Source organism: Marmota monax, unplaced genomic scaffold (genome assembly GCF_021218885.2).
Source record: "Marmota monax isolate L192 unplaced genomic scaffold, Marmota_monax_Labrador192_F-V1.1 WCK01_AAM20220418_F8-fsc00030, whole genome shotgun sequence".
NCBI lineage: Eukaryota > Metazoa > Chordata > Mammalia > Rodentia > Sciuridae > Marmota > Marmota monax.
Window position 1 is genome coordinate 16,181,751 of NW_026691988.1, and position 144,179 is coordinate 16,325,929.

Here is a 144,179-nt window from a genome sequence, read left to right on the forward strand (position 1 = left end):
GCATACCACTTTTGTTTTATAAATCCATCCTATTCTCTAGAACACAATTTCTCAAGAGATTTGGAAATGAAAATTTCATGTTGGTAAAAATCTCATGAACAAAATGTCTGAATCCATTTGTTGTACATGCAGCAAGTCAGAGGGCACAGTGCTAGGAAAACCACCCACAAGTTCAGCAGTTATGTATTGTCTTGCAATACTAAGAACACGCTTACCAATCGTTGACAATGAATACCAAAACCCTCGGTATAGGTTTCTTGATAAGCCATAATGAATTACACAGATGACTGGGATGCTTTATAATGTTTTTTCATTGCCAAAGACAATTTTTAGACCTAAATGAGTATGATATTGATATGTTTATCTTCTGGGAAAAATATAATCTCATAGTTTATTATTCTTTAATATTAGAAAGAATCTAATAGAAGCCATGAGTATTTCGGGGAAATAAATTAGTTTTACGTTAGAGGACTATTTATTCTTCACTTAACAAGAATGGACAAATCATGCCATTCGTGGATTAATTACTTGGAGAACAGAATTAAAAAGTCTTCATGTGGAACATGTTTAACTTGGAGAATTGAGGCATTATTTTTAGCAATGTCCTTCAGGAGACTTCATTCCAATTTTCATTGCTAATCCTAAAGTTAATGCTAAATTGATTGAAATTTGAGAAAAGTGTTAAGGAGCATTGAAAAGTATGAACATTTCCAAAAAAGCACATTAATTAGCACTGATTGTTCTATGCTGTTTTTTGTTTGTTTTATACAAGCACATAAACACTTCCATTTTTTTAATTTAAAAAAATTACCATTCTTCACTCATTTGTTCAAACAATTTTTTTGCCAATTCAAAAAATATTTATAGATATATACCATGAGTTATCTTAGATTCCCTGTTGTAGTTCCAATAATTTTGGCATGTTTTACAAGTAATATATTGACAGTAATATTAAAAGGACAAATTTCTGTGTTTTCCTTCTTCAGTAAGTGAGAGCACATGTATTTTAATCACAGTGACTCACAATTTAGCATATTCACTTGAGTAAGAGGAAAACAGTGTAATTATGTCTACTACTCATTAATTTCCAACAACACCTGAGTGTTCCTTTACCTGTCTCAATGTATCAAGTAGGAAGAGAAGCATTGCTTGGAAAGATATGAAGATAGTAACTCTTCCTGAGAGGATTCTGCCCCTCTGCCTTCTTCCAGAACTCTGAACTCTCTTTTTTTTTATTTGTTATTTTTAGATATACATGACAGTAAAGTTTATTTTGATATATTATACATACATGGAGTATAACTTATTCTAATTAGGATCCCATTCTTATGGTTGTACATGATGTGGAGTTTCAATAGTCATGTATTCATATGTGAACACTGGAAAGTTATATCTGATTCATTCCACTGTCTTTCCTATTCCCATTCCCTCTTCCTTTTCTTCATTCCCCTTTGTCTAATCCAATGAACTTCTTTTCTTCTGTTTCTCCCCCAACACATACTTATTGTGTGTTAGCATCCACATATCCGAGAAAACATCCAGCCTTTGTTTTTTTAGGATTGGCTTGTTTCACTTAGCATGATAGACTCCAGTTCCGTCTGTTTATCAGCAAATGCCATAATTTCATTCTTCTATATGGCTGAGTAATATTCCATTGTGTATATATACCACATTTTCTTTATCCATTCATCTGTTGAAGGGCATCTAGGTTGGTTCCATAGCTTAGCTATTGTGAATTAAGCTGCTGTAAATATTGATGTGGCTGCATCAGTATAATATACTGATTTTAAGTTCTTTGGGTATATGCTGAGGAGTGGGATAACTGGGTCAAATGGTTCTATTCCAAGTTTTCTGAGGAATCTCTTTACTTTTTTCCATAGTGGTTGCACCAATTTGTAGTCCCACCAGCAATGGATGAGTGTACCTTTTCTCCCACATCCTCACCAACATTGTTATGTTTTTCTTGATAATTGCCATTCTGACTGGAGTGAGATGAAATCTCAGTGTAGTTTTAATTTGCATTTATCTAATTGCTAGAGATGTGGAACATTATTTCACATATTTGTTGACCATTCATATTTCTTTATCTGTGAAGTGATATTCGAACTATTTTTGAGATCTTTTTACATGCCAGGAATAGTTTAAGATATTAAAAATTAAATGATGACTACAATATAGACTATGACTTAGACCTGGTAGTCTACAAGCTTCAGTTATCAATATAAAAGGGAAAAACAGAGATGAAGGAAGACTGAAGAAAAACATGCAGTGACAAAGGAATCATATCCATCAAGATACAGAAATTTGACTCCATGTTTCCATTTGCTGTTAGTTAAGTACTAAAGGGATGGAAGAGTATTCTAAGAGGCCCAGAATTGGCACAAGATCAAAAGAAGCTGGTATCTTTAGGCTGAAAAAAAGCAGAAAATAAGAGACCTAATGACTAGAGAGACCCCATTCTCAACCAAGTCTGGGATCTAGACCTCCTCAAATAGATTTGTCTATGACAGGCTTTGCCCTAAGGCTGTGTCTATACATTTTAAATTTGACTTAAGGGTTTCTCCATTCTTAGCAAACTTTAACCTAACTCGATGCATAAACAGATTGTAACCTACTTTTGTACCAAGTAACTGAGTCTCAGCCTGTCATGAGCAACCAAATGTTCAAACCATGATCAATGAAGAAGTCAAACTGAGCTGTAACCTACCCAACTACCTCTGTTCCTGGCCTCACTTTTCTGTATGTCACTTCTGTTCCTCTGACTATAAAGTTCATGTGATGGAGTGGTGCATTCTGAATGATTTGAGTTCTGGACTGCCACCCAAGTCTAGAACTGCACGTGAAGACAGTTAAGAGATGAAAAAGTAGGATGGTTGTAATTTTGTCTTTAGCCATAGAAAAAGCCAAAGGTGCTGGATACCCAGGTAGTCTAGGGTTGGTTCACAGAAGCAGTCAAAGGGGGTACATTGATTATAGCTACTTGGAAGTGGTTGCTGGTGAGGAAAGTATGACCTGGGGTACACATGGACAGAGCATTTCATTATTTCACTTTTCCCTTACAAATGTGCTGATCCTTGAAAAACAATGGGGACATTATTTATAAAATGCAACTTTTATTGGAGAAATGGGAGCTGAGCACCCTTGCAGGGGAGATGTGCACAGAAGACAGTGAAGGGGTATCTGAAGTGGCAATTGGAGGACTTTATAAAAGATGTGTCTGATGGGGATTTACTAGGGACAAGACAATGCCCTTATAAATCTTAAATAAGGAATAAAAATAAAAGAAGGATGATGTAACAGGAATGATGGTACAAGTAGAACTGGATTGCAAGCAAAAGCTAGGGAAGGGTCAGAATGCCACCTAATGATTGACCAAAAGAGGATCACCTGTGTGGATAAAATCACTAATATCTGGGTTACTCAGCACATACATGGTCACAACACATTTCAAATTTTGTTCCAGGTAGCCATGTCCTGAGCAGTTTTCCTCTTCTACACCCTTCTGCCATGTTGTTCTGCCTCACCTCGGACCCAGAGCAATGAAACTGGCCCACCATGAACTAAACCTCTGACACTATGAGTCAAAGTAAAGTTCACTGTTAAATTAACAATTGAACAACTTATTTGTTCAAAATTATATTGTTCTTGTTGGGGATTTTGGTCACAGTGAGAAAAAGCTGACTAATATACATGCCTTCAGATTTCTTTATCCTTTTAAATTAAATGCAAAATCATTTAATTAAGCCCTCAGAAAAGAGTTTTATATTGATTTCTTTTAAATTGGATTTCAATTTAGAGAGAATCAATGTCTTTAAATATGTACTCTTGACAGCCTACAGAAGAAGAGAAAAATCTCTGCCAGCTACTCCTCCAACATACAATTAATAGCCAGAATATATAAAAAGACTCAAAAAAGCTTAACACACACACACTCAAAAAAAAAAAAACCAACCTCCAAACAACCTAATCAATAAGTGGGCAAGCAGTTGAATAGATGCTTCTCAAGAAGTACAAATGGTCAAGAATTATATGAAAAAAAAAATGTTCAACATCTTTCACCAGCGGGGCAATGCAAATCAAAACTGTACTGAGACTTACCTCATCCCAGTCAGAAAGGGTATCACCAATATCACAAACAACAATAAATGCTGATGAAAGTGTGGAAAAAACATGACCTTTATACATTGTTGGTGGGAAAGTAAAATAGTACAGCCACTATGGAAATCAGAATGTTTCCTCAAAAGACTGAAAATAGCTCTACCATATAATTCAGCAATCTCACTCCTATGTACATATACCAAGAAAGCAAAGGCCGCATACTATCGAGACACCTACACACCCATGCTTATTATGGCCTAATTCACAATAGTCAAGTCATGGAATCAACGTAGGTACCTGTCAGTAGATGAATAGATAAAGAAGCTGAAGTATATATACAGAATGGAGTACGTTTTGGTCATAAAGAAGAATAAAACCACCACTTCGACAGGGTTCTAAAATAATGGTAATAAATGCAAAATATATCAAAGAGCTGCAAGGCACAGACTCAATTTGAGGAGATAATCTTGGGGAATAACACCAAAGACAACACAGGAGAGCAGAACAATGGCACTGAAAGAATTTGAAGCCACTGTCATACGCAGGAAAATATATGGTACTAGGGATAATAATATTAAGCAAAATTAGACCCAGAAAGACAAGTATCACATTTTTTCCCTCATATGTGAAACCTAGGAGAAAATTAAAGACAGTATGAAAATAACAGGAAAACTATTAGAGAAAAGGAAGGGGATTTGAAAAGGGGGAGTGGGGACTAAATGAGGAAGATAGATATAATCAAAAATGTTATTTGCATGTACAAATATGCCACAATAAAACCATTTTTATATCATTAAAATGCACTAATAAAATACATTCTTTCCATAGATTATGTCTCTTTATTTGTTCAAATATACAAAATGTAATATGTGCATCTTAGGTAATTTTATTTCACAGTTTTCTTGCTTTTTAAAATAAGAAACATTTAAATTTTTACTTGCGAGTCACTTATTATTCTCAGTAGAAAATTAATCTATTTGTTGATTCATATTGATTTTAAAACCAGTCACGTTTCAACTCATTATTTTCCGGAGATTTGTTTAAATTAGCTATATTATGGGATATAAAAATGATTTTTACAGAGGTTTCTATACCTTTTCTTCTTGTTTTTTTATCTTTAATGCCTGGACTAGCACTCCCAGAACAATGTGGCGATAACAGTTATAATCCTGTCCATCCTCTGCAGCATTCTAAGCTCACACTTGTGAATAGCAACACTGGCTGCTGTTACCTGTTTTTTCCTGGATAATATAAAACTAGACATTAACAAGAAAAAACTAACCCAAATAATAACAACACTGAAAACTGAAAATTACCGGACAACTAATAATTTTGTTTAAAAGTCAAAGAAATAATTTTCCCAGACTCTGTAAGTATCATATTGGTAATAGATGTTGTGATTCATGAAATATGTTTTTTATTAATGTTTATAGATATTGACAAATAAGGTTTCTCCTTTGATGACTGCATATTCTGGCATGATTGGGGATTATGCAATTTGTGATTTAATAGCCCTTTTATATATTGCTAAATAAAATTTGCTGATCTTTTTTTAGAATCTGAATCTACATCCACAAGTAAAACAAAATTGGTCCACAGGATTTGCATATGTGTGTATGTGTGCCCACACTTTCCATTTTAGTATTATTGCTTTATAGAAAACTTTCCAATTCTTTTTATAAAATAGTTCCAATGATGCAAAAATATCCGTCTCTTCAAAGTTCCTAGAACTCCATGTAATGTAAATCTATAGTGTATTTTAAAAATGTGTGTGTTGGAGGATTAGTTTTGAACACATTTCTTTCTTTTCAAGGTTACTTTTTTCTTCACCAATTTTTTATAATTTCAATTTTACTAAGAAAATCATATTTCCTTAAAATTTTCAAATCTATTCGCATAATATGTGTACAATCTTATCACTTCTTAAAAAATTCTCTTCTTGCTCTGTGCCCTACATGTTCTGTTTATTTTTATAATTGTTTTTATTAGAGTAATATAACAATAGTTCTTTGCTTCAGGTAGTGCTATTTCCTTTCAGAGAGCTTTAGCAAAAGTATAGGAGCATTTAGATTTCTCACAATGATCAGGAGGTACTATTAGCATTAGATTTTCAGTCATTTGTTGTGCATGTATGTGTCCCACCTCCCAACATGCCAATAGTGACCCTGTGGGGAAACACTGCACTACATGCAGTATACCACAAATGCAACAACGACCTCCAAACCTCACCCATCACCTCTCCCACAAGCAATCACTCTCTACTGTTTTGGCCATTGCTTTTAAGACTTCTTCTTTCCATATCCATATTTCTAAACAATATACACCTAATGCACAGTCAACAATGTTAGTCTTCTTATTGATCATTCCCTTAGATGAAAGCTTCTTAGATTTCCTTGTCCCATTTTACTAATATTTATATAACAAGTTTTGTAATGTATTTGAATATTTGTGTTATTATAACTAGGTGGATATATTTATACTAAAGTATATATTACAATTTTATTTCCCTGCTAGTACACCATTTGGTTCTTTTGCAGTTATTTTGAAGACCCTCTTTCATTGCTTTCTTTTATTTAAATCTATGGATGGGACCCTTTGCTCTCTAATTTTGTAAAAGAATATCTCATAACATAATTTTCTAAATGTCACACTGATAATTTATTCTGTTGCTGGGCCAGAGACACATACCCCCACTCTCCTGTATCTGTCTGACCTCCTGATACCCTTTGCACTTGATTCTCTCACTTCAACAAGCTGTCACCTCTGAGCTTCTCTTGGTTTCTTCTTTGTTGTGTCTCTGTCTCTGGAATCTATGTCTTCCTCATTCTTGGTTTATTCACCTGTTTTGATGAAGAATATTCTTAAATAGGTTCCCAAGAAATATTTCTCAAATTTACAGAGCCTGAAAATGTCTTTTTCTACACTTGCATTGATTATTAATTTAGCTGGGCATAGAATTATTTTCCCAGTAGAAGACTGGCTGCCCATTGTTTTCCAGATTCCACTGTTGATTTGAAGATATGATTCTTAGTTTAGAACCTTCGTACGTGACCTGTTTATTTTGTTCTTTGATAGATTTTAAGTTCTCCTAAAATGTCAAAATATTAAAATATCATGATTAAATCTCAATATGGTTCTTTTTAATTTCTTATGCTGTATGCCCAGTAGATTTGTTTCAATCTAGAAATTTGTATCTCTCTGTTTGGGAGATTTTCCCAGGACAATACCCCAGCATATGCCTTCTCAAGAAGACCAGGCATCTTTCCATGGAAGGTTTCCCTTATCCCCAGGAGGTGGAGTACTCTGACAGCAGTCTGTCAATACCACCTAGACCTTTGTGGCTGCATGATCTCCAGTAGGCTCTGAATCTCATCCATGGCTGGGAGCAAGGATGATGGGATTTGTTCCTTTCTTGGATGCTGTGCCTCAGAGATAGAAGTAGGAGCTATTTTCCATGTCTGTTATTCCTATATTCGTTAGAATTTTCTTTATTCCTTATTGTAACTAATGTTTCTGTATATCGAACTTCCCCTGTTTGTATTGCTGCACAGGATTTCTGTCTTATGATTGATCTCTGATTAATTAAAGACATGATATGACTTTATATCCCATATCTGTGAATCTATGTTGACCACATCTCTCAAAATAGACCACACCTGTTTTTCTCCTTTTTATGTATGTCTTTTTGGTCAGGTGTTCTGTGGGACTCTTCTAAATATATAAATAAGGTGATAGTGATAATGGTAGTGCAGTGGGATTTTAATGTTCAAACAGAATTGAATGAATTCAATCAAGGAACAATATTGGGAATCTGCTCCTATGGAAGAGCTAACATTATGTCTTAAAAGATGGCCAGATGATCTAAGTGAGTGAGTGAGTTTGTGGTGTGTGTGTGTGTGTGTGTGTGTGTGTGTGTGTGTGTGTGTGTGTGGAGAGAGAGAGAGAGAGAGCAAAATGCTTTAGAATACTTCCTGTTCCCCTGGCCTCCATTAATTGGCAATCTTTAAAGCATAATATCAACTTACGGGCACCCTTTTTAAGAAAAATAATACAACATTTAAAATAAAAATAATTTACAAAAAATATATTTATTTCGAATGGGAAAATAAATCACCATAAATTTCAAATTTGCAAAAATTGACAAATTTCTAATAACACAAAGTCTAGAAAAATAACACGATTTTTTGGTTAAATGATTTTTAGTCACATACATATAATGTTTTCTTTTCCACATGTTAGATGAATTCTCTTTGTTTCTTCATATGAACATAATTATTTTATAATATTTATTAGGAACATAAAAAGGTTTTAGTTTTAACACTGATAGAATTCATTAATATTTCTTATTTCTTTATAATAAGGATATGTAGATTATGTCATATCACCTATAAATGTGCTTGCTATTTGTAGTTCTACTATAGATTTGTGCCTTCTTATGAAATAATCTTAATAAATTCTAGTATATAGTGTCCATCAAAATATAAAGATATTTGGTACATTGATAATTATATATACCACATTATAAAATATGCACCTAACTAGGGAGAACTTTCCTTTTGGTTTGCTATCAATGACAACCAAATCATTTGTTTACAATATTACAGATGGGTAACTGGAAAGATATAACCCAGAATAGTCTCTGATTGTGCATTTGAAACTTGTTTCTCCTTTGAACACACACATATGGTGTTGGTCACTGCAAGATATTCATACTATAAGGCAACATCTGGCCTTGTACCTTTGCATCATAATGCCAGATGATACAGCATAGTGGGCAACAGGAGTATTTCTGGAAGTTTATCTCTGCCCCTAGTATCTTGAAAAGTACATATCCCATTGATGCAAATTAAATACCCCAATTACATTTTCTCTTAGATGGATCCCCAAACTTCCTGGAACCACTTCAAAACTATGTGACACAGGAAGGAGTGTATTGAGAGAGGAAATACTAGTGAAAAAAGAAAAAAAGAAAAAGTCTTAACTTACCAAAACCAAAATACTGACTTTTACAAATTTTACAAAATTATATCTTAATAAAATAAATACCCAGCTCCATACCCAGGATTTTGGAAAAGACCCATGCAATTGAGGGTTCCTAAGCTTAAGCTTCTGTGGCTTCATGCCAATTCTGACATTGTTCATGAGATTTCAATTTTGCTTTTGGCAGCTGTGTGAAGAAGTGGGCTCCTCCCAGTTTCATTCCAGTGGAGTGGCCAGAGGCATCCCAGGACCCGAATCAGAAGGACAAGTGTCTTCATGCTGGCAGCAGCACTTGTGCCAGCAGGACACTGTCCATGGTCTTTGATTGGCAGTGGGGACCACAGCCTCTTATGAAGTACCCTAGAGGTGCAATTTGGGTGTAATTTCCAGCTGTGAAACCCAAATCTATGAAATTGTTTCTGCACAAACTAGATTATCTAGAAAAGACTATTATTTCTTTCTTTTTTTTTTTTTTTGCTTTCATCTCTCTTTTTTTTTAATTTTTATTGTTGGTTGTTCAAAACATTACATAGTTCTTGATATATCATATTTCACACTTTGATTCAAGTGGGTTATGAACTCCCATTTTTACCCCGTATATATTATTTCTAAACTTAAAAAAGAAGTACTTAGCCATTTAGTTAGTGAGCCTGATCCCTTCAACCCAAGGGTTGTCAAAGTAATTAGCCAAGCAAGAAGATTTTCCTGAACTCGGATCCCACAAGATATTTTTTTTTGTGCCATTTATCTGCATTCTTTTTTTTTTGGGGGGGGGGGGGAAGAGGTACCGGGGATTAAACTCAGAGCCATCTGACCACTGAGCCACATCCCCAGCTCTATTTTGTATTTTATTTAGAGATAAGAGTCTCACTGAGTTACTACTCAGAGGTTGGCTTTGAACTCATGAACCTCTTACCTCATCCTCTGAAGCCACTGGGATTACAAGCATGAGCCACTGTGCCCAGCCTTGATCTGCACTCTTCCTTTCAAAATACTTATTTCATTTGTAACTGTACATTTTATTTGATTAATTAATTGACATCTATTTCCCAAAAGACTAACAATCCTGTGTTCAAGAATTATGTCTATTTTAGTTACCAGTACTTACCACCTGGCAAGTAGTGGGTGCACAATAAATGTTATTTGAAGAAAAATAAAAGCATTTATTAAATGAATCTTTTCTCTTTTATATTTTTATCTCATCATTATTATCATATTTAATACATTCTATTGAAATTTTCTGGGTATCCATCCATAAACCTTATTAGATCATAAGCTCCTAAAAGGCTGGCATTCTTTCTCAATTATCTGAATAATCAGCAAATGTTTGTTGAATTTATATATAGCATGAACTTGGAATTGGTACATCTAACATGCATCTCAGATGGTTTACTTCACTTCTGTGAGTTTTTTGGTTTGGGTTTTTTTTTTAATCTATCAAGTGAAAGATAACTAGAGATAACTTTGGTAAGGATACCTTCCAGGAAAAAAAAAAAAAAAACATTGAAAGTTATGTGATTCTAAACACAAAATACATTTTCCTACCTCAAAACACTTAAAACTATTTTCTACAGTTTAAATGGCAATGAGAACCTTCAGGGTAAATTTAAACATGTGGGGAGACATTTCATTAAAATACATAGGAAGGAAATTTGTTGACTATTTTATTTTTACCTGATAGAATTAGAAGCAATAAAATTGTCTATTCATGGAAGCCAAATTGGATAACCATAAAAAGTTTATGCTCTTTTGGGGCCATAATAAAAATCCCAAAAATGCATGTGTGCATTTTTAAAAAAAGTATTATGTTAAGAAATAAAATAGTCTGTATATCCTGGGAATTTGACATTGTTGTTATGCCTACTGAATAATATTACCCAATACAAAGATTTGGTGGCTTCCTGTAGAAATTTACTATCATACTGAAGAAAAATATTTTAGACAGTTGGGCACAATGGACCATTTAAGATAACTCATTTTGACCAACTTTGATTTCTGGTAAAGAATCTGTACATATTTGAATGATTCTGTCTTAACTTTCACCTAACTCTTACGGATGTAAATTTTATATTGAATCTGCAAGATACAATTACCAGAAGTTCTAATCCAGACACAAGAGATTATCTTCAAATACTCTAATACAGTTTTTCTCATGAAGAAGCCTTCCCTCATTCGGTTGTATTGTAATTTTCAAATTAAATAATTAATGAACATAGTTCACTGAAAATTATACAGCATTCAGTGCTCTAGAGCCCAAGAATAATTTTACAAGTCAAATAATTTATAAGGACATTTCAAAGGAACAGAAGAGAAAAAGAATGTAATTTGAGTAGATGTTATATTTCTCCTCATACCCTCACGCATAAAACTGTCCCTTAGCTATCAAAGTTGTCAGAATCAACATTAAGTCTCTTGTGTCAAACCCTAACAGAAGTCAATCAAGAAGAAAAAGTTGGCTACGATCTACATTCGGTGGGGTCGGGCTCCAAATTCCTCAATAGGACACCCATAGCACAAAAGTTAATAACTACAATCAACAAATGGGACTTACTCAAACTAAAAAGTTTTTTCTCAGCAAAAGAAACAATAAGAGAGGTAAATAGGGAGCCTACACCCTGGGAACAAATCTTTACTCCTCACACTTCAGATAGAGCCCTAATATCCAGAGTATACAAAGAACTCAAAAAATTAGACAATAAGAGAACAAACAACCCAATCAACAAATGGGCCAAGGACCTGAACAGACACTTCTCAGAGGAGGACATACAGTCAATCAACAAGTACATGAAAAAATGCTCACCATCTCTAGCTGTCAGAGAAATGCAAATCAAAACCACCCTAAGATACCATCTCACTCCAGTAAGATTGGTAGCCATTATGAAGTCAAACAACAACAAGTGCTGGCGAGGATGTGGGGAAAAGGGTACACTTGTACATTGCTGGTGGGACTGCAGATTGGTGCAGCCAATTTGGAAAGCAGTATGGAGATTTCTTGGAAAGCTGCGAATGGAGCCACCATTTGACCCAGCTATTCCCCTTCTTGGTCTATTCCCTAAAGACCTAAAAAGAGCATGCTACAGGGACACTGCTACATCGATGTTCATAGCAGCACAATTCACAATAGCAAGACTGTGGAACCAACCTAGATGCCCTTCAATAGACGAATGGATAAAAAAAAATGTGGCATTTATACACAATGGAGTATTACTCTGCATTAAAAAATGACAAAATCATAGAATTTGCAGGGAAATGGATGGCATTAGAGCAGATTATGCTAAGTGAAGCTAGCCAATCCTAAAAACAATGCCAAATGTCTTCTTTGATATAAGGAGAGTAACTAAGATCAGAGTAGGGACGAAGAGCAGGAGAAGAAGATTAACATTTAACAGGGATGAGAGGTGGGAGGGAAAGGGAGAGAGAAGGGAAATTGCATGGAAATGGAAGGAGACCCTCAGGGTTATACAGTGGAGGGGGTAGAGAGAGAGGAGGGGAGGGGAGGGGAGAGGTGGGGAGGGGGGAGGGTGGAGGATGGGAAAGGCAGTGGAGCACAACAGACACTAGTATGGCAATATGTAAATCAATGGATGTGTAACTGATGTGATTCTGCAATCTGTGTATGGGGTGAAGGTGGGAGTTCATAACCCACTTGAATCAAAGTGTGGAATATGATATGTCAAGAAATTTTGTAATGTTTTGAACAACCAACAATAAAAAATTTAAAAAAATAAATAAATAAAATAAAATAAGTCAAATAATTAAAAAAAAAAAGTCAATCAAGCCAGAGGAAAGAAGGAGAGACTCTCATGCACAGGTGCCTACGATAAGAACTATTGCAAAGACACAAGGGCTGTAACCCAATCTTTTGCTGAGGACTTTTCAAACTGCAGCAGGCCACATGAGTCACAAGGACAGTGATAAGAAGCACAAGGTCACTTCCCTGATACACTGCCTCCACTAATGAACTGATATTGACTCCCTAAAACCAATGTCCTCTTTGTTTCAAAACAAATTACAGGTACTTCTCTCTCTCTTTTTTTTTCCCCTTAACAGTCTCCCATGACCCCAGCCTTACTGGGTATGTCCTGAGTCCCCCAAGGCACTATGTCACACATTGAAATGCTTCTGCGTATTTCTGAATACATTCATTATCAGGAAAAATGAGATCAGAGAACTCTGTTGTTATAGACATTGACATGCCAACATTATTTCTTTTTGGAAAAACAGAATAAAGTATATTACCTCTACCTCCTTACAATTTCATCTTCAGGGATACAGCAATTGTTAAACATAAGTACATAAATGGTTTGAGGAAAAGATCTAAGTTTGAAAAACACTAACGAGGAAAACTGGCATCTAAAGATAGACTCACCTGTACTAACGGAGGACTAAACATTTCTCCACTTGAAATTCATTCTTCAGAGCTTTTCTTGGTATGGAAGCAGTTCTCTCTTTTGGTTTCTAACTTTGGGGAGAGCACTAATAGAGCAAACTCTTATAATCCAATCCTGTTTCACCTAGAACTCACAATATGGTCAATTGTCCAATCATGAAAATAAGTCACAAGCAAGAAGAAACATCAGTTAGATTAAGAGGAGTGGACAGAGGATCTGTAACTTAGAAGAGCAGGCCTGAGGGTCTAAGGGTTAGAGGGCGGGAATTACCTCTTACATTCAGGTTTGGTTGGTTACCATCACTGGAGGTGGAGAGAGTACAGGAAAAAATAAAGAAGTATAATAGTTGCTAAATGGGACAGCAAGATAGTGGCACAAATTTAATTTATGATTTTAATAGAAAAAGATTGTATATTTTATGGTCTACTTATTTTAGAAAAGTTATTCCCAAAAGTCAGAAAATGGTTTTCAGTGCCAATTTGTACTTTACTTACTTCTGAGAAACAGCTCAGAATGTCCACAAACAGCAGCAAAACATATGAATACATAATGTTCTGCTAAGTACTATATAAATGCATCCATTGATGAGTCCTCTCAAAATCTGTGAACTCTGAACACACACACACACACACACACACAAAAAAAAAAAACCACCTCAACAGAGTGCCCTGTACAGAATTCTTTGGTAAACTGATACAAACATGGATATGCTATCAAACAGACACAGAGACACAGAGGGTTTTAAAGATGGCAGAATAGAAAAGTTCCCTTTCCTGGCTGCTACATGACATGAAACCAAGAAAGCGGACAGACAGCTTCTCAGCAAAGTAGGTGAACCAAAAAAGGGGGAAGACTTTACTGGAATTTAATACTGGACATTCAAAGCAGAAATGGGACTTGGGAATTTGGATATAATAAAATAAGGAAGAAATCCCCAGCACCACAGATGCTTCTGCAGCCAGAAACACCAGAGTGGTCAGCTTCCACAAAAGTGGAGGGATAAGGGAATTTTTAAAAATCTGCATTTTTAGGAGGACTGAGGCATGTCTGGGTATGAAGAGTTTAGAGATCAAAGACATTGCCCTTCTAAACTGAAAGGTGTGCTGTACAACATCCTTGTGCAGGATGAGTCCCATCTTTCCTGGCTGCATGCAGAGGACAGAGGAAGGAACTATTTTGCAGTTGTAGTGGGGGTGGGGGGCAGCAGCTGAGGGAGCTAATTCCTGGAACACTTGAGTTTGGCCTGAAATAAAGGCCTGAAAAACCTACACTGTACAACATAGAGTGTACCTAAGTGACCAGGAGAAAATAAAAAATGGAGAGAGTTTTAGGTAGGGAACAACTAGTCATGGAAACCAACCTGGGTTTCTACCATCCAATCGGGCTGCTTGAAGGATCAGCTTGGAGAGAGGTATCTAGCTGGGAATTTGAAAGGGTGGGGGAAGGAGAGATTGAGTTTGGAGACTGAACCTGAGATCAGGAAATGTGGGGTCTGCAGATTATGTATGGGACTAAGAATTGGCTCCTCTACCAAGATTTATTGGGATAGAGGAAGGCTTAAACATATCAAAAAATGCAAAATATTTTCAATGAAATAATATCAGAAAATTTCCCAAAACTAAAAAATGAAATGGAAAATCAAATACAGGAGGCTTACAGGGCCTCAAATATACAAAATCAAAACAGACTCACACCCAAGGCACATTATGTAAAAGTGCTTAACATAAAGAACAAGGATAAAATTTTAAAGGCTGCCAGAGAAAAATGACAGGTCACATTAAGATAAAAAACAATCTAGATCTACACTGATTTCTCAATCCAGACCCTCAAAGCTAGAATGTCTTGAAATAATATATACCAATCTCTGAAATAAAATGGATGCCAGCCAAAAATACTGTGCCCAGCAAAATTAAGCTTCAGAATTGACAATGAAATAAAAACTTTCCATGATAAATAAAATAATTCACAACTAGATCAACAAAATATTTCATGAAGAATAAATGAAAAATAAAAATAAAAACCAGCAAAGAGAGGAACTATAATCGAAAAATAGTCAATCAAAGGAGAAACTAATTCAAAATAAAAACCAGAAATAAATCAAAATGATAAGAAATAAAAATCATATCTCAATAACTAAATTAAATGTAAATGGCCTAAACTCATCAATCAAAAGACACAGACTGGCAAATTGTTTTTTTTATTTTTTAAAAAAGACCCCCCCCCCCAAAAAAAAAATGCTGTTTCTAAGAGTCTCGCCTCATAGACAAAGACATCTACAGATTGAAGGCAAAGGATGGGGAAAAAAAAAACATTCATATGGAGCTCATAAATAAGTAAGGGTTTCTCTCCTCAGATCAAGTGGACTTCAAGCCACAGTGAATCAAAAGTGACAAAAAAGGACACTTCATACTGCTTAAGGGAAACATACATCAACAAGATAATATAATTATAAATCTTTATTCCCAAAACAGTGGAGCATCTATGAACATCAAACAAACCCTCTTAATTTCAAGAATCAAATAGAACACAACACAATAATACTGGGTGATCTTAACATAACTCTGTCACCACTGGATAGATCCTCCAAAGAAAAATGAAAGAAAGTAGCTATAGAACTAAAAAGTACAATTAATAATTTAGATTTAACAGACATTTATAGAATATTTCATCTATTGATGATTGAATACACACCTTCTTCTCAGCAACACATGGATCCTTCTCTAAAATAGAAAATATTTTCGGCCACAAAGCAACTCTTAGTAAATACAAAAAATAGAGATAATACCTTGCATTCTATCAGATCATAATTGAATGAAGTTAGAAATTAAAAAATAAAATGAAAGATAGAAGTTACTCTAACACCTGGAGACTAAATGAATATGCTATTAAATGACCAATGAACAGCAGACAAAATCAGGGACAAAAATTAGAAATTACTTAGAGATAAAAGAGAATAGTGATACAACAAATCAAAAATCTCTGGAACACTCTGAAGTCAGTTCTAAAAGGAAAGTTCATTGCATTGAGCTCATTCATTAAAAGAATAGAAAGTAAACAAATAAATAACCTATATATCAAAACACTAGAAAAAGAAGAATAAAACAACACCAAAGCAGTAGAAAATAGAAAATAATTAAAGTCAGAACTGAAATCAATGAAATTGAAACAAAAAACTTTGAAAAAATTGATGAAATGAAAAAGTTAGTTCTTTGAAAATATATAGATAATTGATAAACCCTTAGCCAAGCTAATGAAGAGAAAGAGAGAAAAAAACTCAAATTACTAAAACTTGCAATGAAAAAGCAAATGTCACAATGAAAACTTCTGAAATACAGACAATAATCAGAAACTATTTAAAAATTTATATTCTAGTGAAATAGAAAACCTTGAAGATATCAGCAAATTTGTAGACACATATGATGTACCCAAATTGAATCAGGAGGACATAAAAAATCTATACAGATCAATTTTAAACAATGAAATTGAAGACACCATCAAAACCTACCAACCAAGAAAAGCCCAGGACCAGACGGATACACAGCTGAGTTCTGTAAGACCTTCAAAGAAGAACTAATACCAAAACTCCTTAAATTATTCCATGAAACAGAAAAAGAGGGTACACTTCCAAACTCATTATATGAAGCTAGTATCACCATGACATCCAAACCAGACAAAGACGCATCAAGGAAAGAAAACTTCGGACAATATCAAACATAGATGCAAAAATTCTTAATAAAATGCTGGCAAATCACATTCAAAAACATATTAAAAATATAGTGCACCACAATCAAGTGGGGTTCATCCCAGTGATGTAAGTTTGGTTCAACATATGGATATCAATAAATATAATTCATCACATCAATAGATTTAAAGATAAGAATTGCATGATTATCTTTATAGATGCAGAAAAAAAAGCATTAGGCAAAATACAGTATCCATTCTTGTTCAAAAAAAAAAAAAAACTAGGGATAGTAGGAAGATACCTCAACATTGTAAAAGTTATGTATGCTAAACCCAAGGCAAACATTATTCTAAATGGGAAAAAATTAAAAGCATTCCCTCTAAAGTCTGGAACAAGACAGAGATGCCCTCTTTCACCACTTCTAATCAACATAGTCATGGAATCTCTAGCCAGATAAATTAGGAAGAAGAAAGAAATTAAAGGGATATGAATAGGAAAAGGAGAAATCAAACTATTCCTATTTGGCAATGACATGATTCTATATTTAGAAAACCAAAAAAGCTCCACCAGAAAACTTCAAGAAGTCATAAATGAATTCAGCAAAGTATCAAGATATAAAATCAACATCCATAAATCAACTGCATTCCTATACATTAGTGATGAATTACCTGAAAGAGAAACTTTTTTAAAAAAACTAACCCATTCACAATAGTATCAAAGAAAATAAAATATTTTGGAATCAATCTAACAAAAAAGGTGAAAACCTTCTATATTGAAAACTGCAGAATACTGAAGAAAAAAATTAAAGAAGACCTTAGAAGATGGAAATATCTCCTATGCTCTTGCAGAGACAGAATTAATATTGTCAAAATGGCCATATTACAAAAAGTATTATGTTGTTTAAAGCAATTCCTATTAAAACTCCAATGATGTTCTTCATAGAAATAGATAAAGCAGTCATGAAATTCATTTGGAAAAATAAGAGGTCCAGAATAGCCAAAGCAATCCTAAGTGACAAAAGTGAAGCCTGCGACATCACAATACCAGACCTTAAATTATACTATACAGCTATAATTACAAAAAGCAGCATGGTATTGGCAACAAAACAGACAAGGTCAATGGTACAGAATCAAAGACACAGCGACAAACCCACATAAATAGTTACTTTATACTAGACAAAGGCAATTATCAAGAATACAACTAACAATAAATGTTGGTGAGGATGTGGGGGAAAGATAGCCTCTTCAAAAATGGAGCTGGGAAAACTGTAAATCCATATATACCAAAATGAAATTAAACTTCTATCTCTCACCCTGCACAAAACTCAACTCAAAGTGGATAAAGAACCAAGGTATTAGGCCTTGCACCTACTAGAAGAAAAAGTAAGCCTAAATCTCCATCATGTCATCTTAGTAACCAAATTCCTCAATAAGACCTCTAAAGCACAAGAAGTAAAATCAAGAATAGTAAATTGGATGGTACCAAGATAAAAAGGTTTTTCTCAGCAAAGGAAACAATCAAAAATGTGAAGAGAGCTTACAGAATGGGAGAAAATATTTGCCATCTGCACTTCAAATAGAGCATTAATCTCCAGGACATATAAAGAACTCAAAAAAAACTTAACACCAAAAAAACAAATAACCCAATCAATAAATGGGCAAAGTAACTGAGGAGACACTTCATAGAAGAAGAAATACAATTGGTTACCAAATACATTTTTAAAAATTCAACATCTCTAGCAATTAGACAAATTCAAATTAAAACCACACTAAGATTTCATCTCACTCCTGTCAGAATGGCAATTATCAAGAATACACCTAACAATAAATGTTGGTGAGGATGTGGGGAAAAAGTACACTCATACATTGCTGGTGGGACTGCAAATTGGTACAACAGCTGTGGAAAGCAATATAGAGATTCCTCAGAAAACTGAGGATGGAACCACCATTTGACCCAGTTATCCCACTCCTCCCATATACCCAGAGAACTCAAAACCAGCATACTATAGTGACATGGCCACATCAATATTTATAGTGGCTCAATTCACAATAGCTAAGCTATGGAACAAACCTAGGTGCCCTTCAACAGATGAATGGATAAAGAAAATGTGGTACATATACACCAATGTAATATTACTCAGCCATAAAGAAGAATGAAATTATTTCATTTGCCAGTAAAGGGGTGGAACTGGAGACTATCATGCTAAATGAAATAACAGTCCCCCCAAAAACAAAGGCCTAATGTTTTCTCTGACATGCAGATGCTAACACACAATGGAAGGGAGGAAGAATAGAAGTTCATTAGATTAGACAAAAGGAAATGAAGGGAAGGGAAGGGGTGGGAATAGGAAAGACAATAGAATGAATTGGACATAACTTTCCTATATTCATGTATATATGAACACATGACCAGTCATATACAACCACAGGAATGGGAAGTTATACTCCATGTATGTATAATATAAAGTCAAAATACATCCTACTGTCATGGATAAATAAAAAGAACAAATAAAAGTTTATTTAAATCCCAATAGGATATTTTGCTGGAATATCGGTAGGAGGGTCTGGGAATCCCATATGCACTCAGTTAAGTTCAGGTCCCCTCTGGTTACCCCAGAAAGGCTTCTTGAAAGAGCAAAGGCTTTGGTGGCAGTTTAATGACAGGAGTTTTCTTGATTAATTTTGTTAAAATCAATTAAAATGGCACCTAGGCCTGGACAATCCCTGAGCAGCAAGCCAGTTAGCCTTAATCTGCTTGATTTATACACGTAAGTGAAGGTTAACCTGAACTAATTCTTGTAAATGCTGACATTAGAGAAAAAATGAAACGTAAGGCTAACAAACTGGAAGCCATCAGCTAACCTGTAGTCACATAACTAGACACTTTCTAGCAACATAGACAAATAAGACAGTATATAACTATAACCAGATATCATCTTTGTTTTACTTCTGGTTTTACCCTCACAATATCCTTCCCTTTGTGCTACCTCAATGGAGCCTATGAAGCTGTTGGTTTGGAGCTACCCAAATAAAGTCCTAAAAAAGTTATTATGCCTCAGTTTACCTTTCAGTGGCTTTTAGAGAAATAAATCGAGGCTCATCGGGCTGTTTTCTTAAAGGCTTGACATGTGGACACAAGTGACCATCATTTGTATTTGGGACAGGTTTCTCTAACATGACTGAAGATCAAGAACCAAAAAAGCAGAAACCAAGGACAGAGCTCAGGGCTCGTTCCTTCAGGCTCTGAGGTACGGGACGTGGCTCTCGGGTTCTGGAGAACAGTTAGCCATGAGGCACTGGACAGCTTTGAGGGCAAATAGTAACAAAGGCGCTGGGAAGAACTTTAAGGAACAAAAAGGTGGTGGAGTAAATAATATGGAGTCCAGTAAAACTGGGAGAGATATGAGGGGAAAAGAGGAAGTTTAGTGGAAAAAAAATCCATGTATAGAATGAAGATTACAGAGGAGGTGAAAATGACTCTCACTTGTGGTTTAAAGTGGCTGTAGGAAGATGACAGGGCAGCTCTGGTTGACAGGAGAGCAGGGCAGAGGACCTGGATCAGAGGCATACCACCGTTCCTCTCATCCTCAGTGCCCTGGGGTCTCCATCCCAGCTAGTTCTATAAACAGGGTTATGTTGTACACCAACCAGGAGAGCATAAAAGGAATAGTACACTTGTACCTTGAAACCCTGCTCTCAGGGGAGGTCAGCACTCACAGCACTGGCCCTCTGCTGCTCCCTTTTGTCCTTTATATTTGGTCCCTCCTGATTGCCCAGAGGTGAGTCACCTGGACAGTTGTTTCTAAGTGCAGAGGGAGTCCATGCATAGGACTCAAACACAGTGTGCTGTGTACACACATTCAAGTATAGCATGGCATAAACACCTTCACAAGCTAGAAATTAAACTTTGTGAACTCTTTCCTTCAGGCCCTTTACATGCATGTTATTTTGTTTTTGTAAAATAAACTTTTCTTTCTGCACTTCATCGTATGGAAAAGTTCTTACATCTGTTTTACACATATTATCTCATAAACTGTCCAAGATCTTGATAAATGGGAAGAAATGTTCATATTTCCTTCTTCATTCCCTCTTCTCAGAACAATCGTTTCAACACATCTTTACACAACAGACAGTGAAAATAAGTGCTGCTTTGGGGACCCATTTAAGTTTGATGTACTCTCAGAGAGCCATAAGGAGTACTGAGTAGACAGAATTGCAAGTGTGTAGTGTGGAAAATAATAAAGCCAAGAGTTAATCTCAGAATGAGCACCTAAGAGCAAGCTCCCAACATTGAATTTTGTGCATCCACTTTTGTACAGACAATAAATATGTAATTAACACAGATATCTAATTGCCATAATCTGACAGGCTCCAAATTACTTAAAGGGGAAAACATTAAATATAAGTGGAAATGGGGAGAAAAATACTCAGGAGATCATTTGATAAATGTGATCATAAGCACAAATGTGATTTTCTTTAATGTACTTGGTTAGGACATTATCTTAGCAAATGGTAAAAGGAATCAAATTTTTCCATGAGAGAGAGAGATTGTTAATTAGTAAAATCTTGGCACATCTAATAGGCTTGCCTTACTTACATAGTGCTCTGGATCAATTCATTTGATCTGATTCCATGCTTAGCTCAAAGTTAAAATAAAAAATAAACAAGGGAACAAGTGGTAACTAGCCAATATACCTACTATAACTTGGTCCATAGAATTAAGTCAGCCAGTGAACCAGAATCAGTCTAGGGATGATCAAATTTAATTTTTTTTTATTATCACCAGATTGGATTTTCATCAGATTCGTTTTTTAAGGAATTATTTTCATGTAGAATTCTGAATGAAAATGTTACATGGAAACACCCTGAAGATAATGATTTGTACTCAATCAACACAGTTATGTCGATAGCAAATGGTTTTGGGGACTGATCGTTGTGACTGTCTCTTGGGTTCTGTAGGTGGTGACCCTCTTTCTCTTAAAGTTCTTATTGGGCAAGATATGACTCGTTCCATTTGGCTCCAGATAAATTACTTCACAATTCCCTACACATGCAATGTGAACCCCTGCACAGATAGAGAAGGACTGCCCTATTCTGACTGTACATCTTTACCTTCTCCAACATGATCAAGAGCCATCAGAGCCTTCTGTTTTCTCTTAGAACACTGCAGACTTGTACTCTTTTTCAATGTGCCTTAGGTTGATAAATGCTAATACATAGCTTTAATATTCAGGCCAGTGAAGAGGGAGGAAGTTGATATTAATCAATAATTTTTAAAGTTGATATTAATCAACAACTAGAAGCATAGACTGTTAACTTTGGAAGAGATCTAGTAAGTCACGTGAAGAAATCTTTCATTCACTAATCGATCTTTAGTATATTTTCTGAAGAGAAAACTTTCAACTTCAGATTTAAATATATTTACTGGTAGGAATATTTTTATATCACAAAGCAATGTATTTTATTATTTTCCATTTCTACCTAGAAAGTTCCTTTTTTAAAAAATAGTTTACAGCTACTAACTCATAGCCACAAATCTTAATTCTGTTCTCTGGTGCAAGGTAATTGCCTTATTTATATACCAGTCCATCAAAATATTTTAAGAGTATTATTGCTTTCATAGTCTTATTTTCTCCATGCCATTCTATGTATTTTGATACTTGCACCCACTTAACAAAGCCTATAGTGAGTACCTAGTAAAAGCCTTCCACAGTACATGGAAGGTACTAGGTATTTTCACAATTGGTCAGAAGATGAAATTACTAGGACAGAAAGAGCTCTGGGTTTTGATTTCTCTACCTATATTTCTGAAAATATCAGAAATATCTTTGGAGCACTAATTTAATATCAATATTCTCCTCAAACTTGTTGAACAGATTGAATGTGATTTATTGGATAGTACCCAGAACTGAAGTTCTGTGCTGTATTTTTTGTGATCAAATTATGTGTGTAATAAATGAGTTTATCATTTTACTAGTCTTTTTAGCAGCAACAGCAAGTGGCTTGCTCATTTAAATGCCCTAGATTTTTCTCACTTGAGATATTACTAAGCCCAGTTTCCTCCTTTTTTATTTTTGCAAAATATTTTATAACATTTCTATAATGAGCTGTGAATGGGAAAATTGATTCATAATGAAAATGTAGATTTAGTTTATATATCCTCCATTGCTGTACTTAAAAGCAATTGGTAATTGAAAATTATGTCATAAGTCAAAGAGTTCTCTTTGGTCTGAAAAAAATAGGCCACTGAGGGATAAAATATATTTTAGTGACAACATTTATTTTTATGAAAGTAATTGCTGGGAAAAAAAAATTGGCAAACACCTCAAAGTAAACTAAGACATTTGCTTATTAAGACTTTAAAATCATCATGCAAATAGACTTATTTTGATTCATGTCAGTTATTATTCTTCATGTAGATCCAAAGTATTAAATACCTAAATAGTTAAATAATTTTTCTTCACACAGCTCCAATAACTACTGGCCCTTAATTTTACACATGGATCTTTTACCCAGTTGCTTTGCATATATAATGACCTAACAACTTCCAAAGAGTGCCTCTTCCATTTTGTAATTGTTTTAATCAGCTTTTTCACTGCTGCAACTAAAAGACCCAACCAGCACAATTGTAAAGGAGGAAGTTTGTTTGAGGGCTCTGTTTCAGAGGTCTTAGTCCCTAGAAGTCTGGCTCCATTCCTCGAAGCTTGAGTTGAGGCAGAACATCAGGGCGTATGAATGTGGCAGAGGGAAGCAGCTCCCGTGATGATCAGAAAGCAGGGAGACAGCTCCACTTGCCAGTGCCACAATGCCACACCTCCTCCAGCCACACCCCACCTGCCTTCAGTTAATCCCTATCAGGGGATTAATTCACTAATTGGGTTAAGGCTCTCACAACCCAATCATTTCTCCTTTGAACCTTCTTGTTTTGTCCCACAGTGAGCTTTTGGGGGACACCTCACATGCAAACCATAACAGTAATATCAACCTAATGTAGTAATAATACTCCAAAATTTTCTACATGTTCAGGAATAGAAATCTTTTCAAATAATGAATTACCAAATTTCTTTACCTTGGAGGAAACAATATAATATTAAATCTTGGTGTTAACTTCAAGAAGGAGTTCTGCCAAGATAGTCCCAATTAATACTATCAAGTCTGCAATTTTCTCTGTTAGAAATAATTCCATTCTTCACACATCAAAAATGTGACTGGTCACTAGGTGTGCTAACTCTTTTGGCTGAGTTTTATTTATGACTTTCCAAAACCTGCCGATGTTTGTGTATCACAACAGAATCAATAGAGGGAGACCAGGTGGGTCTCATCTGGTTATTTGTTCTTTTGATTTTAAGATAAATTATGGAGAAAGTATGATGAGATAAACTGAGTTAGTCAGAAGAAGAAAAGGGATACACATTCCTCTACCTGTAAAATCTATAGTCGGGATGAAACTTGGGACGTGGCCTGAATTCTAGCTCTCCCTTGCTAGTTGCATCTTTCAATCTAATCAACACACAGGTCTGAGGCAATTCTGCACCTCTGAAACAGGTTACTGATATTTGTGTCTATACAGCAAAGGATAAAGAACAATTCTATTTTTAGACCATCTGCAAGAAAATATGGAATTTTATCCTAAAACATATACGACATCCCATGACATTCCACTTTTTCAACATTTATCCCAATAATATGTTATGTCAGCCTCTCTTGTACAAGTTCTTCAACATGGCAATATTTTAGGCACATAATTATTTATATCTTTTTATTTCAAAAGGGGTCAAATATAATATTTTATATCTAGTCATATGACAGAATGGAAATAAAATTTAAAATAAGTAAGAAATATGAGTTAAAGGGGTAAAATGAGTCAAAATATAAGGGAGAACAAGAAGTAAAGTCAGTTCAAGAAATATGTACTCAAAATCTTAATTATTATGAAGAGCAGGAAAACAATTATTTCTAAGCTTTATAATCACATAAAGTATTCCTTTATTGCTCAAGAATTACAGCTGTGCTTTATTCTTAGCCAAAAGGGAATATCATCCATGAAATCACTCACTGAGAGAATACTGTGTGATATAATATAATCCACAATATATTTATAACACATTGACCATTCTTTTCTAAAGGACATTAGTATTAGCCTGTGATGGCAAGCTAAAAAGGGATTAAGTAAATGCAATTTTCAGGAAGAAGATCTGTTGAAAATGTAATGAAACAGTTTATAGGACCATGGTTATGTTGACATCTGATTCTTGCCATGAAAATATCATTAAATGCAGATTGTATATTTCAAAAGAAATAGTTATTAAAAGGCTTTAAACAAAAAGAGAATAAACAGAAGGGATTTGATACTACTTCCATTGAATAAATTACTCCAAACATGGAAAAAACACCCACTAGGTCTGAGCACAGAATCCAAAAAACGTACTTGGCTTAAACACCAGAGAATGTGCCAAAGTCTGTGTTTACTAAGCATTCTTAAAATTCCTTCCTATTGGGGTCACATGTAGTGTATCAGAGTGCAGCACCTTAAGATGGATCCTGTGAAAATGCCTGGAGGGATCAGCTCTCCAGGTAAGTGTCATCATGAGGCATTGCCTGATAGACCAGGTCATAAAGTGCCCGCTATGTCCCATTAAGGACTTCTTACTTTTTGCTGAGAACAAGAAGGAATCATTAAGGAGTACTGAGCAAGGAAGAGATAGTACCATGTTTGAAATTCAGGAAGGTTTCTCTGTAGCAGTATAACCAGTGGTCCAGAGAGGGGGAAAAAAGAGCAATAGGAAGATAAGTCAGGAAGCTTTTTCAAAATCTCTCTTTATTGACGTGATATTTTACTTCCTGTATTTTCTCTCTGATTTCACTCCTTACATTGTCCCTTCCCTTGCGGGATCAGGTTAACCATGAACATTCTAAACTCCTTCTCTGACATTTCTGCCACTGTGGTGTCTGTCAATGGATTCTGTTATTGAAGTATCCTGGTTTGTTTGGGGTGATTTGTTCCCTTGCTTTTTCGTGTTGTTTGTGCGTCTACCCATCTAACACTATGGATCTGAAGCAGCAGACTCTGTAGACTTATATTGTCCCTGAAGGTGTCTAGTGCCTCACCAAATTTGGGGGAGACAAATAATAACAACCAATGCAAATAATATACAGCATTAAAACAAATAGTTCCCACTATGACGTCTACAATGTTAATTGTCACAATAAACAGAAATTATATGATCAATTGCCTATAATAAACAGGGTTTACTAAATGAACAGGGAGAGAACAGAAGTGATATAGGGTGAGATGATTATGAGGGAGGAGGAGGGAAGACAGACGTAAAAACTTAAAGGAAGAATGAATGAGAGAACAGTAATGATTGGCTATTAGTGGAAGAAAAGAGAGAAAGAGAATTAAGGGAAACAGATGAGAGAAAAATTTAGATATAAAGTAAATATTTTAAAAATTAAAAATAAAAGAATAAAAAACAAAACTGAAATATACTATTCAAATATCCAATTCCCCAAAAAATGGATCCATGAAAAAACAACTGGCTTCCAAAATGTTAGAAATGACAAAAACAATCCCCACAAATACGAATATGTATAAGTGTCCATGACCCATTAAGATCATAATTGAACAGAAAATAGAAAAAGAGAGAAAAAAGTCTCAATGAAAAGTTAGAGAATTGTTTCCATTGGAGGTCAAAAGATTCTCAGCTTCTCTTCTGAGCATTGCTAGGTGAGCTGTCTGGAGCGTGATGTTTGCTCCACTATCAGGGTGGGGTTGCTGTAGGAGTGAGAGAGATAATCCTGCAGGGAGAATGCCTGAGGTGGGGTTGAAGCAGGGAGTTCCCTGGTCTGGAAATTTTAAATCAGCACCTCCAGGGCCCAGCAATTCCTGGTCCATGCTAGAAGACTGCACCCCAGCATCTCCCCTGGGTTAGTCGTGTGAAGGAGAAACCAATTCTTAGTCCACTGTGTCACCTGCAGACCCCACATTTCCTGGTCTCAGGTTCAGTCTCCAAACTTAATCTCTCCTTCTCCCACCCTTTCAAACTCCCAGCCAGGTATCTCTCTCCCAGCAGGTCCTACCAGCAGCCAGATTGGAGGGGGGAGGGTAGAGCCAGGTGGGTTTCCAAAGCAAGTTCTCCCCTGTGTAAACATCTTTCTGTTTGATTTTCTCCTGGTCACTGAGGCACACTCTATGTCGTGCAGTGTGGGTTTGCCAAACCTGTATTTTGGGCCAGACTCAGCTTTGCCAGGAATTAGCTCCCTCAGCTGCTGGCCCCCACACACTGGCTGCAAAATGGTTCCTTTCTCTGTCCTCTGCAAGCAGCAGGGAGAGATTCAGCTTCTTTCCTGCACAAGGATATTCTGCAGCGTGCCTTTAGGTTTAGTAGGGCAGTGTCTTTGATTTCTAAACTCTCCATACCCAGACACGCCTCAGGCCTAGTCAGGAAACTTTAGTAGAGAAGAGACAACATAGGTAAGAGGTATTTAGGTGTAATTGAAAGGACTTACAGAGGAGTGAGGAGGATGATAAACACAAGGCAGGTGGCAAAAATAACATTCAAGTTTCATTCAGGTTTCCAACTGGTGAAACTAGGGAGGGAGAAAGGTTGCCACTGCATGACCAACAGAAAAAGTATGAGAGGTTTGACCAAAGGAAGAGAACTTTAATTTGTGGAATATTGAGGCTGGGAGATGGCCTGAGAGCTGTTCAGGGGGGAAAGATTTTTTTTTTTCTTTTGATATATGAGCCTGGCACTCAGAAAAGAAATTAGAATGAGGATTGAGATTTGGATGTCATTGGTATAGATGATGATTGAGAAAATTCTGGTTTAAAATGGCAACCACACCATTCCTCCTGACATATGAATAAAAACGATGATATAAAATTTGAAGATAGAAATTCACCTGCAACGATGAAGAGACGGTAAAGAAGGATTACCAGCAGATAAGATATTTCAGCATGATTGTGTTTTGGGAAATGTGTTGATAGATGAACACTATCATATATGGCTCAGCATATCTCACCAGAGATACAGGACTGCAGGGGAGCTGGGCATTAATGCACTCACTGAAACCTTGAGAAATACCAGGTTAAATTTCTCAGTAATGATGGAAACTGAGAGAGAGAAGAAAGTGAGAAATGGGGCAGGGTGGTAATTGTAGGTCCAGCAATGAGGATTTGGTCCCTACCAACATTTTCTTCGCCTTCCCTAACAACTTTAGAAAAAAGATCCTGAGCACAGTGGCGCATACCTGTGATCCCACTCATTCCAAAGGCTGAGGCAGGAGGATTACAAGCTCTAGGCCAGCCTGAGCTAAGAGCAACACCCTGTGTCAGAAATAAACAAAATAAAAAATGCTGGGGATGTAGCTCAGTGGTACAGTACCTGCCTAGCATGCACAAGACCCTCGGTTTGATCCCAAGTATTTAAAAAAATAGGATCACAAAAAGAAAAAGAGAAAATAAATGACAAATGTGAAAAACTAAGTCATGCAATAATGTCAGTATGAAGAAGGTGTAAAAGCCAGTGGACATACAGTCACTATTATTTTTGTTATGAGGGAGAAGCTATAATAATCAAAAATAAAAGCAAGAAACCAAGAAATCAAAATAGTTTTTTCTAAATAAAAACTAAATAAATGCAAACAAGTCGAAATGTAACAGAAGTTACTTCTATTTTTTTTTTTTTGTAATAGCCATCTATTACATGGGGTGATCTATTACTGTGATTTTAATTTGCACTTCCTTGGTGATTAATAGTGTGGAGCACCTTCTTGTATACCTGTTGGCTATTCATACGTCTTTAGAGATGTCTTTTCAGGTTGTTTGTCCATTTTTAATTGAGTTATTTGTCTTTTTGCTTCTGATTTGAGTTCCTTATATATTTTGGATATTAATCCCTTATTAGACATAGTCTTCACAAATATTTTTTTCTACTCTGCAAGTTGACTTTTTTCTTTTAGCTGTGAAAACGCTTTTTAGTTTGATGCTTGTTTCTGTCTGTGTTGTTTGTAATTTCAGTATCCAAAAAAATCGTAACTGAAACCAATGTCAGGGAGCTTTTTCTTATGCTTTCTTCTCGTTTTATGGTTTCAGACTTTATGCTTCAGTCCTTAATCCACTTTGGTTTTCAAGGAAAGCAATATTTTTCACTGACCTAAGTCTTTCCTTTAATAATATTGGTATATTACCTAATATAATTACAGTACAGGAATTCATCTTCTTTTATTTGAACAGTTCCAATTTTCCATCTCTCTTTGACTACTTTTCAGTAGTACTCTTTTACAAAATAAACCTATGAAAATTGGAAATATCCCATTCTACTTGCTTCTTTCTTTCAAATTTCCACTCCTTCCAATCTGCCTGGTTTTCTTTCCCAGTGTCCATGACTTTAAGTAGTTTTCTATAACATATGTTGAAGTCATAACCTCATTACTTCAGAATGGGACCATGCTTGAACATAAGTCATTGCAGATGTAATCAGTTAAGATGATGTCATATTGGAAAAGAGAAACCCTAATCAGGTGTGACTTGTCAGTATCATTATAAAAACCAGAAAAGGACACAGACTCCTACACCGGGAGAACTCTGAAGACGAAGACCACAGTGATGTTTCTGCAGATCAAGAAATGCCAAAGATGGCTGGAAATGAAAGAGGCAAGAAACAGATTCCCTCCCACAGTTCTCAGAAGGAACCAGCCCTGCTGACACTTTGAACTTCTAGACTCTAGAACTATCAGAGGATAAATTCTGTTTTTTAAGCCATTATGTCTGTAGTGCACTATTACTCCTGACCTAGAGAACTAATATATTTAAAATGCTCAGTGTTTATAAAAAGTGGTTGATTAGAAACTTAAACTACCAAACCAGGAATGAAACTGTCTTATTTGCCTGGGAATAATTTCACATTCTCTCTATATCTCTAGTTTTCTTATCTATAAAGTAAAAATAATAATATCTCACAACATTGTTGGAGGGGTTAAATAAGCTTACATATGTAAAATCATATATAAATGTATATATAATCACATATATACACACATATGTATATAGATTGAGAGAGAAAGAGATGAAGAACAATACCTTTAACATTGTATGTTAACAGTAGCTATTAGCTATTCTTGTGCTTCACTCATTTAACTACATGCTATATACCAGGCTCTGCTACAGACACTACAGGTACATCACCAATCAAAACATAAATACCCAACTCTATGAGGTTCACATTGTAGTGACAGGATGCAGACAATGAAATGAATAAGCAAAATATGTAATACTTTGGCCAGTGTTAAGTCCTGTGAAGAGAAATAAAGCAGAGACTATGGATAGGAAGGAACAGTATAGGGTCAGACAGTTTTTAATAGGGTAAATTAGGGAAGTATCATTGAGGGAATAAGCTTTGAGCTTCCTAAGAAAAGAGCATTACAGGTTTTACCAACAAATTGCCTGACACTAGACACTTTATAAATAAAAGGGATTTAATTAGCTCTCAGTTTGGGAAGCTGAAAGTTCAAGATCAAACAGTTCCCCAGGTTTAGCCTCTGGTGAGGAGGACACCTTTGATTATGTCACAACATGGTAGAAAATAAGTAGAGAAATGACTATGTGCCAAAGAGGCCAAGTGCATGGGTTGGACCCACCTTAGAGCACACTTCCATGAAAACTAACCAGGGTCCCACAAGAGCTTCATTAGTCCTTTCTGAAGAGATGCCTCAATGACCTAACTTCCTCCCGCTAGGCTCCGCCTCTTCAAGTTCCACTCGACAGCTCCATATCAGGGACCAGGCTTCCAACACATGAACAAAAGCACAGTACAGGCAGAAATAACCGCAAGCACAAGTGCCCTGAGATCAAAGCCTGCAATGTTCAAAGGACATCAAGAAGCCCTGCATGGGTGGAGAAGAATGGATGACATGGAAGGCAATAGATGAAACCCAAGGAGTAATATGGTAGCAGACTGTTTATGTCCTTGAAAGGCTTTGACCTCTGCCCTGAGTGACATGGGAGGTCTCTGGAAGTTTTGAGCACAAGAGTGACATGGTCTGGGGTACATTTTTATAGGACCATCCCTGCCATTATGTGGTTTTAGATTTGATAGTGGTAGGAACTAGAAAAGAAGGAAGAACAAGAACAGAAATCCTAGGCTGGAATCTACTTCTAAAATCCAGTTTTGTGATCATGGTGACTCTAACTAGTTATTTGATACAGGAGGAAAAGCATAGAGACTATACATATAAAAGGCTTTCCTGATGGATCAAATGTGGTATTTGAAAGAAGGAGAGGAGTCATGGATGACTCTAAGCATTAAGACCTGCTATGGTTTGAGTGTAAAAGTTCATGTGTTGTGACCTTAATTCCTCAATGCATCAGAATTGGGGTGGTGGTGGTGTGGTGGGGTTTGGTAAGAGATGTTTGGGTCATGGGGATAAAGCCCTCATGGGTGGGGTAATGCCTCTCTTGTAGGAATTGGTTAAGCTGTCATGGAAGTTTGGCCCCCTTCCCCCTCTTTCACATGTTCTGCTTGCCCTTCTGCTTTCTGCCATGTATTGAAGCAGCCTGAGGCCTCACTAGAAGCCAACCCAATTCTAGAACCATAGTTTTAAACTTCCCAGTCTACACAATTATGATTCAAAATGAACTTCCTTTCTTTATGGATTACCAAGTCTAATCTCAGGTGTTCTGTTATAGCAACAACAACAACAACAAAAATAGACTAAGACAGTAACTGAGCAAACTGGAAGTACATTTCCATCAACTATATTGGGGAAGACTTTTGGAATAATGGCTTAGGGAAGGAAACAACAAAGTTGTACTATTGTTGCTCCCCTTTCTTTTACGGTATTATAGTCATTATTGCTACAAGGAGAGGTAGCATCCTCAGTTGGTTTTTTTTCCTTTATTCTTAGCTCTGTCACCCATCAGATTTTCCTTCATCTCCTGCAAAGTAATAAACCTCCATACACCCACACTCCATGGCCAGCACTACATCTAGTCGGTCCTTCTTTCGAATGTAATCTAGTCCCTCAGAGAAATAGGAGTATGCTCAGCATGTCTACCAAGAACAAATCACCCGATGCTCCCCTTCTGCCTTCATAGTCAGGCCTCTCTCTCAAACTCCGCAGAAGCCATATTTGTTCTCTTTTTTGGAAATGTTCTTTGCTTTTTATCATTTTAGTCATTTTTCTTCTACTTACCCCAATTTCCACCTATCAATTCTTCCCCACGAATACTATCTGACCTCATTCCCACCACTTCTAGGATTCCTCAATACCACAATAAATCTCCTGACCTATCCCTGGGGTACCCTCTACTTCTGAATTGTGTACCTGGGTACTCTCTTCCTCTGACTTGTGTACCTGGGGTATCCTCTTTCTCTGGAGTACAATTCTTTGCTACAGAAAACTGAGTTAATATCTCTGGGCCTTTGACTCTTCTATAAAATAATTACATTATCCAGTGATAGTTTATAAATCTTTAAGATAATTTCAGTTTTAACTTCTAATCTGACTCCATGTTTAGCTATTCAGTGTTTTTCTTTTCACCTGTGGCAAGTTTTCATTTCTTTTCTAACACATTTGCAAATCTCTCCTTCCATTACCTCCTTATATTTTCAAAATCCTAACCACATTTTAAAATCATTATTTCTTAGGCCCATCCCAGTGGTTTTCACCTACACCTTAATGTTGGCCGGAAGAGAGTGTGTATTCTTTCAGATTTCTTTGTCTATAAAATAAAAGAAGGATAATGTTAAAAGTCTGAAAGAAGACAACCCTACTTGGATATTTCTTTACCATAATACAATTTTCTTTGAGAAGTCTGTGATTGAAGTTTGTTGGGCTGGGGTGTAACTCAGTGGTAGGATGAGTGCTTAATATGTGGAAGGCCCTCGGTTCAATCCCCAGCACCCTCCCCCACAAAATTTAGTTAATACCAATGACAAGCAGCTAAGGACACCATATGTGATATGATTTTTGTCAGACCCATTCTAACAAGTTTTCATCACTTCTTTGTGGTGGCCCTGCTGTTGACTTCCTCTATCATTTAACTGCCAATTTTCCTAGGTTAATGACAGAGTAAGGACAACAAAGAAAGAACAATTTAGCTCAGCTCACTGCCCCCTTTAAAAAAAAAAAAAAACCCAGTTGATTTCTCTAGATTCCAGACTAAGTTGATAACATTAAAACAATTCCAGAGACAAAGGTCTTTTTCTAATGCTTTTATTTAACCAAAAATCCTGGTGATTTCAAAATATATTAGACATTCCATTCACTGAGGACAAAAGAGGTTATTCTAAAACATTCTGTAATAGTCTTAAACTGGTTTTATCAGAGCAAAAAAAGGAAAAAAGGGAGAAATCTATCCCAAAAGGCCATTATAAAGTAGAAATTATACAGCTGGATTTCTTGGGCATTAAGGAAATTTACACACACACACACACACACACACACACACCACTTATGTATATTAGTTTAAAATATTCCATTTTTAAGATTAAATTTTATATAACACACATGACTATAAATGGGTTCCTGAATACAATGACTATTTCTAATTATTTTTAGCAAGAGAACTGAACTTCCCACCATCCAGTGCTGGTTTATAAATTGAATTTTGTAAACCTGTTAGAAAAAAAAAATGTTTCCTATCTAGCCTCCTCTGCCCAAAGCAAATATCAAAATGTCACCTCTCCCGCAGTGTCATGGTTATAAGACATCTCCCTCTCTTCTAAGGTCTACTGGAACTCACCCTGGGTCCTTCTTATCCCCTTTTATACCTCCTGAATGAGAATCTCTCTTATCTATCAATACATGTTTGTGGAAGAAAGAAGAAACAGAAAAATAAATAAGCATTATAGTTTAAGTTTTTAAAGCGTGAACTGTGAGTCAAACAAATCTAGTTTTGTTTCTCACTGCATTTACTCAGCATGTGGCAACTGACACTGATTTAACCTCTCTTAGCTTTTGCTTCTTCATTTAAATAATAGAGAAAATGAAGCCTCTCTCATGGTGTACTATGAAGGTGCAACTGAATAAAACGGTAGACACACCACATCCAGGCACTCAATTGAAAGGTATTTCTCTTCCTGTATTCTTACCTCTTGAGCACAACTCAATTTTGTATTATGGTTGGTTGAACACAGGTCAAGGTCTAGGGTATTGAACGCAGGTCTATTTCCAAGGTGAACACTTTGAAGGCAACATCTTGCTCATCTTTTTTTCCTGTAGAACTTAGTGGAATGAATTGAGTGTTCTGGAGGCACAGTAACTGTGTGTTGCACTAAACTGGTGGTTGAGCCAGAATCAGACTCAAGCTTTGAAACAATGACCTATAGATTTTGGCTCTTTGGGCTTTTTTGGTAATACAGTTCCTCTCATATAGTTCTTTTTTGTGATACAGTTCCTGAGCTAAGGCTCAAGCCTTGAGACAGTCCACCATGTCTTAAATTAGGATGTACAAAATAGAAATACTTACCTAAATTCTGTGGTAATTGATTAGAACACTGTTGCATTTCTCACTATAGAAATTTCTGCAGGGGATCAACCTTATTCTGAGAGGAACAAAACTGAAGTCACTACTCTATGATGGAAAACAAATTGGATGGAGAATAGCACTGAGTCACATAAACATGAGCTACAAACTCCAGCTCCTCCCTGACTGGTTGTGAGACTTTAGGAAAACGCATTAAAACTCAACTAAAACAAATAGAGAGCTTAGTCTACCTTGGTTATCACATGGGGTCTTCGGTACATAGGGAAGGAGATGCCTATGGGTACACTATACCACTACAAAACAGGACACAAAAACCAAGAAAATCACTGCTTTCCATCTATATGAGCTCTTCTTTTGTCATAGTTCAGTTTCTACCCTTATTCCCTCCTTTGGCAAATGACCATAATGTTAGTTCAGTTCAGTAGAAAAGCTGTGTGTGTGTACGCATGTGCAAACACACGCATATAATAGTCTAGTGATGAGATCCACATAACCTGCGATCTTTAATTTTGCATGTCAAAGAATCACAATGCAAGGAGAAATTGCCCTTACGAATCTATGCTACAGCCCACGCAGTACCTGTGAAGCAAAGGACTCTTCTGCCCCGAGGCAGCTGCGACTGCATGCATTCTTTTTGTGTCTGATGCTAGAACAACATTGCACAACCCAGCTGCTTTCGGCCTTTCTCCCGTGTCAATCACAGCTTCCTTTGTAAAGTACAGCCCAAGGCCTGATGGAAAACCACTCCCAGCAGCACAGGAGCAGCTTGGAGGAGGAGCACACACCATAGTCCTCCCAGTTCGAGTGGGGCTTTTGTTTCTAGGTCATTTTACTAACATCACTCCAGGATCCTTAAAAAAAAACTGGGAGGAAGGGGAGGCAGCTTGGCCAGCTACAGACTACACACTGAAGAATGAATCTTCCCAAATTTCTGGAAAAAGTCCTCTTGTGCCCGGGCCAAGGCGTCTTCATCAATGAACACAGCTGGCCTCTTGGCCATGACAAAGTACTGCACCTTCCTCAGATTCCAGCCCAGCACGTACTGGAGCCAGCCGCAGACCGCAGCGGTGGAGCGGCCCACCCCCGCGTTGCAGTGAACGTACACGGTGTGTCCATTCTCCAGAAGCGCGTGCAGGAGACACACTGCCTGCGGGAGCATCTGCACTCGGCCTGATGGAGAGAGCACAGCACACACAAGTGAACATGAGACCTCCGAATGTCACTGCTACCTCCTCCGGCACACCGCCACATCACAGGGCCAGGCAGAGTGAGGCAGGGCCATGAGCACTGGCTCTGCTTCGAAGGCAGAGGTGAGGCGAGCTTAGAAAAAAGTGGAAAGAGCATTCCAGAGACACCGGCTGGGTCCCTCTGAACCTTCACTGAATGTCGCTGCTCCTCTGAGTGGCTTTACCATCAATGCAAATTTCCCTCCAAAGTACACTGTCATCCGTAGTGGAAATAGATATTTATATCTCTTACAAGGGCTCACAGAGATTGGTCAGTGGTTTTGGAAGATTTCAATGAAAGCATGTTATATTCTGTCACCTGAATTTCATTTAACATAAAATGTTCTTCCATATAAATGTAAAACACTGAACTGGTCCACATTGGTTAAAGAATCAATCTTTTTCATTAATTAGATAGATGAAACCTGAACTAGAATTTAATGTTAATTTTCACTTGTCAAACGGAATGGCTGACTTATAATTGATATATGTGGAACAACCAATCATTTACTTCACCATGATGCAGTGAATACTAAAACTGATTCAATTTCTGTTATTGGGCAATTATGATTATAGCTATTACCACTTTATGCTGCTATTTCAATTATTAGGTTATCCAAATGTCTTCTCCTTCTGAGAGAAGATGTTCTATGCCCTGCTGAGTGCTGAGAGACTCCCTCCTCTTATCCTGCAAAGCAGAAGCGCCCCCTACAACCATCCTGGAGTTCCTGGATGCTTTCTGCTCACAGCTTCTCACTAGAGAGATTTTAACAGTGAGTTGAAGTTTTTTAGTAAATGAAATCAAGAAGAAATAAAACAGAGAAACCATACAGAGCCCGGATTATAGATGGATAATTATACCTCAGTGTTCTCTAGGTGCTCTCTGTCCTCCACAGAAGGACATAATGGCCCCAGAAGGATCCTCTCAGGATCACACGGAGGAGCTCTGCCCGCCTACATTTTGCCATCCCACTGAATGGCTGAAGTAGTGGTAAGCCCCTCCCTCACCTGCTGACCTGCCCCAAGGTCTAGAATCCCCAGGAAATGCAGTCAAGTCTCCCTCTTTAGATGCCCTCTTGAAACACAAGTGCCCTGAAGAAGCTAACACAACACAATGAAATTGGACACACACACACACACACACACACACACCCCATCTTGAAGGTCCTCTCAGTCACCTGTCTACCTCAGCTTCACACCCACCACACTGAGACAGGAGTGGGAGACTGCAGAGAAGCCAGGATAACAGTCTAGCCTAGCCACCGTGTTCTGTGAGTCTCCCTAATGAAGAGATTCAAAGCTACAGGCACCAGCCAGCAGTTTAGAACGTGTCTGAAAGGAATGTGTTGGTGCCTTAGGCCACATCACTCTCTCCCCAGGGCCTGTTGCCCTGACTCATGCTCTATCTTGATCCCTGTGTCCAAACTGAGCCATGAATTTTAACTCATGAAATGCTGCACGCCTGATATCAGGTGTTCTGAGGTAGAGCTGGGCGGGGCTGCCATAGTTCCTTGTGGTCCCCTCCCAGAGGTACTAAATGTCCTGGAGATGCAGCAAGGTGTGGAGAGCATCTGATGAGCCAGTGAGGCGCCTCACTGCGGTCTTAGGGAAAGCACTGTGTGGTGGATTCACCATCTGAGTCAGGGGATCAGAGGTGGCAAAGCCTCCTAGGTTAGTTTGGTTGATCTTGCTGAGACGTGTGTCCTGCTTAACTGCAGGGCTTGTGTCCTACTCAGGGTTGGAAGGAGGTTTGCTCTAAGAAACTCTGGGTGGGTGGGAATGGAATCCCACTTGTAGTTCCTACCCCCATTCCACTAGCATCAGGTGACAAGTTCTTTGCTATGGCTGCTTCTCCAGACACTATGTTCTTTGGCAGGAAATAAAAAAGAATGTTGTTAATTTAGTTTTTGTTTTTGTTTTTGTTTTGCTTTGTCAATTGCCCAATCTATAAATAGACTACAGTGGCCATTTGCAGTAGAAGGTGCTGAACCCAAGAGTCCAGCCCCAGTGCTGGCCAGTGTGGCCAGCCTGCCAAACCAAGTCTTCAACAGACCCAGTCAGGATCTCTTCCCTCGGTCTACTTCAGAGGTTCCCCAAAGACAGGTCTGCTCCAAAGAGCCCAATTGATGTAATACCATCCCCTTCCTTTTTATCTGTAAAAAGCATGTGCTTTTTATTAAGAAGCATGTGCTCTGTTCAGAAGTTAAAAAGGGATACTGTTAGTTTGAGGCTCTCTCATTTCAGACCCATCCTTCTGAGGGGTGTGTGTCAGCTGCCATGTGCACCAAAGGTGCCCAGCTTCACAGGGGCTTCACCAACATGGGGTAACGGTCACCGGAAGCCTTCTTCCAGAATCACTGAAAAATCCCGCTTAAGATCTGTCAAATATTTAAGTAACAAACATAAATCACTGGAAGCGGCTCAGAGAAGTAGCCAGTTCAGAGTGCTCTCCCATCCTAACCTGGCCTCAGCCAGAGCCCTATTTCAGTTTGATCTTTAGAGACTGCACCCTGCCCTGACTAATTATAGATAATATATACTGAGCCCTTTTTACCTGGCAAGCATTCTGCACTAAATATTCTGTGTGATATTGCTCATTTATAACCACCTCTTACCAACTATGAGGCCACTTCCATTTCTATCCTTAATTTTTAGATGAAGGAACAGAGTCACAGAAGGTTGCCTTAAGTTATTCCCTAAGTGGCTACTCCAGCCAAGACAGTTCAAAGCCTCTGATCTTAACAACTGAGGTCCTTCTCTAACTGACCTGGTTTCTGATACTTTCCTCCCCCCATCTTGTGAGTCTGAATTCCCACCCTACTTACCCAGTCATGATGCTGTCTTTACCCCGTTGAAGAGCAGCATCCTCCGTGGGCTGTAACAACTCTGCCCCACCCTAGAGAAACTCTCAGCACCCAACAGGTCCATCTCCCTTCTTGAAAACCCATCCAAGGAAGCCCAGAGTAATACAAAACCCACCATGGAACAAAAAGAAGATGGATAAGATCAGGGCTCACCATAATATACCCTAAACAATTTAGAGTTGATATCAATCAGAGTCGATAAATTTTAAGTTTCCTATATATAATCTCCATGCAGAACTTAATCTGATAAGGAGTTTCCATTCTTAAAGACAGTAATACCTCATGATAAGGCAAAATTCCAGATCTTTTCATTTAAAATGTTCCATATTTTAAGTGTTGGCAACAAAGTTGAAAAACTGTAAACCCTATGTAGGTCAAACAAAACACACTACCATCTGTGTTTCTCACTTTGGAATTTAAAACAAGCCTTGGGTCTCAGTAGATGCTCAATAAACATTCATTAAATCATGAACAAAAATGAAACAACAGAAGAAGACAGAAGTACCTATTTGATCTGAGACAGAGCTAGATCCTTCTCTCCCAACTGTAACCTACACCTGCTCCAGACTAACCCAATCCTAAAATGATTAAAATAGCATCCTGAGAGCACCACTGAGTGAGGCAAGGTTGTGAGAATGAGGAGAGAGAGAGAATTTGGGCAGGTAATGTGGGGCATTAGGGTCTGAGATAAGGGAGGGTCTCGAACCCCAAAGGCATGCTTTACCTGAGGTTGACCTGAAGAGTTTATTCATGGCACACTGTTCAGCCTTCCTCAATCACACAAACACTTTTTTTTTTGTCTTAGAGTTTCTACTGTTTCCTTTCTTACTCCAGAGACAGACACATAAAATTTCATTATTTTATTGTGCACATCTTCTCTTCCACCTTTGGATTATAAGGTTCAGCTCATCTAGAACATTCTTTGGTAGAAACTTACAACTATGCACTAATCATATGATCACAACTTGTTGACTTTCAAAGCCCTTTCGTATCACTCATCTTATTCTATTGTTACCCTCCAGTAAGGCAGAAATTACTATTCCCCTTTCCCAATGCAGGAACTAACCTGCCAGTATCACAAGCCACACAGAGGTCTGGGGCTGGCGGCCAGATGTTCTGGCTCCAAAGTCAGCATCTTCCCACAATGGCAGAGCCGAATGCAGTCTGCTGAGTGAAAAGAACTCAGGCTGTAAGAAATAAAAGGGGGGTTGCTGAGGACTCCGGGAGCACATTAACTCATCTGGGAGGCAAGGGGAGACCATTTGTCATTCACAGAACTGAAGGAACAGAGGTCAAGACTCAACCTGAATTCTTTCTATATGGGGGACATTTTAATGAGTAGATTTGGTTTGTTTTGTACAAGTGGGTGTTGGATGCAGGGCGGGGGGGCTTTTCATTTCTCAAGTGAAAGACGCAAACTACATTTTAAAAAAATATGAAAAAGAAATCTAAACGACCCCTCCACATGTGACAAAGCATGCCAGAGTAAGATCAATAGCACAATTGATTGTAACAGGTCTGTGACAACCAGTAGTGACAGGACAGCCTAAAAGCCTGTCTCCCTTCTCAGACTTTATCTGACAGCATTGTGCTGTGGCGCAAAGTGCTTCCAAGTGGATCTTTTCTCTAGAGTTCTAAAAATATTCAGCTGGACTAATCTATACTTTCATTGTGCTAATATTGTGAAGCCACATAGATTAATCTACTGGTAAAACGTTTCCCGGTGCTCAGGAATGGTTGTTAACTCTTTGATTTACTCCTCCAGGTTTAGTGAACCAAAGAAACTCTTTTTTTTTTTTTTTTTAGTCTTAGAGTTTCACCTGTTTCTGGTGGGAGGTCTCATTTTGCTGCCACCCACTGCCTCTGTGTGAAAGATGGTCACGGCTGCACCAGACCTAGTGACCCAATGACCCCCAAAAAGATTTGAGTACAACAAAAATATGTGCTTATGGATTGTTTTCCCTCAGGCTTCTGCAGACCTCCAAAATATCAAGCAAATTACCTCCTAGCAGCATGGCCTTCACATGATCGGTGCATAGGAGGGAACAGAGGCTCTGCGTAGTGTTAGCTCAACTTTTCCCAGTCTGTCCCCCGCTGTGTTGCTCAGCAGGTAACAATATTATCAGGTCAGAATCAAAGAAACTTAAATTAAAATGCTCTGTGGGAACTAGTCATACTACCTGAACAATTTTCTCTGTTTTGAAATCAGAGAAACAAATTGGGCAGGGCAAGGATCACCTATATTCAACCAAAGCTCTTCTATGTAAATGAAGTTTCTTTTTTGATATGTTTTTCTTCCTTGAGAAAGGGCCAAACTTTCAAGACTAAATCAGGCTCCCTTGGATCAGATTACCAAGGGGAAAAAAAAACAAACTGTCAGTAATGCTCCACACCTTCAGAAACAAAAATCACACTCCAACTTCAGTGATAGTTCAGTTCAGACACAGACCCACAAGGAGGCCCAGTTTGGCCACATGCACCACCTGAGGTAGATACAGGATCAAGGTGGCCTGAGAGATAGGTTTTCCCACCTTGCATACCATTGACATTGGGGGAGATAAGCTACCTTCCCTACAAGTCATGGCTGTGCATAACAACAGTTGGTCATGAGTGTCAGAGACTAAACTAGTTAGTTGGTCCATAGAATCTGCAAGAGTATTTGTGAGAACACAGAGAGAAGCTTTGTAGTCTGGTTTTTTGGAGCAATGTTCTGAGTCAGGTTGCCAGCCTTGAAATCCAGGCTGTGCCTCTTTCTAGTTCTATGGCCTGATCAGGTTACTTAACTTTTTGTACCTGTCTCTTCCTCTGCAAAATGGAGATAACAACATCTAACCAGAGTCCTGTTAGAGCATTAAATGAGTTAATGTATGCAAATTTCTCAGTATTGTGTTTGATGCCTAATGTGCATTGTAGGGAAAAGGGCTGATGATGGAAACACTTCCTGGTTCCCTGTCTAGGCAGCCCTGCCTTCCTTCTTTCCTTCAGAACAGCGGGTCCCTAAATTCCCTTAACCCATGCCATCTCCACAGCTCTCTGCTGCCCCCTGCTGACAGGATGCTGATACTATCAGCATCTTTGTTCTCTCTACAGGTGCCTCCACTTCTTTGCAACAATTACTTCATTCTCCAACCAGGCTGAGAGATATAGATCATTCCTTTAAAATCACTTGCTTATGAACCTTAGTCTATGTTGCTGATCTCCCCTAGCCTGCCCTTTCTCCAGCCACACCTTCCTGTCTAGGTCATGCCTACGCCAAATGCCATGGCATTCACAAAGCCTCCCTGTGCTCCTCCACAGAATGGGCTGCTGCAAAGCCATAGTCCTCCAGAGCGTGTACCTCATTCCTCTCACATCCACCTCCGTCTGCACTACACTCTGAACTCGTCTTACTGCCTCTTGCCATTCAGTCCAAATCACGCCTTATTTGTCTCTGGTTCCTTGGCGCACCCTAGCCACACACAATTCCTTTTTCACAAAGACCGGCTCAGCAAGCACCTGTATGATCAATAAAGACTCCTATCAACACCCTGGCTCCGCTGTATTCTCTCTCACACTCTCTCCATTTCACTCACCCCCTCATGGACCCCCCAGCTTCACCTTCAATCCATTCTCCCAACTATAATCAAGAGTACTTCTGGAGGAAAAAAAAAAATGAATCTTGGCATTTCCCAGCTTCCCAATCATTCATCTGCTTGTCACTGCTTTAGAACAGTATAAAGTCCTTACGGTGGCCCAAATCCTGGTAGAGGTCTTCCCTCCTTCTCACATTTGCAGCCCCATTGGTCTTCCAGTTCCCGCAACACTCCACGCCCTCTCCTGCCACAGGGATTCTAATTGGCCTCTCTGCCTGGGAGTCTCTCTGCCATTCACTCTTCCCCCAGTCCACCCTCAGACCTTAGCTCAGACATCACTTCCTGAGAAACCTTCCTGGATTATCTGTCGCTCTCACAGTATTATCTATGTATCTTCCTAACAAAGGAATTCATATTTTTTATTTTTACTTACTAATGTGCAACATCCCTATAGGACTGTAACCTTCACAAAGACAGGAGTTGCACCTGCCTTTCTTTTTATGTCATGTTCCTAGCAACCAGCATAATGTCACACACATAGTAGATACACAATGAATATATATTTAATAAATAAGCAAATTTAAAAAGCCAAGTTAAACAGAATCTTAGCCAAAGCACCAAAAGATACACATTAAATATATTAAATCTGAAACCTTATATTTATACATTTATACCATTCATATTTAAGACATTCAATTATAGATACAAGGCCAGACAGACTGCAAGGTCTTCCCTGAGACACATTCAGCAAGAAGCTAGAGCAGTTCTTCTGATCCTTACTTACCTTCAGTGCTCATGTCTGGTGTTGGCATCCAGATGTAAACCAAACCTTCTTCCTTATACAGCTTGATCATAGTGTCTGGACTCATGGGTTCGGGGTAGCGGTTACAGCCGGAGGAATTCTGGACAATATCCCATTCCGTCTGGAAATTCATGACAGCCGTTATGCCCAACTCATGCTTCAGTTTGATGGTTACGTGTTCCACTTGGCGAGGACAACTACCCAGCCAGATATTTGGTAAAATTCTAATGAGAACATATGAGATCAACTGTCACTATTGTTCTGATTTGAGTTCTAAGTAACTGCATAAAACACATACTATTAAAAAGCAACTAACCCCTTAATCTGGCACAAGAGAAACTGGATTTTTAAGGATTTGAGATCAATATTATTATTATTATTATTATTATTATTATTATTATTATTATTATAAGGTAAGGAGTACTGATATTACTGTAGGGGAAAAACAAATAATTCAATTAACTAGAATGTCAGGAAATGGGCATTAGAAAACCAAATCTAACAACATATTAAAATAAGGTCATCAAGTTGTATTTATTCCATGAATGCATAAAGTGCACAAATCCATTAATACATTTCAAATGACAGCAAATTAAAGGTGAAAACTTCTATAATTGCCTCAATAAATTCTGAAAAACATTTGCTAAAAGTATTCATTCCTGTTTAAATCCCAATATAAAATTCTTTCTTTCTCTTTATTTATTTTTTACTTATATATCACAGCAAAATGCATTACAATTCTTATTATACATATAGAGCACAATTTTTCATATCTCTAGTTGTATACAAAGTATATTCACACCAATTTGTGTCTCCACACATGTACTTTGGATAATAATGTCCTTCATATTCCACCATCATTTCTAACCCCGTGCCCTCTCCCTTCCCCTCCAACCCCTCTGCCCTATCTAGAGTTCGTCTAACTCAAAATCCATATGTAACAAAATGAAATTAATCCCCTTTCACCATGCACAAAACTCAACTCAAAATGAATCAAGGACCTAGGAATAAAACCAGAGACCCTGCATCTAATAGAAGAAAAAGTAGATAGACCCTAATCTCCATCATATGGGATTAGGCCCCAACTTCCTTAATAAGACTCCTTTGGTACAAGAATTAAAATCAAGAATCAATAAATGGGATGGACTCAAACTAAAAAGTTTCTTCTCAGCAAAGGAAACCATCTGTGAAGTAAATAGAGAGCCTACATCTTGGGAGCAAATCTTTACCCCTCACACATCAGATAGAGTGTTAATATCTAGGGAATATAAAGAACTCAAAAAGCTAAGAACCAAAAAAAAAAAAAAATAGCCCAATCAATAAATGGGCCAAGGACCTGAACAGACACTTCTCAGGAGATGATGTACAATCAATCAACAAATATATGAAAAAATGTTCATGATTGCTAGCAATTAGAGAAATGCAAATCAAAACCACTCTAAGATTTCATTTCACCCCAGTAAACCCCTATATAAAATTATTATAGTTTAGGACATTTCAAATATGCTAAACACCAGAAACTAACAAAAGCCAAATTTCTTTCAAATAAAATCAAAATTAACTCCATTAGCACCCAACATTGGACTATTTCATCAAATGCTAAGAAAAGGTAGTATTACCATGAGCAAAAACAAGAAGATAATATCATCTTTTCAAGTATTATCCTATACCTGAAAATCCTTAAGGCTGGATGCCACACTCAGTTTCTGAATTGGTAGGTCTGATTTGAGACTCCAAGACTCCAAGGTTTCTAACAAGTTCCCAGGTGATGCTAACACTGCCAGTTCAGGAGCTACACCTGGAGAACCACCTCCCTAGGTGATCCAACTACAAAAGATATGAGGTATTTAACTTATTCAGATTAAAACACCTGGGAGAGGGAAAATGTACAAAAATCAAGTAGCTTTTCTTCGTATGAGCAATAGCCAGGAAGAAATGGGGGTAGGGGCAGTTCTGATTTAAAAATAATAACAATGCATTTAACCAAAAAGAACAATGAAATCTATTGAAGAACATTTAAAAAACACAAAATAGGGGCTGGGGTTGTGGCTCAGTGGTAGAGCACTCGCTTAGCATGTGTGAGGCCCTGGATTTGATCCTCAGCACCACATAAAAATAAATAAACAAAATAAAGGAACTGTGTACAACTAAAAAAATACATATTAAAAATAAATAAATAAAAAACACAAAGTAGAGAATTACTATACTCTTTAATTGAAAGATTTAATATCATAAAGTAAAAAAAATCACAAAAATGTATTTTAATAAATTAATTCATAAATTTAATGCTATCATTTATTGCATGTAATACATATCATCTTGTTTATTCATTGTTTCACATGTACACATTCTGTCCAGAACCAATGGTTAGGTCCTGTATATCAAATTTTACTTGAATCATGTTGTCAGGAACTCAAGGCAATCAGATAATAGTTATCAGATAACAAGGTACATATTATGATGCTCACCAGATTTCCCAGACATTCCTTTTCAAGTATTGAGGACCAAACTTCCTATCTGCCTCAAGTTACACAGAAACATGTGACTTGCTCTTTTCAATAAAATGTGAGCTGAAGTGATGTGCCACTTCCTGTGTAAGACAGTTGGGATGGTTCTCCACACTCTTTCACTGCTGTAATGATATGTGAGTGTGTGTGGACACTGAGCTATTAAAAGTCTGAAGCTACCTGGACTGTCAAACTACTGCAGGAGGACAGGTGCCCTAAAGAGCTAATGGCATCTTATGTTAAGCCATTTAACCTTGTTTGTTACTCAGCATGATTTGTCTTGTTCTGACAAATACAAAGCCTAAATAATTTATTTCTTGAAATTCTTAATATGCAGGAAAGAAACTGAGCAGAAGGATTACTCAGATAGTTCCTTCATAATGACTTTAGAGTTGTGGTTCTTCACTGGGGCAAAATTTTGCTCTATCAATATTTGGTGATAGGGCTGGGGATATTGCTTAGTTGATACAGTGCTTGCCTTGAATGCACAAGGCCCTGGGTTCAATCCCTAGCACCACAAAAAAAAAAAAAAGTCATGACAGATGACAAATATATATATATATATATAAACATTTGGTGATAATTATGGAGACAGTTTAGATCATCACACTGGGTGATGCTATATGTATCTACTAGATTAAGACCTGGGATGTTGATAAAATCCTACAATATGTGGGACAGGCCCCCACAATAACAAACTATCTAATCCAAAATGTCAGTAAACCAAAGTATGTAAACTTGATATGGGAAAATAAGATGGTGTAGAGCCCCCAACCATTTCTAAAGAGAGAAGGAATCTGACCTGAGAGTTTGTGACTCATCAGTTGTGCTGTTCTGACAGCAATATGACAGCTCATGTCATATTTAAAAATATGTATACAATGTATATAAGGGAGGGTCTAGAGAGGAAAACAAAAGCCTAATATTAGATACTAAACAGCACTGTAATGTTTTTATAAACACTGTCAGAAAAACAGTTCCAATGCTGATTCTCACATGACATTTTGAATGGAAAAAACTGTCTGATGTCAAGCCAAGGTATTTGTCATCTCTAAGCTTTTGGTGTGCTTATCTTTAGAAAGAGTCTAAGAATAACTAATACCTAGGAGTTTCGTAAAGAATAAATATAATTATATATGCATATATAATTATAATATATAAATATAATATATTTGGATACAACTGACCATCATGAATGCACAAGCAACACAATTGGAGTTTATGTCAGTTTACAACAATCTACTGGTTTGGGTCATTTACCTTGTATTGTATTAAACTGACCCTTTGGTTAATTTTCCATTGTTGTCTATATTCTCCATTCGAAGGCTACAAGATACAGAACACTCCCTACTTTTTTAAAGTATGGAATCTAACTTGTTTTGGTTTTTTGCCCTTTTCCTTTGGGCTGTAGTTGTTGTTGATGATGTCAACATGAGAAGCCACCTGGCTAAGCTTCCAATGTGGGTATTACTCATTCTCAGAGAAATTATCTCATAAGATCTAGCACTACTTTCCAAAGCCTCATCCTTATTGACCTACAGGAGAAGATAATTTCCATTTTTTTTCTTTTTTAAATTTCCTTGTGAAAATCCTTATTGCAGATTACTGTGGTAAAAATAAAGGAATAAAAAGAAAAAGAAACACAGGAAAGACATAATGGTGTTAGAAAGAGGACATGGGATCCCAAGGCCTTTTCACCTTATTACTGACCCCAAAGAATTCTCAGATACTCCCTTGGACCCAGTGAACTGAAAGCCCACAAGCAAGAACTTTTGTAGAGTGTCCAAGATCTGTCACTGACCAGGACATTGTTATCTGAGTATTTAGTCTTCTCGGAGTAGAATCTTCGAGTGAAAATAGGACTTGCCTCTATCTAGATAGTCTGTCTCTCCTTCCATTATCCCTTAAAGTAACATTCCCCAGGAATTTGCTGAATGCCAGTGGGGTGGGGATTTTGGGCTCCAGATGTATACTTTGAAGTTTAACTGAGCTTACTAAAGTCTCCTATGCTGGAATATAGAAAAATGGGCGCCTCAGACAGCCAAGCAATATAACCTATTGAGCAGTAATGGGTGTTTTGCTGGAAAAATCTTAAAGGGAATTGGTAAGATGTTAAAAGTGAATGTTCATGACAGGCAAGCTCAATTCCAAATGTTATTCAAGGGTTCTCCTGAATGTTGTACTCTTGGAGTGGGTGCCCTTAATATTTAACTAGTCAGTGAATGTAAAAATAAAGTGGCTGGGTGATTTATCACATAAGATTTACATAAAAGCTAAAGAATAATTTATAGAGATACACAAAGGATAAATTGAAACAGGCGAGTCTTCAAAGTAAGAAACCATAATCCCAAATCAGAGTCAGCACATAGAATCAGTAAAAGTTGTTGCTAAAAGAAGTATTATTCTGCCACCTTGTTCTACCCTAGTCTTGAAATGGGTTTTTTTTTTTTTTGCTTATTTGTTTGTTTGTTTAATGATAGAAAAACTTAGAACAAGTCAAAGTTGGTGCCTTAACACATGAACTTCCCACATGCCATTTCTCAGGGAAATAGAGCCTTGGAATATACAACCACATATTCTCGTCACATAAAATCTCCAGTTTCTGTGTCAGGTCTTTCCAGACTTTTCGTAACATAGTTGACTTTTCCTCCACATTTACTAGAATTCAGACCATACTTAACAAATATAAAGTGATTTTCTAAAATAAAATGCAATGAACCTAGGAGACAGATAACTAAAGACAGACCCAAGAAACACTCAAGAAAGGAGAGTTAAGTTAATAAAGGGAATTGTACTGAGCTACTACACGGAACATGGAGATAACAACGGAGCTTGTGGGAAACTCACAAATCAGTGGATTCTGCTTAACAGACAATTGAAGTGCCCTTTCTGTGCATCCTATTTCAGTTTGTTCTTTACTGGAAGGGACTATATTTCTAGTTGTATGATATGCTAGAGGTAACAGGATGTATGATGTACTTTCTAAACAGTAATTAAATTTTTACTTATCCATTCAAAAGAGAAAAAAACACCACTAAAAAGCCATTTTTACTTATCTCATCTTCTTCTGGATGTCAGTGGTACTTTAAACAATTTTTAATATCAGGATTTTTAAGGTGAAAAAAAAAGCTTGTTGAAATATGAGATTTAGGGAATAAAAATTCTGTTAAAGTAGTTTTAATGCAAGACATACCAAAGTTCAAAGATGTAATAAAGGAATAAAAGTTATAGCTTACAATTTTATTGCAAATTATATTATAAAACCTCCAGAGAATTATTTTATGGATAATTTACCATAGATTATGAGTTATATCAGAGATTTCTGGCTGCTCTACTATAGATTATTTGGAAAAGTCTGAGAACCACTGCACCAAATGGAAAATGACACTGTCAACCCAGACACAAGTTTCCAAACCTGGCTTTACATTCAGGTCACATGAGGTACTTGTATAAAAGCATCTATTAACAGGATCCATCCCAGAGACATTGTTAAAGGAGCTCTGTAGTGAGTCTGTGATTCTATGGATTGATTGTCTTTTAGGTTTATTTGTTTGTTTGTTGTTTTTAGAAATAAACCAGATTACCTATAGAGACAGATTTCAGGACCATTAGTCTGGCAGGTCCCAAAAAGCCTGTCAGAGAAGCTTAGTATATAGACATCAGTACCTTTTAAAAGCAGTAAAGATCTGGAGATGAGAGGAAATGGACTTGCTTAGCTCTACACATGTACATATGAAGTGAGGGGTCCTCTCCTTTCTCCAAAAATAGTTTCAAGGCTGCAAATGATTCCTAGACAGAGAGTAAGGAATGGGAACCTGTTTTGAAAAAGTTCTAAGAGAGAAAATGTGTATCCATGTGTTGAACTCATCATGTCTTCTAAAAAGTCAACACTAAATCTACCTGTGAACCATGAGAAATATTCAATGTAGTTACATGTATTCAGAATAAACTTCTGGGGTGCTGGAGTTGTAGCTCAGTGGTAGAGCGCTTGCCTGGCACATGTGAGGCACTGGATCCTCAGCACCACATAAAAATAATTAAATAAAAGGAAGGTATTGTGTCCATCTACAAAAACAAGAAAGAATAAACTTTTGGCCATGCGCCGTGGTGCACACCTGTCATCCCAGCAGCTTGGCAGGCTGAGACAGAAGGATTGCGAGTTCAAAGCCAGCCTCTGCAAAAGTGAGGTGCTAAGGAACTCAGTAAGACCCCAAAATAGGGCTGGGGATGTGGCTCAGTGGTAGAGTGTCCCTGAGTTCAATCCCCAGTACCAAAACAAAGCATAAACTTTTGTAGAACAAAAATATAAGCTTGAATTTTTACTATGTCTGCTATGATTCAACCAGACGAGACTGAAGTAAAAATCCATCTTAGTGATATTAAAACTAAGCTAAGGACCAGGGGAAAGAAATGGATGGCTGACATTGCAGAACCTTACTTTCCTGAACTGCAAATCAAAATCAATTTAATTCATTTGAGTGAATCCTGATTTGTGGTTGCAGGTAGTCACATCACAATACTACACCGTTTGCCTCGCCTGTCAGGCAGAGGCCTGTGGTACCACAGCTACTGAGGCATATGAATCAGAGCTGCTTGCTCCGGCTCAGCCGTCAGTCAAAGGAGGACTCACTGGCAATAATGAGGACATCAGACAGAATGAGCAACCAAGCACTTTGCAAAAAACACTGCAGGGTATTGACAGGAGGAGCTGGTGTGGAAACGACAAGAGATACCAGGAGACAAGTCCATTACATGGACTCTGCATCAGAGGTGCCATCACTAATGATCATGAGAAGTGGCAGAATAACCTTTTCCTAAAGGTGAAAATTAGCATTCTCATGTGTCCATAGGAGAAAAAAGATTAGGAAACCCACAGGAGTGATGAAACCAATGCATGAACATAGGCTTTTGTTTACTTATCACACCAAGGGACCACGATTTTTTAAAAGGGATAAATTTAAAGCACATTTCCTAATTTGGATCATTGTGCTACATTTACCTTATTTAATATTTTATTATAGGCAATTAAATATAAAGTTAAAATGTGAACTGGCTGTTAAATAATGAATAAATAAAAAGTCTATCAGTCCTATAATTTAGATCCCATTAGTAGGAAAGCAAAAGAAACATTAAAATCGACCTCTAGTAAGCTCCAAGCTTCATTGGCACACATTAGATAGCTCCTTCTGCTAAAAATGTGTCCTCTTAACATCAAGGGTTAAGTTGTTAATGTTAAATGGCTTTACCCCAAAAGGGTGCTTCTACCAGGCTATGGTTAAGGCTGATTAACTGCTCCAAGACAAATTCCAATTTAGAGAGTTATACTAATTAGCTTCTTTATTAAAACATAGTTCTATTATGGTTTGCTGTGGTGGTAGACTACGGTGTATATGAAGCACACGCTAATTTCTATAAATGCAGTTACTTTATATAGTTTTTGGATATGCTATGTAGTTTATAGCCAAATGAAGTAAACAATTTTTGACATACTGTTCTTTTACTTTCTATATTATTAAATATCATGTAATTAAATTAATAATGAAGTCCTCTTATGGTTTGCATCCCCCAAAATTCATGTGTTGAAAATTAACTCCCAGCTCTGCAGAGTATAAACTTATTTAAAGGTAGGGTCTCTATGGAAGTGATCGAGTTAAACTGAGGTCATCAGGACATCCTAAGATGACAATTGCCCTTTTGGATAAAGACACTGAGGGAGGATAATGTGAAGACAACAGGGAGAAGACAACTGTAAGGAGAGGGGCCTGGAACAGATTCTTCTCTCACAGCCTCAGAAACCTCAGCCCTGCAGAAACCTGGGTCTTCCAGAATCCAGAAAGGTGAAACAAAAAATTTCTACCATGTGGGCCACCGAGTTTATGCCACTTTGTTATGGCAGTCCAAGCAGACTAGTAAAGGTTTAAACATCCAGGCTTAAAATGCACCCAACCAGACTCATTCAGGATGAGTAGATCAGGTGTACTGGAAGCATTTTAACAGATATTCTTCACCATTTATCTTGATGCCTGTAATTCTACAAATACCACTACCATTTGATTGTGGTGCCCCAACTGTTCTCTCAGTCACAATGGTACCCTCCTTCTGTCCTTCATTCATGTCCTTCAACCTGTCCCCGATCACCTCCCATGTGGTTGAAGCCCTAACCCATTCAGGCTTCCTTCTTGATCTCATGACTCAGTTCTCAAGTCCCTTGGTTTTTAGTTTTAATAAATGGACTACAGTGTTGATTGAGCCCCTTACATGGATTTCAGAGAATGAGCCTCAATTGAGAATCATCTGAAATGTAAATAAAAGGAGTTTCCCTTTCCAAATTCATAGCTGAGAGTTAGGCTCATAACTTTGTAAGCCTCTTGAGTCCAAAAGAGTTCAGCCTTCTTATTTTTGAGTAGTTGTTGCCCTGGAATTTTATTTATATGCCACACTAAGAGGTTATGATGGTAAAGAGGGCAACTAGCACACTTTGCTTCCTAAAGGTCAATCACAGGTAATACAAATATTGAGACAAATAACTAGGCCTGCAGCCTCAACTGGTAACCTTGATACATTTTTTAATCCCATTAACATATCCTTTTGGTATGTTATTTTATTTCTAGAACTGAGCATTCCTTAAAAGAGTAAAATGCCATCTTTTAAAATTTTTTCACATAATGAACTTGGAAGGGTTTGTTTAAAATTAATCACTTGCATAATGAATTTGGAACCACAAGAGATCCAAAAAGTAATAAAAGATTCAACTTATGAATTTTCATATTTGTCCTAAAATCATCCTGCCCGTTCAACAAATATGGAGTGATGCCTGCTTCTTGCCAGTTGCTCAGCCACTGGTGGTGAGCAAGACAATCCTCCCTCAAGCCCACATCATTTGAGGAGGATGAGGAAAAAAACACAAATACACAAAATGTACAAAATCTATAGAGTTCATTGGTAACATGCTCTTGAGGGTAACAGCAGGAAGGTAAAGAAGAGACCATGTGGAAGCAAGATTTCAATTAGAAAGGTCCTCTCTGTGGGGCTAGGGTTGTGGCTCAGTGGTAGAGCGCTCGCCTAGCACATGTGAGGCCCTGGGTTCGAACCTCAGCACCACATGAAAAGACATAAATAAAATAAAGGTAGTGTGTCCAACTACAACTAAAAAAATAAATACTTAAAAAAAATAGAAAGGTCCTCTCTGAAAAGGTGACATTAAAACTAAGACTGGACATAGGAAAAGGAGCAAGATAGACAAAGTTCTTATGATGAGAGAGTCAGGTATACTTTAGGAACTGTAAAAAAAATCTAGAGACATGGAGCAAAACAAATGAGGAAGAATGTGGGATCAGACAGATTAAAATGTCTACCACCTTAGGGATATGCTAGGAAATCCGCATACTAATATAAAAGTGCTGAAAAATTTTAAGAAGACAGTGACATGGACTCTAAAATTTAGAGTTTTAAAACGAGACTCAAGTATTATGGGGAAAATGGATTGGGCAGGAGATGCAGTAGAAATTACAGAGAAAGAGGTACAAAGTTTGGATGGGATGAATACAGTGAGGGTGCAAATAGAGAGGAGTGGACACTTTCAAGGTGGCCACCATGGGTAGTGTCCACTCCTCTCTATTTGCACCCTCACTGTATTCATCCCATCCAAACCTTGTACCTGCACATTAACTGTGCAATGTTCAAAGGACAGGGAAAAGTGAAAAGCAATTCCACATCTACTGATGTGACACTATAATCTACATTTTCTAGCCAGGTTCACATTCAAGGAAAGCAATATCTATTTCTCTACTACGTATCTTTACAAAATTTAGACTCATTCAACATTGTATTTACTGGGCATCTTGCTAATGGCATCCATATGCCCCAAAGCAGGATGATATCAAGGTATTTTAAACTTCCTTTCCTTTACATCAGTCTTTATTTCTATTAGTGAAATATTAATAAGGTGGAATTTTATTAATGTAAGAGCTTTGTATGCAGGATGTGTAGCTCATCAATTAAATTTAACTCATATCAAGGAAATACCTACTATAGACAAAATGGTACACAATTAAAGAGATTTATTTACCTAATCAAGTCACTAAAGAGATATTTTAAAAATTAATTCTTTAGATCTATGGATTTTTACATAAGCTGTAGAACAAAAACTGAAACAGTTGGAAAATGGGGGAAAAAATCACGATTTTTCATCTCTGTAAAAAAAAGCTAATGTCTTCTTCATTGCAGCTAATTATCTGATTCAATGAAATATAAGAAATGGCTGGTGTAAAGATTCTATTAAATATTTTGAGCAATAGACTTTTTCATTATAATTTTCTAGAAATAAATATGATTATTGTTCATTTAGACCACTGCTTCTCAAATATTAATGTGCAGACAAATTGGGGAACACATTAACATGCAGATACTGATTTGGCAAACCTAAGTGGAAGCCTGAGATTCTGCATTTTCACAAGTTTCTATGTAATAGAAGTGCTGCTGGCCTGTGAACCACATTTTGAAGAGCAACAACTATTCTAATAATTTACTCTAGATTAGGCTATTAATATGTGTCATAGTGGTTTGATACCATTCAAAATGTTCAGGTACAGTGGGGAAGTCAATGAAACAGGATCCTGCTTCTACAGCAAACAAAGAGACAAGCATCACATCTCCATTGTTGAAACTAATATTACAGGTCTAATATTAACCATGCAGAGGCTGTTTTTAAAAATTCTACAATTGCAGGAAAATTTTTAAATTCTTTAGTCCTCTTTCTTGATTTCTTAGTGAAGAATCTGCTAGAAACAAAATGGTTGTGTTTATATAATGACTTTCCTTGGTTGTAAAATATTTCTCTTTTCTCCTTATTTATGGTACACACTGGCATTGTGATATGGACCTAAAATTCCCTTTTGTGTTATATAAAAAATTCAGTTTAAGATTTTTTTATACATGGATGTTGAAAATTGGGGAAACTACACATAATGCTTGAAATTTATGGGGCACCAAGGATTGTATATGGTTGGGAACTCTGATGCAATTAGTGGTGCTGTGGTCAGGGATGTCAGAAAGTGGGTAAGTTTCCAGAAAAACAAACAATAATGTGTCCTCCCCCCTATGAAATGTGAATAGTTATGATGGCAGAAACAGAGGAGAGATAACTAAGAATACTATAATCCTGGGACTGACAAAGTCCTCCAGGGAGCTTTGCTCCTGCCCTTCAGCCTGGAGTCAGGGTACACAGGGTACCTCCATGGTGTCCAGAGAGAAGTCACAGTGTGACTACAGCTTTCAAGGACGTACAAAATCAAAAGGTTACCCAGCAAGCTAAGGATCCACAGATAAGGCAAAAAAGATCAAGCTATCAGTGAAACTTGATTTATGTTATTCCTAACAAGAAAAGGTCTTTAAGAAGCAGTCAAACATAGAGTCTAATAAAATTCCCTTTGGAAAATTAAGCACTAACCATACCCAAACTAAAATCATCATTTTTAAATTGGTAAGCCTCAAATAACCCTACTCGCCCTGAGGGTGCATTCAGTTACATGGTGCTCCTATCAGCAGTTAATTCATCCTAGCAAGAACTTCAGGATAGTTTCATTTAAGATCATACATTCTGCTGAGCACACTTAGTTTCTGTTCAGTGAAGTGCTTAATTGATAAAAAGTAACCTCAAATTTTTGTCAACTAAAATCATCTCTTCCATGTTTCTTAGCCTGGGACATTGTCATTTTCACCTCATTTTATCCAAGTGCTTGTTTTCAAGATTTTTGAGGAAATTCATTCTGCATTCACAACTGGATTCAAGTGTGTAAAGATAACATGTAAGTTAGAAGAGTTTGGATCTCAAATTTTGAAATACATCTGATATCTAAATCTGTCCACTGAACCATATAAACTATTTTAGGTCTCTATTAAGAAATTTCTCAGCAAGATACGGTGGCTCACGCCTGTAATTCCAAGTACTTGGAAGGCTGAGGCAGGAGGATTGTGTGTTCAAGGGTAGCCTCAGCAACAAAGAGAGAGACCTTGTCTCAAAATTAAATAAAAAACGCTGAGGATGTAGCTCAGTGGCAGATTGCTTGTCCTACATGTTCAGAGCTGTAAGTTCAATTCCCAGCATCACCAGGAAAAAAAATAAAATAAACGGAAAAGAAAAGAATGAAAGAAAATCAGAACCTACCAGCCAGAGACCCATCACCTTACCAAGTCCCTCCTGGCATGATTGCCATTTCACAGGGACAGTTTAATGCACACTTTCTTTCTATTTCTATTACAAATTACATTAGGAGGTGGTTTAGATACATCCTATTACCATTTCTATTACCCCCGCATACTCCTAGTTTATTTTTACTTTCATAAACTCTGTATTCCTCTAGGCCTTCTAAGTGTGAGTGTTCCTCAGAGTTCCAAGCTCTCTTTCTTTACATATCACTAGATGATCACTGATGTACATGGCTTTAGCTGCCATCTACATGCTGGTGAATTCCAAATCTATTGCCTTCTGCTCAGATCTCAACTGTATGGGAATTCTTCACTGCATGTCCCATAAGGATCAACTAAATTCATCTCACCACCTTCCACTCTTTGCTCCCTACCCACAAATGGGATTCTCCTCTATTGTTCCTGATCTCCATGAATTTGTGCCACCAGCAACCCAGGCACCAGAGCCAGGAAACTTGACTTGGCTCCTCCCTCCTCCCTCCCCATAGTGATGAACCTAGTCAAACAAGCCAATCACCAAACTAGTTGTAGGCTCTTTCCCTAATCTCCTGCTTTCCTACAGGTCCTTAACACGGAAGCGGTGAATCACACCCACAGCCTCCTAAGTGACTCCAGTCTGTTTTCCTTCCACACTTAACTACAGTGATCTTTCTAAAACACAAATCATGGGATTCCACTACATAAATACTGAAGTGATTTTTCCCATTTTTTGACCTAACCCTTGGACCCTTTGGAATCTCTAACACCACATTACCAAATAAACCCCACCATTCAGTTTGGGGGGGGGGATATTTTTAATTTTCCAAAAGTTCCACACACTCTCTGTTTTCCTACTTCTTCTGCTTCTGACTCTTGGCAAGCATTTGCACTGCTTATGTATCCGATTAAGTCTGTGATCTTTCCTGATCCCCCAGTGGCTCCTTCTTTGTTTTCCCATGGCATCTCATATCAACTGCACCTATCTTTGTTAAACTTAGCGAGTTTAAACTTAGCACCTACCTTTGACAAAAGTATGTTCAAACAATCATACATCTTTAGTTCAGGCTCCTGCCTCTGCTCTGAACTGCTGGTTTTCCTGAGCATTTCTGCCTTTAAAGTGCTCCCTGAAAAGAAGAGCCCCTTATTCACCACCATCTCCCCAGAACTTAACATTGTACCAACTATACAGTTCAAAGCAAATAAGTGATTAAAGGAATAAAAGAATGAGTGATCCACTGCAGAAATTGCTTTACTAGCTCATGATATTTTAGCTCATCCATTCAACTACCATCTACTGACTTCACTTCTATGACTTCAGCAAATTATGGTGAAGACAATTTCAACTGTGTTATCTCAAGGATATTTGTGTTAAATTATTGGTTGAGTTAGCTTTAAAAAAATAACAATTTTATCTGCAGACAAACGTGGAAGCTGTTTTTAAACTCAATATGTTTCCTTTTTTGCCTTAACTGCCAGAAAACTTACAGATGAATCTAGTGTGCAATACTAGTAATTAGACTGTCTCAAGTCCCCGGTAATTTTTATTCTATTTGTTCTCATAGGTAGATGATCTCTTTCTATCCTAAGTTATTCTACACATGATTGCTTTTCCAAAGTCTTCTATTTTAAATAATTACATATTTGTAAGTAGGTGGAGAATGGTGGCAAACCTAATTCTTCAAAATACTTGTTTCTTCCATCTTCATCCCTCCCATCATGACAGCTACATAAAAGGAAGAAAACCGCCTCTATCTGAGCCATACAGATTCATAGAATCCTGGACTCTTGGTCAGTTTGGTTCTGCAGCTCTGCAGGTCAATCCAAAGGTCTCACTCGTGTGAAACTGATTGAATATTATAGCTGTTAGTACAGTTTGTCTGCAATTATCAAGTTCTGTTCATAGTTGAAATGTGATCCCATCTTTATTGATTATATCCTGTGTATCATAAACATCAGTTAGGTTTCCTGCCAGGTGTATTTTAAATCTGAGCTGTTAATGCAGGTAGACACTCTAGGCAGACAAAATGAAATGACATTGCAAAGCAGTGCTTCACAGTCCTGGCCACACAGTAGGATCTTGGAGTTTCCTTTTGAAATCTTCTACCAGATCCTCAATGAATAAGAATTTCTGAGATAGTGGGGTGGTGGCAGCATCACTTATTCTAAGTACATTGAGGCTTAAGAATTACTGATTTAGAGCCTGGGAAAAAGGTCAGAGCTGAAGATAGAAAGGCAGCTTGATAGGGGATTGCCTAACAGAATGTTAAAATTCTACCTTTTAAAAATCAAACTCTATATTTGTTCCATTAAAATGAAATTGGTTATAGAAATATACATTTAAAAGGGAGAAATTAGAGGTGATTATTCATTTTTAAAAGAATTTTATGTGTTTGTGAAGGATAAATTGAAGCATTTCATTAAGTCCTCGGTAGCGGCAGTGATTAAGTGATCTGTAGAATAATCTCAGGTGTCAATGATGCCCATTACCTTAGCAAAGTCACTTGAATCTCCCTGGGTTCTTATTTCTAATGTGCATACAGAGATAACTGGACTGAAATAGTAACCTTCCCAGCTCTTGCAGAATGACATGCAGATGGTATGTGGAGGTGGGAGGTGGCTGAGAGCAACAACTTGGAGCCAGGATGCCTAAATTGGAATCCCAGCTCCACTGGCTCTGTCACCTTGGGCAGGCTACTTAATCTCTCAGTGCCCAGGATTCCTCTACCAGAAAATGGAATCAGTATGCTGTGTGCCTCAGAGAGTTGAAAAAATATGTCACCTTCGAGGCCTATTTTATGAATGGGCTTTTCTATTTCATCTGGTTAGTTTCCTGTAGGAAGAAAGGGAACAATCACTAAATACAGGGTGCAAAGAGCAAGACACTGTCGGGGTGGAGGGCTCTTGATGATACAGGACCAACAGTGATCACTGCAGAAGAGCCACTGGTGGGGAAGAAATAGAGATCAACAAGAGAAACAGCTGAGCTGAAGATCTTAACCCTGGTTAAAAAATGTTTTCATGTGAGGGGAATAATCTATGTACCCTCTCAAAAACATTTGCTTTCCTTTATGATTACTATTATTAATCAAGCATGATCCTTGAAAATGTTCTTGCTAAGCTATTTGATCCTTATAGGATTGGTGTTCTCCTAATTTTACAGATGGATAAACCAAGGCATGCAGAGTTTAAGCATGTTCCCCATATCTAATGAGTGGTTGCACTTGTAGTCAAACCTCAATTTATCAGTCTCAGACGTACCACTGTGCCTCAACTGAAATTATCCAGTTCTAGAATTTCTCCCAAATTCTAAATACAGAGAAGTGTTGCATAAAATTCTGTGGATGAGAATTTCATAGGCTGGACAGTGGCTTATCATCAGGCAAATCTTTACTATTTCTACCCATACTAATCATCTATTGCTCTCTGCAAGTCTAGCTCTTAGGTGGGGTGGAGGGAATGCAGGAGAGAGAGATAAGGTGAAGTAAGGAATCAGCCAGCATCCTGCAAAGACAGAAGCCCCATGAAATTTATCTCACCAAGAAAGATAAAGAAGGGGATTCATTCAATGTGAATAGAAACACAGGAAGCTATTGAAGAATAGACAGAAATGCACTATTTGAAAATGGCAGCTGCAAACCTTATCTCTTATATTCCATTGTGAGTCAGCTTTTCTTAGCCAAATGTAAATTAGAAGAAATATAATTTAGTGTTTGGAAAATATGCCTAATTTACCACCAAAGCTATACAATTTGTCTTGAAGTAAGGAATTCTACATCAGCTCTTTAAAATGATGGTGATTAAGTAGACTACAATGTACTCCCAGTGTTCCTTTCCTTTCATTATTTGTGGCACCCTGATGAAAAGTAATTATGCTGTGGCGAATTTTCCTTAGATGTAATTTGGACCACTTATCTGAGATTCTCAGAAGGGAGCTGACTTGACGACTGAAAGAGAACACCTGCTTCGATCAATGTAAAGGAAGCTCTTCCTGAGAGCCTCTTCCTCTGCAGGCAGTGCACAGCATTTCTGCAACCTGAAATACTGAATGAGCTACCAGTGAACTGCCTTCTCCAGCCAACATTTTCACGCAATAGAAATCTGGAATTAAATGGTGTATTTCTTTATATTTGCAAAAGGAAAGTAGAAAAAAAGTAGGAATATGAAATGGCCAAAAAAGAACACTGAGATATACTGATATACAGCCCTAGTGACCAACACATCTTCAATATAAAGGCCCCTCAGCAACTTGGGTACTTAAAAAAAAAAAAAACTTCATTAATTTGGGACTTGGCTCTTTTGTTAAACAGTTAGTCAAAGGGGATCTGCAGGACATGTTGTATGTTTTATTGTTTCCAATACCTGTTTATGTATGTGAAACTCTATCTATCCTTTTCTTCTTGATATTAAAAGTAGGCAAGTGGCATGATCTGTAAGGAGAGGGAAGTCCCAATGCCTCATTAAAACACTAAATGATTCCATCTTCTGACTGGGACCTGGGAAGCTGCACTTTGAAGACATTATTTGTTCCTTTTATGATCTATAAAAAGGCAGGACAGCTATTACATGACTTTTTCATCAAGTTTTTACAAATATCAAAAGGCACTTTCACAAATAGAACCATTCCACCTCACTACAGTCCTGAGATAAGCATTAGCATCAAAGTTCTAAAATACAATTTAGGTGGATGTACTGAAAATCAGTTAATGCACCTCCAAAAAGCTTGTCTTTCTTTTGCTTATCTTTGCCACCTTTTCTGTTTTCCTTTAATGGGAATCTAATTTTCTCATGGAAACTAGTGAAGGGAACTGCTCACAACAAGTCGTTTTGGTTATTTATTCTTAGGACACAGCAAGACTTTAGCATCCTACCGAAAAAAATATATTAATATTTATAACACTGAGTATATGCACTTTCAAGACATACTTTATTGAAATGTAATTTCCAGCTACTCTAAGATTTCATCTCATTCCAGTCAGAATGTCAATTATCAAGAATACAAGCAATAATAAATGTTGGCAAGGATTTGGGGGAAAAAAGTACACTCATACATTGCTGGTAACCATTATGGAAAGCAGTATGAAGATTCCTCGGAAAACTTGGAATGGAATCACCATTTGACCCAGCTATCCCACTGTTCTATTTATACCCAAAGGACTTAAAATCAGCATACTACAGTGACACAGCCACATCAATGTTTATAGCAGCTCAACTCACAGTAGCTAAACTGTGGAACCAACCTCAGTGTTCTTCAACAGGTGAATGGATAAAGAAAATGTGGTATATATACACAATGGAATACTATTCAGCTTTAAAGAAGAAAGAAATTATGGCATTTGCCAGTAAATGGATGGAGCTGGAAGAATGTGCTAAATGAAATAAGTCAATCCCAAAAAACCAAAGGCCTAATGTTTTCTCTGAGGGGGAGGGGCTAGGGTAGACTAGAGTTACTTTGGACTAGATAGAGGGAAGTGAAGAGAGGGAAGGAGGCATAGGAGTAGGAAGGCTAGTAGAATGAATCTGACATTATTACCCTATGTACCTATATGACTACACGAGTGGTGGGACTCGATATCATGTACAACCAGAAGAATGAGAAATTATACTCCATTTATATATGATATGCTAAAATGCATTCTACTGTCTTCTGTAACTAATTAGAACAAATTTTAAAAACTTTTTTAAAGTGCCCATATGCATACTGCCCAAGAATTTTTTTTTACACAGTCCCAGAAGTAGAACTTTCACTAACCCTAAACTTCTCCTCTCATGCCCCTTTCTCATTATTTCAGATTACCACTCTCCTGACTTACAATGGCACAGATTAGCTTTGCCAAGTTTCCTAGGCACAGGAAATTCTATTATCTTGATTAATCAACAAGTAGAAACTGAGGCATGGAGAAACGGGAAAACCCATGTAATGTCATGCACCTCCTGAAGAGCAAAGTCTAGACTTTCCATCTAGTGTGCTTCCATGGGATGTCTGCGGCCTCTAAGTGCCTTTCTAATAACCAGTGGAGATGGGAATCCATATGACAAGGAGACCTCTTTTGCATTCAAGTTCCTTCTGTCTGCTTTAATCATAAGGATTAAAAGATCTTCTCCTTCAAAGTCATTATTCATACCAGACCTTTGATATTGTTCCCACTGACCTCTAGCAGCTCGCCATTTAGGAAAGAAGATTAAGCACAGGAAAAGAAAGTAAGAGGAGAGATATATGATAATCACGTCATTAGCCAATGTTCTCTGCTTAGGCCATCACACTCAGCTGCCATTGGCTCTGTGTTAGTCAGCTTTCTCCAGAGAAAAAGAATTAATAGGGTGTGTGTGTGTGTGTGTGTGTGTGTGCGTGTGTGTTAGGAAAAGAGACATTTTTAAGGAATTGGCTCATTGATTAGAGAGACTGGCAAGTCCAAATCTGCAGGGTAGACCAGCTGGCTAAAGACTCAGGGAGGAGCTGACAATGCAGTCAGGTCTAAAGGCAGTTAGGGGGCAGAATTCCCTCTAATTCCAGAGAGGTCAATGAAATTTAATCTCCTTTCTTACTAATGAAGTAGGTGTTTTCTACTGTTCTCCTGCTACTTGTGAACGCAGAAAAAAAATGAATATCGGCATCTTGTAGTTCTATTTATAACAAATTTTAACATCTTAAGGTAAATTTACTTATAGGAAAAATGACAGTATAGACAGAGGCTTGAAAAAATCTTCCTCTCCAAACTAGACACAAAGTCAAAATAGTCAACAATATATCCCCAAGTCTGCAAATAATAATGTTACACTACTAATTTCAAGAAATGGTCAAAATGTAAAACCATTTGAGCCAAACTAAAAGAATCAGCACAATACTTCTGATCCTGAAGTTGTCCATTTCATAGGATCAAAGCCGGGTGCAATAAATTCTATAAATACTTATTGATTGACCACTAACCCAGATTGGTCAGACGGGGATGGGACCTGTATATAGCACAGAGGAGGGAGGACAAACATTAATTAAAAACAGAAAGCATATCCTGGAAAAAATTAAGCGAACTTTCAAGATTTTAGGAGAAATTATTAAGTCACCTATTAAGGACAAAATAACCGTCAGCCTGACCATAGCAATAATTAAACAGGAGCTCAAAAAGCAATAGCTAAAGATACTTGAAGTCAACTCAAAAATTCAGTATAAAACCAAATTGTCATTCCTGTATGAGGATAATATAAAGGCATATCAAATATGTGGAAAATTTAGAAAATATTACCTCATGAATCCTTCTTTAAAAACTCTTATTTAGCTAATTAATCCAGTCAAAATAATAAGGGGGCTAGGATAGGTTATGTCATTGTATGAAATACACATGACTAACAAGCAACTTTAAAACATGATTAAGTCCAAATAATTGGTTAATATTATAAAACAATTCATTGCTTATAAAACTATATAGTAAAAAAATAAAAATAGATAAAAATAAGGAACAGAGGAAAATCCCAGCTAATAATAAAATTGGAATTGCCAAAAAGGCTAGGAGTTGTGTTATAATATCTATGGTCTTTGAAGCAATAACATGCTATCACCTAAAAGAGGACCTTTAGTAGAACAAGAAGCATTCTATATACCTTATCAGAAAGATAATCATATATAAAAGAAAAAGAAAAGGAAATAATTTAAACTGGGTGGCAGTGGCAAACACCTGTAACCCCAGGAGACTGAGTCAGGAGGATCCCAAATTCATAAGCCAGCCTCAGCTACTTAGTGAGGCCCTAAGCAACTCAGCAAGACCCTGTCTCAAATAGGGGCTGGGGTTGTGGCTTAGTGGTAGAGTGCTCACCTACCATGTGTGAGGCACTGGGTTTGATCCTCAGCACCACATAAAAAATAAATAAATAAACAAATAAAGGTACTGTGTCCATCTACAACTAAAAAAAAAATCTTTTAATGAAAAAATATATAAAAATATAAAAATAAAAAGGGCTGGGGATGTGGCTCATTGGCTAAGCACACCTGGGTTCAATCCCTAGTACCAAAACAAAAAAACAAACGAAAAGAAAACACTTTAAAAGCACTAAGAATAGGAAAGTTAAATGGTATAATTTAGACCAAGAATTTTATAACATTGAATATCAATGGATTTGCCCAAACAACAACAATAAATTAAAAACAACTAATTTCTCAGTGATTCAAGAAACAAAACAAACTGCATGTTAAGTATAAAAGGCATACTATAAGCAAAGTAATTGACCTGGAAATTTCAAAATGTGTAAAACAAGTGGCTACATAAAAATTTATCATTAATTTATTTACCTTTAAATTATTTATAAAATAAATCAAAGCTTAATGTTTTAATACAACATAAATAATAATGAATTCAAAGGAAAAAATATTTTATTTTAAATAAAATTGAAACTTAGACTATTCCACAATAGTGATTCTTCTGAGAAGAAAATGAAGATTTCATTTTACAACTGAGTATACAGATTTTATTATTTACCCATTCAGATTTTCATCCTCAGGGAGAAAACCTCCCTGCTAAGTTCTGAAAGATAAAATAATAAAAAATTATTGTTGCTTATTTATAAAACCTATTATGATAATAATTAAACATGTTTCAGGTACTCCTAAGTGTGATAATGTTTTATTCATTTAATCCTAGCATCAAGCTCATAAGGTAAGTTTTATTGTTATTATCCAACAAATGATAGACAGCAGTTAACTATTTTACCCAAAATCTTACTGCTAGAGGTGGCAAAACTGTGATTCAAACCCTGGTAATCCAACTCAGAGCACAGAATTTTTAGAAAACTACATTATACAAGCAGAAATTGGTGGGAAAAAAAATCCACTCGTAGAGAATAGGCACACAGATACTCTGGATTCACATGGCCTGACCAGATATGGGGCTAGAGTAAAATAGTTACCTACAGCCCATTCCCTGGTGGTGATGAGCTTTTTGAGCCTGTCTATCCTGGTCAGAATTGACTTTGGACATTAGCTGGACTGGGTCCTACAAAGTGAATGTGCCGAGGTTCCCCAAGACTACCCCCGCTTCTATGGTCTGAATGCTTGTGTCCCCCTAAAAAATTCATAGGACATTGTAGCCTTCAGGGTTTCTTACAAGACTTGGAATGGAATCACCAAGGATCTAGCTATACCACTCGTTAGTATTTATCCTAAAGAATTAAATTAGGCATACTTTACAATACATGCATACCCATGTTTACAGCAGCACAATTCATAATAGCCAAACTATGGGACCAGACTAGGTGTCCTTCAATGGATGGATGGATAAAGAAAATGTGAAATATCCCAACAGAGTTTTATTCAGCCATAAAGAAGAATGAAATTATGTAACTTGCAGAAAACTGGATGGAACTTGAGAGCATTATGTTGAACTAAATAAGCCAAACTCAGAAACTCAAGGGTTGTATTTTTCTCTCATATGAAGAAGCTACAGGGGAAAACGGGGAGAGGAGATATCTGAAAATAGAAGGGAAACCAGTAGTATGGAAGGGGACCAGGGGAAGACAGGAGGAGATGGAATGGGGAAGAACTAGGGGAAGAAATGGACCAAATTATATTATATGTTGTGCACATGTATTGTGAACATGTAACAACAAATCTCACTACTATATATGACTATAGTATATAATAGGATATATAGTATAGTATACCAATTAAAAATTCGAAGAAAAGAAATCCTAACTTGCAAGGTGGTAGTGTTAAGAGGGAAGGTTTTCGGAAGTTGTCTCGAACTGAGAAATAAATTTCTGTTGTTCACAAACTTCAGTATTTATGGTATTTCATTGTAGCATCCCAGATGGACTGACAGGTTCTGCAGTTTGCTAGATCTCACTGGGCCCAGCATAATGTTGTACTCACAACAAAGATTCATTACAAAGAAAAGATACACAGCAAAATCAACAAAGGAGAAAAGGACACAGGGAGAGGTCTGGAAGAAACCTGGTGCAAGGTTCCTGGAGTCCCATCCCAGGGGAACTGCCCAAAGCGCTTTCAACTCCTCCAAGTGTGGCAACACGGGGTAAGTGCTTCTACCAGAGAAGCTCCCTGGAGGCTCTCTGCCAATGGTTTTCACTGGTCGCAAGTAGGTAGGCACCCTCACCTAGCAGGTGCCAAAGTTCTAGACTCCTGAAAGGCAGGCAGGTGTTAGACACCAACACATTCTTTGAACAGTTTAGGTACACAGAGCCACCTTTGTCATTTAGGGAATGTGCTTTGTTTTGTGTAGGGAGCTATTGACCAAATACCAGGGACCAGAAAAAGGCCACCGTTTTATGCAGACCTTTCTAATAGGCAGTTTCAGGCCTGCTCTTTTCTTCAGAGTGAACATGAAGCACTCAACCACTTTCATCTCTTGAGTTTCCCTTATGATCTGAGATTGATTGACTATAAGAGTCTATAATTCTGTTTCTAATTTTCTTATAATTTAGATTTCTTGCTCTTCTCCATTCCCTACTGTCCAATTACCCACACAAAAAAAATTATACTGTTCATAATTAGTTACACCTGGAAACATCACTGCCTTTGAGTTTCCAACAATATGTAGTAGATTCTGACAGCCCAGAGACTCAAAAGGGAAGAGGGCATTGTGCCTGATGGTGGCCAAACTACAATTCTGTAGTTGTCATCTCCTCCACTCCACCCTGTGACACCATACAAGACCTACTGATGAGTTTCAAAAGCTCTGAATAAGTTCCAGGGTGGCAAAGAATAATAAAACATTAAACTTCACAAAGTTCACCACTCTATCTACACACGTAAGCATTTTTTATATACAAATAGCATGCTAAAAGCAGTAAACAGATATGAAGCTAAATTCAGATGTATATCCTTCCCTGTAGCAGTAGATACTCTTTTTTTAAGGGCAAATTAAGATGTATCACTGAACTTTAAAGTCAAGTAAGCAATGTGTAGGTACCGAGGCTTTAGAGATGGAGCCGGTCAATATCAGAACAGAGCAACATGGTGACATGACAGCAACAGGTAAGAATAGGGGACAAGGTTCTAAGGTCAAAGGATCTATATGCAGCTGGATAGGGTGGTTCCCCAATCCAATGTGTCTATTTATGCTATTAAAGTCATAATGCCATGCACAGTATTTGAGGTTTAAAAAAATCTCTGAACTACATGACTCTTTTAAAGTTGTTTGATAGTCTGGCAGCATGGAATTTACCCAGCCTTATAAATAAAAATAGGCAGAATTCAATATTGCACTGCTCAAGGTAAAACATTCTCTTTATTCTTATTTATGTTTATCAACTTATTTTTAGGAAAAGCTAGTTTTTTTTTTCCTTTTTGTCTACTAATAAAATAAGACAGGATTTGTGGTAGAGAATTTCAATAATAAGTTTATAATCAACAAAAAATTTAAGATAAATCACAATAAACAAGAGAATGTACCCATGGAGGTATACACCTCTCCCCCCCGCCCTCTCTCTCTTCGGATTTTGAGAATTTAATCCTTCTGATTTCTTCTCTTTCCAGAAAGGACTTGTAAAGTTTTTTACAGATGCCCTCCTTCCTACGAAATGGACAGGATTTATTCTCACCATTAGGGTGTACTTAGCTTTTCTTGGGGGCTCTAGCCTTTTTTTCATTTATACTCTTCTCTATTCCTGTTCTTTAATTTGCTCCTTTTTCTTCTGTACTCTCTCTCTCTCTTAAAAATTTGATCCATGTTAACGGATCTGACTTTTACTCTAAGCAGCATTTTTGTAACAACCTGTTTGGTCAATTGGGATCTGAGGCTATCACAGGCCAGATTTTTACTAGAATTTTAGGAGCAGAGTGCAGCCTTTAAAGATTTTTAAGTTCACCCTAAGGACCAATTTCTTTCTCTAATCAGAAGACTGTCATTTAGCTCTTAAAACAGTAGAAGATTTACAATCTCTGTCCCCAGAGTCTGCCAGACTCAGGCATCCAGCACTCAGGTGATACATCTCTTTGGACTGCCCTTCAACTTTGTCCTAAACTAAGAAGACTGAATTCCCATCAGCTTAGTACATCATAATACGTGTTCACTTCCTACATGTCTGGAATAAAACTTCTTTATTTTCTCTGAGTTACACTAGGTATGTTTATGTGCACTCCATATTTACCATTTTGATTTTTTAAAACCTATTTACATTAGCCAGAAAGCAGCCAGACAAATATCTTTAAATAAGTTGAAGAAATTAGTTAAGTCAATGAGATAAAATACATGATGCCCAAGCTGGAGAGCAAATATGGTCTGCATCTATCCAAGCATGCAGTCATATTTTACCCTCTCTTTATTTTGCATTTTAATTATAGATATGTTCCATTAAATGACTGACCTGTTCTGTACTCTATAACATTTTTAAAATTTATGGGCTTCTTATTTTTAATGAGGAGCTGTAGTTTAGATTCACCATTTACAACACAATAGCTGACTTTTGCTCCTAAACTCATTATTTTTCCTTCTCATTACTATTACTACAACTTTGAGATGATTTCAGCCTGAAAGTTATTATTGCTTTTTATTTCTAAAAGAAAAAATCCCAGCAGATGTCGTTCCTATTCTTTTCATTTAAAATACTACCAAAAAGCCTTTATTTCAGTTTTATTTTGTAATGGCATAATGTACTGAATTCCAGATGAACATTAAGTTGTTTTCATTAAAATTCAATTCATAATTAAGCAATTTTTAGAAACCTAGTTTGCATGCACATGCCTTATTAGGCTATTCCACAAACTTAAATATGTATAAAAGGCTATTTTGCCTTTTATAAGTTAAAGTAGTAAAAAGCCACAATAGTTTTCTGATTTCATAATTCAAAAGTGGCTTTGATTTTAACTGAATAAGTTAACTGTTATTTTAAATTATTATTTTAATTGTGGTAGTTTACAGAGTGCAGTGTGTTAATTCAATATGTGTATATAATTAATTATAGAATGTAGTTAACATTTCCATCTCCTTAGCTTTTTAATAACATATAACAACTGTTCCTATTTGGGGGGATTCAGTGTGATATTCCATCACATGTGTACAAAACACGAACTGAGCAAGTCAGTGTGATTTGACATTTCCATGTCCTTCCCATTGCTTTTTGTCTGGAGCCCCTAAGCTGCTCTCTTGAGGTTATTCATAAAATATATTCTAATTCAATACGAACCATAGCCCTCCATTCTTCTGCAGAACACAAAAACTTACTATAAGAACTTCTACCCATTTGTCCCCATTATCTAACCTCCCACTATTCCTCCTCCCCACCCTTCCCAGCCTCTAATAGTCACTATTATACAATCTGATCATCTTTTTCTTAAAACACCCACATATGAAGGAGAACATGTGGAATTTGTCTTTCTGCATCCAACTTATTTCATTTAACATGATGTCCTCTGCTTCTCTACATTTTGCTGCATCTGACAGGACTTCATTACTTTTATAGCTAAATAAACTCCTTTATGAGAAAACACACTCCCTGTGAGGCTCAGACTCCCAGCCTTGGCCTCACCTGCACATGCATTGCTGAGTGCCACATGATCATGCCACTGGAATATGCAATGTCACTTATTGATCTTGCCAATGGATTAGGTGCCTTCATATAAAGGCCTGTATTTGACCTCTATTTTCCTGTAATGTTCAGAATTATTTGTTTCTGAGCTTCCTTTTCCCTATATAAATTCCAGAAAGATTTTTCAAATCATAAAGTTGGATATCTTTGAAAATTAAATAACATAAGAGACCTTTTTACTAACTTGAACACTTCCAATGGAGATGTGATAGAATATCAGCCACTTGACTTACAAACCTAAAAAGATTAATACAAGTAATTTCTTAGGAACTATTACTATGTCTTGGGTCAAAAAAAGTCTACTACAAAATTTTTAAGGCTATGTTGATCCAAAGATCATAATGCCCATCAATTAGGTTTCTGTATGGTACCTGAGATTATTATCCAACCAGCCTTCCAACACTCAGCAAGACAGGCTTTTCACTGCACAGAGGATGGGGTTGGCAGGGGAGGGTTCAAGTAAACCTCCACACAAATCATGCTCTGGCGTCATGCAAGGTAACACTCCTATACTATTCAACAATCAGTGAGATTTTATGTTTTTTAATAATAACGAAATTCTAAAACACAATTTTCAGATAGTGTTATTCTTTACCTGGAAACCTTTTTCTGTACTTCAGTAGAATAATTATGGAAAAGATCTTATTAGGATGAAAAAATAAGAAGGTGAGATAAATAAAACTTTTATTAACTTCCTATTTCATGAAATTTTTCAGTACCATGATCTTCTATTCCTTAAATAAAGTTGTTTCTGGCAATTAAATATTCACTAAATTTTTAAAAGCCAAGTCATATTTTAAATGTAGTGAGATTTAAACAAGAATGCAAGAACTTGATTAATTCAAGACCACTTTTTTTAAAAAGTTGGAAAATCACAGAAGTTTTTTTTTTTTTTTTAAGTTACGTTTACAGGTAACTTAACTGCATTAAGATTTCCATAGTAATGCTTATTTTATTTTCTTCTACCACAGGACTGTTAGTTTCTGAAAGCAACTAGGTCTTGCTTAATTCTGAATCCCTCCTATCTAGTTCCTGGCAGAAAACAGGCAGTAGGCACTCCAAACATATTTGATGAATGAACGAAGGAATGGAATAAAACCAGGTCAGTCACCTCATTACCATATTAAGAAGAGAAAGTACAAAATGTTTCACATGTTTTAGATAAGTACTTCAATGCTATATTGAATCCAGTTAACAAAGTATTAAGAAGACAATGAGAAAAAAAGGGGGGGGGGCGGGAAGAGTCATACAATAGAGAAAAAGGGACAGGAAGAAATGGAGGGAGTTATCAGAGATTGGGAGACAGGGCACAGACACAGAGGGAGAAGGAAAGCTGGGGTGGGAGCCAGAGAGAGAGTAGACTAGAAGTACAGAAAATGGCAAAGAAATAGAAAAATAAGGTTGGTATCAAGTATGCACAAATTAGATGGATAGGAGTGCATTGCTAGGTAGAGTTGTTATATGAGCCACCCAACAATCTACGGTTCACAGGCTGTTTAAACTTCTCATTATTCACTGTTCTGAGATTATTTCTTTCTCCTACCCTTTATTTTTCCAAGTCATAGCAGCAATGACCAGCAGGGACCAAAAACATTCCTCAGGTATCACTCATCCAGGGGAGAGAGAGATCCTGTCCTGCAGCTCCTTCCTGACTGTGTCTACTTGCCCAAAGGGGAGGGAGTCCTTTCACAAACTGAAGAATGCCTTTGTGATATAAATAAATACCATACTACTGCCTCATTATGTAAGTTGAAAATTTTGAACAATACTTAAGACAATACTGGGCACATACATGATATATAATCAAAATATCACTTCCAAGTTTTCTTTTTTTCAGTAGGGAATACTGTTAAACAATCTCATGAAATTTTGAAAGGACATTTTGAAATGTGATGCTGTAATGTTCACATCTATTTCTATAATCAATTAACTACACAACACTTGATTTTATGACACCATTTGTATCCTCCCTTTTCCTCCTCCATGATTTAATTTAAAACATTTGATTTGATTATCTTGAATTATAAGACAGCTCTGGAAACCTCATCAACTATAAACAGTGATTATTCTGGTCGAAGACCACTGATGGATGAATGTGATCACTGACCTCTATTAGAATGGTTCTTTCACATTCGCTGCATCCTGGGCTTTATTTTCTTTGGAAACATACGAAGTAATAAAAACTCATTGCTATGGTTATAAACAATGAGACACACAAAAGGTCATACTTTCAAACTTCTGCTTACATCAGAAACCACAGATTATTCAGAGGGAACTTTTAAGGAACAAAGCATACTTCAGAAGGAAATGGGTTTTTAAAAATTGTTCATTCTACTTTCACAAAAGAGTTGACTAAAAAGCAGCCACATCCAGACAAGAAGTCCGTTCCTTCCTTCTGTAGCATGTTGTTTCTTTCTTCTGTCCTTGGTCCTTTTTACTTCCTAAAAATCAACTGTAAATATACAAGTCACTTTATAGGTAAAAATGTGCTTTGCTTAGTCCAAAATTGATTTCTGATCATTTGTATAAACCTATTTTTTTGCAACAAATCATCATGTTTTCAATCAATTTATCATTTATGAGCTGTTTAATTTTCTTTCCTGATTTTAGCATGAGGTTTCTCTTCATTCCTAAAATTAGACCAAAGAATAGTCTAAAAATTGTTAAAGAAAAACAAGCCATTCAATATTTTTTTGAATACAGTATGGAAACATTACTGAGGACCATTGTAAAAGGTATAGGGATCACAGCAATGAGACCTTGCAGTGGGGTACAGAGATTGGGCTCAACTCCAAACACAGCATGGGCAAAAGGGGATTTATAGCCAAGAAGCAGAAAAAGGGTGAGTGGAAGGAAAATTGACTAAAAAGGGAATTTCAGGGGTCAGGGGATTCTGGCTAACTGACCTAACAGGATTCTTGCTAAAGACAGGCCAGGGTGATCAGACATTACCCGGAGGTGAAGAAGGACAAGGAACCTGATCATATATGGTGATCAATTAAATAGGATGAGAGGTTTTTGCTAAATTGATTTAGGGTTCTTTGTTACAACTGGATTTTATAAGGATACTCACAGATAGGCCTAATCCTTAGTGAGGTCACCATTTAAATAAACTCTCCTATTAGAGCAAATACATCTCTGAACTTTGAACTACATGAGCTTTAAAATTGACTAGTGAAAGTAACCAGAATTTTTATGTCAGTTATTTATAGTCAGATTTGTATTTTGAACAGAAGTTGATGGTTAAATGCTCTAGAAGAAAATGGAGGTCAAGAGTTAAGAGGCAAGAGGAATCTGGAAAGCGTAGCTCTGCCACTTCTCAGCTTTTCTGACCTCAGAGCAAATCCTCTGCACTCTTGGTCTCTACTTTGCCCATCCGTATATGGAGGGGATGCTGAGCAATGTTCTCTGTCTCTCAGAGGCAGAACTACTCAAAGGTTCTAACACACTGTTATGACTTTACTTCCCTGATATAATTCTTGTATAAAATCTAATCTACTCCCTGCTTTCAAGACTCTGGATCCTAGGGTCCTTCCTCAGCATCCTGTAACACATATCATGTTACCAGGGGTAGAAAAAAACACTATTTCATGATGGAATGGAGAGCCTGTACAAGTTGTGTGTGTGTGTGTGTGTGTGTGTGTTTTGATACACTTGATACTTTTTCAGGGTGATGTTCACACATGCTAATCAATTAAACTAACATGTCATCACTATTGATTCACTTATCAAGAACAAGAAGTCTATGTGACACTCAAAAATAAAAATAAAAAGGATTTAGGAAAAGAAGGATGTAAAAGGCATTTTAAAACTTATCAAAACACAAAAATAAAGATCTTCCATTTTGTTGCATATGGATTTCCAGTTTTCCCAGCACCATTTGTTGAAGATGCTATCCTCCCTCCATTGCATGCTTTTAGCTCCTTTATCAAATATAAGATAGATGTAGCTTTGTGGATTAGTCTCTGTGTCCTCTATTCTGTACCATTGGTCCACCCTCCTGTTTTGGTACCAGTACCATGCTGTTTTTGTTACTATTGCTCTGTAATATAGTTTTAAGTCTGGTATCGCTATACCGCCTGATTCGCACTTCCTGCTTAGAATTGCTTTTGCTATTCTGGGTCTTTTATTTTTCCATATGAATTTCATGATTGCTTTATCCATTTCTACAAGAAATGCCGTTGGGATTTTGATTGGCATTGCATTAAACCTATAGAGAACTTTTGGTAATATCGCCATTTTGATGATGTTAGTTCTGCCTATCCATGAACAGGGTACATTTTTCCACCTTCTAAGATCTTCTTCTATCTCTCTCTTTAGGGTTTTGTAGTTTTCATTCTATAAATCTTTCACCTATTTTGTTAGGTTGATTCCCAAGTATTTTTTTTTTTGAGGATATTGTGAATGGAGTGTTTTTCCTCATTTCCGTTTCAGAGGTTTTGTCGCTGATATACAGAAATGCCTTTGATTTATGCGTGTTGATTTTATATCCTGCCACTTTGCTGAATTCATTTATTAGTTCTAGTAGTTTTTTTTGTAGACCCTTTTGGGTCTTCTAGGTATAGAATCATGTCATCTGCAAATAGTGATAATTTAAGTTCTTCCTTTCCTATTTTTATGCCTTTAATTTCTTTCGTCTGTCTAATTGCTCTGGCCAGTGTTTCGAGAACTATATTGAATAGAAGTGGTGATAGAGGGCATCCCTGTCTTGTTCCAGATTTTAGGGGGAATGCCTTCAATTTTTCTCCATTGAGAATGATGCTAGCCTGAGGCTTAGCATAGATAGCTTTGACAATGTCAAGGTAAGTTCCTGTTATCCCTAGTTTTTCTAATGTTTTGAACATAAAGGGATGCTGTACTTTGTTGAATGCTTTTTCTGTGTCTATTGAGATGATCATATGGTTCTTATTTTTAAGTCTACTGATGTGGTGAATAACATTTATTGATTTCCGTATATTGAACCATCCTTGCATCCCAGGGATGAATCCTACTTGATCATGGTGCACAATTTTTTTGATGTGCCTTTGTATCCGATTCGCCAGAATTTTATTGAGGATTTTTGCATCTATGTTCATCAGAGATATTGGTCTGTAGTTTTCTTTCTTTGAGGTGTCTTTGTCTGGTTTCGGAATCAGGGTGATGTTGGCCTCATAGAATGAATTTGGCAGAGCTCCTTCTTTTTCTATTTCCTGAAATAACTTGAAAAGTATTGGTATTAATTCTTCCTTAAAGGTTTTGTAAAACTCCGCTGTATACCCATCCGGTCCTGGGCTTTTCTTGGTTGGAAGTCTTTTGATTGCTTCTTCTATTTCATCTATTGTTATTGGTCTGTTTAAGTTGTGAGTATCCTCCTGACTCAGTCTGGGCAAATCATATGACTTAAGGAATTTATCGATGACTTCACTATCTTCTATTTTATTGGAATATAGGTTTTCAAAATAATTTCTAATTGTCTTCTGTATTTCTGTAGCGTCTGTTGTGATATTGCCTTTTTCATCCCGTATGTTAGTAATTTGAGTTCTCTCTCTTCTTCTCTTCGTTAGCATGGCTAAGGGTCTGTCGATCTTATTTATTTTTTCAAAGAACCAACTTTTAGTTTTGTTAATTTTTTCAGTAGTTTCTTTTGTTTCAATTTCGTTGATTTCCGCTCTGATTTTAATTATTTCTTGCCTTCTGCTACATTTGCTGTTGTTTTGCTCTTCCTTTTCTAGGGCTTTGAGATGAAGTGTGAGCTCATTTATTTGTTGGTTTTTCCTTTTTTTGAGGAATGACCTCCAAGCGATGAATTTCCCTCTTAAAACTGCTTTCATTGAAATCCATATGCAACAAAATGAAACTGAATCCCCTCCTCTCGCCATGCACAAAAGTTAACTCAAAATGGATCAAGGACCTAGATATCAAATCAGAGACTCTGCGTCTGATAGAAGAAAAAGTTGGCGCCGATCTACATATTGTAGGGTCGGGCTCCAAATTCCTTAATAGGACACCCATAGCACAAAAGTTGATAACAAGAATCAACAAATGGGACTTACTTAAACTGAAAAGTTTTCTCTCAGCAAGAGAAACAATAAAAGAGGTAAATAGGGAGCCTACATCATGGGAACAAATTTTTACTCATCACACTTCAGATAGAGCCCTAATATCCAGAGTATACAAAGAACTCAAAAAATTAAACAATAAGAAAACAAATAACCCAATCAACAAATGGGCCAAAGACCTGAACAGACACTTCTCAGAGGAGGACATACAATCAATCAACAAGTACATGAAAAAATGCTCACCATCTCTAGCAGTCAGAGAAATGCAAATCAAAACCACCCTAAGATACCATCTCACTCCAGTAAGATTGGCAGCCATTATGAAGTCAAACAACAACAAGTGCTGGAGAGGATGTGGGGAAAAGGGTACTCTTGTACATTGCTGGTGGGACTGCAAACTGGTGCGGCCAATCTGGAAAGCAGTATGGAGATTCCTGGGAAAGCTGGGAATGGAACCACCATTTGACCCAGCTATTGCCCTTCTCGGACTATTCCCTGAAGACCTTAAAAGAGCGTACTACAGGGATACTGCTACATCGATGTTCATAGCAGCACAATTCACAATTGCTAGACTGTGGAACCAACCCAGATGCCCTTCAATAGATGAATGGATAAAAAAAATGTGGCATTTATACACCATGGAGTACTACACAGCACTAAAAAATGACAAAATCATAGAATTTGCGGGGAAATGGATGGCACTAGAGCAGATCATGCTTAGTGAAGCTAGCCAATCCCTAAAAAACAAATGCCAAATGTCTTCTTTGATATAATGAGAGCAACTAAGAACAGAGCAGGGAGGAAGAGCAGGAAGAAAAGATTAACATTAAACAGATACATGAGGTGGGATGGAAAGGGAGAGAAAGGGAAATTGCATGGTAATGGAGGGAGACCCTTATTGTTATACAAAATTACATATAAGAGGTTGTGAGGGGAATGGGAAAATAAACAAGGAGAGAAATGAATTACAGTGGATGGGGTAGTGAGAGAAGATGGGAGGGAAGGGAGGGGGGATAGTAGAGGATAGTAAAGGTAGCAGAATACAACAGTTACTAATATGGCATTATGTAAAAATGTGGATGTGTAACCGATGTGATTCTGCAATCTGTATTTGGGGTAAAATTGGGAGTTCATAACCAACTTGAATCTATTGTATGAAATATGATATGTCAATAGCTTTATAATGTTTTGAACAACCAATAAAAAAAATAAATTAAAAAAAAAAAAGATCTTCCATTAAAAAAAAAACAGGTTGTGAACAGAAAAGTAATAAGGCCTTTATGATACAGAAATAGCCAACTTCAAAACTGATTCTCACATCTAGGAAGTATCATACGCATTTTGAGTAATTTATAAAATTGATCCTTCCACCCTAAGTTTGATGATCCTTGTACTCTGTTCAAAGAGGAGACTGTAATCTAAGAAACTATTAATTTTAAGACAATTTAAATAGCTATAATCAATAACTAGCAATGTTTCCTAACTATACCAACCCTCAGAAAATAAGATAAAAGCATCCTCTGATGTGTTCATGGACTCTTAACACAAAAAAGACAGACAGGGCTTCCTGAAGTGGATCTTCCATAATTGTTGGCATAATATATTTAATTCTAGCTACAAAAAAAATAGGATACAAAATCCCAACCTTTCATAATTCCATTTTAGCATGTTACTTAGACTTCGTAATGATCTGACTACGGTGACATAGAAAACTCTAGATAAAGGCTATGTGAGTTTACCATACCAAAAAAACAAAGAAACAAACAACAACAAAAAAAAAAACCCTGTCCACCTTCTGTATTCATTTCATGTGAGAAAATAACTTTTTTGGTTGTCATGGCAACTATAATATAATATTGTAATAAATATTGGAATTGGGACAATCTTATAAAAATTGAAATTCATGATCAATACATTTCCATTCCATTAGTCACACTATCTAGACCTCTCATTCAAACCTAAAACTCTCTTCTCACTCTCCTTGAGACCTTGCTTCCTACTTCACAGAGGCAATCACAAAATGAACTTCCATGTGCTCTCACTACCACAGGGACCTAGTGCATCCCCACCTGACTTCTCCTCCACCCTCCCATGCCCAGGGGAGAATCTGCTTGTTCTCCTGGATTCGGTTCACTGTTGATAAATTTTGCACATATAGTTCTCCACTTTCTCCTCTTAATCACTGTTTTTTCCCATTCTATGTCCACAATAGCACTCTTTTTATAAATGACTTTTCCCTATCTTACATACCCTCATTTCTCTGCTTTGTTCTCTTTTGTAGTAAAATTCCATATTTTATAGTGATCTTTTTACCTACATAATGACTTATGAATCTAATTGCCTTAATTTAGTGATAAAATAGTCCTTCTTCTTGCTATCAAGCCTATAGGCACACCTGAGGTCTGACAATCAGACTCTCCCATCTCCCTCTTATTCACCAGTGATCAAGACATTTCAATCACAATTTAAATAACAATGCTGCTGAAAATACATGAGGCAGCACAGAATCCAGCTGCTTCCTTTATAATTGTACTGGTTCCATAACAGCACTATTAGCAAAACCAATGTCTTCTTATGCTTTAGCAAAGAGGTCCTAAGAAACAAGAATGAGACTATGTTTACATTAGGCCATGTTGTCATTTGAATACTAATATCTATCACTAACATTTTTCCTTGGATTTATTGTTGAAAATAAATCATCCCTAATAATTATATGCATAATATATTTACTTAAAATATTTAAAAGTTTTATGTAAAATATATTTTTAAAGAATAAGAAGAAAATCTACCAACTAAATTGACCTTATAAAATATGGACAGCATTCTTTAGATAGGGAAAAGAAACTCTCACACACCAGTTAATATTCAATAAAAAATAAATGTGGCCTCATCAGAGAAACTCAACAAGAAAGAGGAGCCTGTCGTTTACCTCCCCTGCTAGCATGGACAATTACAATCTTTTAAGGTTTAAAAGAACTTCAAATCATTCCGTCAGATGCAAATATCAATCAAAACTACATTTCTCCCTTGTATATGTATGACTACACTACTGGTGTGACACTGCACAGAGAAATAAGTTGTGCTCCTTTTGCGTACAATCTGTCAAAATGCATTCTACTGTCATGTATAACTAATTAGAACAAGTTTAAAATTTTTTTTAAATGTAAAAACTTTCTTTCTCCTTTGATCAATAATATCCTAATTTTGAACTATAGAATTAGGAAAATATAAAATTATATTATATAAAATTAGTAAATAGGTTCTGTTTCGAATTTTGTGGCTATTTTCTATGTAGCCCCAAAAGGAATTCTTGTCAAAGTTTGATTATAAATGTAATGTAAAAATCATAAATAGAATGTTAAAAAAGTCATTATATAAGAAGCTTATACAATCTTATTAAAGATTATTGTATACTGACTTAAAAATATATGTATTTCTAAATATAATATCCCATAGAATTGGACTGACAATAAAACTGAAGGAAATCAGCACATAGAAGCAGCACTAGCATTTGGTCCCTGGATCTGAAACCAGAGAAGCTGACACAGAGTGTAGTCATTTTTAGGTCAATATAACATGTTGGCAAATGTCACATAAGCCTAAGCTTTCGAAATTAGCATTAACCTTTAATCGTTTCCAGAACTGCCTTCAGTAGTCATCTAGCTCAACCAGCTCACTTCGCAAATTAGGGACTAAATTTCCAGCACTATTAACAGGTTTGTCCCAAGGTTACCCAGGAGGAAATAAGAGAACTGGGGCTAGAACCCAAGTTCCTTATTCTGTCTCCAAAGCAATTAATTTCATTCACTTCAGAAGATGTGCCAGATAAAACAGTATTTTAAAATGTGCAAAACTACTGTTCTGCAGAGTTCAAGGTGATTTGGAATTTCAAAAATCACTGTACATCTTTTCATTATCAGCTAAAGGGGCTATGAAATATAAGCAAGCTTTTACAATTCATTTTCTAAATTGTAACATTTTTGAAGAATCTAAAATGCAATGTTCATTAAGTCTAATTTATGTCTCTTGAAGTTGTTCAATAGGTAATAAACCTTTTCAAGAAATAGAAATTGCAGTCCTTTACCACTAATGTCTCATTAAACTTAGTTATCTGTGTCTTTAATGCAAATTCATTTTTTAGTATGACAAAAGTTCTGTTGATGAGAGAAGTCTAGTTTGGTACTATGCATAGCCTGAATATGGAAGTGTACATTGATTGTCAAAATCCCTGAATCTGAACATTGAGGGGTAGTGAAATGTTCTCTTGTAAACGACACATTTTCTGGCAGCCCTGGTGTGCTTGGAATATTCCAATGGTACACCTGTTGTCCAGGCCAAGTACTGAAAATACCTCCGTTTACTCTCAAAAGTATCTTATTTGACAAAATTGCTTGATCACCCTAATGATGCTCTTTCACACCTCTGTACATTCACACTTGATAGTTTGACCTTGATTTCTCATTCCTAAATGTTCTCCCGAAAAAAAAAAATCATTCACATTTGCAATCAAGTTCGACTTCCTCATAAAAATTTCCTTGTACTAATGACTTCTGTCTTTCATTACACTGCATATAAAATTCCATTACAGCCACTATTTCATTGTATTACAGTGTATATGCCTGTCTTCCATGAGGGCATGGGTCCCTTGTGAGCAGGGATTAGTGTCTCTCTATCTTTGTCCAGCACTCAACACAGGCCACAGAGAATCATGCACACAATTCCCACTGAATGAATGAATTTATCATATACTCTATTATACAAAATTTAAGTGTTAGATATTTATATTCTTGAAAGTCTTGGCATGTTGAAGGATGATTCAATTCTGGTATGATTTATATCATAAAAGATATAACCATAAAAGAATTCTAGGCATAATTCCCTGCCTAAATGTATACAAAAAAGTGTTAGTTTGCATTTATAAATTCTTAGGTGAGCTTTAGTAACTATTATTACATATGCTCAAACATGTGTGTATCAGTAGCTAAGAAAAATTCACACAGATGAAAATGGCAGGGAGCTAGCAATTAGGTGTTTTCAATTTAATAGTAAAATGCACGAATGTCTTCTCAGTTCTTGTCTTTTAAACTGAATGAACAGTTTTATCTTGTTCAGTTTCAACTGAGGGTGAACTGTGGAGGGAATATTTAAGGGGAGCTAGAATAAAATGACTGATGGGGGCGCTGGGGTTGTGGCTCAGCGGTAGAGCGCTTGCCTAGCATGTGCAGGATGCTGGGTTCATTCCTCAGCACCACATAAAAAATAAAATAAAGGTACTGTGTCTAACTACAACTAAAAACAAAATATTTTTTAAATGACTGATGGTACAAACAAATATTCCTTTTCCATTTTAAACTTCTGTCTTTGTTGGACTAATTACAGTGCCCTCAAGCATTTGTGTATATAAGAATTACGATATGTTGAAAATTAAGATTCCCAAGACTTGGCGGGACCCAAAATTCTATCCTTAAAAATCAATCATTCCACCCAATTGATTTCTATATATGTGATTTCAAGATTGAACTGCGAAACACACTGAAATGTAATGGGACTCCTTAAAGTAAACACATGGCACAGGTCCACTATAAAGAATCGTTATTTAATTACCAAGTTCCTGGTTGTTTCCACTACAGAGCTAAATAGAGGAACAAAGAATATTTGTGAGATCTAAAACTGTTAAGTTTGATATCTTGTCCGTTCATATGTACATAGGCATGTGTGTATAAGATGTATTACATATACATTAAACTCCAGATATAAATACTTATATACCAATCCCTCCATGTCTGTGAATGAACCATTCCAGGACCTCCATTAGATATCAAAATGTGCAGATGCTCAAGTCTCTTATGTACAGTATTTGCACATAACATCTTCTGCAATCCTCTAGATTACTTACTCTATTAAAACAGGTGTTATATTATTGAGGAGAAAATGGCAAAAAAAAAAGCCTGTAAATATTCAGTACTAACCCAACTTTTTCCAAACATTTTTGATGCACAGTTGTTTGAATCCATAGATGTGGATACTATATATATGGAGGATTGACAGCATACATATTATATATTACACATAATTTGTTACAAATTGTGAATACATTTTACATGTTATTATATAAAACAGGTTGAATTATCTGAGAAGTCAGTAGGATAGAGACTTAGATGTAAAACCAAGTTGCTTTAAAGAAAGTAAAGGAACACAAACTTTCTTTCATAGTTGAACTAGTATGAACTATGATTCTTTCTAACCTCACACATAGCTTTCATACTATCCATGGAAGCTGAAAATAAATCTCCTTTAATAAAAAGTTGAAATATCTATTCAAAGGGGCACACTCTACAATGGATCCTCTTTGTCCTTTCATTCAGGGTGGAAGGAGGAGTGCCCAGGCAGACTGTCTGGAGCTGGGTGTTATGGAAGACAAGATCTGCTCGTACACCACCGCTTGCAGGCACTACTCTCAGAGGCAGAGAAACCAACAATAGTAGAGAAACTCACAGCAGCCACCTGTAATAATTCACTTATCTTTTCATACAATAAATTTGAACAACTAAGAATTACCAGCTATTTATAAACTAACAACACAAAAGAAAAAGCTCAAAATAAAGAAAAACTGATTCAGGAGGAAACAAGATTGCTCCAGCGAGAGAAGAGATCTTTAGCCAGTGGCACATTCCTGTCATCTGGGCCTCTTGGGAAGCTGAGGCAGGAGGATGGCAAGTTCAAACCCAGCCTCAGCCACTTAGCAAGGCCCTACACAACTTAGTGAGACCCTGTCTCAAAATTAAAGAGAGAGAGAGAGAGAGAGAGAGAGAGAGAGAGAGGAGATCTCTAATTCTTGTAAGTATTCTAAGAAAGATGCATGAATATATCCATTCATAAACAGGAACATACCAACATTCCAAAATGGAATGACACTAAGTAAGAGTCCATGAAAATTAAGAAATAATTACCAAAATGAAGAAAAATATTCTGTATTTTCCAGTTGGGGAAAAAATGAAGAAAGCCCCCAAAATGTAAAGTAATAAAATAATATTCTTCAATATTAAAGTTGAAGAATAAAAAATAAATCCAACAGGTCCAATACCAATCTAAGAAACATCAGTAATAACAAAGAACAAAGATAATGAAAGGACAAAAAATAATCATATAGCAGAAGTTTCTAGAGTCTAAGACATGACTCTTCCAGTTAAAAGGATTCAGTAAATGCATTCAGGAAAAATGAAAAACATCCTGTACACACATGCTCATTAATGTCAGCGTGTCTTAACAGGTGCTCCTCATTCTTCTCTTGGACCCTCTGCTTCTGCTTGACTCCTACACTGTGTGGACCCAGAGCTCAGTACTTTCACTGCTTCTCTTTAACTCTTCTATATTTCCCTCTTTTGATCTCATGTAGACTTTTAATATTATCTATATAGTGAAAACTTTGTGTTTTTTATCTCCATTTCCAACTTCTCCCTCAAATTCCTGATATCAAACTGATTTTCTTTCTGTCATCTAACAGACTAAAATATATGACTAAAATAGAATTTTCATACCAGTGTCTATTCCAAATCTCTACCATAAAGTCTTCCACATCTCAATAGGCAGCAACACCATTAATTCTGTTCCTTACCCCATAAAATCACAGTCACCTTTAACTCCTCTCTTCCTCATACTATGCAAGGTTAGCAAAAAACATGAATTTGTAGAAAAGTTGTATTCAAGAAGAATAGGAACTCCTTAACACTGTGATGAAGTTGCATTTTCTCTCTCTACCTCTTATGCTCTGTATTGATTATATCTCTCATTCAAAGCAAAACATTTTTTAAAAATGAGAATTCATTTCCTTGCTGATGGTATAGACATTGCATATTCTATTATAAATAAACTTACATAATGTTTTAAATTTTGGATATTGTTTTATGTTTCAAATCATCAAAGTATAAAAGACATCTCTATTTGCTAAATTAAATGTATAGTCTATTAATTTTAAAAACATAAAAGTAAAGAAAGCAGGAGTTAGCTGAAAGTAGAGATAAAAACAATCTAGGATGAAAAAAAATCTCTGCAATTAAAAAGTAGAAAATCACAAGGCACAGTCAAAAATTGATGGGTCACAAAATAGAAATTTTATGAAGGTATGTAACAATGGAATTACTTTATTATGTCAATAGAAATTAGAATGAGAAGGGAGGGTAAAGCATAAAAGACAGAAACTTCTCACATGTAATAAAGGGAAATCAATCACTATTTTAAATTAATATATCAAAATAAAGTATATGCATCTTATTTAAGACGCCAGAACAATCATAAAGAGGTTAAAAATAATCACTTCTGATGAGTAGGGAGAGAGGAAAGTGCAATGAGCCTTACTTTTCATTTAGCATCCTCTTTAGTGTTTGAATTTTTACTACGGTATATATTGCCATTATAGTAATTAAATGAACAATACATAAATATTAATAAATAATAAAGCAAATAATCACATTCAATCTAGTTTTTATGTCTTGCTTACCACAAACACTCACTTGAATACACTTTTATGAGACAGCAATTTGTATTTCACTGTTAGTCAGTGGCATAAAGGATACAAGTGCTGATCTGGGCTATTTTAGTGTCATTTTCCTTTTTCTCCTCACTATCTCAAGGCAGAAATTGGCTAACTACTGTCCTGTCCAAATATGATACCAGCATATATATCTAGTAAAATAATAGTATAAAAACTCGTTTACATCTAGAATAAAAAGAGCTCACACACTGATTCACTGTAACTCCTGAGGGCACCGCAGGCCTATAGACCCCTCCAAAGACACTGCGGTTTCAGGACAGCAAATGTTCCCATAGTCCTGGTGCCACCTCTTGTCCTACTTTCATGCTTACAAACATGGCAGTATTTTTACCTTGAATAATGCATAGCTTGGTGGCCTGCAATATTAAAATAGAAGTCTGTGGTGTGCTTCATCTCATTGGTGTGTCCAGTGGCCTCAATCCAGTGTCCTATGGGGAGACAATAAATGCCATCCACCAAATTGTTTTCATTGTAAGTACAGCAACGGTCATGGTGAGGTCCATTGCCTAGAATAAGAACAAATGACAAATGGAACAATTAAATCAGTGTTTTGCTTAAACAACCTCCAATGGCTGATGCAAGATTAATAGAAAGGTGAAAATAAACACAAAGCTGCAAATAGAGTGGACTAAAAGAGCAACTGGAATTTGTAAGGAGTTACTTATGAAAATCACAGGATTTTAAGCTTCTTTTGAGTACATGAGTTTAAACAAATAATACATATTAACTCTTTCAGAACTTCATGGTACCTTTCAGTGCCCTAAGAGTCCAACTGTCAATTATTTTGCAGCCTAGTAACCTGCTGAAAAGGGTTTTTAAAGCCATTTATGCTCCCATGTTATATAATTTTGTCTTCATGGTAAACAAATTTATGACTAAAATCATAATAAAGTTCAAATAATAAATGGATAAATATAAATAAATACATTTAAAACAATTTTTTAAATGAGCACATCCAATCTAATTTGCAGGTAAAATAGGGGTTGATAAGGTAACGAAGTCTCACAGAAATTAACAAGCTTACCCAAAGTCATGGAACTACCAGTAGAAGAGTGAGTAGCAACCTGATTCCCCTAATACTCCCTGTGAAGGCAATTCATACCTTCATGTATTCTCTACCCATATCATACACACAGATGCACCATCTTCCTTCTAAGGCCATGAACCATAGGAGATAGAGACAGAAGAACATGACTCTGACAACCTCATTTGCCTGCTTCACAATGCTGTCCCATGTCAACTACACTAGATGCTGTTGTCTGAAGGTTTGAATTCCTCCCAAATCCATGTTGAAATCAGAACCTGTAAGGTGAAAATATTAGGATCTGGGGCCTTTAGGAGAAGATTAGGTCATGAGGACAGAGTCCTCATGAATTGTTAGTGCCCTTATAAAGAGGCCCAGAAAGATTCCTCACTCCTTCTACCATATGAGAACACGGGAAGTATGTACCATCTGTGAACCCAACAGTGATTCCTCAACAGACACTGAACCTGTTGGTGCCTTGATCTTAGACTTTCCACATCCAGAATTATGAGAAATAAATTTCTGTTGTTTTGAAGCCCTTTATTTGTGGTATTTTGTTATATAGCATCCCAAATGATCTAGATAGCCTTAATTACTACGAAAATTCCAAAATTTATACATTGTTTATTAAATCTTATGTGACCATCCCATTTCCAATCATTCCTTTCTTCATTACTGCCATAGATTATAATAAGAACTTATAAATAGAATAAATGTCTGAGTGGTTTACAGGAAAAAAAGTCACATTTTCTATGAATATAAGAATTTAATTGATTTACTACTTTGTTCCATCTTACAAAATACTTAACCTCAACTTTCTGGAACACAAAATCTAAGTAAAATCCTTTAAGTGACTGGGCAATTCTCTGAAATATAACTCTTTTTCATCAGCTAGAAGTCATAACATGACTCCCTTAATAAATAATTACTGATCTTCCTAGATCTGAATCCTCTTTTTTCTCTTAATAGCTACAAGGCACTACAACACTTCTCCATTAACCCTGATATTTAATAGATGATAGTCAAACCACACTAGTAACCCCACTTGTACAAGTATATCCAAAAAAATTAGTAGCAAGAGTAAAAATACACAGGGAGATACATGTTTATACCAATACTATTTTAATAGCAAATACTTTATGTAAATACTTTCACTCTTCCATACATTTAGTAAGAGATACTATGCTAGGTCATGGTAAGGATTTAGGTATGTACAGTAAGAGTTATTTTAAAATTCTGAAAATTTTATCAAGCATGTGTGTGACCAGATTTTTATTTTGAAAAGAACTTTCTGGTTACAGAATAAAAAACTGGCTCAAGAACAATGAGACAGAAGTGAAGAGAGCATTTAGGAAACTACTACATTAGTCGTAGGAGGGGATAATGAAAGCTTGTTAGTAGAAATAGAAAGAATTAGGTAGATTCACACAGGAAAGGCCATAGGACTTGATGAATAATGAGACATGGGAAAGTGGAGAAGAAAAGGAATCAATAACAAGTCCTGAACTTGTAATGAATATAAATCAATAGACAGTAGGTAGTACCATATGCTGAGACACAAATTCTGGAAGAAACTGGTTTTAGAATGTTGAGTTGTGACATGTCCAAGAGGAGATGTTAAATAGAGATGGAATTACTAGCTTGACACTCAGACCATATCTGAGCTAAAAAATAAAGTTATAAGCCATCTGAGTATAAATGGGAATTGAGTTAAGGATATAGATGAGTCATAAAGGAAATATATATATTGACTGAAAAGAACACAAAACAAGGTCCAAAAGAATTTCTACATTTAAGAGTTGGACAGATAAGGATAACCTTACAAAAGTTGAAGTTGGAGAGGAAAAGTAGGAGTAAATGAAAGGTAGAGCATGACTGAAAATGTAAACATTGACTAAAAACCAGATTGTTGCATATCTGGCATTAACAATGGTTACATCTGGAAATAGAACTGGACAGAGGGGGACTATTTTACTCAAAACTATTCTAAATTGATTGGATTTGTGAAAAAGAGTTGGTAATTAAAAGAATATCTTAATATTTAATATTTTATTATTTTAATGAAAGAATATCTATGTTCCCTTCTGATCAATAAAATAAACTAAGGACAATTTAAATGATATCTCTTAAATAAATATAATTATTAAGGAGTTCATGGGTTGGGAACATAGCTCAGTTAATAGAGTGCTTGCCTCACATGCACAAGGCCATGGGTTCAATCCCCAGCACCACAAAAAAAAGGAACTCAAATATACATAAATTAAAATGTTCAAGAGAAATATTTTGTGTATCATTGTTTTCCAAAGACTTCTTGATTGCTAGAACTAGTTTTTGAGTTGAATTGGTGTGAACATACTCTGTATACAAAGATATGAAAAATTGATTGTACTCTATATGTGTAATAAGAATTGTAATGCATCTGCTGTCGTGTATTTAAAAAAATAAGATCAATAAAACTAAAAAAAAAAGAACTAGTTTTTGAATACTAACTTTTACACATACATATTTTACGCAATGTTCAACAGATGTCTTTCATATATAGTAACCTAGAATATAGAAACTATTTTGTAAAGTGTCTTTTAGAGGATGAATCATTGTCTTCTTTTTCCCAAGTCTAAAGAAATATCAAAAATAAATAATAAAATATATCTTGTTTAGGGGATTTCTGTACTCATCACTATAGAGTAAATATAATTTTCTCTATTCCTTCCAGAACAGCTAAAAACAGTAGACAGTAAATAAAAAATAAGACAACTTTGAAAAACAAAGAGAAGTCAAATCACCTAGGGACATTGTAACCTAAGGAACAAGATAATAGTAAGTTCACTAAAGTGTTTTCTGTTGCCTTATGTACCCAGAATTAGATCTGAAAAGCCAGCAACCTGATAACATGTATAGAGACAAACAAAAGAAAATGCAAAGAGAACTTTATTCTCTCTAGCCAAAGGAAAAGTAAAGGAGAAGCCCAACAAAATTAAAATATTTTCAATAACTTTCTGCATCAGTCAGATACCATCAGTACAATGTGGCCTTAACACCCACCCACACCAGCAAAAGCCATGTGTGGAGCCTAGACTTTCACTCTCACCAGTCTAACTCTTTCACTTGGGCAATGACAAAGAAAACCAAGTAGGGAATCAAGATTTCCAAAACTCTCCTTAGCATCAGTGGAGTCCAGGTCGGGAGGTGAACTACCACCTTCACTTAGCAACATCAAGGAGCACCTCCCCTTCCCACTGAAGAGATGTCAGAGGAACCTAGTGGAGAGTCAGGACATTCACCACCCTCCAACTCCCGCCAACAATGGAGGCCAGGTAAGAAGCAGTAACAAACATTTCTCCATCTCTCAGCCAGGGAGGTATTAGTGAGAGCTTATTGTAAACTTAGAATTTCCACCCTGTTCAGTAGTAATGAGAAGTCCAATTCCTTTGATTATTGGTGGACACTGGGTGAGGAATCTCGGCACAGAAATAGCACCCTTGGATTTCATATGAACAGTGTCAGAAGAACTCAAGGTTTATATAAGATCCAGAGTCACTTTATACACAAAATGTCCAGGTTTCAATTGAAAGTCACGAATGATGAAGATCTCAAACTGAATGAATAAAAGATGCTTGGAAGATGTCCATACCAAGATGATAGAGATGTTAAAACTATCTGGAAAAGATTTTTTTTTTTTTTTAAAGAGAGAGTGAGAGACGGAGAGAGAGAGAATTTTAACATTTATTTTTTAGTTTTTGGCGGACACAACATCTTTGTATGTGGTGCTCAGGATCGAACCCCGGCCGCACGCATGCCAGTTGAGCGCGCTACCGCTTGAGCCACATCCCCAGCCCTGGAAAAGATTTTTGAAAGCCTCAACAACCCATCCATTATGATGCATTTCAAATAAATGAAAACCCAGAAAGCCTCAGCAAAGAAATAAAAGTGGAGAGAAGAAACAAATGGAGATTTTAGAAGCAAAAAGTATAATAATTAAAAATTTTTAAAAAATTAATGGATGCACTCAAGAGCAAACTGGAAGGGTTCACAAGTAAGAATCAGCAAATTTCAAGATAGAATCATACAAGCTACCCAATCAAACCCAGAAAAAAATCAAAGAGAAAATAGACTAAAAAAGAAAAGAAAGAAGCCTGAGGGCACTGTGATTCTATAATGAAAGATTTAACATGTATGTAATTGGAGTCCTAGAAGGAGCAGAATAGATGATAGGGCAGAAAAATACTTGAGAAAATAACCCCTTAAAACTTTTCAAATTTGGCAAGAAGAATAAATCTAAAAATGCTGACCAAAAATCTAAACAGGATAAATCCAAAGAAATACATACAAACACGTATTATAATCAAATTTCTAAAGATGAAAAACAAAAAAATCCTGAAAATAGAGTAATTTAAGAGAAAAACAATTTCAATGTTAGCAGATTTATCATCAGAAGCCATTCAAGCCAAAGGAAGTATCATATTTTTTTAAATAATAAAAGAAAAGAACTATAAACTAAGAATTGTATTATAGCAAGTGAGTATGTCCTTCAGGAAGAAAAAAATAATAACATGTTCAATAAAAAAAAAAAAAAAAACTAAGAGAATTTTTGCCAGGTGACCTATGGCAAATTGAATACATGTGAAAGAAATCTTTGACCACTAGGGAAAAACCATACAGAGGAAATATGTAAGGCAATGACAATGTAAGAGGGGAAAAACAAAGGGATAAAAAAGGAAATAATTGTTCTACAATTCACACAAACTGGCAAAAAGATGACTCCAGTCAAATTTGATGTAATGTTAATATAAGTAATAAAAATGAAATTCTAATTAACTGGTCAAGTATGAATCATACACGCCATATATGAAGGTAAAAAAAAAGGAAACAGAAAACAACCAGAAACAAAGAAATAAAATGGCAAACTTAAGTCTCAATAATTACATTAAATATAATTAATTATATTAATTTGAAAACATGAACCAACTATATGCTGTTTGGAAGAAATTCACTTTATATAGGCAGGTGAAAAGGAAGCACTACATCATACAAACATTAATCAAAAGGAAGCATAAGTGATTAAATTAATATCATGTAAAACAAAATTCAAAGCAAAGAAAATTAATAGGAAAATTATATGATTTAAAAGTATCAATTTACCAAAAAGATAAAGCTATTTTAAATGTATATAGATTAAATAATAGAGTCCCAATATATGTAAAGCAAATAACAGAGAACTGAAAAGAGAAAGACAAATCCAGAATTATTGTTTGAGATCTCAAAAGCCTCACTCCATATAACTGATAGAACAAATAGAAAATCAATTGTGGTGTAAAAGAAATCAACACCACCATCAACCAACAGTATCTAATTAACATTTATAGAACATTCACCACCAACAATAGCAGAATGCACATGTTCAAGTGTACATGGAACGTGTCCGGACCAAAAGAGAACCTCAACATTTAGAATAATTAAATTACACAGAGTATGTTTTCTGACCTCAGTAGAATTAAACTAGAAATAAATGATAAAGAGATAATAGGGAAATATTCAAATGCGAGAAAACTAAACAACATACTTCTAAATAATCTACAGGTCAAAGAGAAGGTTTCAAAGGCAATAAAAATACATCAAAACGAGTTAGAATTAGCCAGGCGCAATGGCAAGGGCCTGTAATCCCAGTGGCTCAGGAGGCTGATGCAGGAGGATGGCAAGTTCAAAGCCAGCCTCAGCAAAAGCAAGCAACTCAGTGAGACCCTGTCTCTGAATAAAATACAAAATAGGACTGGGGATGCGGCTCAGTGGTTGAGTGCCCCTGAGTTCAATCTTTGATACCTCCAAAAAAGGAGTGAGAATTAAAACATAACATTTTCAAGTTTGTGGGACACAGTTACACCGATGTTGACAGGAAAATTTACACCAATAAATGAATTTAGTAGAAAAGAAGAAAAGTTTCAAATTGATAACTAGTTTAGTTAGGAGCTTCCCACCTCAGAAATTAGAAAAAGAAGAGCAAAATAAACCCAAATCAAACAGGAAGGAGGAAATAATAAAGATAAGAATGGAAATAATGGAGTTGGAAATAAACTGTTGATTCCTTAGAACAATCAATGAAATTTAAAAACTTCTAACAAGAGTGACAATGAAAGGAGAGAGTGGGCAAAAGCTACAAGAAATATAATGAAAACAGACCCCTCAGAGCTAGAGATTTCTTCCTGGGGGAGTTTTAATATTATGTACTAAATATCCTTAACAATTATAAGGATATTCAAATTATGTATTTCTTTTTTTTTTTTTAATTTTTTTTATTGGTTGTTCAAAACATTATAAAGCTCTTGACATATCATATTTCATACATTAGATTCAAGTTGGTTATGAACTCCCAATTTTACCCCAAATACAGATTGCAGAATCACATCGGTTACACATCCACATTTTTACATAATGCCCTATTAGTAACTGTTGTGTATTTCTTATTAGACAAATTGTGTTAATTTTTGTTGTTTTCATTGAATTGGTACATTTCACCTAATTTGTCAAATTTGCATGTGTCATTATTTTTATTAAAAAATGATACACCTTATGCAAAAATTAACTCAAAATGGAATATGAACTTAAATGTAAGATAAAACTTGTAGGAAAAAAATAGAAGAACATCTTCAGTATTTAAAGCTAGTTAGAATTGACACTAAAAGACAATCCATGAAAGTGAAGTTTATTAATTGACTTTTGTCACAACTGAAAACTTTGACTTTGCATTAAACCTTGTTCAGGGAAGAAAGACAAGCTATAGACTAGGATGAAATAGTTGCAAACCACATATCTAACAAATGTATAGTATCTTAAATACATAAAGAATTCTCAAAACAACAGCAGTAATAAAACAAACAACTCAGAATATGGGGAAAATACAAGCAGATGAAAAGATGTTCGATATCACAAGCCTGTAGGGATATGTGAGCCAAAACTGCAATGAGATATTACCACACACCTATGAGAATGGCTGAAATAAAAATAGACAACACCAAATGCTGGATGTGAGGATACAAACAAACTGGATCACTCAATACTTTTAAGAGAATGTAAAATGGCCAAGTCATCCTGGAAAAATGTCTGGTAGTTTCTTGAAAAAAATAACTAAACTTGTAAGTACCATACAGCTCAGTTGTATTCTTGGCATTTTTCCCAGATAAATGAAACATATTCATGCACACACACATACAAACTGTTCATGAATGTTTATAAAAGAATTATGCATGTCAGCCAAAATACAGAAACAACGCTGAGAGCCTTCAACTGGTGAGTAGATGAACACACTGTGGTACATCTATATCATGAAGTATTATTAGACCCTAAAAAGAAATAAACTATTAATACATGCAACCAAAAATGCCATTTCCAAAATGTTACAAACTGTATTATTCAATTTATATAACATTCTTGAAATGAAAATTGATAGAGATGAACTAATTAGAGGTTGCCCAGCATTAAGGGGGAGGAAGGAGGAAAGAAGGTCTCACTGTAGAAGGACAAAATGAGGGATCCTTGTGGTGGTGAAAATATTCTCTTGATCGGATCAATAGACATATCTGGCTGTAATAACATACTATAGCTCTTCAAGATGTCCCTTTACCCAGAAGGAAGAAACCAGGTAAAGGGACACAGCATTCATATCATTTCTTCCAGCTGCATGTGAACCCTCAGTTCATCAGAATAAAAAGTTTAATTAAAAAATAAATCTTGGCTTGGGCTGGACACATAGCTCAGTTGGTAGAGTGCTTGCCTTCTATGCACAAGGCCCTAGGTTCAATCCCCAGCACTACAAAAATAAATAATTAAATAAATCTTGGCTTTTTTTTCTCATACAGACTAGCAGATGTTTAGGTTTCTGTCCCAGAGCACTGGTCTAAAAGGACAATATGTAGCACTCTGTTTATTAAAAAAAAAAAAAGAGTCACTTGTATTTATTGTGACAGTACTTAAACAAGTAAATTTTTAGCAGAGAGGGAGGGGAGAGAATTTTCAATCCAAATTGCACCTAACCATTGTCAGTTACTTATTAGCATTCATTTAAAATAAAAATGAACATACAAGCATCTTACTAAGTTGAAATAAACCAATTTGCATTATTGGTTAAAAAGCAGAAAAGAATTAGTTAAGCAAAAATAATCATTTCCTCAGAGTAGCTTTGACCATGGTGTTATCTGTTCATCAAGACGAAGTGGTTGAGTTAAAACAAAAATAGAATATATGAAGAAGTAAGAAGCATGTTTTCTAGCACTCCAATTAAAGCCACAAAAAAAAGAAATCCAGAATTTTTAAAAACTCAGAACGCATTAAATAGTTCTTTGAATTTGAAGATTCAGGTTAAAATAAGTTTATTTTTATAGTCAGAAATTTTGTAATTATATTGAATAAGTAATATCTATTGGATAAGTATATTTTCCTTAAGCAAAATAAAATGTCTAATTATAATTCATGTTATTTTATTTGAATATATCCTCTTCAGAGTTTAATTACTTTGCAGTTTTTATTTCTAGCATATGAATATAAGTTCTAAACCTAACACATTAATCTCTAATTTTTGCTGCCCCATCTGTTACTGCCTCAGAAACTGTTAGTACATAAAGTTTCAGGAACCTGAGGCAGCATTACAAACTCTTGGGCATTTTGATATTCTGCTCTAATGGCAAAACAAAACACAAAACAAAGTCACACACACACACACACAAAAAAAGATTTTATTTAGCAACTGTCTCTCTGAAAAAGTGGACCCTGTTCTAGCTTAAAAATTTGATAAACTATAAATGCAAAAGCAAAAAACAACTGAGTGTGGTTGTAGAGTTGGATTCAGTCTAATTATCTTGTATAATGGAATAGAAATCTGAGGTACAATTAAGCAAATAGATGACAATGAAAGGGATATAGATATTAGAGAGGAGAAGAAAAGGTGAGATGCAGAAAGAAATGAAAGAGGAGAGGATCCAGCTAGCAAACTATGTAATAGCACAGTTAAGGGCAGGCATTTTAGTATTTAATTAGAAGTTGTCTGCACTTTTATAATATTCTGCTCTTCTCTTCTCCAACTTTTAATATAACCTACTACATTTACACACAGAATTCTAGTGTAAAAGGAGAGTATATAGTCTATGTAATGGTTTGGAAATGAAGTATCTCCCCAAAGTTCCTTTGCTAATGCAGGAATGTTCAAAGGTGAAATGATTGGATTATGAGAGCTAGAAACTAGTCAGTCACCTAGTTTGAATGACTGGGTGGTAACTGTAGGCAGGTGAGGCACTGGAGGAAGTGAGTCACTGGGGATATTTCCTGGAAGGATGAAATTTCCCTGTGATCCCTTTCCCTCTCTCTGCTTCCTGGCCACCATGAAAGGAGCAGCACTTCTCTTCCACAATCTTCTGCCGTGATGTTCTGCCTCACCATGGGCCTATAGCAATGGAGTTAGCTGGTCATGTACTGACCTCTGAAACTGTGAGTCAAAATAACTATTTCCTCCTCTTAGCTGTTCTTGTCAGGTGTTTTGTTCACAAAGACAAAAAGCTAACTAATGTTGTCCACTAATGAAAATGTTACTTGAAATGAAAGTTCTTGACTTGATGTTGAACAAAGAACATAGGCAGAGCCACAAAAACACACATCTGCCAAGTTGAGCAAAATCAGGAAACTAAAGTCAAGAATTACCATGAAGATGTAACTCCTTCCAGCTACACAGGTATCCAGAGAAAGTTTCCATCATTCCTAATCTGTAGGATTAGAGATTTAATCCATCTTTATATATACTGTGAAGAGGAAGATCATAGTTAAAACATATCCGATTCAATTATAGAACCATTTACAAGCTTTCTAAATCTGCACGCAAAGATTTGAATAGAGTGTTAAGAAATAAAACAATGATGTCTAGTAAGAAAATCATAATAAGAATTTCATAAAATATTATTTAAAGATTTTTTAAAATCTCTTTTGGTTTACTGAACCATTTTGATGAATTAATCTCAAATGCAAAATGTAAATAGACAATAGTTCCTGCTAATGCAAGAAACAAATTTGGTTAATAAAAATTAGAAATCAAGGACTACCTAGGAAGATTTTAAAAAACAAGTTATGGCTCAACCAAAGAAACTAATAAAACCTCAGTAATTGAAACTAAAGAAATGGAGATCTATTACATGACTGGCACAGGATTCAGAATAATTTTCTGAAAGAAGTTCAGGGAACTATAGAAAAATACAAGTACAAAATTAAATAAAATTTGGGAAAAATTTCAAGAACAAAATGAGAAGTTCAGTCAAGAAACAGAAATTTTAAATTATATAAGTTTTGGAGAAAAAGCATAATAATTAAAATGAATTCAACAGGAAGCTTCAACAGCTTACCAGTGATCATGAAGATAGAAATTTTTCAATTAGAGAAGAAAGAAAGTCCTATAGGAATTATTGGGACATCATCAGGAGAACTAACATTCACATATTAGGAGGATTTGTTCTCATTTTTGCCCTTTTTTGTCTTGTTTTTAAGTACCAGGAATTGAACCCATGGTCTCACACATGCTGGGAAAGTGCTCTACCACTGAGCTACAGCCCCAGCCCACACATAATAGGAAAAACAAGAGAGTGAAATGAGCATAGGAAACACATTTAAGAAAATAATGACTGAAAATTTCCCAAATCTTAGGGATAATTATCAACCTCCAGGTACAGGAAACACAAAATACTTCAATAAAATGCAACCCAAAGAGACATTCATCAAGGAAGATTGTAATGAAACTATCAAAAATCAAAGGCAAAAAATTATAATTCTGAAAGCAGCAAGAGATAAGTAACATATCATATATAACTGAATGACAACATGGCTGTCAGCAGATTTATCATCAGAAATTTTGCCAGCTACAAGAGTGTGGGCTGATATATCCAAAGTGCAGGGGGAAAAAAAGCTGCCAACCATAAATACTTTACTAATTAAAATTGTTCTTCATAAATGAAGTGAAAATAAGACTTTAACAGACAAACAAAAGGTAAGGGAGTTCAACACCACTAGGCCTACCTTAATCATTTCTAATCAGAATTTCTGAAGCTTATGTAAAATATTGCTAGTTAATAAGATAAAACTTATGAAGGTATAATGTTCTATCACATAAGTAACACATAATCAAATTCAGAATAGTCTAATACTCTAAGGGTTGTATATTAACCATTTTTATCTCAAGCATAAGAGTTAAAAGAGGAAACTATTATAAACAACTATAGCTTCAATAAATTGCTAAGGTCTACCACTCACAAAGATATGCAAATTTTGATACTAAGATGATAAATTGTGAGGAAGGAGTAAAAGTGTAGAGTTTCTGTACATAATTAAAGTTGTTTTCAGCTTAGAATAGCCTGGTGTAAGTATGTTATATATGAGCCCCATGGTAAGTGTTATGGTTTAGCTATGAGGTGTTCCCCAAAGGTTCATGTGTGAGACAATGTAAGAAAGTTTAGAGGTGAAATGATAGGTTATGAGACTTAACCTAACCAGTGCATTAATTCCCTGATAAGGATTAACTGAGTGATAACTGGAGGCAGGTAAGGTGTGGCTAGAGTAGGTAGATCACTGAAAGTGTGCATTTGAGGTACGTATGTTGTCCCTGGTGATAGGAGAAGTCTCTCTCTCTGCTTCCAGGTGCCATTTTATGAGCTGCTTTCCTCTACCACACTCTTCTGCCATGATGTTCCACCTCACCTAGGACCCAGAGCATTGGGGCTGGCTGGCTGTGGACTGAGACTTCTGAAAACATAAACACCAAATAAACCTCCTCTAAAATTATTCTTGCTAGTTCTTTTGTTCGCAGCAGTGAAAAATATGAGTAAAACAGAAATTGGTACCAAGAGTGTGGCCATCATGGTGACTAAACTGACGATGTGATTCAGAAGCTTTGGGAGCTTTTTGTAATTTGTAGGAGGAATTTTGAAAAGTTGGAAAAGCTTAATGGGTGATTCTTATGGGAGCTCAGAAGACAAGAATGCTAATAAGACTGTGGACAATAAAGACTGGGCTTATGAGGTTTCAGAGGAAAAGAAGGACTCTATTGGGAATAGGACTAGAAGCCGTTCATGTTTTGTTCTGGCCAAGAAGTTGTCTGCATATTGTTCTAAGACTTTCTGTGAGGCTGAATTTAAAGGTGACAGACCAAAAAATCTGACAGAAGAAATTTCTAGGCAGCATAAATATTCAGATGGTGGCATGGATATTGATAGCAGTTTTTAGTCAAGTTTATTGTGATAATCTGGAGTAGTAAGATTCAAAAAAATTTGCAGTTTGGCAAAAAAACTGCAAGTAAAACTGGGACTAAGGAAGTTGTGGTAGTTAAAGAGATTACAGCCACTAAAGAGATGCTCCTAAGTATTTTGCCCAGAAATAATAGAAAAGATGGCTTGAAGGTATTTATTTCAGTATTGGCAAGACCATACCCATTTCAGGCTCAAAGATATAAAAGTAAAAATTCCTTTGAGAAGTGACCAGTGGGGCACCCTGCTTGCAGAGAGGGTCCTAGAAAGGTGTTTCACCATGCTCAGCCACTCAGATACTCAGAGGCTGCTGCAACTGTGGTCCTTGGAGGCTTGGCAACTGCTCAAACAGACCTTCGTGGCAACCATGTGGTGTTGGTTCTGCAGGAATGCAGGATGTTAGAATTAGGGAGTCACAGAGGTTTCCACCAAGATTTCAAAGGAAGGCCTAGGAGGCCAGGCAAAGTGCGGCAAGGTTTGAGTCCCTGCAGGCCATCTCTGAGTAGGCAATGTGTGGAGATGTGGGAAGGAAGGCAAAGCAGCAGTGAAGAGTTCCAAGACGAAAAGATGCCAGTAATGTGGAACATCTGCTGGGGAAGTCTAAGAAATTGGGCAGAAGCAAACCAACAGAGAGGCCACGTAGGCTGCAACCAGCAAAGCCATAGGGGCAGAGCTACACAAGCCCTTTGGAGAAAACATCATGATGCCATGTGCTTCAGATGCAGGACATAGAACCCCAGGATTTGTTTTCCCATCTGGATTTCCGTCTTGCTTTGGTCCCATCCCTTCTTTCTATGCCCCTATTTCTTCCATGCAAATGGAAAGATTTACTTATGTTGAATGTATGTGACTTGTTTTTTATTTTTACAGGGGCTCATGCTGAGGGTTTGCCTTGAGTCTCAGAGATTTTAGACTTGGACTTTTAAAATGCTGGAACTGTCAACACTATTGGGACTCTTGGAAATGGACTAAATATATTTCACGTTGTGAGCTAAGCATGAGCTTTTGGGGTCCAGGAGCCGAACACCATGGTTTAGATAGGAGTTAACTAGCAAAAACGTATGTGTGAGACAATGTAAGAAAGTTTAGAGGTGAAATGATGGAGTTACGAGAGACTTAACCTAATCAGTGCATTAATCCCCTGAGTGGTAACTGGAGGCAGGTAAGGTGTGGCTGGAGGAGGTAAATCACTGACAGTGTGCATTTGAGGTATGTATTTTGTCCCTGGTGAGAGAAGTCTCTCTCTGCTTCCAGGTGCCATTTTCTGAGCTGCTTTCCTTTTATCACACTCTTCGGCCAGGGTGTTCTGCCTCACTTCGGGCCCAGAGCAATGAAGAGGGATTCTGTGGAATGAGACCTCTGAAACTGTGAACGCCAAGTAAACTTTTCCTCCTCTAAAATTGTTCTTGCCAGGTCTTTTGGCCACAGCAGCATAAAGACTTACTAAAACAGTAATATAGTAGCTGCACAAAACAAAAAGAAAGGATTCAGAGAATATCACCACAGAAAATGATTAGAAGATAACAAAAGAAGAAAAAAGAAACAAAAGACTTACAAAACAACCAGAAAAAAAAAAACGTAAAATTGCATTAGCAAGTTCTTACCTATCAATAATTATCTCGAATAAAAATAGACTAAATTCTCCTATCAAAAACATGAATTAAATGAATGAATTTTAAAACTTAGATACAACTCCATGCTGCCTACAAGAGCCTCACTTTATCTGTAGGGACACTTATAGAGTGAAAGTGAAGGAATAGAAAAAAGTATGCCACAAAAATGAAACCTAAGAGAGCAGGGTAGCTGTCTTTACATTAGACAAAAAAGAGGTAAGTCAAAGTTTGCAAAAAGGAACAAGGTCCTTTATAATGATAAAGAAAACAACTCATCAAGAGGATATCATAATTATAAATATATATGCACCCAACACTGGAGCATATAAAAATATAAAGCAGTTATTAAGTGATCTGAAAAGACAGCCTGCAACTCAGTAATAGTAGGGGATTTGAATACCCCCACTTAAAACAACAGGCAGATTGTATACAGACAGAAAATCAATATGAAAGCATTTGAATTAACTTTAAACAGAGTGGACATAATAGACATACACAGACTATTCTATACAGTGGTGGCAAAATCACATTCTTTTCAAATGCACACAGAACTTTTCCCAGGATAGAGTCATAAGACCACTCTTAACAAATTTCAGAAGACTGAAATCATATCAAGTACATTTTCTGATCATAATAACATAAAACTAGAACTCAATAACAGGAGAAATCTTGGGAGATTCACAGGTATGTGGAAATTAAGAAACACAAATAAATCAAAAAGAAATTAAAGCAAATGAGTCAAAAGAAATTAAAAGAAAAATATTTAAACTACCTGAGAGAAACAAAAATGGAAATAACACCATACCAAAACTTCAGGGATGCAGTAAAAAGCAGTTCTATGAGGAAAATTTATTTCAATTAATGCCTACATCAAAAGGAAGTAATATCTCAAGTAACAAAAGTAATATAACATTTCAAAGAACTAGAAAAAGTGAAAAAGCCCAAAGTTAGGAGAAGGCCAACAAAAATTAGAGCAGCAATCAATGAAATAGAGACTATAAAATCAATTGAAAAACCAAGAGTTGTTTTTTTTTTTGAAAGAATAAACAAAATTGGCAAACACTTAGCTGGACTTAAGAAAAATGTGAGATGACTCAAATAAATAAAATCAGAAATGAAAGAAGAGAAATTACACCAGATCCCACAGAAATACAAAGAATCACGAGAAACTACTATAAATAACTATTTGACAACAAAGAACCCAGAGGAATGAGTGAACTTCCATACACAAACAACCCACCATCGCTGACTCACAACTCAACAGACGCTCTGATCAGAACAATGAAGAAGAAACTGTATCAGCAGTAACACATCTCCCACCAGTGCTGAGGGGGTAGTGATGGCACAGCCCCTTGCCCAGCATGTGCAAGATTCTGGGTTCATTCCCCAGTACCACAGAAAATAAAGTAATAAAAATAAAATCTCTCCCAAAAAAAGCCCAGGACTTGAAGACTTCACTCATGGAATCCACCAACATTTAAAGAGGAATAACAGTACTTCTGAAACCCTCACAAAATGCTAAAATTGAGAGAATACTTCCAAATTCATTGTAGGAGGCTAGCATTACCTGGATATGAAAGATAGACATGGATACTACAGGAAAATAAAATCACAAACCAATATCCTTGATGAACATACATTCAAAAAAAATGCTCTACATCAGGCTAGAATTCAAATTAAATAACACATTAAGACAATCATTCACCACAATCAAGTAAAATGTATCCCTGGGATATTCAAGGATGGCTCAACATATGCATATCAATAAATGTAATATATACTGCATTAACAGAATGAAGGGTTAAAAATGTATAATCATTTCACTAGATGCAGAAAGAGCATTTGATGAAATTCAACACCTTTCATGATAAGGTCTTTCCATGAGGACTGTATCTCAGTACCTAAAGCTCTCAACAAGCATTGATTTCAATGGTAAAATATTGCAAGTTTTAATCTCTAATATCAGGAACAAAGCACAGATTCTCATTGTCATCACTTCTTTTCAACATAGTACCAGAAGTCATAAGCAAAGAAGTTGAGCAACAGAATGAAATAAAAGGCATTCTAATAGTAAAAGACAAAGTGAAATTGTCTTTACTTGTTGACAACTTGATTTTATATATAGAAAACCCTAAAGATCCCACAACAAAAACTATTAGAACTGATAAATGACTTCATCACTGACTACAAAATCCACATGGAAAAATTGGTAGCATTTCTATACACTATTAATAAATTAACCAAAGAAGAAATTAAGAAAATAATTTTATTTATAATATCAACAAAAAATAAATAAGATACCTAGGTAAAAGTTTAATAAAGGAGGCACAAGATATGTATAATGAAAAGTAAAAATGATGATGAAAGTGAAGAAGACAAAATAAATGGAAAGATATCCTAATTTATTCATATTTTAAAATATCCATCCTACACATAACAAAGATTCAATATAATCTCTATCAAAATTCCAATGTGGTTACCAGAGGCTGGGGCAGTAAAGGTAGAGGAGGTAGTGAAGGTGATCATTGGGCAAAAGCTACAGCTAGACAGGAGCAAGGTGCTCTTGGGTGCTATTACACAGTATGGTGGCTCTAGATAACAATAATGTACTATACATTTCAAAAAGCTAGAGGAGAGGTTTTTGAAAATTTTCATCACAAAGAAATGATAAATGTTTGAGGACATGAATATGTTCAGCTGTATTTAAACATTCTACAAGGTATACATGTATCAAACAGTACATGGTATCCCATTAATATGCATAATTTTTATGTTTTTAGATTAGGTTTTTAAAAACAAGATTTAAGACCTGAAACTATAAAACTACTAGAAGAAAACATATAGTAAAACCTCCATTACAATAGTCTGAGCAATGATTGTTTTTTTTTTTTTATTTTAACTCCAAAACCACATGCAACAAAAGCAAAAACAGACAAATGGGATTTCAACAAACTAAAAAGCTTCTGCATAGCAAAGAAACAATTAGCAAAGTCAAGATACAACCTATAGACTTTAGCAAAAACAAATAATCTGACTAAAATTGGGCAAATGTTTCAGAGACACAAATGGCCAACAAAGTTCATGAAAAAAGTTCAACATCCTTAATCATTATGGAAATTCAAATTAAAAACACAATGGGGGCAGATATTGTGATACAGTGGTGGTGCACTTACCTAGCACAAGCAGGGCACTGGGTTCGATCATCAGCACCACATAAAAATAAAATAAAGGTATTGTGTCCAGCTAGAACTAAAAAAAAAAAAAATCTAAATTGTAAATAAAACACACACACACAATGAAGCACCTGTGGTGGCACACACCTGTAATCCCATGTGCTGGGGAAGCTGAGGCAGGAGGATTGCGAGTTCAAAGCAAGCCTCAGTAAAAATAAGGTGCTAAGTAATTCAGTGAGACCTTGTCTCTAAATAAAATACAAAACAGGGCTGTGGATATGGTCGAGTGCCCCTGGGTTCAATCCCTGGTCCTGCCCACCCCATCCCACTCGCGCCCCCCGCAAAAAAGGTAGAAAACTTATCATTGATGATTGTTGTTTTTGTGGTAAATTGTAAGTTGAAATATGAGATGCATGAGCATTGGCCTTTCTGTGCATCTGAACATGAAAACTTCAACCCTTTTAGTCAAAAATGAGCCACACAGCCTATGACAATTACTTGATTTTAAAGTTGGTTGGCTTATACCTCTGTACATGATAGGTTCCCACCAATCAGACTTAAGGCTACTTATTATTCACTTACGCTCCAAATTTTGTGGAAAAAAAAAATCAACGAAAGTCCTTGAGGCAGTTGTTTAGCAGCCTGGTGTGACGTGCTGGCCTCTCAAAGGTAAGCCCAAGGTGTGCCGAAGAGGGGAGCAGGGGGCTATTAATAAAGCTTGGCCTTGGAGCACTTGCGGCCTCCAAAGGAAATCTCCACAGGAAGACCCTCAGAAGAGCCTTAAGCCGTTCCACTTAGGAATTTTAAGAAAATACTTAATTGTTAGCACCCGCTGAGACATATAGAGCAGAAAATATTAGAAGAGGAAAGTTCCATAATTCAAGAAAGAAATGAGTAAAAGCTGAGTTGAAAAAATATGGTAGGGTAAAAACTTAGGGGGGAAGCTCTTTCCTTGAGAAAGCTTCTCCCAAAACCCATATGTTGAAACCCTAACTCCCAACATCCTGTATTTGGGGATAGGGCCTTGGTGGAGATAATTAAGGTAAAATGTCCTAATCCATCTGGACTGGTGTTCTTTCAAGAGGAAATGAGTAAGAGGCAAAAAATCTCTGTCTCTCTTCCCTTCTCCCCTCACCCTCCTCCTCACCTCTCCCTCTTCCTCTCCCTACACTGAGAGAGGTACAGTATGTGAGGACACAACAAGAAGACAGCCATCTGCAAGCCAGGAAGAGACATCCCACCCAAAACCAAACCTGCCAGTACCTTGATCTAGGATTTCCAGTCATCAGAATTGTCTGATGTTTAAGCTAAAACCTGTGGTCTTTTGTTATGTCTAGCAGACCAAAACAATTTTATGTGCAAAATATTCCAAAATTTAATGCAGTCAGTAGCTAAGTATTACGGTGAGTTTTTTATGTGGCAGGTCCTGTAGTAACACAGGAATTTTAAAACATGACCCCTACCATGAACAAACCTTTGTTGATTAGACAAATGTTACACAAAACAATTAGTGAAGTAAGCAAAACTAAATTATAAAAATAATTTTAAAACTATATAATTGATGCATGAGCAGGATATTCAAGGTTTGCAAATAATAGGCTCCAGCTTCAATGCCAGTTTCAATATACCCCCTCTGAAATGCTATGTCAAGATACATTCTAAGGAGCAGCTGGCTCCCTGGGAAGGAAAACCATGATACTCTTCTGTGAATGTATAAGACTGAAAATGAGGTTCATTAGAGAAGACTACGTCAGTGAGTTAATTTAAAAAAAAAAAAAGAGTGAATGACAGAGGGGACAGGCCTTAAGCTATGATTGTCAACAAGGTATGCTTTAAACATGACAAATAGTACAATCACCTATGAGTGAGTGTGATTCAAAGCAGCCAATGGACAACAACAAATATGATTTCAGTAGGTCGATGACAATCTAATGACCCACAGATTGTCCATAGTACTCACCAAATTATAAAACAAACACTACGAAGCAACTAAATTTCATGACTTTGAAAAGCAGAGAACAGAATCACACACATCTTTAACCATTATTTAAGAAGCACATGGGTCAGTTAGCTTTCTGTCACTCCACAAAATACTTAAGAAATTAACTTATAAATAGAAAAGCTTCATTTTGGTTCATGGTTTTAGAGGTTCCCGTCCAGGATCAGGCAGGCCCACTGCCTTGAGCCTCGGCAAAAGGGGATGGAGTAGATGTGGCAGTGGTGTAAAGCATATGTCAGAAATCATGAAGTGAAAAGCAGGAGAAAGAGGCCAGAATCCCACACCCCCTTCTAGGGCACACCCCTAACCACCTAAAGAGCTCTCATAGGGTCTTGCTTCCTGAAGGTCCAGAGCAGTCCTAGTGGACCCACCCCAGGGACCAAGGCTTTAACACACAGACCACAACATCCACACCACAATAGCATATCTATATATGCCAAAACTTCCATTGATTAGTGCTTCATGATGATAGACATACCTCAAAGTGGAATGTACCTCAAATATTACAAATTCTCCTGAAAAATATTCCAAACAATGGCATTGGCATTGGTGGTATAGTGGTGGGCAAAGATGCCTTCCAAACAATGGCACTGGTAGGCAATTTTGCATCCACTTGAAATTAAACCCAATAACCAAGCTCTCCTTATATAATTTCTAATAGAAGTCTGAAACTTAAATCCTTCTTAATAAGTTGGACTCAAAGTACAACATTTAATTATTAATACTTCATTCAATGTTACGATAAACTAAAGAGAGGCCAAAAAATTTGACCAGCTGATCTGAAATGATTGAATCTTTTAGTAGTTAATTAAGCCATGACTCAAGGGATGAAACAAAAAGATCAGCTATTCAAATGCTCCATCTCCACATAACTGGAGATATTTGCGAGATGCTGTGTTTACTTTCTGTGTTGCATGCAGAGATGTTTATTCATGTGCTTGATAAGTTTTGATTTAATTGTTCCAATAACTTTAATGTTGTTTTTCCTATTGTCATTAAGGTGATTTTTATAGTAGTGTCTAGACTTTTATTGTTGGTGGCGGTGTTTAATTGGCATTTTTTTTCTCTCCACAGCACTCTCAGAATTGACTAGAAATTTCCTTGCATATCATAACCTGCATATCATAAACACGCAAATCAAAATCATACTGTAAAAATAGATAAAACCTCTGCATTAGCATTTATCTCACTGTATAAAGCAAACGCTTCTAACCAGATTTTGCTACTTCATTTGACATACTTTAAAATCTATGAGAGAAATCCTGCACTACCTTCTTGTGTACGTAAGTACACAAATAACGCTGGGGCAGAGGACACCTACCCAGTACTCATGTCTCAGTTATATCCAATATCTGAATTCTGAGAACACAGAATAATCATGCTCATTCCAGAAACCCTTCAGAATAGTGAGGTTTATTTTTTATTTAACTCCACCCTAACCCAGCTAGCCCAGCAAATGTGCATTTTGGCAGTTTCATAATTAGTAAACACTTTGGCATAAAATATCTCTTCAATTAAGATTTTCTAGAATGTAGACTAAATAGCTTATTTAATAAAATAGTCTCTTGAGCTGATGTAGTCCTGCTGTGAAAACTGTCTCTGATGGCTTTGTGTTTCAATTTCTTCCACAGCAAAATGTTTTATGAATCCTGTGGACATGGAGCTGACATGGATATCATAAGATGCTGCTCTAGTTACTGGGAAGAAACTAGAAATGCATTCCTCACTGAAATAGAAGATGAAGTGATCCAATATGATATCTAAAGACTAAATTGTTTTTGGAATTTGAAATTGTTCCAAGTCATTTTAGATCCTTTTGATGAGCTATGGAATGCTGCAAAAGTAAAAGAGGGCACACTTAACACTAATAATTAAGGACATACACTCACACCAACACTTTTCTCACCATGTACTACATTTACAAAGGTGGTCCCATAAGATGACATCCCCTTCATGTCACTGAAGCCATCTCAGCTTCTTTAGGTACACCTCCAGATGTTTGCACAAAATCGCCCAACAACACATTTCTCAAAAGGTATTCCCATCATTAAACAATGTGCTTCTCTACCTTAAAATCTGCCATGAAGTGCACATGTATAAGAAACAGCTGAGAAAGGACTTGTTCCTGTAAGCAACAACAACAACCGACCCCCCCACACACACACACACAAAAAAAAATCCCACCTGACTTGCAGTAACTTAAACTGATATAAGCCTGTCTCCTGTAATGAGAGATGGAAAGCCAGATGCCCAGAGCAGGTGAACACCAAGTGCTTTCTAAAGGTGCCCTCTGCCTTCCTTCACACACGGACTTTGTGGTCAGGCTTATTGCCTCACATTCAAAGGATGACCTCTGGTCATCATGTCCAGAGTCCTGGCCGTGAGCAGGGTGAAGGGCCATACCAACTAAATTTTGGTTTCTTTTGATGAGAAAAGTGAAAGCTTTCCGGGGAGCCTCACACAAAGACTCCCTTTCTCATTATCCAAAACAAGGTGACACTAACCTCTGCAGATCAATTGCCATCCAAGGGGGATGAGATAAATGTACTGGAACAACGGCGACTCATCTGCGCACTGCCTGAGCAAATCAAGGTCTGGCCAGCTGAGGGGAAAGGTGAGAAACGAAAGCCAGCCAGGCACTGATGGTGACACAGATGGGCTGGAACATCATCTTTCTCCAGCAAATAATTTTGAAGAATAAACCAGATCTCCTTGGGGATCACAAGTCCCCACCAAACTTGATTCCAAAGTATTCACTGTATTATATTTTTAATTGTATGTGATTTCTAGTTAAGTAAATCATTAAGTAACAACATTTTTAACATACTTTAAAAAACATTTTAAATGCAGAGAGGAAAGGAGAAGGAACAGGTTATTTGTCTATTTCTTGATTGTGTTTGGCTTTTATAACTTCCTTGTTATAACACAGAAACTCCACCTTCTAATCCAAACCTTAAATCTCCCCCAAATCCCTCCTCTTCCAATCCTCCCATTGTTTCTGCCCACGATCATCTCTTATTAGCTTATCCTCCCTCTTCAGGCCTCTCCTCACTGAGCACCCTCACTTCCCTATTCTCTCTTCAGTGTGCCATGACATCTACCCTCAACACCCCACCAAAAGGACTTTAAATGAAATCACCTGCTGCCGTATTAAATTTTTATCTCTCCTTACCTGCCTGAAGCACTGAATAATGGCTACTCTCTGTGGAGACCTTCCTCTGTCCTAGAACCCTATCGTCCTGGAAGCAATGTATTCTAACAGGCAAGCACATGGCCTCAGGATTCTGACTCAGATTCCATTTCAAGTTAAATATTCGTCCCTTAATGTCAGTGCAGGATGGGTTCCAGTATCACCTTAGACACCAAAATCCACAGACGCGTGTGCCCTCGTATAAAATGACAAGACTACCTATAGCTAATCTACCTACATCCTCCCATAGACTTTCAGTCATCTCTGGATTACTAATTATACCTAATATGATGCAAAGGCTACGTGTTTTAGTTAGTCTGTCATCGCTGTGACCAAAATACATGACAAGAACAACCTAGAGGACATGGTTTCGGTGGTCTCAGTCCGTAGAAGGCCAACTCCGTTGCTCTGGGTAGGGCCGAGGTGAGAGAGAACAGCATGGGGAAAGAAAGCTGCTCAGCTCCTGGCCAGCCAGGTCAGGAAACAGAGAGAAGAGGAAGGGGCCACAGAGAAGCCACTCCCTTCCAGGGCACACTCCAGAGACCCACCTCGTTCAGTCATGCCCTACCTACCTACAGTTACCACCCAGTTAGTCCATTCAAACTAAGATGGACTGATCAGGTCACAGAGCCCATAATCCAACAATGTTGCCTCTGAATATTCCTGAATTATCAGGAACTTTTGGGGGATACCTCATATCCCAGCCATAACACTACATAAATAATTGTCAGACTATATTATTTATGGAATAATAATGATAAAATATCTGTACGTGTTCAGTACAGACACAATTATTTTTTCAAAAATTTGTTTTAATCCAAGGTAGATTGAATCTACAGACAGATGTGGAACCCAAAGGTATAGAAAGTCAACTGTATTATTTACTGTTCGTACATGGTAATGAGAAGATCATTTAAACCTGTTTTCTCATTTGCAAAAAGAAAAAAAAAGGGGACTCATGATACTATCTAACTCATAGGATGTTGTAAGGGAATTCAATTAGGTAATCCATTAAAAGGATTTAACACAGGAACTATCACAGCTGGTGTTCAATAACTCAGTAACAGCTCTTAACTACTACTCTTCTCTTACTTTTCCTCAATGCTCAAATAGTTTTAACAGCTTTGTTCAGAGGAATACATTTCAAGACAAGACCATAATGACAGTAATTTCACATCATGGGTTCATGTGTCTCCAAGACCAGATCAGCAATCTTTTCAATAACTCTCCTCATTTACAGATTCTGACAAATCCCTGCACGAACCATGCAAACTTCCCCTAAAACTGAACTTTCTCTTCAAATTGCTTTTAAGGAAAACAATTACCTTATTTTCTACTTTTATAACATAACTTACTAATGCAAATATGAGTGCTGATTTTTATCAGTTTGTTCTTATCTATTTATTCCACTTTGGGACAACATATTTTGAAAACTGTTCCTCTTTAACAAAAAACCAACTCTCCCAATTTTCTCTTATCAACAAATTTGTTAAGCAAAATTCCTAAGTCAGCAGTGAAAAGACACAGGAGGGAAGATTCTGGAACAGGGAGCCTGGGCATGCTGCCGGCTCTCGCCACACATTCTCGCAGGTTTATTCATCACAACACTTAGGTCCACTTGCTCAACTTGCAGTGAACCTGCCTAACTGATCCATTAGCCAGCCAGTGTCACTCTCTAATTTGTGTAAATAAAATTGTGGGATTTCTCTAAAATCCTTTGTTGAAACTAAGATACAAAGTTCTTCCATTTTCCCCTGTGCAAATGGGGATATCTGACCAGATAAAATTTCTAAAGCAATTTTTAAACTTGATCAGAAATATATAATGATGATCAAACATCAAAAGTTTTTCACTTCATGTGGTAGTTAAGTTCCTTTGCAAAAGACAGGGACAAGCTAAATATCATCTTCCTCAAAAAAAAAAGCTTTAAATACTTATGCACACAGTGCCCACAACTCACCATTATACTATAAAAGAGAAAAAACATGAAATTTCATAATTACAACCATAAGTGAAAGATGTTAAACTTTCCAGTGACATATCAATTTAATTTCAGACATTTAAAGCAAAATAAAAAAAATAAATGTTTTTCTCCCTGAAAACAGCAAGATTTATTTGACACAAAGCAATTAAATTTTACTGTCAAATTTTAACCAACTATATCTCCTCTATTTACATCAAGTTTTACAAACAAGTTTAAGTAGCCTAATTTTTCAGAGTAGCTACTTTCTCTTATACAGAATATAGTGAATACGGCAGCTTAAAAATTGCATTGGTGGCCCCTGAACAAGTGAATGCGTTGTGTTGCTGAGTAATTCTGATTTTTTCCCTTGCGATAGGGCAAGACTACTCTAATATACCTCTGACATCACTTACATTGAATCCTCAATATAAACAGAAGTCAGAAAGGAATAATTTATCAAGCTTCACAAGGACCTTTTCTTATTTAATTAATCGTCTAGAATTAATTCTTTAAGAACTCCTGAAACAAAGTAAACTGATATGGAACCAGGATAAAGTGTATCTCAAACATGTCATAAACATCAAAGGATTTTGCATAACAATTACCTGATGATCCTCTGATATATAGAAAAAGCAGGCATCACAGTCAAAAATGTCTGCATACATTTATTGTAAAAAAAAAAAAAAATTTAAGCATTCATAGAGAGCAAGTGCCAGGCCTGGTGGCGCACATACTTGAGAGGCTGAGGCAGGAGGATCCCAAGTACAAGACCAGCCTGGAAAACTTAGTAAGATCTTATCTCAAAATTAAGTAAATAAAAAGGAGTGGGGATATGGCTCTGGGATAGAACACCCCTGAGCTCAATGCCCAGTACAGCAAAATAAAGAAAGAAAAAAAGAAAAGAGCAAGATTTCTGTAAGTAATCGTTAATGATTTTAATTACTTTAAATATCAAAAATTACATTAAAGCAATTTGCTTACATCAGAACAAAATTAAGCTATCTAATAATTCCTCCCAAATGAAGTAGAAGTCCTAGAATAATGCTTAGTTTTAGGGAGATTGGATTCACTTTTACTTCATTCATCTTTTTAAATGAACAAGAATGTTTTTTTCAAAATTGTTTAGGAGGAAAGAGGGCATATGGAACAAGAAAGGAGAAAGGGAAAGTTTTAAAATGAGGTTCAATTACTTTCTAAGATTACACACAAACTGTAAAAATGATAGTAGAAAACAAGTGACATGCTGCCACCTAGTGGAAATATAATGTAGATAAAATCTTATTTTAAAAAATTGCAAGGTTTCATATCATAGTTCAGTTAGAAAAATAGAGCTTAATAATTTTCAAAGTAATTTCACCTGTATTACTCCTCAAAAATATCCAGTGGTACATATAGCAGAATTATTAGTATGTCTTCTGAATCTGAGATTCTAGATGAAATAATCTGACAGAGTCCTGTGCTTATTTATTAGCAAAAAGAGGGCTGGGGTCCAGGGCTTCTGGCTCCTGGTCTGCTGCTGTTCACACTATAGGACCCCTTCTAAACACTGCAGGCATTTCACAGAGTACAAAGCTGAGACAGAGATTATCAAGGCATCTCAAACATGTCCAGAGGGTCTTAGGAATGTAGCCAGAAGCAGTACTCTACTGACATGAAAACTCTTGGAAGACTTGTATTTTTCCTTTAAAATTCACATGAGATTTGTATTCTGTTCCATTCTGTTCCATAGGATCCACCTGTCTTAATTTTTAAATATTTGGGTTTTTTTCAAGCACCTTTCAAAACCCTGATTCTTTAAGACAATGGCTGTTCTGCAAACTCACCAAAACTGGGAGCATGAATTTCCAGTTCGAGATCCCTGGAAAGTGACTTACTCAAGTTCATTCATCTATCGAATACTTAACAAACACCTACTAGATACCAGGCATTCTTTTAGGTCACAGGACAAAACTGTGATAACAAAGAACCCCAAGTTATCAGCAGTACAAAAGAGCAAAGATTTTCTTTTCTCCCATAGTAGAGTTCATCTTAGAATGACTAAAGGCTGGGCACCATATTTACAAAGGAACATCAGACAGAGCCTGTAATCCCAGCAGCTCAGGAGGCTGAGATAGGAGGATCACAAGTTCAAAGCCAGCCTCAACAACTCAGTAAGACCCTGTCTCTAAATAAAATACAAAAATAGGGCTGGGGATATGGCTCAGTGGTGGAGTGCCCCTGAGTTCAATCTCTGGTACCAAAAAAAGAAAAAAAAAAGTAATCACTATTTGGAACAACAAAAGTAATATCTTGGCAGAGCGAAAAGAGAATGAGGTAAAGCAACAGGCAGTGACATGGTACTTTCTCTCAAAGTACCAAAGCTAGCTCTATGGTAAAAAATATACTCCCTCAACAAAGCAAAGAATAGTCTTCCTGTGGGGAGAGGCTCTAGGTATTGGTGAACAGTAATGATCTGCCACTTTCCAAGATGTACTTAGGAAAGACAGCTCTGGGTAACATAGAGGAAAGAGATCATATTTCTCAGTATAAGGAAAATAAAGTCATTTTATTTAGGTGTTTTAAAATTTTAATTTAAATGTTAAAATAGGCTATCATCGAAGCCTAGCGGACTTGAAATACAAATGAGTAAGTATTAGACAAGAAGACAGAGAGAAGGTTTTTGAATGAGAGTATGAAGCATGACTTGAAATCCCAGATCTGGATACAGGGGAGCTGCTGTGTCAAGTGAAGGATACACATCATTTCAGAACACAGCAGGGAGGTTCACTGTACCTATGCACAAAACTAGCCAGACAGCTGCAGGTATCAGAACTTGACTATTCAAATTCTAACTAGAATTAACACATTACGCTTACCTAATTTATATATACGTAAAACCTACAAAGAGTTGAGCACAAGGAAACCGAGTCAGCCAGTGCAGTAACCATACAAGTGATGAAAAATGTGAGTTCCCTAAACTGTAGGCCTGATGTTCTCAAGCTCAATACCATTGGCTCCAACTGCAACCATGTTATTCCTTCCCTCTGCTACTGCTGGAAGGTTAAGTCTCAGACCAGAAGCACCCATGAAAACTTCCACACTGAATCCAGCAACTGGAGAAAAGAAGAGCAAAGTCCTGCAATGCCACAAATACATATCACACGGAGACTAAGATGCTGTGCCCTAACCCAAGAGAATATATACCCAAGAGAATATATGTATGAGTGTTGGGTATTAATAAAAAGTTTTGTTTAAATACATTTACCAGTCTTATGTTGTATAATTTTACCATTAATAAATAAATAATAAATATAAGTTATTTGAAGAGGCTGCCTGCTATAGTTTCAATGTTTGTGCCCCTCCAAAGTTCATGTTGAAATTTAATCCTGAAACAACAGGATTAAGAAGTAGGTAGGCCTTTGGGGCAAGTGATGAAGTCATGAGATTAAAGCCCTCACAAATGGGACTGATGCCCTCATAAAAGGGTTTGAGAAAACAAGTTCATCCCTTTCTACCTTCTGTCCTGTGAAGACACAGTGTTCATTTTTTCCTCCATGGGAGGATTATCTTGGGAGCAGACAGCAAGCCCTTACCAAACAAATCCTCCAGGCAGCATGAGCTTGGACTTCCGGCTGCCAGAAGTGGGAGAATTAAATTTCAATTATTTACAGATTACTCAGCCTCAGGTTCTTTTGTTATAGCAGCCCAAAGACACAGATACTACCTCTGATTGGTTTTCACATTATTATACCAAAGCCAGTGAATGAATATAGGATGGTTCTTTGTAGAAATAAGACTCCTAGCTCAGACAGCAATCCAAGGAAAGGGTAGAGCAAAGAAAGAGTTGCATAAGTATCGACAAAAACAACAGTCTAAGTAGCTGAATATAGACGGCTTTTAGGACGTGGATGGAGAACAGCAGGAGAAAGGAAATAACTGCCAGACTGTGAGGAATAAGAAAGGCCAGCCCAAGAGGTTTAGACATATTTTCTAAGGAATGGGAAATCATCAGAAAGTTGATTATCCCATCTGTATTTTAGGGAGATAATTCTGGTAGCAGTGTGAAGGAAGGACTGAATAGGGAAGAGACACAGAGGAGTCAGAGCAGGTTGAAGGCCACTGTAATGATAAGAAACCCACCAAGGGCAAAGGCAGCAGAATGGTTAAAAAAAAAAAAAAAAAAAAGGTCTGTGTGGAGGGATTGAAACATTTCAATGGCAGAACCTCCAACATGACCTTTCAAACCAGCTCATTTTCAAAAGTATCTAGGAAAATTATAAAATTCCTATTCCCTGATCAGCACCAGAAATATTAAATCAAGATCTCTAAAAAATGTGACCTAGGAAACACTTATATCCCCCAGGGTTTAGAATGCAAGCAACCCTGCCTCAAAAGTTCTTATGCTTCATATGCTTGAGTGACTTAGCCACAGGGTCTTTAAATTAAAACCACAGGAAAAGAAGCATTGCAAAGGATGAAGGGGTATAGACATACTGACTTTAAAGTACTTACAGGACAGGACACTCAGGTGCAAAAGCCTTGTAGACAATAAGATATATTGAACTGAAAGTTCAGAGATTAGAACTAGAGATACATCTCCTAAGCTTGGAAGAGAGCTTCCAGAGACTTAACTTAACATGAGAGGTTATCAGAGGACAGAAGCTCAAAAAAGTACTTACACTTCTGGGCAGGACACAGAAAGATGACAATTTAAGATTGGAAAAGGAAGGATAGTGGGTTCAGCAGATAATTCCATTAGATTAGCATTCAGCCACATCAGCTTGCATATTCACAATAAAGTGGAACACTATGCAAAGCTAATCAGAGTGAAAGTGTTAATGTTTAGCCCAAGGTGGGTGTATCAACAGCTGAATGCAGGATTCCTGTTGCCATTTCAAGGATGGTCTGCTTCAACATCACCTGAGGTGGACATTTTTAAATCATGGACTCTTGCAACAGAACAATTAAAAGCAAATAATCCCCTTAAAAAATGGGCAAAGGGGTTGGGGTTGTGGCTCAGTGGTAGAGCGCTCGCCTAGCATGTGTGAGGCACTGGGTTCAATTCTCAGCATCACGTGTAAATAAATAAAATAAAGATACATTGACAACTAGAAAAATATTCTTTTAAAAAAACAGGCAAAGGATTTGGATAGATTTTTCTAAATTGATATATGGTCAATAAGCAAATAAAAAACATTCAACATTATCAGTCATTAAAGAAAACGCAAATCAAGGTCACAGTAAGAAGTCACTTCACATCCTCCAGAATGGTTAAAACAAAATATGCACACAGTAGCTGTGGACAAGGATGCAGAGAGACAGACTCCCAGACAGACTGGTGAGAATGTAGAATGGTACTGTCGCTTTAGAAAACAAGAAGCTTTTCAGAAAGTTAAACATGCAGTCCCCATGTGACTCAGCAATTCCCTTTCTGGGTACATACCCAAATGAAGGAAAAATATGTCCACACAAAAACTTGAACACAAACATTCTAAGCACCATTATTCCAAAAGTGAAAATGACCCACAGTCTATCAACAGATCAATGAACAAAATGTGTTAATCCAGACAAAAGAATATTATAGTAAAAGTGAAGGAAGTTCTGAGAAATGCTCCATGTATGATCCACGGAAACACTCGAAGTGAAGGAAGCCTGTTACAAAGGGCACATGTTACATGACTCCATCTCTATGAAATATCCAGAATTAGCAAATCCATAGACCCAGGAAGTGCTAAACTGCTGTCTGCCCAATGATGGGGGAGGAGAGGACAGGGACTGCCTATTAATACGCACAGGATTTCCTTTTGTCATGTCAAAAATGTTACAGAATTTTCGTGTTGATGATTATACAACTGTTGAATATACTAAAAACCGCAGAACTATATGCTTTGAAAGGGTGAATTTTATGCTATGCAAATCATGTCAATGAAAACTTTTACATATTGATGTTAAAAATGAATAAATAGATAGAGACCAATCCCCCATGCAAGTGAATCATCATTTATGTAGACATTCTGCCTGCAAAGAGGTAGAGCATAACTCCCCACTCCTTAAGTGGGGACTGGTATACAGTATGTAAACCAATAAAAATGAGTAATTTTGCACAGAGAAAATTAACCATCGTTCCCTCAGTGGTATGGTCAGGGTTAACATCAACAGAGGTCCATCCTGTCATGCCCCATACCCTCAATAGGATGTGGTAAGAAAGGCATTCCACTTCTATGATCTTCTTCCCCAAAACCCATAACCCCAGTCTAATCATGAAAAAAAAAAATAACAGGAACAGTCTACAACATACCTGAGAAGTGCTTTTCAAAACTGTGAAAGTCCCCTCAGAAACAAGGCAGGTATGAGAGACCACTGTAGTCATAAGGACTAAATGCATTGTGGTCGTATGGATGAAACTATAAGTGAAAAAAAAAGTAGGTCAGATTAAAAAAAAATGAAATCTGTTCACAGACCCTAGTTTATAGTGATGTACTAAACCTCCATTCCTTTCCACTCTGTGCTCCATTCATTCAACCAATGCTTACTGAGCAGCTGCTAGGCACCAACTAAGAGCAGGAATTTTCCCTATCCTCATAGAGTTCACCGTCTGGTGGGATGTCACACATTAAACAAACGAATACCGTATTTGATATCTTGTTTTAAGATGTAGCATACATTTTTTAATTGCCTACCTAAAATTCACTCCCCTCATTTTTCTTAGTGAACAAAATCCTAATTTTCTTCAGCTTAGTAATGTGTTAGGCTAAATTCTGCAATAGACAGTCAAGAACGACAATTCTGGCCAATTCTAAATATAAAAGAAAAGGAGGAGTGTTTTGGTAACAGTTTTGCTTTCTAGATGAACGGGATGCCCAGGGCTGTCTCTTGCACACTGCCGCATTTATTCCACTGAATGCACTAGAGTTGTGGGTCTTGGGGAAAACCAAGAGAATGCAGTGTGGTAGCTCACCTGACATCCAGCATGTTTGTCTTCTCTGGATTGAAGCATGTAAGTGTGAATCTAGCCTGGTGGAAATGAAGGCAAGGTCTGAAGAAAGCAAGCCCCAGGGGAAGAAAGAACTAAGTTAGAAAACAAGTGAGGAGAGACAGGCTGCACTCCATGCTTCTCTTCATGTGGTTACATGAATTAATATTTTTTTTCTTGGTTGTTTTTTATTTTATTTTTTTAGGCTGGTTCACATTCTGTTTTTATCTCTTGCAACTAAAGATTACAAATCAAAATAACCAATGCTATTTTCAACTGGAAAAAGAGGGGTGAGACCCTGCACAAAAGTCAAATCAAAATGGATCCAAGGCTTAGGAATTAGAGCAGAAACTTTGCAACTGCTGGAGGAAAACACAGGGTGAACACAGGTCAACATTCCATCATATTGGTTATATCGATACAGGCACCGCTTTTTTTTTAACAGAACCCCTAAAACTCAAGAAATAAAACCAAGAATCAATGTGTGAAATGGCAACCAATTAAAAAACTTCCACACAGCAAAGGAAACAACTGAGAGCATCAAGAGACAGCCTGCAGAATGGGAGAGAAAATCTTTGCCAGCTACTCTTCTGACAGGGATTGATATCCAGAATATATAAAGAACTCAAAAAGTTTAATACCAGGAGCTGGAGTTGTGGCTCCGTGGTAGAGCACTTGCCTAGCATGTGTGAGGCACTGGGTTTGATTCTCAGCACCACATATAAGCAATTAAATAAATAAAGGTCCATCAATAACTAATAAAAATATTTTTTAAAAAAGTTTAATACCAAAAATTACCTAATCAGGGGCTGGGATGTGGCTCAAGCGGTAGTGCGCTCTCCTGGCATGCATGCAGCCCGGGGTTCGATCCTCAGCACCACATACAAACAAAGATGTTGTGTCTGCCGAAAACTAAAAATAACTCTCTCTCTCTTAAAAATAAATAAATAAATAAATAACCTAATCAATAAATGAGAAAAAGAACTCAGCAGACAGTTCTCAAAAGAAGAAACACAAATGGCCAAAAAAATACATGAAGCAAATGTTTAACATCCCTAGCAGTCAGGAAAATGCAGATCAAAACTCCACTAAGATTTCATCTCAATCCAGTGAGAATGTCAACTATCAAGAATACAAATAATAATAAATGCTGGCAAAGATCTGGGGGGAAGGTATAAACATACATTGTGGGTGGGACCGCAGACTAGTACAACCACTCTAGAAAGCAGTATGGAGAAAGCAGTTTCCCAAGTCAGAAAACTTGGAATGGAACCACCATAAGATCCAGCTATCCCACTTCTCAGTATATATCCAATAAATCTAAATTCAGCATACTATAGGGACACAGCCACACCATGTTTATAGCAGCACAATTCACAATAGCCAGACTGTGGAGCCAACCTACGTGCCCTTCAACAGATGAATGAGTAAATAAAATGTGATATACACACATGTACATACACACAGAATGAAGTATTGCTCAGCCATGAAAAAGAATGAAATTATGTCATTTGCTAGTAAATGGATTGATCTGGAGACTATAATGCTAAGTGAAATAACCCAGATTCAGAAAGTCAAAGGCCAAGTGTGTTCTCTGGTATGTGGAAGCTAGTCTAAAATTAGGAGGACAAAAAAGAGAAAAGAAATCAAGGGGATTCTATCAAATAAAAGAAAGATGGGGTGAGTAGAAGAAGGCGGTTGGGAGGAGGGAGACAGGGCAGAATAAAGGAAAAACAGTGGAATGAATCTGACCAAACTTTCCAATGTACATGTATGAATATAGTACAGTGAATTTCACCATTATGTATATCCACAGGAAACTAACTTTTTTTGAGAGAAAGAGAATTTTTTAATATCAGTAGAGGAAAGGGAACAGGGAGAAGGAGGAAGAAAAGGGTAAGTGTAAGTACTGGGGACTTAGTTGGAGCAAATTATGCTCCATACATTTATAATTATGTCAAAATAAATCCTAATTAATGCATAAGTATTATGAATCAATAAAAAGTTTTTAAAAATTAAATGATACTTTATATGCAAAGATATGAAAAATTGTGCTCTATATGTCTAATAAGAATTGTAATGCATTCCAGTGTCTGCATTTAAAAAAATAAAATCAATTAAATAAAAAAGTTAAACGATAATGAAATTTAAAAATAAATAAAATTATAAAATTTGCACCAACTGGAAGAATAAGGAGGAGGAGGAGGAGGAGGAGGAGGGTTGTTGTCTCGGTTCAGACACTGTTGAGGGTGGGGGGAGAAGCCCATGGAATCTCCTTTTTGGAGTATAATTTGGCAACCCTTATTGAAATGTAAAACATGGCTACATTCTCATCAATATTTTCACTTCTTTAAGTCCACCCTATGGAAATACTCCAAAATACTCAAAGATAACTTTGCATAGGGACTTCCAATCAAACCATTATTGTTTGTAACAGAGGAAACCTGAAAACTAGAAATAACTTTAATACACATTGGAGGATGCAGAATTCTTTTTCCACTTAAAATAAAATACATTTGTATGCAGTAACACTGAAAGGTATGCACAACATGGTTAAACAAAAAAGGCAGATTCAGAATTACATATATACAATTACATATATACAATATATGTATGTGCTAAATAAATATACCTGTGTATGTATATGTATATATATACATATATAGTGTGTGCGTGCAGGCAATTTATTTACATATATAGAAGACACTGTACATTTAAATTCGTACTTTTTATTGTTTTATTTTTACAACCAATGTGTATTTTTATATTTCAAGAAATCCGGTCACGCCTCAACTGTCATGTATCTGAGATCTTTTCTGAAAACTGAAAATGGTACATACTCCATGTTTTTGCATTAGTTCACTCTCCAACTCCCCAACTCCAGGGAGCAAATTCTACAAAGTAGGACATTGTAGCCTCGGATTAGCGAAAAAGATAATTGTCACTGGTTGGATACCTTTTTTTTTTTTTTTTTTTTTTTAGGAACTGGGACGGGAAAGGAGGGCGCGGAAGCCAGGCGGAGCTGGGCGCTGACACCCACGGCGGCCGGCCCGGGGACCGCGCAGCGGGGCCACGGAAGGCGAAGAGGCCGGGCCCTGGTGACGAAGGCCCGCGACACTGGCGCGATAGGAAAGCGACGTCTTGTGGGCTGGGAGAGGGAGCGGGGTCGGAGGGTCGAGAGACCACAGGGGACGGGAGGCGGACGGGAGGCGGGCGGGGACGGAGACGGCGCCCTCCCGGGCAGCGCGGGAGGCGGGCGCGCGGGCGGCCGTACCTTCCCAGCTGAGCGCTCCTCCTGGCTCGCGCTTCAGGAACTTGTACCAGAAGGTGTCCACGCGGCCCGGCTCCGCCCCGTCGCACGCCGCCTCCTCGGGCGCCAGCTCCACCTCCCCGAGCCACAGGCCGGGCTCCGGCAGCGCCAGCGCCCCCGCGCCCGCCGCCGCGCCCGCCGGCCTCAAGCGCACCGCGCCGCGCGGCTCCCAGCGCCCCAGCTCCGGCCGCGACCCCACTACCAGCAGCTCCGGCCGGGCGCCGGCCACGGCGGGCGGCACCACCACCCCGAAGCGGAACCGCATGGCGGCGGCGGCGCGGCTCCGGGTACCCGGGCTCCCCGCGCGGGCGGCCTCGGCGATTGGACGGCGGCGCGGGCGGCCCGGGGCGGCGGGGACACGTGCGGGGCAGCGCCTTTTTTGGGCTACATCACGCGGCCCGGCAGCGCTGGCCCCATGCAGGCCGGGGCTGGCGACTGCGGGAAGTTGACAGCGGAGCCACCAGAGGCCTCTTGCTGCACTGCAGCCGGCGGGCACCGGGGACGCAGCGAACGGAGGCGAAAAACGTCTAAACTTAGTGACTGTTCTGACGTCTTTCCAAGAGACTCGAAATCACCTTTGTGAAGGTCAAAAAGGATCGGCATCTAGATGGGGCCCCAAATAGTGCAGTTGGAGGAGGGTCCTGGACCCAGCGGCAGGGCTCAGCCACTCTGAGCCTCTGGGTTTTTGTAAAATGAGGGTGTAAATCAGTGATCTTACAGGATCCACCCGGTTTAAAGGGTCTGGGGTTGGTGCAGGACGCCCTACTCGGCCTAGAGCTGACCCAAACACATCTCATACATTTCCCCTGCCTACTCCCGTTAGATGCCTGGCAAAACACAGGATCCTGTTTTTGAAAACACTCTATTTTTAGAATGTGGAAATGGGTTTGGAGTACATATTTTCAAGACCAAAACTTTTATGACTTTCATGATTTTTCTTTTAAAAGTGGTATAAAAATAAAACCCTTTATTTAAAATTTACTTATAATAAAAATCACTACTTTTAACCTCAAAACATTTGAAGTCAAAAACCAGAGGCTTGAAGATATTTGGCCAAGAGAAAAGTATTTAAATCTTGGCGGGGAGTGGGGGTGGCACTTCAATTTGTCCTTGTCATAGATGAAGAATGTTCTGTTTATGTTTGTTCCTTTTTGATTTTTCCACTCTATTAGTTTCATGCCTTACTGTTCTATATTCACCAACATTTAACATAATAACACATCCTTTAAGTGAATTAAAGTCACACAAAGTACTTACTTGTCAGTTTTTGGAAACTCGTCAATAGTGAGGAGGAGGGGAAAAACAAAATTTTATGCATGCAGAAAATCATAAGAAAAAATAATAAAATATTGCAAATTACACAAACGCTCTCTATAGAACAATTAGTACACTAATAATACATTTCATTCTTAAATGTTGATATTCCACTCAAAGTTTGGTTGGTTGCTAAGCCTAAGGGTAAACACCAAGAAAAAATGTAAGACAGCAAGGCTGGCCAAACATGGCTGATTTCGGTAGCAAAACAGACATGAACTCACAGTCGCATGTGAGTTGGTTTATTCAAGTTGCTGTTACAAAATATTCTTGGAGTAATTTTAGGAAAATAAGAGTCATTTGGCCATGCAGCGACGGAATTCTGATTTCAATGACTTCTCATTTCTTCAGGAGTCAACAGTTCAGTACTCCCTTGTGTTCCACTGTGCTGTCTGAATACTATACTTTCCAACTGTCATTTGTTTTTTTCCCATCAGTTCTTCCAAAGTGAGTCCTGCACATCCCGTAGATGAAACAATAACAGAAAAGGAAAACAATGTTCTTGTTAAACATTACTTCCTTTCTTCTGCTCTTATCATAAAGAAGGTGAATAATTTTAACCACTGGAAGAAGTATCCCTTTAAGTCCCTAAACAAGCTTTTTTTATGTTGTGGATTTCAATATGGTGTAGATATGGTGGTTACATTGTGTTGCAAGCAAAATAGAACTGGAAGGGAAACTGATACAAAATATGAGTCAAATGATATATTTCAAAGATATATTTTCAATGATATATTTCATATTGTTGTGGTATTCTGACCCAAAGACCAGGAGTGCAGTGGGGCTGTCTTCTATGCAACATTACTTGTTAGTTCTTTTGTCTTCCCTATATGGTAACATACATGTTAATTAGATATTCTATACCATCAAATTTTAACAGAATTAAACAGTGTTACGCATGACAGTTGCAGCAGTTGTGCATGCGCACTGGGTGTGCCCTGTCTGTCTTTGTTCCGGAGGCCTCATGTGCACATAGCTGCTTTGTGACGAGTCCTTCTCTCCTGGTTCCCGGAGATCCCTTACCACAGTATTTTGACTGCCAATCATTTGGTTACACAGCCATTGAACCCTTATTGTATGTTGGACTTGTGGTTTTCATACTCATATCACCTCATTTGATTTAGGAATCCTATTGAAAAGATTAAAAACTGCTGAAGGGAATCCTTCAAAATATTAAGGACAACTTCCCTATACTGAATTAAAGCTATAAAGAATTAAAGCTCCAAATTATTTTAACTTCTAGAGCTGTGGATACAGCTCAAGAATTTGTTTTAACTTGTAAACTTGCTGTTAACAGTCTTTTTTTGCACTTCCTTATACTGAAAGTAAAAACACCCTCCTGGCCTGAAAGATGGAGGCCAAGGAAGGTAAGATCGGCACATTTCTGATTAACACAGCCTAGCTAAAGCCTTTTATGTTTGTGTTTGTTTGTTTGTTTGTTTATGATGACCTTTTGCCTCCTCACCACTTCTGATATAAATGCTTTCCTGGCCATTCAGTTTTCTGAAGATGGAAATTTGAAACATAAAAATTTCTTCTATCTTCTTTCAAAGCTGGCTTTGAATAAAACCTATTTTCCTGCCAATCTGTGAGTATTTGTGGAGTACTAGGAGTGGGTAGAAACTACCCTTTTCCCCTCACCTGGTAATGGTTCAGCAAGGTAACATAATTGAGGTAACTATAATTGTTATGCTCATTTTCAGATGAGAAAACTGAAGTAGAGAAGGGACTAATATATAGCCCACAGCAAGGAAGGGGCCAGGTTACCTGCTAAAAAGACATCATTCGACTCATAGTTCAAGATATGTAGATAAATGTGTATTTTGATAAGGAAAAACTTTTATAAAATATTTAAATGTTATTCTTCATGGGCTCTTAATTTTTAAAAATGAACTTCTTGTAATTATTTTCTATAACTTTGTCCTTAGAAATGATGGAATAGAGACTCATGAGTGCAGTATGAACCAATCAATGAGTCTATAAAGATTTTTTTTTTCAAAATCCCCTCAGGGGAAGCTATGACTTGGTGTTATAGTTTGGAAGTTCTCCCCAGGGCTCATGTGTTGAAGACTTGGTCCCCAGCTAGTTGCACTACTGGGAGGGAGGTGACAGAAACTTTAGGAGGTTGAGCCTTCATGAAGGAAGGAGGTCACGGAGGGTGTGATCTTTAAGGGAATGCTGGGACTCCAGCCTCCCCCCACACACAACACACACACACTCTTTCTCTTACCATGCCCATCCTCCTTATCACAAGCTCAGAAACAGAAGAAACAGGTGACCTTTGACTGAAACTTCTGTTGCCATGAGCCGAAATAAATCTTTCCTCTTTTAAGTTGATTTTCTCAAGGTATTTTGCCACAGTGAAAGAAAATTAACACATCTGGATCAGTAGCTATTTATTTTCTAAGGCAATCTTTCACTAGTCAGTGAGTTTATAATGTTGTATATGTAGATACATGCTCACTGATATAAAGCACATTTCATCCACGTAGTTCAAGGGCTGTTAAAAGTATTAGTTTATGCTGGGTGTGGTAGTGCATGCCTGTAATCCCAGTGGCTTGGGAGAGTAAGACAAGAGGATGGTGAGTTCAAAGCCAGCCTCAGCAACTCAGTGAGAGCCTGTCTAAATAAAATACAAAATAGGGCTGGGATGTGGCTCAGTGGTCAAGTGTCCCTGAGTTCAATCCCTGTCCCCACCTTCAATAAAGTTTATTACTAGACAGAACATATCTAAAAGTTAAATGTATCCCACACTTTGTTTTTATTTTGTAGCTTAAAAAAAATACTCCAAAGAAAGTTTAAATACGACTTAGAGACTTTGGCATGTTATAGCTAACTTTGGGGGGGGGGGCAGTAGAAAATTGTGGATTTAGCTCCTTGAAACCCATTTGGGAATGTGGAACAATAGAAAAATAAAAGGTATACCAAGACTTTGTCTAAAAATCTCAAAACATTTCTCAACTATTTTTAAAGTTCATGTCCTTTTTTGATACGTGCAAATTCTCCTGTCTGGAGTAGATTCCAATAATTGCACTTTCTACCCATCCCAGAACAGAGAAGTAGACTTCTCAGTACACCACCACCTGCCTATTTTGTCTTCAATTTGTACTATAAAAATATTACTTTTTAAATGCCCCAAGTGTGACATTCCAATGGAGCATGTATCCTTCCAAAAAGTTTGACCTGCCCCTTCACGAGCACTTCCCTTAACACCATTTTTGTTTTAAAACCCACACTTTTTCTCACCTCTCAGTTGAGAACCCCTATTCAGCAAGTCATTCAAGCCAGGGTTCTGTTGGGCAATGACCTAAATTGACTTCCTGTGGCCAGCAGAGGACCAAGCCAGGTGGCTGGACCTCAAGGTTAGAGACACCCATTTAGGCTTCCTTCAGATGTAAAAAGATCCCCTAGGTCTGGGGTAACTTGAATGACCGGCTAGTTAACACCTTTCTTTAAAAGGCTAGAGCGTTAGCTGGAAGGGATGACTTGAAACTCCTAAGGGAACTTCCAAAGAGTGAGAAAAAGGAAAGAAGGTGGCTGAAAGCTGAGCTAGTTCTTTTTCACTTAAATACATAATGAGGACCATGGGCAGGATGTGGTGGGGGACAAATCACTTTTTAAGAATGTGAACTGTCTGTAACTCATTCTTCACTTGTGTTTTCTAACTTTTGTCTGCATGTTATATTAAGAGTGAACATGTTTGAAACATGAAGCTGTTTGTGGTGCTGGCAAAACATGAATTGAAAAACATTCTTTTACTTCACCATCACCTGGAGACAATCCAGAAGGAAGGTGAGTGTTTGTGGCAACCAGAAATGAGAAGTCTTCAGTGAAACCCTACTGACCTTCAGTACCAAAAAAAAAAAAAAAAAAAGGATTAACTACTAGTCAATTATGGATGCTGTGCTTTCCCCCAAACTGTAGTTTTTTCTAGGAATTCAATGATTCTCTGAAATGCAAAAATTATGTATGGGGAGGTAATGTGCACATATTTAATTGTGAAACCAGCCACATATTCAGAGATATATACTTTTCCAAAAAGAACTAAGGAAATTGTTAAAGTATACTTTTCCTAAATGAATCTCATGTAAATTAAAGAGAGAATGAGCCAGTTGGTGAATTAGTTTGAAGAGAATTCAAGAAGTACTGAAAGAATGCTGAATGAAAATCCCTAGGTTAAATGCAAAACTGATTAACTTTCTACTGAGCAATCAAGCTTGTAACCTTTGGACTTATCCTACTAGAGAGAAATTGTTAGGTAGTGGTTAGTAATGCACAGTGGAATGAAAACCAATAGTGTAGCAGGATCATGGGGTTTCTTTAAATTGCCTTTGATGAATAATCCAGTAACTTGTAGGAAAACTACAGTTGTACTAACCCTAAGAATAAACAGATAGAAATAAAGGGAGCCAATTTAGAAAAACATCATAAGGAAAGATCAATGGGGTCAACTCTTCACAGGGTCTACTGGGATCATAGTAAAGTTAGGATTTATGGTCATAGGTTTCTCGATGTATTTGGAAGGGGAATTCCTTTTTTTTTTTTTTTGTAGTTGTACATGGACAGAATGCCTCCATTTTATTTGTCTATTTTTATGTGGTGGTAAGGACCAAACCCAGTGCTTCATACATGCAAGGCAAGTCTTCTGCTTCTAAGCTACAGCCCCAGTCCTCAGAAGGGAAATTTCTTCCACAACACCCACACACTAAGATAAAGTTTGCCCAGTCGTTGACCCCAGCAACTTCATTAACATAGAATTGACTTATAGATGAAGTCCCCCTGAATGATATGGTCACCATGACAGTTTCCAAAAGGACCAACTAGGATCAAGACTCCCCTGGCTGACATGAAGGAGAAGTTAAACATCAGATTGATGAAGACTGCAGAATGTGGAGCCCAGTGCTTAAGGCAACATCAAACAGCAATAAATTTGTAAGCAGTACTACATTTCCTTTGTCAATCTCTGCTTAGAGATGACCCCTCTTTCTCTCTTGAGAGTGTTCTTTGCTTTAGCCTTACTATCACATAGAATCAAATTCTCCTGCTTGGATGTTCATGACTTTAAATTCTCTTTAGCCAGGACACAAGAACCAAGGTTTGGAGTTTTGGGTCCCCATTTACCTGTGACACAATCACTTGCATGTTTAACATGTAAACATCTACAAAATTTCATTTATAACTTTGGAGATTGGCCTTAATCAATAGTAAATAGTAAAATAAATCAAGACACCAAAAAATCTTGCAAAAGATGAAATGATTCTCAAGTGAGTCTCTTAGTATCAGTATATAAGACTTGCAAACAATCTGGAACCTGTGTTTAAGGTTGAATACTTTTTCTTAACAATGTGTAATAACAAAGATTTTCCATTTATGGAGCTCCTACGTTAGTATGGGCTGGTACTGTGCTACCTTATCTTATTTGATCCTCTCAACATTTCTATAACAGTTATTATCTCTATTATATAGAAGAGGACACCCAAGTTTTTGAGACATTAACTGATTCGTTGAAGACCATATAGCTAATAAGACAGCTAGGATTTGTAGTCAGGATGTCAGAGACGATAGCCTGTCCAGACAAGGACTCAGCTATGGGGAAGACACAGATAAGTACTCAGGAGGCTGAAGTAGGAGGATCACAAGGACAGCCTGGACAACTTAACAAGACTCTTGTCTCAAAATTAAAATTGAAAAAGCCTGGGAATATAGCTCAGTTGACTATTTGCCTAACATGTATGAAGTCCTAAGTTCAATCTCCAGTATTATCAGAGGGGTGGGGGAGGGAGTGAGAATGGAACTATGGATCTTTCATGGCTTGGATATGAATTGTCCCCCCAAAACTCCTGTGTAAATGTAGGAGGTGAAATGATTACATTATGAGAGCTGTGACCTCATCAGTGGATTAATCCATCTGATGAATTAACAATTGGAAAGGGTTATTGTACTGAATGGTAACTGTAGGCAAGTGGGATGTGGCTGGAGAAAGTAGGTCACTGAAAACATGCCCTTGGGGATTATGTCTTGCTCCCTGCACCCCCTGCATTTTGGCTAGCTTTCTTCAACCTTGCCCTTTATCTATGTTGTTTCACCTTGAGCCCAGAGCAGTGGAGTTAGCTCATCATGGACAGAACTTCTAAAACCATGAGCCCAAAGTCAACTTTTCCTGGCTAACAAGAGGAGAGAATTCCACTGGATAGAAGCATTGTAACAGCAGCTGTTGGGTAACCTCAGAGGCTTTAACTTTAAGTTTGTGATCTTAGAAACCACTGGTATTCTCTATCATAGACATAAAATATTAGGTCACACATAACAGGCAAACATGAACTTCTATTTAGTTAGATGTCTAAATTAAAAATTGGAAAGTTTTATACAAATATACAAATTTTTACCTTTACTTAAAAAACTGAATTTGCCAAGAAAGAACCACAACCTTCAAGGCACACTGGGCTGGAGCTCAGGTGACTTGATTCTTGATGCTTTAGTCACGAGTTACCTCCCTGAAAACAAAGCCAAATCGCTATTCATCCTTCTACTTTGAGAGTTTTGTCTTGGTTTGTTTTTTTTTTTCTTTTTTTGTTTCATTTTCTTTCTTTTTCTTTTTTCTATAATACATTTTAAAACGAAATATCATAATTTGAAAATGTTGGAACCCTCGTTTTCTTGTGGCAAGGATGTAAAAACAGCAGTCACTTTGGGAAACAATTTGATACATCTTCAGAACGTTAAAGAGTTATCACATGACCCATCAGTACCACTCCTCTACAAGACATGAAAACATGTCTACATGAAGCTTGTATGTGAATGTTCATAGCAACATCATTCATAATAGCACCAACTAAAGATTGAATCAACAAAATGAAGTATATCCATGTGATGGAATGTTATTTGGCAATAAAAGGAATGATATATTACTATTACTACATGCCACAACACTGTTGAGCCTTGAAAACATTATGCTAGATGAAATAATTCAGACACAAAAGGCCACATATTTTATGATTCCATTTATATGAAATGTACAGAATAGGCAAATCTGAAGAAATAGAAAGCAAAAGTATTGCCTAGGACTGGGTGTGGGGATGGAGTGAGGATTGGAGGGAAAGGGGAGCAACTATACAGAGTACAGGGTTCTTTAGGGAAGTAGTGAAAGTGTTTTATACTTAATTGTTCTGATGAGTACACAACTCTGAATACACCAAAGTCAGTGAGTTATCTACTTTAAATGGATGATATGGATGGTATAACAACAATGTTTCAATAAAACTGTTGCCAGGAAAATAAAAAATCATGTGAACTATTGAACAAAACTGTACCCATTTAAGTTATTTTGAGTTTCAAGCCCTACCTTTCAACAGAACATACCTATAAATCTGATTCCAAGAATTTAGAAGAGGACAATTTGTTCCCATTAACTTACAGTACGATAATGATTTGTACTTTGAAGAATAACTTTTTACTTTTCTCCAATTCTCCCAAAATGACAGCTATTTATCATAAAATAATTTACAAATATTTTTTGAAGGATGTGACACTGGGCTCAATGATTTGGAACACACAAATGTAAGATGTGATTCTTGCCCTGCAGGAGTTAAGTGTAGTTGCTGGAGAGAAAAACACCTGAGGGTGTGGTGGCACCTGCCCTGTAATCTGTAATAATTAATAATCTGTAATCCCAGAAACTCTGGAGGCTGAGGCAGGAGCCTCAGCAATTTAGCAAGCTAGGCTCAGCAACTTAGCAAGGCTCTAAGCAACGTGGTAAGACCCTGACTCAAAAATAAATAAATAAATAGATAGATAAATGGCTGAGGATGTGGATCAGAGATTAAGTGCCCCTGGATTCAATCCCCAGTACCAGAAAAAAAAAAAAAAAGTTTATCTTCCACCCCTAAAACAAACACACACACACACACACACACACACACACACACACACAAAGTGGATAACTGCATAAATATCAATCTGTTAAATTTAACAATACTAAATTACTTCTCCTGGTGCAATGATGATCCCTAGTGTGACAAATGCCCTAAAGGTCAGAAGAAGATCAAAACAATAAGGACATGGATAAGTTGGGTCCACTATCACATCATGGAGTCCTGCAACCAGAACTAAGGATAGCCAGAAAACAAGATAGAGATCAGGTGGTGGGAGCTACTTTCTAAATTGGGCATCAACAAAGGCAGGGAGGTGGAAAATCTTAGAGCATGTAATTTTAATTAACAAAGGATTAAGGATCCCAGAAATTGTTATACTGAGATAATTACATGGCAAACAGATATTTTGCCTTACTCAACCACATTTTAGACCAAGTGTGCACTTTCACTTTTATCTTTCACATTTCACAATGTATAATAAAGACAATGGATGAGGAGATAAACATGTTACAGTAGCTCTATAAAGAAGAAAACAGAAAAACAGAGAAATTTTTATCTTGGGTATGTGATATTAAAAGACAGAATCTCAAATTTATTAAAATCAAGAGATTAACTATTTCACACATGTCAGTTGAATACAAAGACATGAGTTCAATCATGTAGTTTCACAACAGCAGAAATCAGCACTTTGTAAATTGTTATATTGTATTTGATATTACCTTCAGGATTAAATATGTGAGTAACACATGCACTCTCTTCCCAACTAACATTATCAATTGTGGTGAAGTTAATACACACTTAATAATCTCATGAAGTTATTAAACTTTTTGAAGTATTAAGGTAGCTACATGAGATTGCTTTTTATAAGTAAATATCTTTGCAATGCAGTAACATTCTTTTTGAAAGTGTAATTTATTCTTACTCTGGGGAGGGGATTGATCTTCTAGAAACTTTACCTTTCAGGAAATGTCTACTGCTGCCATAGTCACTACAGCGTCACTAAATTCACCTGAAAAAAAAAAATCTGCAGTTTAATTAGGTTTGCATTTCCCAGGTGGAGTAACAACTGATTCCATGATTCAATTTAGAAATTCCTCTATAGAATAGATGGAAACACAATTTATTTTTACAGATTGATGCCTTTAAAATTTAGTCAATATAGTTAGTTGTATCACATTACCCTAGTCTAGGAAAGTCCAAGAAAGAATTACCATATTTAGTATGGCAGGTGTTTTTTTTTTGTTTGTTTGTTTGTTTTGTTTTGTTTTGGTTTTTTTAGATGTTGATGGACCTTTATTTTGTTCATTTATTTATATGTGGTGCTGAGAATCGAAACCAGTGCCTCACACATGCTAGGTAAGCGCTCTGCCACTGAGCCACAACCCAGCCCCTAGAATGGCAGGTCTTAAAGAGTCGGAGTTTTGTGTTGTGGCCTCTTTATCTGATATATGAAGAACCTGAGGTTATTATAGAAGTTTATTATTTACCTTTTTTAATCATAAATTAAGATTCCTGAAATATGAAGAACTCTCAGGTACCTACTCCTTCTATTCTCATGAGTTTTCTCCTAACTCCTTCTTTTGAAGGACTATGTAGTCCCCTCAAGTGTCCAAGAAACACCCACCAGAACATACATGGTCCTGAACTGAGAAGAGTGATTTGCTTCAAGAAAATAAATGTCTGTGATATTCTGATTTTGTGAACAGTACAATCATAGAGTTTTATCAGAATATCTTCCTCTACTCTTTGAAGATAATGGTTCCATGTATAAACAGTATTTTAAACTTTACTCTCCTCTTTGGGATCTTCCAAGAAGTATTGTGCTAGGATACTGCTATGAATTTTGAGAGTAGGGGAATTGATTATGCTATCTTTTTTCCAAGTTACGTCCACCCGTAAAAGAAAGAGCATCCTAGACATTTTCCCCTAAAGAGTAAACAGTGTTTCACGTGTTCAGTAATGGACTTTCCTCATTACACATTTATCTTTTAGGAGGACAGCCCCTCCTGACACCTACTAGTAGGTGGAGATTGACCTTCAAGTTGTCTCACCTTCCCCCTCAGGTTCAGCCAATACAGCATGTACCTCTTCACTAGAGAGGTGAATCTCCACCCACCTTCCAAACAGCAGAACACTCTTCACTGTGTTCTCTGTACTCTGTTCTCTTTCTCCCCAGTACCTTCTGGAAAAAGCTGAAATGCTAGCTAGGTCAGTAGGATATGGCTATGCTTTTCTAACAGATGTCTCCAAAATACCTGTGACTTACTACCGCAGTGTTTTAAGTCTCAGTCAAACCATATGTTCATCTCAGATGGACTGTGTCTCTGCCTTCCATATTCTCTACCACATTCACAGAAGGATCCACGTGGGTAGAAACTTCTATCTGGAATTCTGTAGGTCTTCATGACAGAAGGGGAAGAGAGAAAATGGTTCTTAAAGATTTTGCCTTGAAGTGATGCAAGGCAATTTCACTCATATTTCATTGGCCAGAGTAAGTCACACAGCCAGTTGTCATTCAATGGTCAAGGAAAAACAGAGCTCTTTCAGAGAGGAGCAGCAAATGTTTGCTAATCATAATAATCATTCACATCAGGTAACCCAAAACAATGGGAGGTGGCTTCAGATGCACTAAGAACCATGATGAAAAGCATTTATTTACCTTTCTGAAGGAGGGAGGGGGGAAGGGCTTGAATCTAACCCTAGGTGGCCAGAGAAAGCTAAATGCAGAGTGCAAGAGGTGGCTTTTTCTAAGCGTAACATCTACTAATCACTCTGAGGTTGACTCTAGGTAAGTAAATAGGTAGGTTGATGGCTAGAATGATGGAGGGGTGGGTAGAAAGAACATACCTACTAATTCAAAAACTCACTCTACATGTTATTTTAGATTCAAGTTTTTATTTCATTTTTGAACCAGAAATTCACAGACATTAAGCTCTTAAATTGGTATTTGAAAGGAGATGTGTAGTATAAAAGTTACATTTTTATTATCCTCTTGAATTTAAAAGGTAAATGTAGATAATTTTCTTCTTCTTCTTCTTCTTCTTCTTTTTTTTTTTTGGTTCAGGTTCCTGCATTTCTTTAGACTCGATTTAGCTGCAAGTTCACATTAAAGTTTTTATAATGTTGTTTCTTCTTTGGTGTTCATATTTCTACCTTTTTTTCTTTTATCTTGAGTGATTTCATTCAGTTATTTAATTAACATAGATTCAGGTTCTGTTGAACTTCAGAGATTTAATTTATATGATCTTATCACAATTTGATCCTCTGAAAACTACGGCTAACTTCTCACCTTCAAGGGAATATAGAATTTGGGGGGGGGGTATCTGTTTATAAAATATGCTCAATAATACAGATAGGAAATTTGATTGAGTTTCTTTGTCTCTGGGTGCCTCATGAGCCACCAGAGAGAATGGAAAGTGAAGTGGTAAGAAGCCATCTAGTTCTTGGCCAAAGAGATAGAAAGAAAGGATTTAATTCTTCTATTCCTTAGGGGAAACCACAGTCCTCTTTGTTTAACTGGGATGAGGTAAAAATGTGGAAACCAGACAATGTGGTCCTAATTTTTCTAAAAGTAATACATCTTTATACACACACTTGTGTGCACGCATACACACGCGCGCGTGCGCGCACACACACACACACACACACAAGCACAAAAATAGATCCAAAAAATGAATTCAGGAAATAGATTGCATTTATATACATTAACAATACTTAACCAAATAAGGGCAAGACTTGTACTCTAAAACCACAAAATATTATTGAAAAACTATTAAAAGAAATTGAAGAAGGTCTAAATAAATGACAAGACATCCCATGTTCAATGACTGCAAGATTTAATATTGTCAAGATGGCAACCCTCCCCACATTGCTTAACAGATATAACAATTCTTATCAAATCTCCAACTACCTATTTTGCAAAAATGAACAAACTGATCCGAAAATTCTTATGAAAATTAGGGGAGCTCAAAATAGCCAATACAATCTTGAAAAAGAACAAAGTTGTAGGCATAATTTAAAAGCAATACAAAGTTACAGTGATGGAGACAGCATGGGAATGGGAAAAAAGATAGATATTTGGACCAATAGTGTAGAACTGAGGATCCAAAATCATCTGCCTACAGTTCCCACCAGATAGTCCATTCAAACTAGGAAGAATGATCAGTTTACACCTCTCATAATCTAATCATTGCAGGTCTAAATATTCCTGCATTAACACAGGGATTTTGGGGGAACACCTCAGATCTAGACCATAACAATAGTTAAATTAGACTTCATCAAAATGAAAAAAAGGACACTATCAAGAAAGTGAAAAGTTGCCAGGCGCGGTGACACAGGCCTGTAATCCCAGCTGCTTTGCAGACTGAGGCAGGAGGATCCCAAGTTCAAAGCTAGCCTTAACAAAAGTGAGGGGCTAAGCAACTCAGCGAGACCTTGTCTCTAAACTACAAAATAAAGCTGGGGATGTGGCTCAGTGGTCAAGTGCCCCTGAGTTCAATCCCCCGGTACCCACCCACCCCCTCAAAAAAGAATATTCAAAACAAGGAACAATAACCTCTACTAGGCGTGCTTTGGGGCATGCCCACTGTTGTGTGTGAATTCTGACACTAAGCAGCCCTGGGTAAGAAAGATGGCAGGGGCTTTTGATTCCTCTTGGAACACCTTCTTCTTTATTTGTACCTTACTAAACAGAAGAGTGTAGTCTTCTGTTTTCTCTTTTCTTCAACAAATAAATCCAATTCCTTTATTTATTTCTTCCTAGGAAATTCTCCAATGTCTCTAATTATTTCCACTGATCTTTTTTGAAGTACCTCTAAATTTTTCACATCTACACTCACCACGGAATTCATTGTCCAAACCAGGCCAGGTTGGGGAATGAAAAGAAGTTCTAAGAGAGTTAATAGTGTTAATTGATTATGGCAGATCCACCCCAGGTAAACCAGAACGGACTGTCTTCTTATTCATATCACACTTTATATGTGTATTCTCAACGCCAGTAAAGAATGCTTATGTAAGACTGGCTCAGTGTTAAAGATTAAAGGAAGTGGTTGACCACAAAACACACTCCTACTTGGAGACTTCATTAGGAATTTGTTATCCATAAGTAACAGCAGATAATGACGTTACTAAACAGGAAGGGCAAATAAGTCTCTTAGTGACAATAGGTAACATTAGCTAGGTTTCACTTGTGTCCTTTAGGGAAATGATGACTGCCTATTTGCTCCTCAATTTAGCAAGAGGCACAAGTCTCCAGGGTAATTTAGCATTTAAAGGAGATTTTTTCAAAAGTATTAGCTGGTTGCTAAGTAACTATGGAAAAGAAGGTAAAATAAGGAAAACATTACTAACCTCCTTTGAATTTAGTAACTCCAGAAAACAACTTTCTTTGACATAGGACTTGTTCAACAATTTGTACTTGGAAAGTTAGAAGTGTGACATTTTTCTACAACTAAAAATATGCAAAAACAAAACTATTTTAGGCAAAAAGAAATTTCACAGGGTTAGTGTTTGTTTTTTGTAGACCAGTTTATCATGCATCTCATTGTTTACATAAGTGAAACATCTGAAGAAAAAAGAGAAATGGGAGAAAAAACTCTAATAGCCTCAAAGATATTTGAATTTTCTCAAGTAAGAAGCTTGGTAATAATAATAGAATTGGGTATTTAATGAAAGCTATCTCATGACAGTCACTGGGTTTCCTACTTTGGTTATGTTATCTAATAAAATCTCCTTAACAATTTTTTGAACTAGAAAATCATGATCTTATTTTACCAGTTAAGATAATGAAGCTCAAATGAGTACATAAATTCTTCCTCTTTCCGAGTCAGTTAGAGCCAATGTTTGAACTCAGGATGACTGGACTCTCCAAACCTTAGCATTTTCATGAAATAGTGTGAGGCTTCAATTTTATTTACTACCTCATAACAACAACAACAAAAAAATCTATAGTTCAAATGACATTAATCTAGACAACAAAGATGTCAGATTACGAAAATAATAATTCAAAGTGAGTTAAATGGAGATTTGGGGATCCTCTTAAGAAACAGAAGGTATCTTTTCATTGAAAATTTATTACTAAACTAAAAATGATCATAATTTTAAATTCTTTAAAAACTCAAGTCTGACTTAATGTAAGAAATAGAAAAAAAATACTACTTTAAAGTAAATATTGAATTTCAGGTTCTTGAAAAGTCAAATTAAACAATGCTGATTTAGGATGAAATATGTTTCAATTAATATAATCACATTATCAAATAGCATAAATTGAACCCCCAAATTCTCACAGGTGAGTTGTTTTGTTTTGTTTTCTGGTGGCCTCTTAAATCTGTACAATTTTTGCTATGACAAAGTTCATTTTGGTGGATGAATTTTTGGCTCATCTTTGAATGTGACAATCCCCTGAAGTAGAAATTTTGAAATCATTGGGAAAATGTCCCTTTGCCACCTGTTTCAATATGCATTTGAAGAAGATTTTTAACTTATTCTTTTAGTTGTTCCTCCTCTCATTGCTCATTTTGCATTAAGGTTTGCTTTCTGCCTTCCTTTTGTCTTTTCACGCCAGCTTTCCCACATTAATCTCCACTCTGCTCTAATCTTCTCGCCCTCTGGCCTCCCTTCTTTTATCTGTCTTAGTTTTTAATTCCCAGCAATTTGTTTTGAAGTGGATGACCCCAGTTCATTTGAACTGCTAATTGTACAAATATATGAACTGAAACAAATTATAGTCAAAGGTATTAAGGGTAAAGCCTTGAATTTTATCAATAGTAAAAAAAAAAAAAGAGATTATTTTTAATCAGTATCTGAGGCAATTCTACACCAGCTTATGACATGCAGCCACTTAAGTCTTAGAAAATGAAATCACTTAGCAACTGTCGATTGTTAGAAGTAAGCAATGCGATTGTAACATAAACGTATTACATTTGTGTTTGATAAATATCATAATTTTGATGCTCAATACCTAGATATTGATATTTCTAGATAAACAAAAAGGCATGTTAAAGGCACATACTTTTGTTACATTCTGTTTGTGGCAAAATGGAATGTTCTCTCTTCTCCTGTCTCCTTAAATTTTTTCACTTAACTCTCTCTCTCTCTCTCTCTCTCTCTCTCTCTCTCTCTCTCTCTCTCTCTCTCACACACACACACACACACACACACACACACACACACACACACACCCCTTTCCTACTGATCCCTTTTGGCTCAGATCCATCCCAAACTAAAATAAACCAAGAGGAAATCTTAGGCTTTGGCAAAGCAGAGAGAGAATTCAGAGACTTTCCCAGGTTTATGCTACAAAGAATAGTCTATTACTAAGACGAAGGTTTGCCATCTCTCTCTGTTTCTTTTTGGGAACTACAGGAACTAAAGCACCCTGGCCTAAATTTCTTCAAGGACATATCTAAATGGGAACAGGGGTGGTATCATTTCAACATCTATGCTACAAATAACTGACTTCTCATAGATACAAAGGAGTGCTTTCAAAGGGAATTTGGAGAAATCCTTGTCCATGTTGAATTAAGGAAGATTTTAACCAGAAGGCAATGGGGTTGATCAATGTAGAATTTAGTAGAGATTTAGACTTGAAAGTCATCAAATCTGGTTTACCTGACGACAAAAAGTAATGCAATTGTACAGTTAAATTGTCAGAATGGGTAGAGGAAAGGGCCAGGGAGAAAGCCCTGGTGAGCTATAGCATTGAAGAGTCCTGAGGCTGAGAGAGGACATTTATTCAACAAATATTTATGCAGACGTCTGTTCTCTGTGATGCACTGAACTTGGTAATGGGAGTGAGAAAAGAACCTGGGTAAGAAAAGGTGTGGTCCATGCCCTTGAGAAGTTCAGTAGGAAAGCAGCCCCCAAAATAAAAGGGAAATTATGAGGGGAGAGAATATAATGGGAGATACGGAAATCAAGAGTTTTGAGATCACAGGGAGTTTGATTGAGTAAGATAGGGACAGAAAAATATCCCAAAGGAATTGGCAAATCAAAAGACCAATTTGCTAAGATGCTTTCTTTGTTGTTTTGCAGGAAAACTAAAATTGCTCAAAATGGCTGGTGAATTAGACATGCTCTGAGAAAGAGGGAGAGTAAATGACTCTGTCAAAGAGCTTGACTTCAAGAGCCAAGAGGTATGATGCGATGGAGGGAAGTGAGGCTTCTGTCGACATTAAGACGGAGAAGACAGTCATTTACATGCTGGGAGAAAGTTAGTGTGGAGATGGAATTTAATGTTACAGACCAAGAAATACCAACTGGTGCAGCAAATTTCTCCTAGGCAGTGGAAGAGAAAGGTGGAAGCCAGAGCACTGGCAGATGAGATCAACTTGGAAATCAAGTAGAAATAACCATTTGTGGGAGAAAACAAGGAAGGGGAGTAAAGGTGAGTTCACATGCAGAAAACATTGGCATAAATAGGGATGGGGAAATGATGGGGTGTCTAGGAGAGACCTCTGCTTCTGGATAGAAGTAAGTTTCCCTACCGGGAGTGAAGAGGTGGGGATGCTTCAGTGAGAGAACAGAGTGGCTCAGGGGCTCTGCATCCTCTTTGATGCTTTGTCTAGAAAATACTTGTTTGACAACTAGTCTAGCAACCCTTGACAGCACGCAATGAAAACAATGAGTTTAAAGTCCTTGCATACTCTTTGATATCAGGAATGCCTCCAGTGCTCAGTATACCTCCCTAAGGTAGCCCCTGTACCTCCAAGACAGCCCTGATTGAAGGAAAAAGCAGACTGAATAATGGTAGAGAGCAACAATGAGAACATGATGATACAATACAATAAGAAGTTCTTATTCCTAGGATGCAAATATTTTGATAATCTAAAACTGCACTGCCCTCAAGTTCTCAGCCCTGGTGTCTTATTATCAATTTGCTTTTAGTATCAAAGGTCCAAAGTTTGACAACAGACCACCAATTCAAGTTCACCCCCACACAAACATCATCTCCGGAAACATCTTTCCAGAAATGTTTTGTGGAATGCGAAAGAACAGAGGGGATGTGAAAGTCTATTCCCTGTGTCAAACTCATTAATGATTGACTATCACTAATGAGCCATTTACCATTGCAGAATTATGAATTATTGAAAGTGTCTATCAGTTGTGATGTCAAAATTTTATTTTTAATTTTATACAGGGATACATTTTTTAATTCATAAAAAGCAAAGATGAATGAAGGAATTCATCTTTTGCAAGAAGTGGTGGATCTTCTCTGCAATATACAAAGGAGAATAATCTTCTAAACATTTTGGTTGATAATAATACATGATGTTGAATATCACATTAAGAGCAAGCAAAACAAATTATAGGTGACATTGTCAAATCCCTGTTTAGGATAATGATTTTGAAATCTACGAACTTTACATACTGAATTTTTTAAGTTGAGATATAATTTGCATTGTAACATTTACCATTTTCAAATACATATATATACACATACATGTATATATATATACACATACATATATATGATGTTGATGGACCTTTATTTTATTCATTTATTTATATGCAGTGCTGAAAATCGAACCCAGTGCCTCACACATGCTCCACCACTGAGCCACAACCCCAGCCCACACGTACCCTTTTAAAGTACACAATTCACTAGTGTTTTGTATACTCACCTGTTATTTTTACCACTCCAAAAAGAAATCTCATACCATAGCAATCAGTACCCACCCTCTTTTGTCTCAGCAGTTTTAAACCACTAGTCAACTTTATTTATTTATGATTTTGTCTACTCTGGACATTTCATATAAATGGAATTACATAATACAAAGTCTTTGGTGTCTGGTTTCTTTCCTAGAGCCCGATGTGTTCCAGGCTCCTCCAAGTTGAGGAGTGTGTCAGGTATTGTATTCCTTTTTATTGACAAATAACATTCCATTGTGTGATTACAGAACATTTTGTCTATCCACTCACCGCTGATGGACTTTGGTGTTTTCATTAGGAGGCAAATATGAATAAGGCTCTGGTGAATATTTGTGTACAAGTTTTGTGGAGCCATATTTTTATAGTTCTTTCAGGTACGACTTAAGAGTGGAACTGCTGGGTCATATGCAGTCCCCTTTGGGACTCTGTCACTGTTTTTTACTCTTGCCAGCCATGTCTAAGGGTTTCCTTTTCTCCACATGCTTCCCCACACTTGTCATGACTGCACTTCTCAATCACAGCCATCTCTCATGTGGCTTTGACTTGCCTTTCTCTATGATTATGGATGTTGACTATCTTTCTTGTGCTAATTGGGCATATTTCTAGAAATATCTATTCAAATCCTTTGCCCATTTTTAATTGGGTTATTTGCCTTTTTATTGACTAATCCAAGATCATAAGGATTTAGACGTATGTTTTCTTCTAAGAGTTTATAGTTTAGCTCTTTCATTTGGGTCTTTGGACCATTTTTGTATGTGCTGTGAGCAAAGGAACCTAACTTCCCTCTTTACTATGTGAATATGTAATTGTCCCAGCATAATTTGTTGAAAAATTTATTTTTTATCCCATTGAGTTGTCTTGGCTCCTTTATTAAAAATTCATAAGTTTAAGAGTTAATTTCTAGACTCTCAATTGTATTAGAATGTTTTACTGACCTATAAACCACTATCATACTGTCTTCATTACTGCAGATTTATAGTAAGTTTTAAAACTGTAAAGAATACTCCGACTTTGGTCTTTTCCAAGATCATTTTGGCAACTCCAGACCTTTTGCACTTCCATATTAATTTTATGATCAGCTTGTCCATTTCTGCAACAAGTCAGTTTGGAGAATTGATAGAGACTGCAACAAATCTCTAAATGAAATTGAAGAGTGTTGCCATTTTAACAATATTAAGCCTTAAGAGGAATCTTTATATTTACTTAGGTCTTCAACTTCTTTCAAAATAAAGTCTTGCACATCTTTGAATTTATTTCAAAGTATCTTATTACTTTGGTGCTGCTATAAATGTTATTGATTTTTTAACTTCATTTTCAGATTGTTCATTGTTAGTGTACAGAAATACAATTGATTTTGTTTAATAACTTTATTCATATATCATGCAAACTTGATGAATTCATTCATTGTTTTTAGCAGTTTTTAATGTATTCCTTATAATTTGCTATATACAAAATCATGTCATTTGCAAATAGAATTAGTTTTACTTCTTCCTTCCCAATTAGAATGTTTTCATATCTTTTTTACATTAGAAAGAAATGGCAAGCAGAGACATCTTTGTCTTGTTTCTGAACTTTAAGGTGAGGTTTAGTCTTTACAATTAAGTATGATGGTTGATGAAGATTTTTCATGGGTTCCCATCATCAGTTTGAGGAAGTTCTCCTCTATTAAGTTTGATGATTGTTTTTAATCATGAAATCATGTTGGATTTTGTCAAATGCCATTTCTATGCCCATTAATTGTGTGGGTTTTGTCCTTTATTCTATTAATATGGCATATTACACAGATTGATTTTCTTATGTTGAAAAACCTTACATTCCCAGGGTAAGTCCCACTTGGTTATGTTTTATAGCCATCTTATATGTTGCTGGAGTCAGTTTCTAGTACTTAAATGAGGATTTTTGGATTTATGCTCATAAGGAACATTAGTCTGTAGTTTGGTTTCTCATGATGTCTTCATCTGGTTGAAGATGAAGGGTAATTTTGGCCTCCGAGTGTTTTCTCCTTTCTATTTTTAAAAAGATTGTGAATTATCGGTGTCAATTCTTCTCTATGCACTAGGTAGAATTCACCAGTAAAGGCCATCTGGGACTGGGGTTGTTTTAGTGGGAAGTTTTTAAACAACAAATTCAATCTTTTGTTATACTTCTGCAAGAAAAGTCCCCAGGTAGCCATGGTGACTCAGCTTCTCCTCCTTTTTCTCACTTGTAATTCACAAAATATAGAATATGCTTGCAATACAATGCCCTCCACAAGGGGTAACTGGCTGGAATAGCTCAGGCTTTGAAGAAGTCCCTCCTAGAAGAGTATGTCCTACTATGCTGTGGCTCAGCGATTCCAGGTGCCCCCAGGGCAATGTATACTTCAGAGCATCCTCTGACTGGCTAACCCTCCTGAACCATTGGGGGTCAGCTAACCATTAAGCTTCTATTGACTCTTGCTGCCTATCTTCCAGTAATGAAGTTGATTTTATATCAATAAATTAAGTAACCTAACCTAATTTATTGACATAACATTGTTCATAGTATTCCCCATACAATTGTTTTTATTTCTGTAAAATAGGTAGTAGTGTCTCCTTTCTAATCATTTGCTTTTATAATTTAAGATTTCTCTGTTGTTTGGTCAGACTAGCTAAGAATTTGTCAATTTTATTGGTCTTTTCAAAGAACAAACTTTTGTTTTGACTGATGTTTTCTATTATTTCTTTTTCTGTTCTCCATTTCATTATTTCCCTTGTAGTCTATTATTTCCTTTTTTCTGCTTGCTTTCAGTTTAGTTTGCTTCCTTCCCCTCCAAGTTTCTTAAGGTGGGAGGTTATTGATTTGATAGGTGTCTTCTTTTATGTTTTGGCATTTACAGCAACACATTTCTTTCTGGCACTGCTTCAACTGCATGTCGTTTGGGTATACTGTGCTTTCATTTTCATTCATCTCAAAATATTTTTCCTTGTGATTTTTTTCCTGTTACTGGTTATTCGGGAGTGTGATGCTTAATTTCAAGATATTTGTGAATCTTTCAAATTTCCTTCTGTTATTGATTTCTACTTTCATTTCATTTTGGTCAGAGAATATACTATGTAATTTCAGTCTTTAAAAATACATTATTTTAGGCCTAAAATGTATGGTCTCTACTGGCAAACACTCAATGTGCGCTTGAGAATAGGTATTCTATTGTGAGAGGGAAGGGTCTAAGATATCTCATATCTAGCCGATGAACAGTATTGATCTGTAGAGTATTCTATATATTTGACAATTTTGTGGATACATGTTCTACCTATTACTTAAAATGTATAGGTTTTAAATTATTATTGTTGCATTGGCTATTTCTTTATTTAATTTTAACTGGTTTTTGCTTATGAAACTTATTTTATTATGTTTATTTGGATTTCTCTTGTTAGACACATACATGTTTATAATTGTTGGATCTTCTTGATAACAGAAGTTTTTATTATTATGAAATATGCTTATTTGTTGTAACATTTTTTTTACTAATGTCAATTTTGTCTGATATTAGTAGAGCTACTCAGCTCTCTCTCTTTTGATTCCTATGTGCATGGAATGTCTTTTGCATTCTTTTAATTTTAATCTAGATGTGTCTTTCAATCCAAAGATGTCTCTTCTGGTTTACACATCATTAGAGCATGCTACTTTTTATCAATTTTGCCCTTTTAATTAAAATGGTTAATTCTTTTATGCCTGCCATTTGGGTATTCATTATCTAAAAATCTTATGTCTGTTATGTTCCTCTAATTCCCTCATTTCTATCTTTGCTTATATTAAATATTTTCCACTGTATCATTTTTCTCTTTATTACTTTGAGTGATTTCTTCAGTGATCCCTCTGGGAGTTGCAATTAACATCAATGTTGAGTTAAGTAGAATTCCCCCCAAATTTACATCTACTCAAAACTTCAGAGTATGATCTATTTGGAAATAGAGTCTTTTTTATTTTATTTTATTATTATCAATTTTTTTTGTACTGGGGATTGAACCCAGGGGCACTTCTCCACTGAGCCACATCCTCAGTCCTTTTTATTTTTTATTTTGATACAGGGTCTCACTAAGTTGCTCAGAGTCCTGCTAAATTGCTTAAGTTGGCTTTGAACTTGCAATCCTCTTGCCTAAGCCTCCCTAGTTGCTGGGATGACAGGCATGTGCCACTGTGCCTGGCTGGAAATAGAGTCTTTACAGATATAATCAAGTTAAAATGAGTTTCGTGTGGATTAGAAATGATCCTGAACTCAGTGGTTGCTGTCTCAATAGGAAGAGGAGAGCTCACAAGAAATAACCAGGGGAAGAAGGCTCTGTGATGACAGGCAGAGATTGAAGGGATGCAGATTCAAGCTAAGGAACATCTGGAACTGTCAGAAGTTACCAGATGCTGGGAAGGAGCAAGAAAAGTTTTTCCCCTAGAATCTTCAGAGAGAGAATTGCTCTACTGAAACCTTCATTTCAGCCTTCTAGCCTCTAGAACCACATGAAAGTCAATTTCCACTATTTTAAGCCATCCAATTTGTATTAACTCATTATGACAGACCTAGAAACTAACACATTTTACTTTATAATGACACAGCTCAGGTTTTAACACCAATTTATTAAGAAAATACAGAAACTGTGCTCCTATGTGGCTCTGTTTTCTCTCCTTCCAAGGTGCTGTTATTGTCACACAAGTGACATCTTTATACATTGTAGCCTATCAACACATGTTTATAATTATTACTTTGTCTTTTAAATGGAAAAAAAACAAGTTACAAACATTAGTTACATTTATAAATATTTTATATTTATCTAAGTAGTTACCTTTACTAGTGCTCTTCATTTCCTTATGTGGATGTGATTTCTACATAGGTTCTTTCAGTTCAGTTTGAAGACTCCTTTGGAATTTCATATAGGGCAGTTCTGCTAATAATACATTAATTTTTTATGTGGAAGTCTTAATTTCTGCTTTATTTTTAGTGGATAATTTTACTAAATGTAGAATTCTTTTTTAGTTTGTAATATTTTTATTTGTGCACTTCATAGAACCATAGCATATATTTTGCAATAAAATATCTGACCCATATAATTCCAGTGCTTTTCTTTCCATTCATTCTAAGTATAAAATTAATGCCATTACACAAGCTGATAAATATTCAAATATAAAGGGACCTGTGGAGGAGGGGAAGTATTAAAAAATGTTATAAAATAAGCAGCAAATTTTGAGTTATTAAATTAAACATTTTGTTTATTTTAAATGACTCATAAAATCATACATTTCTGGGATACCATGTAATGTTTTGAAACAGGTATACATTGCCTACCATTGAGATGGGATTAACCACATCTATACCCTCAATTGTTTATCATTTCTTTGTAGTGAAAATATACAAAATCCTTTCTTCAAGCTTTTTTGAAATATAGAGTACATTATCATTATGTATAGTTTCCCTACTCTGTGACAGCATCCCAGAACTTATTTCTCCCATATATTTATAAGTCAGTATTTATTGATCAACCCTTCCTCTCATTAATCTCCTGAATTCTAAAGAAATTGACTGTTTTTGCCAGTGTTATCCTTGCTTTTATGGAGGACAAGTTATTCTAAGTTTTTATTCTGCCACTCTCAATAAAGGCTCACACATATTTTGAAATGTTAAATAATGAAAGAAATGTATCTGTACTTATTACTTAAACAGTGTATATTACTTAGGGTTATACTTGCTTTTCTCCTTCCTCTTCAAGTACCCTTCAATTTTACCATGTCATTTCTCATGTGTACCTCCACTAGATAGTGGAGGGAAGCAAAGGATATAAAATTAGAATTGGCCATTTACTCTTCCTGAGTTGCTGTGGTAAAAAAAAAAAAAACAAATTCAAGATCAGGTTGAGTCTGATAATTCAATGAGAGATTTGAGTTATCTGGAAATGGGATTTTTCATGCTATTTGTATTTTTTGTCATGATCTGTTTTA

The 144,179-nt window shown here is 36.7% G+C and overlaps 1 protein-coding gene across 5 annotated transcripts; it reads right to left on the reverse strand.

The window, feature by feature from the left end:
- Window positions 1-33,352: 33,352 nt before the first annotated feature.
- Epm2a (EPM2A glucan phosphatase, laforin) lies at window positions 33,353-119,908 on the reverse strand. Of its 5 annotated transcripts, XM_058581838.1 has the most exons (5): window positions 106,490-106,560; window positions 101,987-102,062; window positions 84,245-84,419; window positions 43,088-43,329; window positions 33,353-35,811 (listed from the first exon to the last, which is right to left on the reverse strand). In XM_058581838.1, exons 2-5 carry the CDS (start codon window positions 102,015-102,017, stop codon window positions 35,534-35,536), a joined length of 726 nt encoding a protein of 241 aa, XP_058437821.1. In that variant the 5' UTR covers window positions 102,018-102,062; window positions 106,490-106,560; the 3' UTR covers window positions 33,353-35,533. The 5 variants fall into 5 exon arrangements, with proteins under 5 accessions (XP_058437821.1, XP_046306852.1, XP_046306866.1 ...); XM_046450896.1 differs by lacking the exons at window positions 101,987-102,062; window positions 106,490-106,560 and adding an exon at window positions 119,365-119,680; XM_046450910.2 differs by lacking the exon at window positions 101,987-102,062 and having other exon boundaries at window positions 106,490-106,598.
- Between the last annotated feature and the right edge of the window lie 24,271 nt (window positions 119,909-144,179).

Coding starts and splice junctions, on each gene's coding strand:
- Epm2a (XM_046450896.1), bottom strand. CDS start 119,665: ATGCGGTTCCGCTTCGGGGTGGTGGTGCCGCCCGCCGTGGCCGGCGCC. Junction 84,420..119,364: donor AGGAGCGCTCAGCTGGGAAG/GTACGGCCGCCC, acceptor TTCTTATTCTAG/GCAATGGACCTCACCATGAC. Junction 43,330..84,244: donor CAAGCTATGCATTATTCAAG/GTAAAAATACTG, acceptor TGTTCTCATTAG/AATTTTACCAAATATCTGGC.